The sequence below is a fragment of the Geotrypetes seraphini genome, chromosome 2, assembly GCF_902459505.1.
Source record: "Geotrypetes seraphini chromosome 2, aGeoSer1.1, whole genome shotgun sequence".
NCBI classification, from domain to species: Eukaryota; Metazoa; Chordata; class Amphibia; order Gymnophiona; family Dermophiidae; genus Geotrypetes; species Geotrypetes seraphini.
Window position 1 is genome coordinate 152,808,901 of NC_047085.1, and position 144,179 is coordinate 152,953,079.

General features: G+C 44.2%; 1 protein-coding gene across 1 annotated transcript; it reads left to right on the top strand.

Annotated features, from left to right (window-relative positions):
* Positions 1 to 40,914: 40,914 nt before the first annotated feature.
* RAB12 (RAB12, member RAS oncogene family) lies at positions 40,915 to 108,591 on the top strand. Its single transcript, XM_033934038.1, has 6 exons — positions 40,915 to 41,265; positions 59,512 to 59,572; positions 73,501 to 73,639; positions 89,681 to 89,770; positions 90,599 to 90,703; positions 107,326 to 108,591. Exons 1-6 carry the CDS (start codon positions 41,028 to 41,030, stop codon positions 107,437 to 107,439), a joined length of 747 nt encoding a protein of 248 aa, XP_033789929.1. The 5' UTR covers positions 40,915 to 41,027; the 3' UTR covers positions 107,440 to 108,591.
* The last annotated feature ends 35,588 nt before the right edge of the window (positions 108,592 to 144,179 follow it).

Sequence of the window (144,179 nt, forward strand, 5' to 3'; positions counted from 1 at the left end):
GAGTTGCCACTCCTAGGATCATAATAATATCATCCAACATGGAATAGTGGCGTGGATATCTTTCATTGATCACAAAAATCTTCACTGATATTATGTGATGATTTGACTTAATTCATCAACATGATTATTGAAACTAATCCACCCTACATCTTAATTTTTCATTAAAAAGGTAAAAAGTGACTAACTCAATTTTTAACTTTAAAGTGACTAATGCTTAAGCTGGCTCATGTTTAAAATATTAATTTTAAAGTGGCTGATGCTTTAGCTGGCTCTTTTGTGGATCTTATTATTAGTAGTTAATCTTTTCTCTTTTTTTGTATTTCTTCATAAAAGGAGCCCATAATCTTAAAACATCATAAAATAGACATACAATAAAGTCTTAAAACCCATAGGGCTCCTTTTACAAAGGTGCGCTAGCGTTTTTAGCGCACGCACCGGATTAGTGTGCGCTATAGCATGTGCAATCTGAAAAACTACCAACTGCTCAAGAGGAGGAGGTAGCGGCTAGCACGCGGGGCATATTAGCGCGTGCTATTCCACGTGTTAAGGTCCTAACGCACCTTTGTTAAAGAAGACCATACTAAAAAATGCTAGCAAAGTTTTACATAAAAACAAACCTTAAAAGAGATAAACATTTATATTGTGTCATGGATCTCAAACAGTTCAAGTATACCTAAAAAGAGAGTTTGACTAAAAGAAAGCATCAACAAACTGTGTGCCCCGAAGAGATTCTGGGTGTGCCATGAGAGATTACAGAATTTTATTTTATTTAAAAGAAATTACCTACCTCTATATCTGTGGAGAAGATGCGGTATATAAACTTAAGGTTTAGTTTAGTTTAGTTTAATTTAAACAAGACCAGGGTAAGTTAATAAAACACATAACAAAACATATGAACTTACTTCACACAAATGGGAAAAAAGGGCTAAAACTACAATCTTTAAGGAAAAGAGCACAGTAAAAGAGGAAAAAACAATAGGTAAGGGTAAAAAGCTATAAAGCTTTGTTTTGGTCCTTAAAAGGACAGTTATTGTCCAAAAGCATCCTGGAACAAGAATGTTTTTAATTTTGATTTAAATTGATTTAATACGGATTCGATGCGTAAATGAATAGGCAGCGAATTCCAAAGAGAAGGTGCAGTGACAGCAAAATTGTTAGATACGACAAGGAGATTCTGTGACATTGAACGAAGCAATTTAGAAGGACTGTAAGGAATTAAGAGTTGTTGCCATGCTATGCTATTATTGTCTTCTTTAACTGGTGGAGCCTTAGAACCCTAAAAACCTTACTGTTTTACCAGCAGGGCCAGCCCACAGGTACCTGACACCCTAGGCAGTGGCACGTAGTAAGGGGAGGGGCAGGGGGCAGACCACCCTGGGCACAGTCTTGGTGGGGTCACTGGCACCTTTCACCCCCAAAGCCACGCTCATGCCATCCCTTCCCCTGTACCTCATTAAATCTTCACCAGAGAGATCAAGTTCTCCAGCCTGCTGATCATGCTGGCCTGGCTCCCCTCTGAAATTACTTCCTGGTTATGGATCCAGGAAGTGAGGTCAGAGGGAAAGCCAATGCTGGCACGAGCAGCAGGTTGGACAAGCTGCTCATGCTGGCGAAAACTTAAAGAGGTACAGGGAAGGGAGGGCACAAGTGTGGCATGAGATGCAGGGAAGAAGCAGGGGGGCAGAGAGGAGGGCGTGGAGGGTGCGCCACCACCCGGGTGCCTCCTGCCCTTGCTACGCCACTGACCCTAAGTCAGTATTTCTTAACTTGGTCCTGGAGTATCCATTTGCCGCTCAGATTTTCAGGATATCCACAATGAATATGCATGAAAGAAATGTGCATATAATGGAGTATGCAAATCAAGTTTATGGATATTCATTGTGGATATCCTGAAAACCTGACTGGCAAGGAGATACTCCAGGACTGAGTTTAGAAACACTGCCCTAGGTGAACCTCAGCCATGTTCCCCTGCAACCCTCCCCCCCCCCAACTAGGGCATCTAAAAGGCCCCAGTAATCAAGCATCTTCTCTTTCCTTTCCTGACCCTTCCATAGTTCAATATTTTCCCTTTTCTTCAATCCCCTTTCCTTATCCAAATGGCCAGCATCCCCCCTCCCTTTCTTTCTCTACTCTCAGGAAGTTAGCTTTCCCCTTTCTATTCTCTATCCCTCCATTCCTCTCCTTTCCCTACTCCCACTCATGTCCAGCATCTTCCCTTCTTCCTTGCATCCACTGCTGCTGCCTACCTATTTCCAGACCCAGGCTGAAGTTGTAATTAGAATCTGTGCCAGCATGAGACCTTTAAACACAGACCTGCACTCATATGCTGCCACTTCCTGCCCCCTCTCTAACATCAGAGATCCTGTTGGGAGGAGGAGGGGGGGAGAGAAGATGGCAGGACAACACTTGAGCACGAGCCTGTGTTTAATGGCCTCCCCATCATTGCTGAATCTGATTGCAACTTCTGCCTGAGTCAAAAATAGGTAAGAGAATGGTGATAAGGGCAAGGAAGAGGGTAGAAATACTGAGCATGATGGCAGGGAGGAGAATAGGAGAGGATTTGCTGCTCTGCCCCAAATGCTGCTGCCTTGGGTAGAGATGCCTAATCTACCTAGTGGCAAGGCTGGACCTGATTACCAGCTGCCAATCTTAGGGGGGGGGAGCTTAACTTCCTCCATGGAATGGTTTCAACCATGGGAAGAAAAATTATGAAGGGCTGGAAGAATGAGCCCTCTGAGCTGCATCCAGCCCACAATTTACAGTTTGGAGACATTTAGCTTAGGCCTAGAAATGAAATAGCATTTAATCAAATTCATTAATCACATTTGTAAATAAATACAGTAAATAAGAATCTGTTTGTTTTTTGTACTGGAGTTTACAACTAAGAAACTTTACTGTAGAGCTTAGGACAATATAACAAAACATGGTAGGAACTCTGCAGAGAAATAACAAAGGCCCCGATTGACTAAAGTCAGTGATCATTGCTAATAGAAAATGACACGGTGGCTGTTACCCGCGCCTAGCCACGGGTAACCCACCAAAATGGGGAGAGAAAAATAGTGGTCGCCGTGGGGATGGGGCAAGTGAAGTAAGGAAACATGAGCGGTCACCGATCACGCGGTCCAGCAGCCCCCTCCCACCCGATTGCCGCTGTCCGGTCATCTCCCTTTCTCCCCCCTCACCTTATGTGGTGAATTTCATTTTTCTTCTCCTAGCGGCACACTTTCCACAAATCGCGCGCGGCTGCTTGAGTTGAATCTTCTCCTCTGACGCAACTTCCCGTTTCCAGTTGCATCAGAGGAGAAAATTCAACTCAAGCAGCCATGCATGACTTGTGGAATGCATGCCGCTGGGAGAAGAAAAATGAAATTTGCAACATAAAGTGAAGGGAAGAGAGGGAGCTCTAAGGCAAAGAAATAAAACCTGAACCTGCTGGATTTTACCACCCTCTCCTTGCTTCCCACCCAGGCTGGCCCTGCACTGGAGCGCCCCCGGGTGGGTTTGGTTCCACCGCTGTCCTGCCTTCACTTTGCCATTAATTGCAAAAGCCACACTACACCGAAAAGGCAGGGAGTGTGCGGCCCGGATTGGGTTTGGAAGAAGACATTCTGATTGTTCTGAAGGGAAAAATGGCTCCATTTACTCACGATATTAGAAAAGCCCAACAGAAAATGTGGGAGGGAGGGAGGGGGGCTGCTGGATCGTGCGATCCATGACCGTGCGTGTTCCCTCACAGTAGGAAGGAGGGAAGGAAAGAGATGATAGGGCAAGGGGATGAAGAAAGAGGGAGACAAATATTGAACCCAGAGTAGGAAAGAGAAAGGGGAGAAGGACAGGCAATTGAACCAGATGCTGGAAGAGGGGGGAGAAAGAGGGAAAGGAGCTAAATAGGGTTGGAGAGGAGAGAGACACATTGGTGTAGAAGAGGAAAAGAGGGGAAATATAGACACAGGAAGGTAACAGAAACAGAGGGGGAAATTATGTGCATGGGGGCATAGGGAAAGAGACATAAAAAGGAGATACCTGGGGATGGTATATGGACTCAGGGAAGTTGCCAGACACAGAAGGGAGTATACACATACTGTGAGGAGATATCAGAAATGAGGAAAATAGGAACTTAGAAGGGAGATTGTTTGTGCAGATGGGATCAGATAGTTTGCGGGGACAGGGACCAAGCTCGCGGGGACGGAACAGGGACTGAACTCGCGGGGGCGGGACGGGACGAGCTCACGGGGACTGGGCGGAGACGGGGACAAATGTTTTCCCCTTGTCATTCTCTAGTCACTAAACCTGTTTTCACAGGTTTAGCAACGATCGCTGCTAACCGATTCAATTCACTAAATGGCCCACCGCATGTTTTCCCCCTGGATTGCCCATTTTCCGATCCAGCTCAGTGACAAAGCGCTCCCTCCCTCCCCAAACCAAAAAAAATGGCACGAGGCCGTTGGGATGCCCAGACAGTCCTCTGAAAAGAGGGCATGTCCAGATAAATCCAGACGTCTGGTAACTAAATATAATGTCTTTAATATGTATTAAGAGGTAGATAACATACATTGTGGCCCTGATATCTACCCGTTCTTCCTTCATAGGAAGTTTAACACATGAAAATTACTGCTTTCATTGAAGGTCAACTTCATGCTATGTATTAATTATAAATCTTGGCCTTTCCCACAAATGTCATATAATGCAACAATGAAAAGAAACTAGGAAACTTTTATTTGGTTTTAGTGGAGAGTTTTCACAGGCACATGAAAATAACATCTTTTTCTTACTCAGCTCTTGAAAAGAGCAGTTTGCCAGATAAATAAGCACAATCTGTTCAAGTGCCGAAATACATTTAATCCCACAGGTACAAGATGCATCAATCAATACCTTTTAGATTGGTTAAAAAAAAGACATAGCTTCACAAGTGCCAAGCAATAAAAAAAAAAACCAATTTAAGTAAAGATGCTTTTGTAGTAGTAACAACCTTAACTACTCAAGGAACAAGAAAATTGACAGAGGAGGAGGAAGCAGTGGGTGCTTATATATTTATTTATTTATTTGATTTGATTTATATACTGTCCTCCCCAAGGAGACCAGAACGAGTTACAAGGAAGCTTGAAACTGTATTGGCTGTACAGGGGGTGAAAGAAGTCACAACTCGCTCCGTCCGAGCTGCCAAGTTACTCATTTCTTAGAGCAAGACTTTTTGGCCGGTTCTGATTTTAAACTTATATTCATGTGGTAGCTGTGTTAGTCCACTTTTACAGGTAATAAATAGAAAAAAAAAAACCCAAAAGAAAATAAAATGATACATTTTTTTATTAGATTAACGAAACATTTTTGAACAGCTTTCAAAGGAAATATCTCTTTTTCGGGTCAGTGTGGTATTTATAGTCTCTGATTCTAGCCAATAAAATCAGTGCTGCAGATCCCATAATGCATCAGGATGAGGATGATAGAAATCTAAAACTGACCTAAGATCTCCCTCCTATGAACTGGGTAGCTTAATAACTCTGCTCTGAGACCCTTTTCTCTCTCACTTATGACCTTTCTTCCCTTGACAGGGTTTTCTTTCCCTCCCTCCAGTTCACCCTTCTAAAGCAGCATAGCAGCCCTGAATCCCACTGCTGCCCCGAAATGGTCCCAGCAATAGTGACAGAAACCATCTTCCCTTAGTGCAGGGACTGTGAGCCAGCACACACATCTTTGTGGTCCTCATGGCAGACTTTCCTCCTTTGTTCCTACAGAGATTTCTGTTTCAAAGTGGAACAGGCTCTGTCAAGAGCACATCAAAGTCAATATAGAAGAAAGTAGAACTGCTATGAGGGCTGAATATTTGGAAAGGAAGGAGTGTTACTGCTTCTAATGCTGTGAGGATTTAGGACTACCTTACTGCTTTAAGAGGAAGGGAATGGGTTGGAAATGTGGGTAGGGGGAGGGGAAGAGGTGGGCCAGCTGTGAGGTACTTTTGAAAGCCGAGTCTGGGTTGTACGAACTAACACCTGTACTCATGTTGTTTTGCCTGTCTTGTGTCTTTTGGGATTTGGGTCACTGTTAATGTAAACTTTTGTATCAGTGTATGTGTGCTTGACTTGTTCATTTGAATAAATTGTTTATAAAAAAAATAAAAAGAAGGGAGTAAGTTGGGACAGGGAAATGAGAGATGGGAGGCATGTGATATGGTGAAAGGGAGAGCAGCAGAACGGAGATACAGAAGCAGCGGAAGAGGTGCCAAATTCTGAAACTGCCTAGAGCAACTCAATTTCTTCTGCTGTCACTGGGAGGTTTGGAGAGCCTCGACTCCTTATCCCTAGGGATCTTCTGCTCCTTATGCAACTGCAGAAGCTGCTTGCTAAGTACATGCAAGTATTTAAACCATTTTTTTAAACCCTACATTAGCATGGCGAAAGGCAATGGGGAATTGTATACTGCTTTTTTGTGGTTTTAGCATTCAAAGCAGTGGGCACTGGAGGATTGAGTGACTTGCCCAAGGTCACAAGGAACAGCACTGGGATTTGATCTCCCAACTTCTTGGTGAAGAGCCAGCAGCTCTGCCAGTGAGCCACACCTTCAGTTTGTCCCAGTATGGCAATTCTTATGTTTTTAAGTGAGCTTATAGGACAATCAAGCCATTGTGACATCATTGATGAGGTTGGCTCTTAGGCACTGGTGGAATGAGACATTATGACATCAAAATCTGAGCTCTGGAATGTTGCTACTGATTGGGTTTCTGCCATGTACTTGTGATCTGGGTTGGCCACTGTTGGAAAGAGGATACTGGGCTTGATGAAAGGGAAATGGAATGGGGGTTTGTATACTGCCTTTTTGTGGCTTTGGCATTTCAAAGCTGACATTCAAAACGGTGGGCAGTGGAGGATTAACTTGCCTAAGGTCAAAAGGAGCAGCACTGGAATTTGATCTCACAACCTCAGGGTGCAGAGGCAGCTCTACCAGTGAGCCACACCTTCCCCGCATAGGTGATCTTGGTGGGGCTAGGATCAGGGTAGGATGGGATGGAGGTGGTGGGCCAAGTTAAAAATCTTGTGGTGGCGACAAATGTGTCAGCAGTAAAGGGACAGTGGATTCATGTTTGAACACAACTGCCTCTCCCACCTAGTACTTCTGTTACTGATATTATACACACTGAACCCAATCCAGGAAATTATGAGCCAAAAAATCAAAATAATGCACCATAATAATACAACATATTAAACAGAACAGTATTTGTAATATTCTGGAAATATATGCAGGTGCTTTAACTCTTGGCCACCAATCAGCCTTAACTCCCCTGTCCAGCATCAACCTATTAGTACGCATTAGCAAAAGGAATACTAAATTAAAAATTAATATTTAAAAATACAACTAAATAAAAAAAATAAAGCGGGAGCACCCTTGGCCCATCTAATTCAGGGTCAAAATAAATCTTATCAGATTACCCAAATTTGTTCTCCCAGGGGCCACCTCCACGGTTGGGATGCAGATATTTGTAAGTTGTTTCAGGACTATTATACTAATATTTATGCACTGAACAGATCCCCTGGGCTGTCTAGTAACACCTATTTAACTAGTGTGGACTTGCCTAGTCTGAGTCCGGAAGCCAGTGGTCTGCTCAATCTACCTTTTACAGAAGCAGAGTTGATGTTGGCTATTCAAAGGAGTCCGCTCTGTAGGGCTCCTGGATTGGATGGATATCAGGCAGAATTTTATAAATTATTGCTGCCGGACTGCTGGGCACGATGGACCACAGGTCTGACCCAACAGCGGTAATTCTTATGTTCTTACACCCCTTGGTGTCTCTATTCAATCATTGAATTGGGGAGAAGACTCTACCGTTGCTGCTTAGTCAAGCCCAAATTGTGGTCTTCCCAAACCTGGGCAGGGATCCTACTAAAGTGGAGTCCTATCGGCCTATTTCTCTCCTCTGCTGTGAGGCTAAATTACTGGCTAAAATGTTGGCTAACCGCCTGACAAAACATGTGCCTACTCTGATTGCCAGCCCTCAGGTTGGTTTTATTCGGGGTCGTATGGCGGTTAAGAATATCCGTCTGATCTTGTCGTCCTTGGAATGGGTTCACCGTCAGAAACTGCCTTCTCTGGTGATTAGCTTTGATGTGGAGAAGGCGTTTGACTGGGTTTAGTGGGATTTTTTTGTTTAGAGTGTTAGATAACTATGGGGCACATAGCTTTTTCCGGAATGCTATACAGACGCTTTATACAGATCATTGGGCACAGGTAGGGGGGTCAATGCTGTTCAGTCCAACTTTTTCCCTGTTGGTCAGGGTTCCCGACAAGCTGCCCCCTGTCACCTCTCCTCTTTGTCCTCACTCTGGATTCTCTTATTAGGGAGGTGATCTCTAACCTGAACATCGTGGGGGTGACTGTTGGGAATCATTCCTTTAAAATTGCTGCTTTTGCGGAAGATCTGTTGGTCCATCTCACTAGGCAGCGTTTGTCTCTGCCCACCCTGTTGGAGAGTTTCGTAGAGTATGGAGATTTTTCTGGCTTTTGTTTAAACACAGACAAATCTGAGGCCTTGGCCACGGATGCTGAGTTGCCTCATCAATGGGGCCCGGATTTTCCTCTCCGTTGGGTGGAGGGCCATTTCAAATATCTTGGGATTCAATTACCTTCAAACCCTAGCTCTTTGTATACCCACTGTACTTCAGACTACCAAACAGCAATTGACTAAATGGCAGACTTTGCTTTTATCATTGAGGGGGGCTGTATTGTACTCTTTAGGATGGTGTTATTCCCTAAATGGCTATATACCTTTCAACTCCTGCCATTGTGGTTAACTAAAGATCGGCGTGCCTTATGGGGGCATTGATTAAATTTTGTTGGGCAGGGAAAAGTCCTAAACTTAAATTCGACAGCCTACTGGGACCTGATGGTAGGGGGGTTTGGGACTTCCCGATCTTCAATTGTATGTCTGGGCATGCTCCCTTCGACATCTCTACGATTGAATTTTCGGTGCTGGGACTTTTACCCCCCTGCCTTATGAATGGGCGTTATTTCATTCTTATCATTTCTTGTACCTATTACATGCACCGTGACATCGGCTGCTTGCTCCGGCCTATCGAAATCCTCTTTTAAGCTATATGCGGTCAGCCTGGGGTCATCTGATGAAGGTTATGCAGTTTAATGCCCAAGTAATGGATCTTCTGCCTATTCAAGTTAATGGTGACTTTGAGCCTGGTATGACCTCTGCTGTTTTTCGCAGTTGGGGGGTATAGTGGGTTCAATTCATTGCACAACTGTTAAATGCCAGTGGTGCTGTTCAGTCGTTCTAAAATTTTACTACAATGCTGGCAGTGGAGCTTGGGGATTGCTTTGATTATATGCAGTTGACCCATTATGTGGCTACCTTACAATAGTTGGATATGTCTGTTGGTGTCCAAGACAGGTTATTTCACTTTTTTGAGCAGGATGAGGAGGTCCCGTTATCTGTATCTTTATTACATAACTTGCTTTGGGAACTCTTGCCTCCCCGCCTATATACCAATCTAGACCATAAGTGGAGCGAAGACCTAGGGGTACATATCCAGACGATAGATATTAGCCAGACCATACATCGGATACCTCGTGTTATCTCTGGGTCTCTCTGGCGCGAATGTACTTACCGACTTGTCCATAGAGCCTATTTTACCCAGGTGCAGGTTTTCCATGCTAGTGTGGTTGCATCTCCTAAATGTCTCAAATGTGCTCAGGTGCCCTGTACCTTTTCTCATGCCTTCTGGCATTGTCCTATGATTCAATCTTTCTGGCATGGTATTTTTGACTACTTGGGTACTTTATGGGGCTGTCAGGTATTGGGCGCCCCTCAAGGGCGCTCTGTTTGGTGCTGCGGCTTCCTGTGGGGGTTTTGGGAAGAGCCGCCATCTCTTGTTTCAAAAGGCCTGTATGGTAGGGCATAAGTGTATTATGCAATCCTAGATCCATAATACTCCCTCAAATTTTTTGCACTGGAGAAATCAATTCCATCACTTGTTGCTTTTGGAGGCTTGGGACGTTCGTACATCCTCTAAGCGTCAATGACTCTTTTTGCAGATTTGGGAGCCTTACCTTAACTCACTGCCTCATAGAGCAAGGAATTTGATTTTGAATGACTTGCATTGAGGAGTTGCTTTCCTTCCGTCTTTAGGTCACCTTCCACTGGTGGGATTTTTTTTTTTCTTTTGCGTTGGGAAGGAGTCTGCTACATGTGAAGGATTGTGGGTTATTTCATTCTATACTACTGTAGTGCTCTTGCTGCTGTTTCTGAAGTAGAGTCCTCAGAGTATTGACTCTGGTAGTTGTGTTTGGAATATCTGTTGTTGAACGCTGTATTTCCTTTGTTGTTGAGTGCTGTATTTCCTTTGTTATACCTATTGTTCCATCAATAAAATTGTTTTGAACATAAGAATCATCTCTGCTAATTACTGAGTACTAGAATTCTGCTTTCGTTTCATTACAACACGATAGCAAGACACATTTGCTGCTGAGAATACTGCTGATAGAACATAATGAGTCCTCAAATTTACTGGCACTTTTCTAAGATCTCACTGTCAACAGCACTGATGTGCAGCAAGATTTGGTCACCAACTTTGTTGTAGTTTCATTCACCAGTCTGTAATGATGAATTGATGTTATACTGCCATCTAATGGTAGAAGGCAATAATAAGTAATTCTGAAAGCACCATACTTTGCTTTAAAATTGTAAGATACTGCCCTGTCTTTGCCTCAGTTTCTCTTTACATCTTATCTTAGTGGGGCCAATTTTCTACAATAATCATTTGATGATGTGACAAAAAAAGTTCACTGTGAGCATGAACATTCTATACAAGACCTTAGGAAACTGGAAGACTGGGAATTCAAATGGCAGATGAAATTTAATGTGGACAAAAGCAAAGTGGTGCACATTTGGAAGAGTAACCACAATCATACTTACCAGATGCTAGAGTCCACCTTGGGAGTCAGCGCCCAAGAAAAAGATCTGGGTGTCACTGTAGACAATACACTGACACCTTCTGTTCAATGTGTGGCGGTGGCCAAAAAAGCAAACAAGATGTTAGGAATTATTTAAAAAGGGATAGTTAACAAGACTATGGGCTTCTTTTACTATAGTGCGCTAAAATTTTTAGCACACGCACAAAATTAGCACGCGCTAAACCACGTGGTATGCTTCTAGAATAACGCCAGCTCAATGCTGGCATTAAGGTCTAACGCACGCTGCAATTTAGCGTGCGCTATTCCACGCATTAAGGCCCTAACGCACATTAGTAAAAGGAGCCCTATGTTATAAAGCCACTGTATTGCTCCATGGTACGACCTCACCTTGAGTATTGCATTTAAATCTGAACTAGAAAAGGTTCAAAGAAGAGCAATCAAGATGATAAAGGGGATGGAACATCTCATGTGGTGTTCAGTCCAACTTTTTCCCTATTGGTCAGGGTTCCCGACAAGCTGCCCCCTGTCACCTCTCCTCTTTGTCCTCACTCTGGATTCTCTTATTAGGGAGGTGATCTCTAACCTGGACATCGTGGGGGTGACTGTTGGGAATCATTCCTTTAAAATTGCTGCTTTTGCGGATGATCTGTTGGTCCAACTCACTAGGCAGCGTTTGTCTCTGCCCACCCTGTTGGAGAGTTTCATAGAGTATGGAGGTTTTTCTGGCTTTTGTTTAAACACAGACAAATCTGAGGTTATGGCTCTTCAGCTTAGAAAAGAGATAGCTAAGGGGAGATAGGATGAAATAATTTTTTCAATCAGATAATAGTTAAGCTCTGGAATGGATTGCCAGAGGTTCTGGTAAGAGCTGTTAATGTAGCTGTTTTTAAGAAAAGTTTGGACAATTTCCTGGAGGAAAAGTCCATAATCATAGTCCATGGTCTGTTATTGAGACAAACATGGGGGAAGCCATTGCTTGCAATGGATAGGTAGCATGGAATGTTGCTACTATTTGAGTTTTTGCCAGGTACTAGTGACCTGGATTGGCCACCAGGTATATTGGGGCTACTGGGCTAGATGGACCATTGGTCTGACCAGTAAGGCTATTGTTATGTCCTTTTGATTAACAAACTTTATTTCTTAAAAAGAATAGAATGTAGACTATTCTATGATGTGTATATAAATGTTTTAATTTGGGAGTTTCAAGGTGAAATACATATTAAAGAAGTCAAAAAGCAGGGTTCTACATATTAAATAATGTTATCATTAACAACCATTAAACATGCATTAGTGTGAGATAATGCTAACACACATGCAATAAACAAACACTTAGCCCAGCCATTTTCTACTCTGTATTTTTCTGACAGAATGAAAAAAGTGGAAAATCACAGGACTAAGCATAAAGCCCTTGATGGAGACTGCTCCAACTTTATTGGTTGGGCTGAGAACTTCAGTGGCCCTTCGTACTGACTCATCTTTTCAAGTACTCCTTCATTTAGGCCAAAATAGGACCATTTACACCTCTAATTGACCTAGAAATAGCATCCAATGATATACAATGCAAGGCAGGGGTATAAAGGGGACTATAGAGAACTGTACAGAAACTGGATAACTGCCAGAGAGAGACAGACCGAGAGAGATATAAATTCTAAATGATTTTTTGAATAGCATTTTTTCTTGTCTACCTACATCAAAGGTCAATGCCTCTTTCGTCAGCGAGCAATGGCAGTAGAGAGCAGTGCTACTGAGTCTGATCAACTGTGCATGTGGAGACGCTGGAGAAGAAAAGGAAGATGGCTACAGGAAAAAGGAATGGAAGATGCTATGCCCCGTGCATGTGTGGCTGAATTGATCAGCAAGTAGGAGGCGGTCACAACACAAGGAAAGGAGTCCTCCTGGGGCCTGGAAGGATAGGTAGGTTGGCCTGGCACTACACTTCTGCAGGAACCCCTCAGAAACTGTGTCCATCCTCTCTAGACCTGGAAGGGGTTCCCCCGGGATTCTTGCTAACCCCATTCCTGTGCAGCTCTCTACTACAGCGCAGCAGAGCCTCACTTGGATTTTTAAAAGTTCTATCTGCAGAAAATTCCTAGATTTTACTTCTCCACATGAGAGATATACTCTTCTGAATTTTAGAGGGCTTGAGGGGGTTCGGAGTTATTCAGTGTTTAGAGTAAATATACACTGTTGATGCCTCTTTTGTATACCAGACTGAGTCTCAGATTATCAAAACTTTAAATGCAGTCGCTAAACTGGTTTCTGACGGTTTAGCCTACATGCATTTTAGCGGCGGATTATCAAAACAGCTTATCCTCTGATCTATAGCGAGCTTTCTAGCAGTCTATGACACTGCCATGCAAATGGGCTCTTCAATAATGAAATGAGCACTCCGGTAGATTCTTTAAAATTTCTGAGCCATTCTCCATGAGCGGCATTGGCTTTTGGCGACAAAAATCAGCAACTGGTCCAGGGGGTGCCAGTACCGTGACAACACTGTTAAAAGTGCATCTTGTAGCGTGTGTTTTGACTGTGGCTAATGAAAAGAAAAAAAAAATTACATGAAGAACAACCCTAAATTGTAGTCTATTTTATTTTTTAGTGGGAGGAGTAAAAGCACGCTTCTTTAGCACGTGTATTATAGCCCCCTTTGGCAGCGGGAGAGATGCCTAGTGTCTCCTGCCACCAACTGACACATACCACTGGCAGTGCAAGAGATGCCCAGTCTCTGCCACCCAACCAACACACCCCCAGGCAGCAGGAGAGATGCCCAATGTCTCCTGCTGCCAACCAACCTCCCCTTAACAGCGGGAGAGTGGCCCACGCTCTCCCGCCGCCAGCCAATACACACCACCAGCAGCGGGAGAGATGCCTAATGTCTCCCCCACCAACCAACACCCAACCCCCCTTGCCAGCGGGCGAGTTGCTCATGATCCCCTGCCACCATGCAACCTCTGTATAAGACTTTGGTGACACCTCATTTAGAATATTGTGTACAATTCTGGAGGCCGCACCTTAAAAAAGATATAAAAAGGATGGAGTCGGTCCAGAGGAAGGCTACTAAAATGGTGCGTGGTCTTCGTTATAAGGTGTATGAGGACAGACTTAAATATCCATCTGTATACTTTGGAGGTAAGACAGGAGAGGGGAGATATGATAGAGACGTTTAAATACCTATGTAATGTAATTGCGCATGAGTCAAGTCTCTTTCATTTGAAAGGAAGCTCTAGAATGAGAGGGCATAGGATGAAGTTAAGAGGTGATATGAAATACTTTTTTACAGAAAGGGTGGTAGATGCATGGAACAGTCTCCCGGAAGAAGTGATGGAGACAGAGACTGTGTCTTAATTCAAGAAAGCCTGGGATAGGCATGTAGGATCTCTTAGAAAGAGGAAGAGATAATGGTTACTCTATTAACCAGCTCAAAGTTGAAGAGCCAGTTAACATGAGGAACACCTTAAATTGTAATTTGGCTTCTGAGCTCTTGTCCTCCTATCCACTGCCTAGAAGGCATCCAACTACATGTGATTCAAATTTGATGTGTCACTATGTGGCACCATTCAGAAGCTAGAAACCAAGCTGAAAGGATATAAGGGCTCTTCTTCTGCTGGCTCAGCCTGAGAGATACACAGGAAAGGAGAGACACCAGATATCTTCTGAGCATGGGTAACAGGACAAAAGCCCAGGTTTAAATCCCAAGCTATCCTTTTGGATGGATCTCTACATTATATCTCTTTTTCCTTTCCCTCTCTTTTTCTTTCTATTGACGAATTGTAATTTTTTTTTTTCCTTGGTTTTGATATGATTGTAAACTGCTTTGCTAAGGTGGTATAATAATACTCAGATAAACTAAGCTAAACCATAAATTGATCTCATTAATGAAGTTGGCCTCTTACTAGGGGGCAAGGGTGTCTCCAAAGGTCCTACACAAGAGAAACAATATAGAGGTGACTAATGCCTTATGGAGAAAAATGGAAAACACAAATGCCAGTGCACCAAAATAGTAGTGCCAGTGTTACACAGCATAATGTAACCATCCTATGGGAGGGGCTTTATGCATCTGAGTCAATCAGAGCCTTAGGCCCTCCCCAGATGCATCCCAAGATGCACCGGGGAGGGGAAGGCCCATCATTTTGAAGAGGCGGGCCTGCTGGCCAAAAGAAGAAGGCATTCCTCCGACCAGCCATCTGAAAATAAGGAAAGGGGGACAGGGCAGGGGTTGTCAGAGGTATAGGGGGCATCAATACCTCATTTTTCCTACTGGCCATACCTCTTCCTATGCATCCTTCTAGCTGTCACCATTGCTTTTTCAACCTGTTTGGTCATCTTAACACCATCACACCCAAGTTCAGCTCTTCTGTCGAGTACATAAGTTCTTCACCCCTTAAACTGTACCATTCCCTCAGATTTTTGCAGCCCAAATGCAAGCCTTTGCATTTCTTAGCATTAAATTTTAGCTGCCTAATTTCAGACCATTATTCAAGTTTCGCCAGGTCTTTCTTCATGTTATTCATACCATCCTGGGTGTCTACTCTAGTGCAGATTTTTGTATCATCTGCAAAGAGGAAAATCTCACCCGACAGCCCTGCAGCAATATCGTTTATAAAAATGTTAAAAAGAACTGAACCTTGAGGCACACCACTGATAACATCCCTTTCCTCAGAGCGATCTACATTGATCACTACCCTCTGTCACCTTCCACTCAACCAGTTCTTGACCCAGTCCGTGACTTTTGGACCCATCCCAAGGGCACTCAGTTTATTTATTAGACGTCTGTGTGGAACACTGTCAAAGGCTGTCAAAATCTAAATACACCGCATCTAGTGCATTCCTCTATCCAATTCTCTGGTCACCTGGTCAAAGAAATTGATTAGATTTGTCTGACAAGACCTACCTCTAATAAATCCATGTTGCCTCTGGTCCTGAAATCCATAGGATTACAGAAACTTCACTATTCTCTGTTTTAAAAGTGTTTCCATTAATTTGCTTACCACAGAAGTCAGACTTATCAGCCTGTAATTCCCTACTTCTTCCTTACTTCAACTTTTGTGGAGAGGGACCACATTCACCCTCCTCCAGTCCTCCAGTACCACTACAGACTTATTAAAAAGGTTAGTCAGTGGAGCCACCAGAACTTCCCTAAGTTCCTTTAGCACCCTTGGATGTACACCATCTGGCCCTAACGCTTTGTCTACTTTTATTTTAGCTAGCGCCTTATAAACACAACCCTATGAAAATTGATCAGGGTCTACCACTCCTCCATCCCTATTCATGCTTGTCTTCTGCGATTCTGCTCCCGGAGCTTCAGCTGTGAACAGAAATATTTGTTAAGCAATTCAGCCTTTTCTTTATCAGCTTCTACATATTTCTCCCCTTCACCTTTGAGTCTCACAATACCACTTTTGCACTTCTTCCTATCACTAATATATCTAAAAAATGGCTTGACTCCCCGATTACAGTGTCAGCTATTTTTTCTTCCATATGCATCTTTGCTTTCCTGACTACACGACCAGCCTCTCTCAAGTTTTCCAGATATTTTTGCCTGTCTTCCTTTTTCTGTGATCTTTTGTAGTTTATGAAAGCTAACCTCTTATTCCATACCTTCTCAGCTACTACTTTTGAGAACCAAAGCGGCCTATTGCAATAGAATTACCAAGGCGAAGGAACCAGGTGAAGAGGGCGACCTGTAATCAGATGGCTAGACAAGTTAAAAGCAACCATAGGGACGACACTAGAGGACTTTACCAGACTAGCACAAAACCAATTTCATTTTAGATCTGTAATCATCAAGTCGCTAGGACTAGAGAGTTGGTCATCTTAACACCATCACACCCAAGTTCAGCTCTTCTGTCGAGTACATAAGTTCTTCACCCCTTAAACTGTACCATTCCCTCAGATTTTTACAGCCCAAATGCAAGACTTTGCATTTCTTAGCATTAAATTTTAGCTCTCTAATTTCAGACCATTATTCAAGTTTCGCCAGGTCTTTCTTCATGTTATTCATACCATCCTGGGTGTCTACTCTAGTGCAGATTTTTGTATCATCTGCAAAGAGGAAAATCTCACCCGACAGCCCTGAAGCAATATCGTTTATAAAAATGTTAAAAAAAACTGAACCTTGACAGAAATCCCACCCATCCCTGCCAGGATCCTCTCCGTCCCCACCCATCCCCGTCAGGATCCTCTCCGTCCCCACCCATCCCCACAAGGAATTACCTCCATCCCCGCCCGTCCCCATAAAAAGCAGCAATTACTTCTGACGGGATCATCAATTCCACAGTTTCTTTTGTGTTTGCGCTGCTGTTTTCCTTGTGGAATCTCTTTGGTGGAACCCTTTTTTTGTTTTCTGTTCAGATAATTAACTTATAAACCCCCTCTTTTACTAAGGCTGATGTGTCCATTATATTATATGGACGAACCCTGCTTCCAAAGCCTTCCATCCCCGTGGGAGTCCCGTGGGCCAGAGGGGGGTCCCCGTGGGAGTCCCGTGGGTTAGGGGGGATTCCCACGGGATTCCCGCGATCCCCGTTCCCATGCAGACCTCTAGCTAGGACTTGAGCACAAGTCGATGGCACCTAAGAAGAAGAAAAACTCATATTATCATGAAAACTTTCAGGAGGGTAGCTGGTTAGTTTGGAGTAGCAAAAATGACAGAAGCAGGTAGCACTTTTAGAGAGTGTCAATTTCTTGAGGCATGAGCTTTCAATGACAAAAGTCTAATTTCTCTTATAACAGTTTTGATGTGATTTAGTACATAATGCCCCCCTCAAGCCACTTGAGAGGAAGTAAGCTTTATTAATATTAAATAGTAACATAGTCCTCCCCTCCCCCTCAAAATCCCTCCTACCCCCTATAAGCCACCTGGGCCTCTCTACGTCAATTCCTGGTGATCTAAAGGGTCCAAAGCAGGAGTGATTCCCAGTCGCTCCTTTCTCTGCCGATTGTGGGATCAAAATGGTGCCAGCAATGCCTGGTGTTGTCTTGTGGTACAATTGCTAAGGTTCATGATGTCATATAAGAGCAAAATATAGTGAGGCTACTGTTAGGAATTGCTGACACTATTTTGAACCTGCTGCTAGCAGGGGCAGAAGCGACTGAGATTGCTTCAAACCCTCTCGACCACAAATGAAGCTTGGGGGGGAGGGGGTAATCAGGAGGAGCTCCGGCCCTTTAAGAATGGCTCCACAGGAGAATGCGGCCACCTTTCGGTGACCACATGTTCCTAGGTGCTGAATAATTCAGCTTGTGTAATTGATTGCAACTTGCATTGTTCATGTACTGTCTCTAAGCTGCAATATTGAATTGCTGTAAGTTTGTGTGACTCCTCTGGTAGAGACTAAGCTGCAATAAAATGCCACATTTTACCATAGTTCAGTAACTTCCCCAGTCAGTTTCTTGATCAAGCAGAGATGAGTCATGGAATCTATTCGACAAGAACGCACTCTCAGTGATATTTGGAGGCTCTTATATCCAGCAGGTAAGAAGTACATTTAGTCTCCACATTCAAAGAATTCTAATACAGACTATTTTTTAATTTTGTAAACTTTGATACTTTTTGTGTCAGATACTAGTATTCTCAGAAGAGCTGTCTCTGATCTGGCTGCTATAACTCTTATCTTGCAGGAGATGGCTCTTGTCCAGAAGCCTTCAATTTGGTGATTTACTAGTAATCTTCTAGAGGATGAATCTTTTATAAAGCACATCCTTCAAATAACTGAGTGGTATTTGTCAGAGAATGTGGATACTTGGAAAGTCCTATGTGACAGTCTGGAACGCATATAAAGCAACTTTGAGAGGTTAAATTATCCGTTGCATAGCTAAACAAAATTAAGGGCTCCTTTTACTAAGCTGCGATAACGTTTTTAGCATGCGTAGAATTGCCGCCCGCGCTAAACTCGTGCTACGCGGCTAGGACTTAACACCAGCTCAATGCTGGCGTTAAGGTCTAGCGCGCGCGCTAAAACCGCTACCGCAATATAGTAAAAAGAGCCCTAAGAGTATAATAAGGAACTCTGTACACTCCGGCAGTCATTTTAGAAACACCATCTCTGTTGTAAGTGAGTGTATCCTGGTACATCAACATCCAAACCTCCAAAACATCTAAAGAGCAATTTTAGAACAGGCCAGAGAAAAATGTGCATGTGGCAAAATGTTGAAAATGGCCAAAGGTATATCAGGAGCATTTCAGGAGTGAGTCTTGGGCAGTGCAGTGTTCCTGATGGTGTCAGGTCAAAACCGCGGAAGACAAAGGCGCGCGCCGACAACTGAATGCAGCAGGGAGGTGCGCGCCGAAGAAAATAACTGTTTTTAGGGGCTCCGACGGGGGTGTGTGGGGGGTACCCCCCCACTTTACTTTATACAGATCGTGCTGCATTGTGGGGGCATTGTGGGGAGTTTGGGGGGGGTTGTAACCCCCCACATTTTACTGAAAACTTCACTTTTTCCCTAAAAACAGGGAAAAAGTTAAGTTTATAGTATAATGAGGGGGGTTACAACCAGTGCTCCCTCTAAGCGGGCGGGTGTTGTGAGCAAAATTTTTTTCGCTGTGCGCTAAAAATATCGGGCGCCAGCAAGTTATGAGCCAACTCGCCCGATTCTCCTCTCGCCGCCCTGCCCGCCGTGCGCTGTGACGTGAAACTTGTGCGCTGGATGTAATATTTTGTGCGCCAGCGCACGCCAGCGCAGCTTAGAGGGAACACTGGTTACAACCCCCCAAACCACCCACAACGCCGCCACGATCTGTATTAAGTAAAGTGGGGGAGCTCCCCAACAAAACCCCCCGTCGGAGCCCCTAAAAACTGTCATTTTCTTCGGCGCGTGCCTCCGTCTTGCACTCAGTTGTCGGCGCACGCTTTTGTCTTCCGCGGTTTTGTCTATGAACCGTTCCTGATACCTATCAGCAATTCAGGGTAGAATACCATCGCGCAAGGAATGCAAGAAAAACATTAGGATTTGCACCTGCTATAAAGGGTGAATAAGTGCGCCCACCACATATCTTTGGTTGCTTGTAATGGTGCTGACTGAAAGTGAGCTGATAACGCGACCTTAGAATTACATGGTTCTAACTGTACTGAAATTTAGAACCTTGTAATCCCATGCATAGACTAATTTCTGTACATAGAACCATGTAATTTCTTATGAAATGAAGGAACGGTTAAGTTGCAATAAATCCTCGTGAGTGTTGTAACATCTACATGTCAGATAGAACCCGGAAGTCATCGGAGTTAAAAATACTGAAAATTGTCACTTAGAACCCTGTAATTCTAAGGTCGCGATAAGTCTGTGAGCCAGATCGTCATCTCTTACTGCCCAGGTCCGTCCATCTTTAACCCCTGTTGGTTCCACTCATGCCATTAGCCTTCCAAAGCCTATCTCTCAATCTTCAGCCCTGCCTGCCCCCACAAACCTCTGCTCTGCCAGCTTTTGCCATACCCACCTGTGAACCACATCTATCCCTTCCCCTTGGTCTTCTTAATCGGTTCCAACCAAGTTTCCCTCTGTCTGCATCTGCCCTGCTGCCTCTCATGTTTCTCTAACACTCGCACTAAAATCCAATGGGCCACTTTCGTGGCCCTAAATGTAATGATTTGAAAAAGACGAGTCATTCTCTAAAAACCATGCATGCAAATGAGGGTCGCTAAATTTACATGTGATGGGTCGCTAGTAATAATGATTGGCACATGTGCAGAATACACCCCACAAATTTTTTCTTTTTTTTATTAATTAATGCTCAGGCACTGATCAGAAAGTAAGGCTACGACAGCTCAGACCTTGCCAGAAAATTTTGCTTACACATGTGGTACAACGAGGTTAGGGAATTACCCGGTGATGAGAAAGAATCGCCTGAAGCGCCCATTTTAATAATAATGACCTTGTTGTACTACATTTGCATGGCAAAGTTGGAGACAATTAGGAAGCTTCCAAACAGACCATGGTGAGCTGGTCTGATAATTGAGCCGGTAAAATACTGCCCCGCTAAACTGACTGGAGCAGGTTTAACAACCACATTAAAGGCACGTTAAGTTTTGAGAATCTTCCTCTTAGTCCCTGTCTCCACATGCAGTCTGGACTGGACCTAATTCTAGTAAGGGTGCTGTAGGTTAGGCAGAGATAGCTGCCCTACCATTATCTAGCTTAATTTATTTAATTGGCATTAATCAGTGCGGTAATTGATCGCATTGTTTAAAACCAATTAAAAAGTCATTATAAAAAGAATGTAGATGCCTGCAGGTGGCTACATAAAAAGGACACCATAATTGCATTGACAGAAGTGCCTAACAGCACCTAAGGTTAAAAAAAAGGTGTGGTTTATGCTGGAAATGACTTTTTGCGCCACTAGGCACCTCTGTAGAAATGATTCTCATGAAACCCTGGTCTACATTACCAGCACCTATGTTAGATGTAAGCTGCAATTCTGTTAATGGTGCCCCTCATGTGATTGACATGCCATACCGTGTGTCCCTTCATTAAGCGCCCCTTCCCACTTTTCCCCACTGCTTGGGCACCCCCCCTCTACGCCCCTCATGCACCTCTTGAAATGTTCACTGGCACAAGCAGTATCTTCCACCTGATTCTCGTACTGGCCTCGGCTCCCTTATAATAATAATAAACTTTATTCTTCTTTACCGCCATAGTCGAAAGACTTCCAGGCGGTTCACATTCTAAGAAGGCTGGACAATCAGTGAAATACAAGGTATAAGAAGAGAGGGTTACATGAGAAATAGGTAAAGGAACAGCAAAAAAAAACAGCGAAATTAACATCAAGTAAGAGAGAATGAGATCATATCATTTTAGAGGCTTCTGTTTAGGAGATGAATTTGTCAAATAGAATGGTTTTTATTGACTTTCGGAATGCGCCATAGGTCAAACTGGCTCTGCTTATGTATTTGTCCAGCAAGGACTGCTGCCTGCCTGCTTGGAACTTGAAAGTCCTGTCCAGAAAGGATTTGTATTTGAAGCCTGTGATTTTTGGGTAAGTGAATATGTTTCGCTTATGGTTCAAAAAGGTAGATGCACATCTGAAAATTGCCATTTTCAAAAAAGCACAAAAGATGTTTTGCAGTTTTGAAAATGGACATGTTTGGTACTCACTTTTAGGCCCTGATTCTCTAAAAGTGCGTCCCGATTTTAGGCAGCTGTAGGCGTCCTACAGCTGTCTAATCAGCCAATCGGGATGCACGTTTTTTTTAAAAAAATGTTCCCCAGGCAGGCCGCCTATATTGAAGGCGAGGCCCGCAAGACACCTAGGCCCTGATTCTGTATAGGACGCCCGGGAGAGGCGTCCTATTCAGAATCGGCCTAAACTAAACCCCGATTCTGTAACCGGCATCCATGTTACAGACGCGGGTTAGAGAATCGGGTTAGATTAGACACGGCCCGCTACACTTATCGCGGCAAGGGATCTCTCTGCCGCTATAAGTATAGCGGGCCATGGTGGCCCCCTGACCGATCACTGGCAGGAGGGTGCCCAAACTCTCCTGCCCGAAGACGCACCCCCCTCCCCGACACTACCAACCGCCCCCCCCCCGACAATATCGGTCGCTGGCAGGAGGGTGCCCAATCCCTCCTGCCCGAAGACGCACCCCCCTCCCCGACACTTCCGACCGCCCCCCCCGGGACTACCGATCACACCCCCCCCCCGACAATATCGGTAGCTGGCAGGAGGGTGCCCAATCCCTCCTGCCCGAAGACGCACCCCCCTGGCGCTAACAACCCCCACTCCACCAAACTTGTTCTTACAGATGGGTCTTGCACGTCGAGCAAGCAGGCACGCCTCGTCGAAATGAGGCGGGCCCGCCCCTTCCCGGCCCACCCCGCCGAAGCCTAAGGCCTGATTGGCCCAGGCTCTAGAAGCCTGGACCAATCAGGCCTTAGGAATAGCGGGTCCGCCCATCCCTACTAAGTCTAAGGTCTGATTGGCCAATCAGGCCTTAGATTGTCTAGCAACACTATAGAAATGATAGGTAGTAGTAGTACTAATAATAACTCTATAAATTAATTTTGTAGTTCTATCAGTGCTCTGGAATGTATACCATCTGGTCCAGGCAATTTGTTAATTGTTAGTTTGTCAAATTACCCTATCACGTCTTCCATGTTTACAGAGATTTATTTTATTTTAAAATGTTATATTCCCCAAATACCTATGCGGAGTACACTAAAATATATATAGTATATATCTCGCCACCATTAAATACCATTTCTGGCTCAGGAATCACTCCATCTTTCTCAGTGAAAACGGAAGCAAATAATTCATTTAGTCTCTCCATTATGTTCTTATCCTCTCTGAGTGCCCCTTATATCTCTCAGTCATCTAGCAGACCAATTGATTCTTTTACTGGCTTCTTCTTCTAATACACCTAAAAAGTGTAAGTCTCTATGATTCTTCTAGAAAGTGGAGGATGCATCTGAGCAGAATATATCACTTCCTGTTATTGTTCTGAGTTACAATAAAGCAAGTAGTTGAGACTTTTTATCTAACCTGAGAGCGTATGAATATGTTACAAGGATGAGGGGCATGAGGGTGTTGGACCATGGGTGGGAGAGGGGGAAGAGATGGAGTGGTGAGATGGTGCACTGCTGGGGGGGGGAGAAAGGGCTTGGGAAGCAGGCACAAGACTGAAGATTTACTTAAAGCGCCTAATAGCCTTACATTGGCCCAGTGTTATATAAGTATATGAAATCACGAGTTTAATGCATCAATGGTTTAAATATATGTGTTTATTTGTAATTTAATAGCCCTGCAAGTGGATTAAAAGCATAACCCTTTCCCACTTACAGCCAATGTTAAAATATTGCAGTCTAAGGAATAGAAGCAAAAATAGAAACAAACTATTCTATTTGTGCAAAATAAACTGCAGCATCAGAACATTTTGTGACCAAATATTAGCAATAACCATTTCATAAAGATTTGTTTACTCATTATAAACTCATTTCAAAATCTTCAGCAATTTCTGATTTGCCTAGGGCTAACTGGGTAACCATTTCAGAGCTTTGGGTATATATTTAATGTATTCAGAGCAACACAGCCTACGGATTTGGGCTAATAAATTCAATCAGTATTCAGCAGTATGTCTCTTATAGCAGCAATGCCGTAGGAAATAATATTTATCCATTGCAATCTATCTTCCTTGAGTGAAGGGAAAAAAAAACATTAAAAAGCAACTTTTTCCATCCCAGTTCTAGAGGGACACCTGTCAAATTTTCAGGACAACCATTGTTGTTATACATCAGATACATTTGCACACACTGAGTCTCCAGTGTATGCAAATCTATCTGATGTATTTTCTTATTATTATTATTTATTTATTGGGATTTATTAACCACCTTTATGAAGAGAGTCACCCAAAGCGGTGTACAGCAGGTGTAATTCAACATAAAACTTGCAATTTTGTTAACAGCATAACAGTAGTAAATAGATCAAATATAAACTTAAATACAATGAATGAGGTAAAGTTAAAATCAGTAAACTGAAACTTAATAGGACCATGAAACAGTGTGGCAGAGTCCAGTCTAAGGGCTAAATTCACTCACTCGCTGTTGGCCAATTCTCTGGCCGATTTTCCAACAGCGATTGATTCACTATTAGATTTGCCAGACAAACCCAGTGACGACACATGCGCAGAGCCCTAACAGTAGTGACAGGGGAAGCAGTCTCCTGTCACTGCTGTTAGGGCTTCTGCTTTCTTTTTAATGGAAAGATGTTCTGCACAACATGCACCATCTGTCCCATTAAAAAGCACCCCCCCCCCAACCCCAAAAAGATGGCAGTAGGGAAGTCCACCCTCCTGTCAGGAAAGACCTCCACCCTACCCTCCACCCCCTCTGAAGAAAAAGGCAGGATGGATGCTCACTCCCTCCTGCCATATAGGCACCCGCTTCCTCTCTCCCTGAAAAAAATGCAGGAGGGATGACCACTCCTTCCTGCCTGGAAAGACCTCCCCCCTCCCCTCCCCCAAAGAAAAAGGCAGGAGGGATGCCCACTCCCTCCAGCCACCAGAGGCCCCCTCCCCCTCAAGGTCCCCGTGCCCCATACCTTAATATTGGGAGCAGGAGGTACTGAAAACACCTCCTGCTCCTTCTCAATGACACTGGGCTTTAAGCTCCTCCTTGATATATCATGTGATGCACGGGGAGGCGCCTAAGGCTCTGATTGGCTCAGATGCCTTGGGCCCCTCCCTTGGGAGGGGCCTGAAGTATCTGAGCCAATCAGGTACTTCCTTTGGAAGGAACCTAAGGAAGTCCCTGATTGGCTCTGCTTGGTGCCTTACTGCCTTTCTTCTTCTTTACATATTGGCCTTCAAATGAGAAATTGTAGGTAGCAGCCCCAGAAGCAGCTCAAGGGCACTTGTAGACAAGTAGTCAAATAGATGGATTTGTCATTTGGCAATCCCAGCCAAACTTCCTAACACACGAGTCTATGTGTCGTGTCAGTATCCTGCCTCGATTCCATATCACCATCACTGACTCACAAGACAACTTATAGCTTTCTGGTAAAGGTTTTCCTTTACCATAGTGATGAAAATTGAGAAGTCGAAGAACATCCTGTCCACATGGAAGTCTAGCAGTTGTCAGCTGATAGACTGACTTCCCAAGGAGACAGTTTTCGGGTGCAGATCACAAACCAGACAATGCCATACAAACTAATTATGCACAATCACCTACATACACAACACACAAGCAAACAGTGCATGCTGAAATTTGACACATGAGTAAGACATATCATGTGGACAAAATTAAACCTTGTGGAGACAGGATTTGACAAGGTTGAGTTTTTGTGGGGGGGGGGGGTTCATATTACCATGAACCACCCTAGAATACATATGGGTGGAGCATGTCTCCAACCTACACATAGAACTTACAAAATACTAGTGTATGTTCTGAACATTACATGGTACACTTAGGCATGCCTTTTACACCTGCCATTGACCTGTGCTAATTTTGGTAATGACTGCGTGCTATTAGCACATTAAATTCAGAAAAAGGGAAATTAGTCATTTTCCAAATGTGATAAAATGACCTTAGCATGCAGGAAAAGCCTTCATAAAGATGTGCTAAGGCCACTTTCTACTACAGTTTTGTAAAAGGACTCCTTAATTTATTCTTTCCTTCCTCCTGAATTTGTGGCTTTGACCATTAGAAATCCCCTCTTGTTCCGCCTTCTAGAATCTAGATGGCAGTAAATTTAGACCCCCTTTTACAAAACTGCAGCAGCGAGTCCCAGCGCAGCAAATACGATGTAGGTTTAAGGATAGGGTTAAATCCTGGGCATTTGTTTGCACCAAACTGAGGTTTACACAAAAACTGGCACAATTTCTTTCACCTGCAAAGAAATTCAAATAACTGCAGAATAAAACTCCACAGCAAATCCTATTAAAATATAAAATTTGACACTGAGGCCTGGATTCTCTAACTGGTGCCATTGTTTACGGCTGCCTTAAAAGCAGCCGCTGATCACATGTCCATCATGCACTGGCGCCGGTTAGAGAATCAAATCTCCAGCAAAGGTAGGCGCTGGGAATGTTTTTCCAGGCCTATCTTTCTGGCTCCTACCTTTGATGGGAATCACTCCGCCATAGGTGCTTTATGGCACCTAATGCCACTTCCAGCGTTATGCACACCTACTGTGGCTTAAGGCACTGTAAAGTGCTTACAGAGGCACAGGGCAGGATTAATTCGTTGAGGTCCCCTAGGCACACAAGTACACTGGGCCCCCTGCCCCGTCCCACCCCACCATGCACCCAGGAGGAAACAGGAAGCTGCGTCAGAGGGAAGCTTTGGGCAAGCAGCACCGCTTGCACAATTACAGTTCCCACTGCCTTTCTTACCCGCGTTGCTTGCTTGTTTTACTTTCCGTCGATGGGGGGGGGGGGGGCTGCATTGCCGATCGATGCTGGAGGGGCCCATCGCCGTTTGGAAAAAACAATGTTGTGTAACCCGTACTGTGGTCTGATCGGGACTCAACAGCACCCCTCAGTGGTTACATCAAAGAATAGCACTAGCGTGTGACCCGGACTGCAGGCTTGGACTGACACCAATAGGAAATCAAAAACCACAATCTTCTCAAAAAGGTTCTAAATCAGAATGCTCCAGTTTTATTCTTTCCAAACACAAAAATCAGGAAAATCATGAACCAAACAAACAGGTAAGTAGAGCATAAATCTTCAAGCAGTCCAAAATCAAAAGAAAGAGCAATAAACAGTTCCAAGAATAAGGTTCCAACTGTTTTTCTTTCCCTGAGGTTAGGCTCACCTCAGAGCTCAATACAACCTGCTCCCAAAACAGGTTATACTGTGAAGTACCAAACAGAGTTCAAGTCACTGAATTATCTGTATACAGTGCTCCTCTAGTGAAGCCTCTGGCAGCCCTACACTAAACTGCCAGGCAAAGGAGAGTGTCACAGGTTTGCTTTCTATCTTAGCTAACAATAGCCTCAAAATGCCCTCCCAGGTAACAGCAAACCTCTCCCAAACTAGACACTATCAGCTTCATAAAAGCAAAAGAAAACCATCCAAAAAAACAAGATTCAACTCCAGCAAACAGTTGAAAAACACTCACAGTTCCTGCCAATTAGGACTTGCAGCTGATGGAAAGACCAACCTCCATGGCTTACTCAGTAGGATTTACTTCCTCAGGCAGGTGGTCAAGTTCCATTGGAAGATCATCAAAAAGAACTTCCTCCAGCAATTCTCCAGCCTCCTGTACCTCCATGGGTGAGGCTGTATCGTCCCTGCTTGGCCCGAGGAGACTCTCAGGGAGTAAAGGTCTGAACCTTCTCCCTAGCCTGCCTGTCTGCTTGTGCTCAGCTGCTGGTTTAAATACTCCAGGGGCACGCCCTATTCTACCTGAGTCAGCAGACCTGCCTGTGGGCTCTTGGGCTCCTCCTGTGGTGACCTAGATAGTGCTCATCCAGGAGATCCTGGGAGATTTCAGGCTCCCCCTAGTGGTTAACCTGACAATCATCCCTAGCACAATCCTTGTCCATTCCCTTCCGGGTTTTCTTTTGTGTCTTAGGAGGAATTTTAACTGGAACCAGGTCAGGCACGATGTCTGTCTGGTTACAGTTGATGCCCTCCTTCATCGGGCCCCCCTGACCATTTCGGGCCCTAGGCACGTGCCTACTTGTTCTATTGGTTAATCCTGCCCTGCAGAGGCATGATCCTGGTGCCGATTTTGTAGGCACGAGTAGGTGCCTTGAAAATCAGTTTAAAATATTGTTTAAATGGTGGTTTTCTCTGAGCTTGGGCACCTACTGGTGCCTAAAACAACTGCCACTGTTTAGCGCAGTGTATCATAAACTGTGTGCCGCGGCAGATTCCAGGTGTGCCGAGAGATGCCGGCAAGATGGAGAGGCGCCAGTTGACTGCTTACAGGACGTGCCTCTCACAGTGATGACTCTCCTGCTCCTCACTGGCATCTGTCCTCCTCTCCCCGCACCTCCCCTCTTTGAGGATCCCCCGCCAACAAACTAAGAGGTTCAGGGTCTCGGCCGGAGGGCCTCCGCGCATTTGCAGATGTCAACGTGATGACATCGCGCACGCACGTGATGTCAATGCGTCGACATCTGCGCACTTCCGGATGCCTTCCGGACGCGGTGCCGAAAAGTTTGCGGGACACTGGTTTAGAGTAGAAACTTAAGCAAAATGTTACACCAGCTAAAAGATGCACAGATAGCACTGTGGGACTTCTGCTGAACCTTGGCTCGGGATCTGTACATAATTCCACTTTTCTATTGCCAGCATCTGCTTTATTTGACAGAGAATGGAGCACGAAAGAGGTTGAAGGCAGAATGAATTCAATATAATACTTCTCCCCTTTATTGCAAAGAAGATTGATGTTATTTTTCAGGGCCAGCTTAATGCTATGGGTTATGTGCGCCTGCCTCTGTTAATAAGCAGTGGAGATGGAGTTTTGTGGCCTTAATGAGAAATGTGAGCTACAATATGCTTTCCCAATCAGTGTTGTATGTAATAAATATCCAGCCTGTTTATGTACCTCCTTTCCTCCCAATAGTGGTTTTCGCACACTTTACAAGAACAATTTTCAAAGCCATTTACCTGGGCAAATAAAGATTTATCCATGTAAAATGGCTTTCCTAAAAATTCCCCTTCACTGCCTGGCTAAAAGCATTTTTCAGCTTCCACAGCAAGTGTATGTTCCGGTTAGCTTTAAAAGTCACATCATACTGAATGCACTCAGTCAATGGAACCAAAGATGAGAATATGCCGTATAGAAGTTTGAACACTACACATGCACATTTAAACCGGATTTTCTAATAAACCGGAAGCCAGTGGAGCTGAATCAACTGCGGAGATACATGATCAAACTTTCTCTTCCCAAAGATTAATTTAGTGGCAGTATTTTTTATAAGTTGAAGCCACTGCAAACGGTTCTTACTCAGACTTAAATAAACCGAGTTGCAACAGTCTAATTGCGCCAGTATGTCGAGGAATGTTGCAGATGAAATAATGTTCTAACTTTTCTCAACATTCGTAGGCTAAAATACCATTTCTTCACTAGATGGTTTATCTGATCCTGAAGTGAAAGAGAAGAGTCAAGAATAATGCCCAAAATCTTAGAAGAGAATTCAATTGTAAGGATATACCTGAGTTCAAAGTAACAGAGTAGGGAAGTTTCTCTGACTTTGGACCTATCTTGTTTTAGCAGCATTAAGTTTCATTTGAATGGACATTGCCCATGCTTGAAGTTTGGAAACACATTGATCAACATTTACTGCTAAATTATTTAAACTACAGTAGAAAATGACAGCCGTGGGTAACCCGTTTCCCTTCCCAGCCCTCCTCGCAATCGCGACACTCGGTCCCTCCTGCCTGCGGCAAAAACCCCCCAAAATAACCCTTCTGGGCATCTCTTCCCTTCGCCTAGCCATCTCCCTCCCTTCTCCTCACCTTCATGGGTACTTTTCATAGTTTTCTCTTTCTGAGATGTCCGGATGCGGAAGGCCCGCGCAACTTCCCCAAAGCTTTTCCTCTGATGCAGGCCACTCAGGCAGAAACAGGAAGTGCGTCAGAGGAGAAGCTTTGGGGCAGTCACGCAAGACTTCATGAGAACTTTGCTGCATCCGGACACCTCAAAAAAAGAAAACTATGAAGAGCTCCCGTGAAAGTGAGGGGAAGGGAGGAATGGAAGAGGTTGAGTAGCACTGAAGGGAAGTGGAAGGAGAGGGGGGAAGCGTAACAGACACTGAAGGGAAATGAGGAGGGGAGAGAAAGTGGAGAAGATGCTGGTCAGAAGGGGAGAGTGAGAGAGGGGAACAGACGCTGAAAGTGGAGAGGGCGCAGATGCTAGAAAGAAGTGAGGAGGAGAGAAAGGGGAGCAGACCCTGGATAGGAAGGGAACAGACACTGGATGGGAGAGGATAGAGAGGGGAGCAGAATCTTGAAGTAATTTGAGAAGAGAGAGTGATCACATACTGGATGGAAGGAGGGGATAAAGAAAAAGAGCACATGTTGGATTGGGGTTAGAGAATAGTGAGATATTGGAAGGGGTCAGGGAAAGAGGTGGCATTGTAGAGACACAATGAAAGGGAAATTTGAGGACTGGAAAGTAAGTAGACAAGAGGTAGAAAACAAATTGAGACAGAAGAGGAGAAAGGAAAAGGAAAGGAGAGGAGAGGAGTAAAAGATACCAAAGCATTGGGGGAGTTGGAGGAGACAGATACCAAATTTGAAGGAAGGAAAGGAGGAGAGAGATGCTAAAAACCACATGGGGGAGGGAGTGAGAGATGCCAGGGAAGAAGACAGAGATGCCGGATCATAGGGGGAGCATAGGGAAAAAGATGGGTGTCAGACCACTGGGGGGAGGAGGAAGAGGTGGTATGGAGAGACAAACTGTTTCTGGTAGAGGCATAGAAATAGAGAAGATGCCATAAGAAAGAGGCAGAGAGAAGGCAGACAGTGGATAGAAGGAAAAGAAAGATGAGGAAAGCAGAAACCAGACAACAAAGCTAGAAAAAAATGTATATTTTTCTTTTTTTGCTTTAGGATAAAGTAGTATCATAGCTGTGTTCAGTAGTGTGGGATGAACACAGAGGATCTAGAATCATAAAATAATAGTAAATATTGAAGAACGAACGCAGGTAGGGCTGGTCTCGGTTAGGGCACGGGTCTTCAACCTGGGGGCCGCCGCGTGAGCGGACTGCTGGGCGTGATGGACCGCTTGTCTGACCCAGCAGCGGCAATTCTTATGTTCTTATATTCTTATGTAACTAAGGGCAGTACTGGGCAGACTTGCACGGTATGTGTCTGTATATGGCCTTTTGGTTGAGGATGGGCTGGGGAGGGCTTCAATGGCTGGTAGGGTGTGGATGGGCTGGAGTGAGCTTTGACAGAGACTTCAGCAGTTGGAGCCCAAGCACAGTACTGGGTAGAGCTTTTGATTCTTGCCCAGAAATAGCTAACAAGAAAAAAAAAATTTAAATTGAATCAGGTTGGGCAGACTGGATGGACCATTTGGGTCTTTATTTGCCATCATTTACTATGTTACTATGTTAGTATAAAACTATTTGAGGCTTTTGTGGATGGAATCAGATGGTTTGCAGGGATGGGGCGCGGAAGGAGACCGAGCTCACAGGGGTGGGAATAGAGACCAAGCTGACGGGGACAAATTTTTTCCCCGTGTCATTCTCTAAACTAGAGTCTACTTCAAGAAGGATGAAAATGTCATTCGCATATGTAAATAACATTTCTGATGCTGATAAACTAAGATCCTTTAGTTTTCCACACAAACAGCTCCTGTAATCTCAATAACTGTGTACAATATTTGATGTCTACTCATTAGTGATTTTTTTTGTCAAGGAAATTTTATTGACATTTTTAAAACTATACAAAACAATCAGAAAAGGAATAAGAACAACAATACATCAGAATGAATAAAACAAAACAAAGAGAAAACAAAACAACACAATGCATGACATTTTCTATGATCTATCAAACATTGTAAGTTCAATCATATTTTAAGGTACTGTATAAGAGATAACCATTTTGCAGCATAAGAAATAGATAATCTATTTCTCTTTACTAAATTCAGCTCAGTTCTACTTTACTAAATTCAGCTCAGTTCTATAAGTGAGACAATCAATATTCCACCATTTACCCGCTCTTCTACGAAAGTGCGCTAGCAGTTTCTAGCGCTGAATGTCCCGTGCTGCTCCTGACACTCATAGGAACTTTGAGCATCAGGAGCAGTGCGGGCCATTCAGCGCGGCTCTCTGCGCTAAAAACCACTAGCGCGGTTTCATAGAAGAGGGGGTTATTATAAGTAATTAAATGCAAATTCTTCCAAGAAGTTAGAACAGCTTTAATTCCTAAAGTTAGTAAAGTATCAAGCAAATAACAATCATTCTTCAAAAGTTGAGAATGAAAACACAAAGATTTTAAAAGCAGAAACTTAAAGCAAATAGGTATTTGAAAATGGAAAATTGTACAAAGGGTAGTCCATACTTGCTGCCAAAAGCTATTTCTAAAAATGCAATCAAATAACATACATTTAAGAGTTCCAACCTGCATAGAGCAAGACCGAGAAACTTTGGTACCTTCCCATAAAGTTCTTCTACCATCTTTCCACATAAAATTGGGATTCAATTTAGACAAGTTTCTGTTGAACAAGAACGTGCGCTGGTAGGGCTAGTCTCAGTTAGGGTGCTGGTCTTAGACCAGAGGGCCGCCGCGTGAGCAGACTGCTGGGCATGATGGACCACTGGTCTGACTCAGCAGTGGCAATTCTTATGTTCTTATTGATGAAGCAATTCATTAAATCACTTCCAAGAGATGGAGAATGCTTCAAATACTTGGTCACCAAGTTTCCAGGTCTCTGGGAGGCAAAATTGAAAGAAGGTGTGTTCGTCGGACCAGACATTAGAAGGCTTATAGTTGATCAAGAGTTTGTCAATACCATGACGGATCCTCAAAAAGAAGTCGTACAGAAATTTTTAGGCAATAACAAATATCCTCACTACAAAAAGATCGTCGGACGAATGCTGAAAGCATATCAAGCTTTAGGTTACCTGATCGAGTTTGAAAGTGCATTTCCTCCAGTCCCACCTTGACTACTTTCCTGAAAATTTGGGAGCTGTGAGTGAGAAACAAGGTGAATGATTCCATCAAGACATTAAAAAGATACCAGGGAAAAAGGAGCATTACAATGATGGCAGACTACTGTTGGATGCTTCAGAGAGACATTCCAGATGCTACTCACAAGCGTAAATGCACAAAGAGGAGACTCACAGGGAAGAAGAATCGAGTTTAGTGTGTGTAGGTGAGCTCATTTCAGTTCAAGAAAGGATGAAAAAAAATGTAATAAAACTTTAATTTTAGAAGTCTATTTCCATTGATTTTGAGGTATTGCCTTATTTAACATAGTTACCTAAATTGTCAGGATGCATGATGTCCTATGGCAAAATAGAGGTCATTTTCAGATTCAGCGCACCAAAAAACATAAAGATTACGTGGAATAACCAAAACAGCTCTTTTTTTTGTAAATCTTTATTCATTTTTATGCGTACAATAAGTGTGATAATACATAAACACATTTGCACATTGAGAATATCACTTAATATTCAGCAGCAATAATACCTATCATAAAATCTTATCTCCCTCCCTTCCCACCCCTTCATAACAATTAAATTACTTTATATAAGATGTTATACTTAAAATCCACCCCCTCCCTGAAAAATGAACTTTAAGAATTAAGGGAAAAGTAACATCTAATCATTACAAATTTTTGTTAATGGCTCCCACACATCTTGAAATTTCCTAATATATCCTCGCTGTGTTGCTATTACTCTTTCCATTTTATACATATGACATAATGAATTCCACCAAAAATTATAATTTAGTCTACTCCAGTTCTTCCAGTTATATGTAATTTGTTGAATGGCAACCCCAGTCATTATGAGTAATAGCTTGTTATTATTTGATGATATCTGACTCTTTGCTCTCATTGACATACCAAATAATACAGTATCATATGACAATGCCACTGGGTTTTCTAATAAACAATTAATTTGGTCCCAAATTGATTTCCAAAAAGTCATAATAAATGGACAATAGAATAATAAATGATCTAAAGTCCCTGCTTCGAGATGACAGTACCAACATTTATTAGACTTGGAGCTATCCAATTTTTGTAACCGAACAGGGGTCCATAATGCTCTATGTAACAGAAAAAAAACATGTTTGTCTCATAGATGCTGACACTACATCTCATCCTCCAAGTCCAAATTTGTGGCCATTGATACACAGAAATTTGATGCTTGATCTCAATGCTCCAAATGTCTCTCAGACCAGTGTTTGGTTTCTTTTTAATAAATCCAGTCAGCAATTTATACCACTAGGCAGCCTGGTGACCCAGGAAGTCTGCCTGAAAGCATAAGAACTCCATACTATATTGATTATTAAGGTTTTTCCACTCATGGAACCCCGCCTGAATGGCCTGCTTCAGTTGCTACCATCTAAAACTTTCTGATTTATTGTGGCTATATTTATGTTGCAACTGTGAAAACTCAAGCAGTTTACCATTAGAGATAACATCATCCAATAAACATATTCTTGCTATCATCCAATGCTTCCAGACGAGCTTTTCTACGCCAATTTGAATCTTCAGCCATATAGATTGATTTGTAGATTTGTGAATTGGAATAGTTGTTAAATTACTTACATATCGCAATGTTTTCTATGTATCAACTAATATTCTGTTATCTTTACAGTACTTAGGCATTTTGATACTGAGAACATGGCATAGACGTATAGGACTCAAAATTTTCATTCATATTTATTAGGACCCCTGAAGAAGGTGTGTTCTCCGAAACACTGACCATGTTGGGTCCCTTGGTTTGTAGTAAGGTGATATCAGTAACTGCATTAATATTTGGTATAAATAAACATAGCCTGCATCGTGTACATTTTGATCTGCTGTTTTTTGCTATAGACGTATAAGAGACATGAGTTGCCATTCTAACCACAACCAATCTGGGAGTTTTTCCATGAGTGCTGGGAAGACCCAATACATACCCTGGCGCAAAATATAGGATTGATGGTACCTATAAAAATTAGGAAAATTTACCCCTCCCTCTGAGATCGGCTTTTGTAGAGATACCAAAGCAACTCTAGGAGTTTTACTCAGCCAAATAAATTTTGTAAGAATGCTATTTAATTTTTTATAAAAGGACCCTTGAAAAAAAACTGGCAACATATCCACTTCTGATGACTCAGAGCAGTTAAATACTGTTTAAAAAGCCTCAGATCCCCAGAATTTATCTTGCAGGCAGTACTAGAAAGGAAAACTCCATAATGAAGTTCCCAAATAAAGTCACTCCATTCATTTATACAATGTTAGTATTGAACTCGTAAAAAAAAACACCTTTATTTTAAAATAGGGAACAACTGTGACAGAATAATCTGCAGGCAAAGTCATGGCAACTGTTTTATGGGATGATTAAGGTCTTTTGCTTCTGGAGTTCATGCCACACAAGACAACCATAACCAGGGAGAGTTACGCCAGCACAATGATCACTTTGCGGGAATCAATCAAGGCGAAAAGATGAGGAAAACACAGCAGGCATGCTGCTTCTTCACAATATGCCGGTGCACATGTCATGACAATCCATCCTCCCTACAGTCCTGACCTGGCTCACTCAGAATATTTCCTGTTCTGAGTTTTGAAGAATACCTCTGTGGACAGCAGTTTTCAAGTGATGAAGACGTCAAAGAAGCTGTGATGTCCTGGTTTGAAGATCAAACCGAAGAATTTTTTTCAAAGGGGTTAAAGTCGTTGCAGGAAAAGTAGAGGAAGTGTATGGCGCTATCAGGCGACTATACTAAAAAATAACACATAACATTTTTTTTTAACTCTGCTGTAGAGGCATTTAATTTCGAAAGGAAGACTATGATAAAATGAGGAAAATGGTTAAAAAGAAGCTAAAAGGATCAATTGCAAAGGTTAGGACTGTAAATCAGGCTTCCATAACTTTTCACAATTTTTTTGCTACTCTGGCATGTTAGTTGGACCGAGCTTTGTTTTATCCCAGACCTGTCATCTGTGAACTATAACGCCATAGTGGGTCCACAGCTTTTGCTTGTGTCCTTTTTCTGAAATAAACAAGTTGGTTTTACATCAGTGATCTTCAGTGGAGTGTTCATTGTCCGTTCCCACTTCCTTCTGTGCTGTTATTTAAAAATACCATTGTGGAAGCCCAGACCAGATATATCCCACGTATTAGCAAAGGTGGAAAGAAGAGGTAACGAGAGCCAGCATGGTTAAAAAGAGAAGTGAAAGAAGCTATTGAGCAAAAAAAAACATACTTTACAGAACGGAAAAAGGATCCGAATGAAGAAAATAAGAAGTAGGACCGTTGGATGACCAAGGAGCAAAAGGGGCACTCAGAGAGGATAAGGCCACAGCAGAGAGACTGAATGAATTATTTGCTTCGGTCTTTATGGAAGAAGATTTAAGAGATCTACCAGAACTGGAAATGGTATTCAAGGGTGATGATGCAGAGGAACTGAAAGAAATCTCTTTGAATCTGGAAGATGTACTAAGCTAAATCGACAAGTTAAAAAGTGATAAATCACCTGGACCGGATGGTATACATCCCAAGTTACTAAAGGAACTCAAACATGAAATTGATGTTAGTGTTAGTGATCTGTAACCTGTCGCTAAAATCATCTGTAGTACTTGAAGATTGGAGGGTGGCCAATGTTACGCCTATTTTTAAAAAGGGTTCCAGGGGAGACCTGGGAAATTATATACCGGTAAGCCTGACTTCAGTACCAGGCAAAATGTTGGAAACAATTATAAGAAATAAAATTGTGGAACACGTAGACAAACATGATTTAATGAGACAGAGTCAGCATGGATTCAGCCGAGGGAGACCTTGCCTCACCAATTTGCTTGACTTCTTTGAAGTTGTAAATACACATGTGGATAAAGGTGAGCCAGTTGCTATAGTGTATCTAGATTTTCAAAAAGCTTTTGACAAAGTTCCTCATGAGAAGCTCCTGAGAAAATTAAAGAGTCATGGGATAGGAGGCAAAGTTCAGTTCTGGATTAGGAATTGGTTATCGCAGCAATCTCAAACTCAAACCCTATGCAGGGCCACATTTTGGATTTGTAGGTACTTGGAGGGCCGCAGAAAAAATAGTTAATGTCTTATTAAAGAAATGACAGCTTTGCATGAGATAAAACTCTTTATAGTTTATAAATATTTCCTTAATTGCTTCTGATATTCTCAGCTATACACAGCTGAAAGCAGTGCAACATGCAGAAAGTGAAGTTTACATAGTTTTTCACGTTCAGCATGTTGCACTGCTTTCAGCTGTGTTTAGCTGAAATTATCAGAAGCAATTAAGGAAAGATTTATAAACTACTAGCTGATGCCCCGGCGTTGCACGGGTATTTAATTATAGCAATAACACTGTAAATGGATTCAACCAAAGATACTTTATAGTGGTGAATGAAATTATTTTTTTACAGCTTAATAAAAAGTACAATATTCAAATTATAATGTGAAATATTTGAAAAATGAATACAATACAACTAACGCAAAACGTGATTATAAACAACATTTTTAGTTTCACCTCCTGGAGCAAGAACATATAAATTCTTAAGCAAGCAACATAGAGTTGTGGGCCGAGAGACCCCCAGAACATATCACCCCAGGTAGTGAGGGATCTGCATACCAAGTTTCGTTCAAATCGGTCAAGCTGTTTTTGAATTACTGTAAGAATGGCAGCTTTTTACATTTTTTCCATTGACATGAATGGGTGAAATCTGAATTTCTGTTTGTAGCTCCGCCCACGTGTGCAGGTGGGCCGCGAGACCCCCAGAACATATCACCCCAGGTAGTGAGGGATCTGCATACCAAGTTTCGTTCAAATCGGTCAAGCCGTTTTTGCGTGATCGTGGCACATACACACATACACACATACATACACACATACATACCTCCGATTTTATATATATAGATAGATAGATAAAGAGTTTTACCTCACACAAAATTGTGATTTAGATTCTAAAGTATCAACTGCAAGAGACAAGATTTTGGTGTAGTCGTCTAGAGGAAAATCATTATCCGACTTGTGCCTGGAAAACTAAGTGTCCGGTGGTCGCGTCCGCAACCGCCTTCAGCTCTCACCTCCTCCAGACACAACCCCCAACTTACATAAATCAGTCACTGCCAGGAGAGGTGCCGAATTTCGCAAGATTATGTACACACACACAAGCTGCACTGCCTCCAATGGTTGCCTTATATTCTGGAACAGTGCCTGCCTCACTGCTGTAACCTCACGCAAGCGCTTTCTGCGTCTGTACGCGATTGTCCTCTCCTCTCCACCTCATAATCGCGTACAGACGTAGGAAAGCGCTTGCATGAGGTTATAGCAGTGAGGCGGGCTATGTTCCAGAACAATGGTACATACCAAGGGCCTCAAAATAGTACCTGGCGGGCCACAAGTTTGAGACCACTGGGCTATCGGACAGAAAAGAGAGGGTAGGGTTAAATGGTAATTTTTCTCAATGGAGGAGAGTAAACAGTGGAGTGTCACAGGGATCTGTACTGGGACCGGTCCTATTTAACTTATTTATAAACGATCTGGAAATTAAAATGATGAGTGAGATGTTTACATTTGCAGATGACACTAAACTGTTCAAAGTTGTTAAAATGCATGTGAATTGTGAAACATTGCAGGCAGATCTTAGGAAATTGGAAGACTGGGCATCCAAGTGGCAGATACAATTTAATATGGACAAATGCAAAGTGATGCATATTGGGAAGAATAATCCAAATCACAGTTACTGGATGCTAGGGTCCACCTTGGGGGTTAGCGCCCAAGAAAGGGATCTGGGTATCATTGTAGACAATACGATGAAACATTCTGCCCAATGGGCAGCAGCAGCCAAAAGAGCAAACAGGATGCTAGGAATTATTTTAAAAAGGGTTGGTTAACAAGACTAAAGATATTATAATGCCTCTGTATCGCTCCATGGTGCGACTTCACCTGAAGTATTGCGTTCAATTCTGGACTCCTTATCTCAAGAAAGATATAGCGGCACTAAAAAAGGTCATAGAAGAGCGACCAAGATGATAAAGGGGATGGAACTCCTCTCGTATGAGGAAAGACTAAAAAGGTTAGGGCTTTTCAGCTTGGAAAAGAAAAGGCTGAAGGGAGATATGATTGAAGTCTACAAAATCCTGAGTGGAGTAGAACGGGTACAAGTGGATCAATTTTTCACTCTATCAAAAATGACAAAAGACTAGGGGACACTCAATGAAACTGCAGGGAAATACTTTTAAAACCAATAGGAGGAAATATTTTTTCACTCAGAGGTTGTGGTAAAAGCTGGTTTTAAGAAAGATTTGGACAAATTACTGAGGAAAAATCCATAGTCTGTTATTAAGACATGGGGGAAGCCTCTGCTTGCCTTGGATCAGTAGCATGGAATGTTGCTACTCTTTGGGTTCTGACTAGGTACTAGTGACCTGGATTGGTCACTGTGAGAGTAGGCTACTGGGCTTGATGGACCATTTGTCTGAATCAGTAAGGCTATTCTTATGTTCTTTCCTACCGAAGTAGATAAATTAATGAACGTCCTTTCTACTAGAGGTCTATAAAATTCTGAGAGGAGTAGAACGAGTAGATGTGAATCGTTTGTTTACTCTTTCCCAAAATACTAAGACTAGGGGGCATGCGATGAAGCTTCCGTCTACTTCATTCAATGGGTAATTAAACTCTGGAATTCATTGCTGGAAAATGTGGTTAAATTGGTTAGTTTAGCAGGGTTTAAAAAAAGGTTTGGATCATTTCCCAAAAGAGAAGACCATAAGCTATTATTAAGATGGCTTGGGGAAATCCACTGCTTATTCCTAGGATAAGCAGCACTAAATCTGTTTCTCTCCTTGGGATCTTGCCAGGTACTTGTGATCTGGTTTGGCCACTGTTGGAAACAGGATATTAGACTTGATGGACCATCGGTCTGTCCTAGTATAGCAATTCTTATTTTCCTATGTTCCTAACTGTGCTGGATTAATGACTCACAAAGGCACTCATAGGAGTAATTTTCAAAAATTTAGGGGGTCTCATTAAAGATTAAGACATATTATCTGCTTCACAACCCATTTTATACCTATGGGCCCTGTTCCAAATAACATATGCTAATCTTTAGTTAAAGACACCCCCCCCCCCTTAATTTTGCTAAAAGCAAAGTGGATTGAATTATAGAACAATAAAGTTGTTGGGAATATAAATGTTAACAACAGTTGCATTCATTGTAATTGTGGTTCTTTTACTTTTTACACAAAAAGTATTATATTAGGCAATAACTTTTTTACTTTCACTTGAGTACATTTTTCACTATACTTTTACTTAAGTACTTTGAACAACACTGATACATTCACTTCGGGGAACTTTTACTAAATATTAAATCAAATTATCTGCAACAGGACCCAGAGCAATAAGAGCCCTGTAACAGATAACATGCATTTAATCTTTAATAATAATATCAGTTTATTATTATTATTTAATCTTTAGTTTTTTTTAAAAAAAACCCTACAAAGTAAAAACTGATATGGTAACCTTGTTCTTACAACTTACGGATCTTTTCCAGATAAGCCCCGCCAAAAAGTTAACCTCCGCCACGGTTTTAGCTAACACCATGCTAAGTGAATACTTGGGGAAAGTGATATACAAGGGGGGGCTCCGCCCCGAGTCATTATTCAAATCATGTGAATAATTTCCTCGGAGGGCTTCAATAGTTTAATAATTTATAAGGTGGCAGTGGCTTAAGTTTACGCCCGTGCACTTTTTGCATTAGTGGCGGGGCTTATCTGGAAAAGACCCCAACTTACAGATCAAGAAATGGTTACACTTAAAATTTAAAATAAAAAAAAAATGGGAACAATATATCACGGTATACTGTATTGCCAATTGTTGAAGTAAAAGGGCCAGCGGCTCTCTGGTCGGTAACTGCAGCTGGTCCTCCCGGTCTGCAGAGGGCGCGCTTGTCCCTAGCGCCGCCCGCCTCTGGTGCCGGAGTTTTGGGCAAGGGCGGCCCGGGAGGTGGATGGGTTTGTTGCGCCGGACGGCTCGGATCGCCTTTGCTTTGCGCCGATGAATCCCCCCGGCAGGGTTGCTGGGCCGCAGCGGCGAGGACCGGGCGGCGGGAACGGCGCGGGCGGCGGCTCCCCGGCGCCCCTCGGGGCTCAGTCCCGCCGCAGGAAGCAGCCGCCTCGCCCGGCCGACTTCAAGCTCCAGGTCATCATCATCGGCTCGCGCGGAGTGGGCAAGACCAGCCTGATGGAGAGGTTCACGGACGACACGTTCAGCGAGGCGTGCAAGTCCACCGTGGGTAAGGGGCGAGGAGGGGGGGAGGGGGGTGCTAGCCCCGGAAGTGAGAGCCATCGAGGGTCCCTGCGGCGCCCAGGCTGGCTGCATTCTTTCCAGGCCTCCGGCCCGGGGGAGGGGGGCAAGGCAGGGTCACGTTTGCATCCGGTATCCTGACAGAGTGCATGCCTTTTATTTTAAGCTGACACCCTTCCTTCCTGTCTCCCGGGATGCAGACAGTTTCTGAAAAGTTTGAGTTTTAGGAACAGTTCTATGGGGAGGGGGGTGCGCGCTTTAAAAGGTAGGAGGCAGTGATGGTGCCTAGGCAGGAGGTGATGGTTTTTTTTACCAGGTATTCCCTCCACATTCAGCCCTTGTTAGCCTCTCTACTGTCCAGGTCCCAAGGACAAAACCATTGGAATTGGATTGCTGAATTCTGTGTACCCTAGAACGGTGTTTCTCAACTTGGTCCTGGAGCCACCCCCCTTGGCGGTCGGGTTTTCAGGCTATCCACAATGAATATGCATGAAAGAAATGTGCATGTGAGGGAGGCAGTGTATGCAAATGAAACCTTATCAAAACCTGACTGACAAGGGGGGGGGGATGCTCCAGGACCCAGTTGAGAAACCACTGTCCTAGAATAACTACTACTACTATTTATCATTTCTAAATAAATTTGAGACCAATGCAATATCTTTTCAGTAAGAAGCAAACCATTATCCAATCTAAACCAATCTTTAACAGTACACTTCTCCCTCTGTGTTCACGGTTTCAGCATTCGCGGTTTCGATTTTTCACGGTTTTTAGCTTGCTGGCTCCTCCCCCAAATTACATCAGCTTGCATAGAGAAATCGCTGATTCCTAGGATTTACAGAAAACAAGGAGTTCCTGTTGTAGTCTCATGAGACCACAGGAACTCAGCAGCACGGCTCTGCACGGGGCAGGAGTGTAGGAAGATCGCTTCTGCTCTGCGTCACCACTAGATCACCAGGTAAGGTCCGGGAGTGGGTCAGAGCCGGCCAAAAGTTATTTGTGATTTTTCCCTATTCACGGGCCGCCTCTGCCCCTAACCCCCACGAATAGGGAGGGAGAAGTGTACAAAGATCTGTGACATACATATCCCAAAGCTAACATATTTCAAGTAATAAATTTAAAATACTTTCTACTTTTGTCCAGACATTTAATTTTTTCATCATTCAGATTCCATTTTGTCTCTTCTGCTTTCCCGTGTCTTCTGATAATTCCCCTTTCAATGGTTGCTGTCCATATGTCTTTTCTCCTGTCTTGTTTCATTCCTTCACTACACTTTTCTTTAATATACTGATCTTTCCTTTTTTGCTCTTCCTTCTTTTTTCTTTTCTATATCTCCATCCACTCAAATGTCGCCCTTTTTACTTTTCATCAACCAACTTCCTGTCTCCCTTTCTTATTTCTTAGCTCTCCTATTTCCTATCTTGCACCTTCTCCAGTTTCCTATACCCTTTTATCTTTCATCTACTACTCATTACCACATTTCTACCTCTGTACTCGCTATCCTCCTCTCTCTCATTCATCTCCTTGTCAGCCCTGTCTCTTAGTCTTCCCACATGAGTCCACAATTTCCAGTACTGTATATCCCCTCCCTCCATTCTTGTAGCCCAGCATCTCCTCCCTTTCTCTCTCGTGGCCTGACATCTCTGTCCTTTTTCCTCCACTATCTTTGTATCACATTTCTCTTTCCTCCTGCCCCCCACACCCCTTGATCCATCATATCACCTCTCTTTCTTCACCCTCATAGTCCAACCTTGCTCCCATTCTCTTTCCTGCTGTTCTTTCCTACTCTCACCCTATGATCCAGCCCCCCTCCCTCCTGCCTCCATCCAACATTTCCCCTTCTCTCCCTCCCTCTCATCCTCTGCTCCAACATTTCTTGCTCTTCCTGACTGCCCTTCCCTTCTGCATCTTCCCTTCCCTAGGTCTGCCTGTCTCCCTTGGGTTCAACATCTCTGCCATTCTCTTCCCTCCCAGGGGTGTAGCCACAGTGAGGGGGGAGGGGCTAGGGACCCAGGTCCCCTGTTCTTGGCTCAGGCTCTCCCAGTAGCAGTGCATATACTGTCTGGTATTCCCCCCTCCCCCCCAATTACTATGCAGTCCAGTATCTCTCTCCTGTTCCTCTTCCCCATGGTCTGGTTTCTCTTGCCAACCTGGAAGCTTTCTTTCTGCATGACGCTAGACCATACAGAAAGGAAAAGACACGCCAGACTGTGGGGAGGAGGGAAAGGAGAAAAACACTGGATCACAGGAGGTGGGAGAGGAAAAAAATGCATGTCCGTCCCCAGGAGGGTGGAGGGGTGGAGTGGAGGAGGAATGTGTTGACCCACAATCTACCCCTAGTCCCCCTCCAAATTTGAGGGCTGCCTAAACACTTGTAATCCCTCCCTCCCATTGTCCTTTATCTCTCTCCCCCACCCCATTTCATAATTGTTTTTCTGATCCCTCCCCCCCACCTCTGGTCTGCATTTTCCCATCCCTCCCCAACCCCGGGCCAACTTAAAACAGCTTCTGGAGGCCCTGTGGTCTGGACACCTCTTCCTCTTCTGTCCATCTCCCTTGCTTCCCTTCACCACCTCGGTCTCCTTTATAACATCCAAATCTTCTTTTTCAGAGAGGCCCCAGCATGGCAGCTATTCTCACAAGCTGCCGGTGGCTGACTGACATGAAGCTTTCCCTCAGCCGCGACCCAACCCCCTCTGATGCAATTTCCTGTTTCCACATGGGCAGATTGTGGAAGAGTGAATGCTTCAGGGCAGCCACCAGCAGCTTGTGAGAAAGACTGCTGCGTCGGGGCTCTTCTGAAAAGGAAGATTTGGATGTTAAAAAGTAGGTTTTGACGGTGATGGAAATGGACAGAAGGGAAGAACTGTCCAGACTGCAGGGCTCCCTGGAGCTGTGAGGCCCAAAACAGCTGCTCTGTTTGCCCTTCCCCAATGCTAGCCTTGATTTCAAGTACAGGTTCTTGGTGATTTTAAAAGCAAGAAGATATAGAGGGATTCTGTGGCATTGAAATGTTTGATACAATTTATGGGTTAGATAGAGAGATATAATGTCAGTAGCTTGTGTAGTAGAGTCGCTATATTGCAGGGGCTGTCATAATTAGGTTGCTGCATACCATTCTTGGGTTAGGGGGAGGTTGTGTTAGGTTGTAAAGATCTATCAAACAAATGAGTCTTCAAATTTTTTTTTTGAAAGCTGAGGTAGTGCGAGTCGATCCTGATGGTTGGAGGAAGGCTATTCCAATTTCTAGTGTCTACATAAGTGAATATGGGTTAAATATACAGTACATTTGTATTTGAGTCATTTGGATGATGGGATGATTGGTTGGCGAGTATTGTGGATTAGGTTTGTCCTCTACCTGCTTCTCTGTTATGGACAAGACTGGTAAACATTTGTGTAGATATTTAAATGAGACAAAAAGAAAACAGAGAAGGTGACCTGTGGTGCTCAATATTTTTATTATAGTCAATACTTGGCATGTATGTGTTTCGGCCAGAAGGCTTTTCTCTCTTATGCTTGTGATTAGTGCTGCCTGATTCACGATTTGAATTGGTTCACCGATTCACTTCGGATGAATCGATTCAAATCGATTTAAAACCCCCAAAAATTGGCTTCCCGATTTGTCTGACCCTTCCCCCTTGCCCCCTAAAGCAGGAGCGGCAGCGCTGCTCTTGCTGGCTGGCCACTGCCGCACCTGCTTTAGAGGGGAGGAGGGATCGAGTCAGTCAGGAAGTGCTGTTTTGTTGGTCTCGGCTTCCCCCCCCTCCCTGGCATCCGGTTTCCCCCCTGGCCTCCCCAAAGGACTGCGCCCCCCCTCCCCCGAGAAGGCCTCCCTGCACCATTTACCTCATAGCTGCACTTCACCACTGGGCTATCTGCACCCAGGGTGGATTGCCCTCCCACCCCACCCTAGGTACACCATTGAGGCCAAGCAGTTATTAAAGTATGGGCAAGCATTTTTGAGTTCTAATGGTAATACCTGGAAACGAGCATGCTCAGGGTGCTTCTGCTGGTCCGTTCCCTGGCGCAAGACAGTGCTATCAATCCTCTCCTGGAGCCATTCAGGTTTTAATGATTACCATTCAGGTTTAATGAATATGTGTGAGATAAACTTGTATGTAGGAGAAGCCCTTAATATGAAAATATTTCTCATGCATGTTCATTGTGATCTGGAAAACCTGACTGACAAGATGGGGCCTCCAGGAGAGGATTGAGAAGCATTGATGTAAGAGAAGACCTAATTTTCATAACTTTGCAAGCCCAAAAGAAAGAGAATGAAACTCATGAATATTGTAATAGGGAAAGGGGGGATTGGGACTTTTATATTGCCTTTTTGTAGTTATACAACCATATTCAAAGTGGTTTTACATACAGGTACTTCAAGCATTTTCTCTATATGTCTCAATCTATCTATCTAATCCACCTCAATCAATCTATCTAATGCACCTGGGGTAGTGGAGGATTACCGTATTTTCACGCAAATAACGCGCACCCGTATAAAACGCGCACACGGATATAGCGCGCAGAAATCACGCTGATATGTACAAAAACTTTGGTATACCGCGCTCACGGGTATACCGCGCATGCTGCCCGACGCTCCTTTCGCCCGCCCTGACTTTCCGTGCGCTGTCCCGACTCTCCGTTCACCCCCCCTGACTTCCGTGCACTGTCCCCCCTTGAAGGTCTGTCCCCATCCTGAAAGCCTGATGCCCCCCCCCGACGTCCGATACATCCCTCCCCCCGAAGGACCGCCGATTCCCCAACAATATCGGGCCAGGAGGGAGCCCAAATCCTCCTGGCCACGGCGAGCCCCTAACCCCACCCCGCACTACATTACGGGCAGGAGGGATCCCAGGCCCTCCTGCCCTCGACGCAAACCCCCCTCCCCCCAATGACCGCCCCCCCAGCCGACCCGCGACCACCCTGGCGACCCCCACGACCCCCCCACCCCCCTTCCCCGTACCTTTGGTAGTTGGGCCAGAAGGGAGCCCAAACCCTCCTGGCCACGGCGACCCCATAACCCCACCCCGCACTACATTACGGGCAGGAGGGATCCCAGGCCCTCCTGCCCTCGACACAAACCCCCCCCCCCCCCAACGACCGTCCCCCCCCAAGAACCTCTGACCGCCCCCCCAGCCGACCCGCAACCCCCCTGGCGACCCCCACGCCCCCCCCCCCCCCCCTTCCCCGTACCTTTGGTAGTTGGCCGGACAGACGGGAGCCAAACCCGCCTGTCCGGCAGGCAGCCAACGAAGGAATGAGGCCGGATTGGCCCATCCATCCTAAAGCTCCGCCTACTGGTGGGGCCTAAGGCGCGTGGGCCAATCAGAATAGGCCCTGGAGCCTTAGGTCCCACCTGGGGGCGCGGCCTGAGGCACATGGTCGGGTTGGGCCCATGTGCCTCAGGCCGCGCCCCCAGGTGGGACCTAAGGCTCCAGGGCCTATTCTGATTGGCCCATGCGCCTTAGGCCCCACCAGTAGGCGGAGCTTTAGGATGGATGGGCCAATCCGGCCTCATTCCTTCGTTGGCTGCCTGCCGGACAGGCGGGTTTGGCTCCCGTCTGTCCGGCCAACTACCAAAGGTACGGGGAAGGGGGGTGGGGGGGTCGTGGGGGTCACCAGGGGGATCGCGGGTCGGCTGGGGGGCGGTCGGAGGTTCTTGGGGGGGGACGGTCGTTGGGGGGGAGGGGGGTTTGTGTCGAGGGCAGGAGGGCCTGGGATCCCTCCTGCCCGTAATGTAGTGCGGGGTGGGGTTAGGGGGTCGCCGTGGCCAGGAGGGTTTGGGCTCCCTTCTGGCCCGATATTGTCGGGAAGTCGGCGGTCCTTCGGGGTGGGGGTGCGAGTGGTCCTGCCGGGGGGGGGGGATGTATCGGACGTCGGGGAGTCGGCCGGGCAAGAGGGCTTGGGCTCCCTCTTGCTCCGATCGTGGATGCGGGTGCGGGTGGGAGCGCGTGCGAGCGGTCGTTCGGGGTGGGGGTGCGAGTGGTCCTGCCGGGGGGGGGGGATGTATCGGACGTCGGGGAGTCGGCCGGGCAAGAGGGCTTGGGCTCCCTCTTGCTCCGATCGCGGGTGCGGGTGGGAGCGCGTGCGAGCGGTCGTTCGGGGTGGGGGTGCGAGTGGTCCTGCCGGGGGGGGGGATGTATCGGACGTCGGGGAGTCGGCCGGGCAAGAGGGCTTGGGCTCCCTCTTGCTCCGATCGTGGATGCGGGTGCGGGTGGGAGCGCGTGCGAGTGGTCGTTCGGGGTGGGGGTGCGAGTGGTCCTGCTGGGGGGGTGAATCGGGCGTCGGGCGGGGTGGGAACTATGTTTTAAAACTTTTGTATACCGCGCTCACGCATATAACGCGCGAGGGGTATGCGCGGTAGGTAAAAACGCGTATAACGCGCGCGTTATATGCGTAAAAATACGGTAAGTGACTGAGGCTGTAGTTCTAACCACTATGCCACACACTTCTCCAAGTTGATAACCTTCTGGACAGGAAGAGCTAGCCTAAACCCCCAAATTGGATTTATTCTTTTGGTTTTTAAAGTTGTGTTGGTCTCATTAGTTTTCAAGCAGAAGATATCGTTAACATTTATTCACCCCCTTCCATTGAATACATTTGTACCCTGAGTAGAGATGCATGGAGCCTTATGAGAAATTCTCACGCCTGCATCATGTAATATAAATGTTTCTCCTCCTCCCCCTCTCCCTCCCCAAATAATCCACTCCAATGTGTGTCTGCTCAGTAAGACAGATAACATGCTCTAAAAGCAGCCAGAGCCAGCAGTTAGAGATGGCTGTATGGAAACATTTGTAAGCCTGTGTTGACAGCATTCTTTGTTGAAACAGGCAGTCCATAGAGTACAGATGCTTCTTGGAATTTATTAGCATTGTCTGGGTAATGTGCCAGTAGCGAGTACTTGTCATATAATAGGATGAAAAGCTGCCATCCCCAAGCAACGAGGGCATGCAATTGAGCCATGCACAAATTAACTAGAAAATAACTGCAACAATGCTATAAAACTAATATAACATAGTAAATGACGGCAGATAAAAAATACCTGCATGGTCCATCCAGTTTGCCCAACAGTCTCACTCTCATCATCTAGTAATTATTCTTGTACAACCCCCCTCTATTCTTCAACCCCACTCTAGTCTTGGACTCGAGTTATGCATCCCATTTCACCAGATCCTTTGTAGGAAGCCTTATTAGCATTGCTTTTTGCTCCTCCTCTCTTACCTCTAGACTGCCCTTCAACTTCCAGTTGTCTTCCTACAAGCGAGACAGTAGGAGTTAGTCTTTTCTGTTCATGTTTATTTTTTCTCTCAGTATTTCTTTGTGTTTTCTTTGTGCTGCAAAGGATCCCCTTGGGGGACAGCTCTGGCTGCGGGAGATCACAGACTTTATGGATGAAGTCTGCTTCTAGGGGTTTGGCTGCTTTGCAGTGCACCCACCTGGACAGCCTGCATTTTCAGTTCAGGGACTGTTCCCTTGGAAGCATTGCTCACCCCAGGTTGGTCTGCTAGTGGTTTTGAGCACAGGCTGAACGGCTCTGTGGCAGTGTATCCAGAATCAAGGCTGACTGCATTCCTCCACCTGTGTTCCGGGAAGGGTAGAGGTCTCTGACCAGTGCGTTGGGTCTGAGATGCAGTCAGAAGATACCAGTGGTCCACATTAAAGGCTTCTTGAGGCAGAGGATCTTCTTGTAAGCTGTTCAGCTTCTTGCCTGCTGCTTCCAGCACACAGCATGGCACAGTGAGTAACAGGCTTGACAGCCTATGAGATCAATTTGAGGCAGGGTAGTTCAGACTTGTTTTGGGTGGTTTTATGGTTAGCCATGAGTCCCCATCTCCTCCCCCCCCCCCACACACACACACACACTTCTAAAATTGCTGTGTTTTAATGTTTACTGTGTATTCCCTGGGCTGTTTTTAGCACTAAAATTGCTCCTGCAGCAGCCATCTTGGATTTCCCAATGTGAATTTGAGTGCTTTTATCTGCCTCAAAACACCTCGTGTTTCAAAGAAAACAGGATGGATTCCTCAGGGCAGGATTCTTCAGATTCATGCTTTCTTTGTGGCGGATGGCTATTGAGCAAGCAGCTGTGTTCAACATGCCATGCAGCATGTGAAGAGAAGAGGTAGCATCGGCTTTGCCCCTTCGGGGGGTTCTAGTGCTCAGGCCATCTGAGGACTATCCAAAAAGTCCAATTTAGGGACGGGAGCAGCACAAGTGTGTCCCTGGCGAAATGCAGTTGTGATTTGGTGCCAAAAGCTCCAAGGACTCTATAGGCCAAAAGAGACTTCTACCCCTAGGGGCAAGGTTTTTCCCTAGAGTTTATTTTGCTGCCATTTCTGGCTTCTTTGGTGAACAACATTCATCGGATCCACCTACAGTGGCAGCCCTGTTTGCACCAGGGGTTCCTTCCCCCAAGAGTTCATGTCCCCTTTAACCAGAGCCATGTGCAGGAATGGGGCTGTCCCCCTGATGATGAATCAGATGATCCAGATTACGCTTATGCCTGTACTTTCTCTAACAGACATTTCCACATTGGGGGATGTGGCTGCAGTTATAGCTCTGTAGGACACTGATCTGGGAGATGCTCCTGATCTTGGGGAAGACTCCACTGTACTGTGACTTGTTAAATCTACAATGCTGTTAGGAATCATTTTGGAGTCCCTTCAGTAGTTAAAATTGGAGACTCTTTAGTCCTCGACAGCACAGTGCTCTCTTGTGACTAGCATGAAGCCGCAGTCTTCCTGTTTTCCTGACTATCTGGACACGAATCACTGGGAGGTACCAGAAAGCCCTCTAAGAGTAGCCAAGACTATGTCTAAGCTCTGTCTGATGGTGGATGCGTTTAACTAGTGTTTTATTTCTCCAAAGGTGGATTCTTGGGTGGCGCAGGGTACTAAGTGCAATTCTCTTCCCAGTGAAGGCAGTGTGGTGTTAAAGGACATTCAAGACTACAGAATTGATTTTGTGTTCAAATGGTTTTTTGATTCCGCAGCCTCGGGTTTGAGAATGGCTACAATGGCATTCTTTGTTGCCAGAGCCTATCACTTCAAGCTCCGTAACAATCCGGAACACGATTGTGGATATGGATTTTCCATTTTTTGATAGCTGGAGTAGATTATGTGGTTGATGCCCTGTATAAAACAAAAGGAATTGACCCCGAAATATCCACAAAGAAGAAAATCCAGAGAAAACCAAAAAAACTCTGTGGAGTGACAATGTTCCTAAATGGACTTTATTTGAAAGTGTCAAAGTTCCAAAGGTACACTGAAATCATCCACATAAAATAATTCCATCCACATAAAAATAAATCATCCACATAAGAGCCTTAAATGACCTAGGGATACAGGACCCAACATGGTTCGCGTTTCGACAAAAAGTCTTCTTCAGAGGTCCCTGGGGGTCCTATAAAGATGAGTACGTGGGAAACAATTGTGTGGTGAGCAGGAAGTGAGACACTGCTTGCCCTGTATATCAGGGTAGTGAGCAAGCTATCTGCTTACTCTATCACCCCATTGCCGGATACTGTGGATCACACAGTGATCTGATGATTCTTCTTCCTAAGGCAACCCTTAGTAAACTGCATTTTAAGGGGCAATTATTGTTCGGAAAAGATCTGGACAATTCTATGGCTAGTGTGCCTGACTGCAAACCCAAGTTCTTGCCGGACATTAGGGTTTGGTCTTCCAAGGGACCAGGGTGGTCTACATTTTGTTGTTCCAGGTGATATCGCAAATATCTTGGAGGTCCCTCAGGTCAGTCAAATGTTTTAGTACACCAGACGAAGATTTCGTGGTGCCAGGTGCCCGTAATCTTCGATAATGCACTCTACTTCCACTCTGAAGAAGCAGTTATGACACCAGGCCTGCAGCCAACTTGCCCCACATTGAGGAGAGACTCGGCATTCTTGGAAGAGTGGGTGGAAGATCACCACAGCTTGCTGTGAGCTGGACATTCTACAAGATCTATACAGGCACGAGTTCTGCCGTCTCCTTCCAGAGCTCTTTCTGGACTCCCCTGGGAGGAACTAGACAAAGAAGCAAGGGTCAGAGCTCCTGTACAAAGATTACTGAATATAGCAGCCATAGAACCTGTTCCAAAATCTGATTCAGGCTCTGACAAATGCTTTATCATGACAAAGAGAGGCTTCGAAGACTGGGGACCAGTTCTCGATCTCGCGGCTGTCATTGCAGCCCTCAGGTACCTTGGTTCTGAATGGCAACAGTGAGATCAGTGATCACCTCAGTTACGCCAGGGGAATTTCTGACTTCTCTGGATTTGACAGAAGCCTACCTTCACATCCCTATCTTTCTGGTTCACAGAAGGTTCTTGAGGTTCCATGTCTTGCAACAGCATTTACAGTTTGCAGCCTTGCCCTTCGGGCTGGCGACAGTGCCTTGGATCTTCACCAAAGTGATGGTGGTTGTAGCAGCCCACTTATGCAGGCTTGGTATCAAAGTACATCTGTATCTGGATGAATGGCTCATCAGGGCTCCGTCCAAGTCAGAAAGACATCAAGCAGTCCACATAGTCGTCCAGCTGCTGCAGACTTTGGATTGGATGATAACCTTTCGAAAGAGTCACCTCGTTTAGGCGTGAAACCTAGAATATCTAGGTGTCCAGGTCACTATGAGTGCAAACAGGGTTTTTCTTCCGATATCTTCCAAAGAAAAAGCTTCGTCAGTTGATACGTGTTCTTCTGAACACTCCTGCTCTGACAGCATGGCAATGCTTGCAGGTTCTGAAATTGATGGTTACGATCATAAATGTTTTCTGGGCAAGAGCCCACTTGCGGCCGCTTCAGGAGGTGCTTATCTCCTGTTGGAGCCCACAAAGATACCCACTGCACATATGGCTCCCTTGGACAGCGAAGGCTCGGTGCGGTCTAGCTTGGTGGTTGAATCCTCTCTCGCTTGCCAAAGGGGTTCCCCTCTAGACCTCCACCTGGGTGGTCCTACTGATCGATGCTAGTCTTTTCAGCTGGGGAGGTGCTTTGTGCAGCCAATTCAGGGACATTGGTCTTCCTCTGAGAGAATGTAGTTGATCTATCACTTGGAGCTTTAAGCGATCCAGCTGGCTCCTGTGCACTTCAAGAAGGCGCTCCAGTACAAGATGGTTCAAGACTTCTTTGCCAACGCCACGGCAGTAGCCTGTCAATCACCATGGGAGCCCCAGAAGTGCACCTCTCTGGCAGGAGGTTCACATGCTCTTTTGCTGGGTGGAATGCCATCTTCTAGCACTTTCAAGAATGGTCATTGTCCCAGAGAGCCTGCACATGCATAGTTGAGGGGTTGTCCAATATTCACCCTAATGGCATCGGCATCCAGAAAAAAAGCAGTTCTTCAGCCACCGTCTCAAACCAGGGAACAAAGGTTTGGATGCCATAGTTCAGCCTTGGCCCCAGCTCTTTTCAGGTAGATAGGTGAGACATTCTAGATTCCCCACCCTGTCCTTCCTGTGCCTGCTTACAGTTTTCAGTCTGTTTATGCTTCTCCAAGATGATTCTTGGATGCCTGTCAGCCCTTGAGGGCTGGGAAGAATTTGTATAAATGTTCAATTTATTGGGAAGTAGTTTCTGAGCTCCTTTGAAGCCTGTGTTGGCAGTTAATGGTACTATTTAGTTACTTTTGAACAGAACAGTTTGTTACGCCTGTTGCTACAGGTGCTTCTACTTTATGTATATTAGATGCTTCTTGATGCTTGGTACTAACTGTAGAGGGAGCTAAACAGCACAGAGACACACACGAGAGGCAGAGTGAAAAATCTGGAGTGGATTCCTTCTGCAGCGTGCGGGTATGGGAAATAACCCAGCCGTTTTCTAGAATGTCTCGCCTATCTAATGGAAAAGAGCTTACCAGGGTAAGTACATAATCTCTTTATTTCAGTTATAATGTACTGCAAAAAAACATTTACTTCATTATGTGTGCCAGAGCTAAAAAAAAAAAAAAAAGTTTGAGAGACACTGGTCTAAGCTGAGGATACTTACTGTACCTAAAGACTGAAGGAGTTAAGAGATTTATGGAACATCTGTTTATAACGGTGTCTCTCAAATTGTGTGCCCTGAACAGATTCCGGGTATGCCACAAGAGATTCCAGAATTTTACTTTATTTTTAAAAATTCCCTTCAGCTCTGACAGAAATTTTAAAAAGAGAACAATTGCAGATGGTGGATGATGTTTGCTCGTCGACTATCGAGCCACGTTTTGAGTTAATTTGCACTCAAAAACAAGCACATCCGTCGCATTGAATAGCATTTCTGTTCTGTCTACTTTAGTTTCACCGTTGTTACAATTACCCATACAAAGCTTTAAAAAACTTTAAATAAATAACTCTCTCATTAAATTTTTTGTTGGTTTTGCAATTTTATAATTTCAATTATAACGTGCCCTGAAAAACATTTGCTCTATTTAGTGTGCCAGATTTAAAAAAAAGTTTGAGAGACACTGATTTATAAGATCAACAAATTAAATGTCTCAACCTGGACCTGCCTCTGAATGGTAATTCAAAACTGAAAGTATCAAGGGGATTGTGTTTACTACTTCTATCCCTATAGCTGTGATTTCTTTTCACTGAAAATGTTCCTGATTTGACAGGGATTGAGGACATGGTTTCCTTGGATTTGTTAGTGGCCTGAGTTTGACTGCTGTGTCTGCATACAGTGAAAGATCATTGCCTCATAATCATCTGCCTGTTTGTGTGTGGCTTGTGTTTATTTTCCTTTTTTAAAAATATAATCTTAGCCAACTGATGCTCATTTCCTAACTGTGACACTGTAGAGCCTTGCCATGTGCTCTGACTGATCAACAGAGGAACAGCTGTCATTGGTGCCGGAGAGAATACTTGAGGAAAATAAATCCTCCAGATGAGACTGCGGATTGCAGACACATTGCTGACTCTTAACATGTCCAGTTTGAAGGCAGTGGCCTTGTTCAGCCACACTGAGCCTCTGACTTGGTGACTGGGTGCAGCTGAGCTGTCAAGTCCATTTGTGGTAAGGCCAGACCCATTCGCTCTCTTTCAAAAGCTGCCATGTGTCAGAAGCTAAACTTAGATCTTTCGTTTTTTTAATTGGGAGTAATGGTGCTGGAAGCAGCATTGCCACCTGCAAAATACCGGTAATTTCAAAATGTAACACTTTAGAATAAGTGTGGCAATTTAATTTTTTTTTAAGGGTTATAAAACATTCAGAATTCTTGTGTACCAGCATCCAAGGTCATATGTAAGGCATTGAATATTATCCATTTGACTTTGCAATTAAAAAGCTAGTTAAAGTGCCTTATAAACAGCCTGTCAGCAACTTCAATAAGCATTCAGTAACATGGCAGAGAGACTATTCTTTTAAAAATTGTACTTTTGACTGGATCATAAATGTAAATACTAAAAGCTTAAATAGAGTTTTTAGCACTGATGAAGAGGTAGATAGAATAGGCTTCTCAGAGACCTGGTAGAAAGAGGATAACCAATAGGGTACTGATTCCAAAGTACAAATCAGAGCGCAGTAATAGTGGTTCAGATTGGAGGGAGGGTGTCATTTTGAAGGATGTCTGAGTGGTAGAACCTGCATTCAGAGGTTGTGGGATCAAATCCCAGTGTTGCTTTGGGGGAGTGTGTGGCACAGTGGTTAGAGCACCCTGAAGTTGTGGGTTCAAATTCCACATTGCTCCTTGTGAACCTGGGCAAGTCACTTAATCCCTCATTGCCCCAGGTACATTAGATAGTGTGAGCCTACTGTGACAGGGAAAAAATACTTGAGTACCTACTTAGGCTATAAGTGGTATATAAATACTAAAAATTAAATCTGTTTCAAGATGGCAGTGAGTCAATTAAAATTCAGCAGGAAACATATTTTGTTGTGAAATCCTTATACTGTAGATAGAAAATCTGTGTGTAAAGAGAGAATACTGTAAGGCTGTACTACTGTCTGCCTAATCAGAATGAAGAGACAAATGATGAAATGTTAATGCAATACTATATTCTTGTACAATCCCACTTTATTCTGGGACCAGTGGGTTATTTGTAGGAAGCCTCAAACTTCAGAGGCTTAAACCCCTCCCCCCTCTTACCTCATGACTCTCTCTGTGGACATCAGTCTTTCTTCCTACCAGCTAGGCTGTAGGAGCTTTTCTTCTCTGCTTGTGTTCTATTTCTTGTAAATTCAGTCTTTGCATTCGTGGTTTTCACCCTCGTGCTGCGGAGGTTCCCTGCAGGGACAGCTCCGACTGGGGGGGATCGCAAACCTTTGGGAAAAGTCTACTTCTGAAGAGTTTGCTTCCGATTGTCAGTAGGCCCGCTGGACAACCTGCACGTCAGATTAGAGCTCGGGGACCGTTCCCTTGGGAGCTACAGCACCCCAGGTTCGTCCACTAGTGGGTCAAGCACAGGTTGTGTGGTTCCAAGAAGGCGCACCTGGGATCAGGTCCAGGCTGCATTCCTCCGCTTGGCGTGCTGCACGGGATGTCCGAGGCTGGTGGAGGTGACCTGCCATGGACATTGGACTAGTAGGGCAGTCCGAAGATTTGAAGCTCAGCTTTCCAGCAAGTTGAGGCAGAGGATCTAACTGTGAGCTGTTTCAGCTCTGTCTGCAGTGCTTTCCTGTCAACATATGTTTCTGTGAGTATAGAGATTTTGGGGGTCTTTAAAAAAACGGGATTGTAGGTGGTTTCCCTGCATGCTCTACCCCACCCCTAAAATCCTAAGATCAGCATTTTTTAGGGTTCTCTGTGGTTTACCAGGGCTATTTTTAGTCAAAATAGGCCTTCGGTGGCCATCTTGGATTTTTTCAGATTTGATTTTAAAGTTCATTTTTTATACTTGTCAGCTTCATTTTTGAAAGAAAACCACATAGATGACCTCCTCAGGGCAGGATGTCATGGATTCATGCCTCATTTGCGGTGGATGGCTGTTAGATGTGCAGCCGTTTTCCATGTGTGCTGCAGCCTGCGAGGGGTGCGAGGCTTGCGCAGATTCGGTGCCTTTGACCTCTAAGGAAGGTCTTCTGGTGCCTTCTGTCCCGACTCCTGCAAAAATGTTTTTTGGGGGTGTCTTGGGGAATGCACAGGAGACGTTTCGGCAAAATGCAAACACATCGCAGGAAAATAAACCCCATAAATCCTCGAAACAGTCCAAACCTAGTGTGCAGAGGTCAGCTCCTGCCGCGGAGGATGGGTTTTCCCTGGATTTTGTTAATATTCTTTATCAGGCATACTTGGTTAGAAATTCTGTGACCTGTTTCCCTTCCGATGGACACTGTGCCAGTAACGGGGACCCCTGCCCCGGTGGACCAGGGTCTTTTCTCCTGCCTCCCCTCAGGGGTGCCTGCAGATAAGCCGGTAGTACCCGGAATTGCGTCCAATACGTTTTCCATTCCTCTGCTTTTGCAGGGGAGCAGCGCAGCGGCAGATCTAGTGGATCTCCAGGATCCGGATAAGTGCGGAGCCCCTGATTTGTGGGAGGATCCCACTATGCACATATTTTTCCAGCACACACATCTTGTGGATTTGATCTCTGAATCTCTGCAGGAATTAATACTGCAGTCTGAGTAGCATGTTACTGCAAAATGTTCCCTCATGATTGATCAGAGGCCACAATCTGCCTCTTTTCCTGATCATCCTGACCTCATTTCTTACGGATATTTGGGAAACTCCTGAGGGTCCCTGAAAATGTTTTCACACCATGGCGTGGCTATATCCCATGGCAGATGCCTTTTAACAAGCATTTTGTTTCCCCGAAAATGGATTCCTCAGTGGCACAGGTCACCAAGCGCACTTCTCTTCCCAGTGACGGGGATATAGTCCTGAAGGATGTTCAGGACCAATGGATGAATTTTGTCCTCAAGTGTTTGATTCGGTGGCTATTGGTGTTAAGGTGGCATCGGCCTCTTCTTTTGTGGCAAGGGCATGCCATTCCATTCTGCGCTATGGTCCTGACACCGTGGTGCTTCATGACTTGGTTTTATAATCTCGAGAGTAGATTATATGGCTGATGCCTTGTTCCTTTATTCAATCTTATATTCTTCTAGACTAAATAACAGACCAAACATCCACTAAAATAGCGCTGGACTTACTATTTATCTTTTCTTATGCATACCTGTAATGCTAATACCATAGGGGCATTCAGATCTCCACCCGAGTAGTTTAACTCGATGTGGTTTTGTTCTTCATAATTCCCGGTACAGCTTTTTAGTTGTTAAATTTTCATATATATCTTTTTTTTCTTTAGTTCTATTCAATAAGTTAAATAACTTAGCTTTTAACAACTAAAAATGATACTGGAAATTATGAAGAACAAAACCACTTTGCGTTAAACTACTGGGTGGAGATCTGAACTCACCTATGGTTTTAGCATTACAGGTTATGCATAAGAAAAGATAAATAGTAAGTCCAGTGCTATTGTAGTGGATGTTTGATCTGATGCCTTTTGTATGACATCTTGAAAGTCTTTGCTAAGCTTTCCGCCTATTCCATTTTGGCTCGCAGGATGCTCTGGATCTGGCAGTGGTATGGCGATTCATCTTCTAAAGCTACCTTGAGCCAGTTGCCCTTTAGAGGACAGCTGTTGTTTGGCTAGGATCTGGATGACCTGATGACCACTGTGCAGGATCACAGACACAAGTCGCTGTCCATAAATAGATTCCGTCCTTCCAGAGGTTCGGGGCATCTTAATTTTTGTCCCTTCAGGAGCTCTCATCCATAATCGGGCCCTTCATCATGTCAGAGGTTCTCTTTGTCCACTGGACCCTACTTTGGCAGTTCTCGACATCAGCCATCTGTGGGGAGTCGTCCAGCGGCTCCTGCCAAGAAGCAGTTCTGACACCAGGCTGGTGTCTCTTCCCCCTCCCTCCCCCCCCCCCCCCGTACATAGGGGGTGGTTGTCGGCTTTTCTGATGGAATGGCATTACTTCCGACCGCTGGGTCTTGGAGGTTCTCATGGATGTCTAAAACTGGAGTTTCTCTGTCCTCTGACCCGAGTATTTTCTGGATTCCCTAGCATGTCGCCCTGAGAAAGCGGTTCAGGTGCAGGCCACAGTCTGCAGATTGTTCGATATTGCAGTCATAGAACCCATTCCAGAGTGAGACTCTAGCTCTGGGAGATACTTGATATATTTCATCATTTCAAAGAAAAGCTCTGACAACTGGAGACTGATTCTGGACCTCAAGGGGGTCAATGCGGCGCTGAAAGTGCCTCGCTTCTGCATGAAGACGGTGTTCTCAGTGATAGCATTGGTGGCGCTGGGGGAGTTTCTAGCCTCCCTGGATCTGACTGCAAGGCATATCTCCATATTCCCATTTTTCCGGACCACCGGAAGCATCCAAGGTTCCACATCTTGGGGCAACATTTCCAGTTCGCAGCAATACCCTTTGGGTTGGCAATGGCACCCAGGACCTTCACCTAAGTGGTAGGGGCAACCCATCTTTGTACCCTGGGTGTCCTGGTTCACCTGTATTTACACGGTTGGTTGATCAGAGCTCCCTCGCAATCCGAGGAGCGTCTGGCTATTTATCAGGTGGTGCTGGGCTGGGTTTTTTTGTTGTTAAGGACACTTCCCTTTGCATTTTTATTTTTTTTTATTTTTGAAAATCATTAAAGGTAAAGTAGAACGAAATAGAGAAAATCCAGAGAAACCAAATTACAAGCCATCCTAATTTGGTAATATGTGAGGGAGACATTGGAGATGGTATATGTTTTATTACATTTGCTTAAGCGCCTTTCAGTACAATACATTAAAGCGATGTACAATGATGATATATAAGAAGAAATATTAAAATCCTAAAAAGAACATTAAAACGAGAAAGGATAGAATAAAGAATTAGAGTACCGGTACTTGGTTATTGCAAGTGCCCATTATAGGCCAACTCAGAGATAGGTTTTTGATCCCTTCTTAAATTTTTTCAGTAGAATTTTCCATCCTTAAATAATGGGTCAGTATGTTCTATGAAGCTAGTGCTAAATTTAAAAAATGCAGATTGATGAGTAACTGCAAATTGAAATTGTGAGGAATGATAGTTAATGTAACCCGTTCTGAGCTCTTCTGGGAGGATGGGCTACAAAACTAAAATGTTCATTGTGGAAATGAAGGGCCTGAGAAAGAATGGAGGTTTGTGGATATCCCAGAATATTTATCGGATAAACTGCATACTCCTAAGAAAATGGAAAGAAGTGGTGCCAGTATCCTCTGTGTACGAAATTCCCATATTTGTTTTGTTGCGTTTCTCATTCTCTACCTTATTTTTTTTTTTTGTAGGCGTTGACTTTAAAATCAAAACAGTAGAACTAAGAGGGAAGAAAATTAGATTACAGATATGGTAAGTAAAATGGTTTCTGTTTGTTTAAACAACGTGTGTGGTGCATGGATCCCCTAGCTTTTGTAACACTTATTACGTGTTTGTAACTTACTTCAGTCTGCCTAGCCAATCCCTCAACCTCATTCTTCTGTTTTTCCCAGAGATGTGCTTGAGAAAGTGATACTCTTGACTGAAGCATGGCCATCTCCCCTACAAGGGGCAGTTCTCAAGCTAGTGCGAGAGACAGTGACTTACATAGTAAGGTGGTTCAAGGTGTAGACTCATGAGAGCTAATGACTGAGACCTCTTTTACAGCCCCCACCCTCTGTTAATCCTTATCAAGGTAGAAGAGCTGGGGAGAGTGGGGAGAGATCTGCTACAATTTCTATAGGACCTGATTTTCTAAAGCCGTTTTCCCATTCTTTGTCTAAAGGAAAAGAAACTTAATCAGGTTCTGATTGCAACATCGAAGAGTGCAACAAAAGTGCCTGGCCAACAGGCCTTTACTCCCATTCCCCGCATCCTGTGCGGTCTCTTTCACACACACTCTCTCATTCCTTGCTATCCCAAACCCTCTTTCCACCCTCCATCTAGTCCACCATGCATAGCTGACTTTACTGGTACAAGCCCCAGACTCATCTAGCCACTTCTCCCTCCTTACCTTGTGGTAGGCTTTTTTCTTGTTGGAACAACATGGCTCTTGGTGAGTTTGTTGCACAGTGCAGGACCTCCCATGCCAGTCTCAGAATCCTAAGTCTTGTATGACTACCACACAAGTTCATGTATTGTGTAGCTCAAACAGCAACAGATAGAAACTCATTGGGGACCAGGGTTGTCTCTCCGGGTCAATTTCTCAAAGTGGGTTAGTTTTGTGGGTTGCTGTAAGGATATCTGGTAACCATCCTAACTTGGCAATAAAGATTTTCTTGTTCCATCATATGCATTTCATCTCCTTATCTCCCATTTTATTCATGAGTACTGTTTTTCATTGCTCTGTGGATAGGGTACAGTGCTAACTTGTATCTCAGTTATTGGACCTCCCCCAGCCAATTGGGTTTTCAGGGCATCCACAGTGATATTCTTATCATACAAAGAAAGCAGGTCATGTATCTTGTACATATTTATTGTGAATATCTTGAAAACCTGTCTGGGCTGAGAAGTATTGGGTTTGAGTGATATTTGGTGCCATACACAGAATTAAATGTAATGTTCTCAGAGAACATGCAGGCATTATATTCTCACATATGGGTGACATCATCCTTGTGCACTATCACTTTAAATCTTTAGGCTGTGTCCATACTACGCATGTATAGGTCATGCTTACCTGATACAGTTTTCTGAGAAGCTATGGTCTTCAGTAGCTCCTCAATTCAACAAACTTTGAATTCTCTTTTTGTGCCTTTCCTAATATTATTTTCTTCATTTTTATTGATTTTCACTTTTTCTTCGAGGACATGGTCATGCATCCCTTCTCAATGTCAAGCATCAGGGTTGGCATGGATCCATTCCACACTTGTTATCATCGACAGAGGAGTTAATTCCTGGGTCAGAGCATTGATCATTTCCTCAACGCTCTTTGACGCACACACACTGTTTTACCTAGGAGAGAGTATTTTGGGGGGGTCTGACTCGGATATCTCCAACCACTCTGATGAGGATCTGCCAGATTTCTCAGCAGAAGAATCCTATGGCATACCTTCTGATCCTTCTCCACCCCAAAGTCATAAGCGTCCACCAGAAAGCATTTTTTACCAGCTTTGTAAGACAAATGGGTTGGGCTTTACCCATTAAAATGGAGGCAGAGGAAGAATCTTGCTCTGAGTTTTTTGATTTTCTTAACTATGCATCACCTCCATATCAAAGTGCTTTTATATAAAGTCATGAGAGATACCCTATTTAAGAACTGAGAGACCCCTCTTATCAGTTCAGGTAGCACCTAAAAAAAATTGACATAATGTATAGAATACAGAATTGTCCAGGATTTGAGAGAACACAACTTCAACATCACTCTAGTTGTAGAATCTGATTTAAAATATTCACACAGAAGGGGCTGGTGCCACGTGGAAATTCCCCTTAGATTTATATACAGATCAGACTTTCTGGAACTTTTTTGTTGTTATTTATTCTTTATTAGTTTTCAAATTTACATCACCAACAATTGGAGAAAAAACAAGAAATTCCTGAGATACAATAAACCTCAAAATAGATAGGGAATATTAACATTGTTCGCCACCATCTCTCCTTTTCTCAAGTACCTATTCATCCAACATCTCTCCCTCCTTTCCCACCACCCCAGGGTCCACCAGCTCTCCCTTTCTCTTCCCAACTACCCTCCTATTCAGTATCTCTATACCCTCCCCCCCTACCATCCCTTGTGTCCAGCTTCTCTCCCTTTCTGTTCCTTCTCTCCCTCTCCTCTGTTTTTAGACCCATTATTTCTTCCCCCCCTCCCTCCCTCCCCATTCCGGTATATGCAAGTCTCTTTGAACCCCCCCCCCCCTTCGCTGCAAGACCATGTCACAGTGTCCAATGTACGGGCTATGGCTGCCTCAGTAGTTCATTTCTACTTTGCATCTATTGAGGACATCTGCAAAGCAGCTACTTGGTCTTCAATACATATGTTTACCTCTCATTACTGTTTGAAACAAAACTCTAGAAGCGATAGATGGTTTGTACAAGCAATTCTACAAAATCTTTTCACTTCTTGAGTGCCAACATACTCTCCAGCTTTGTTGGAATTCACCAGATTTATGTTTGCTCTGTGTTTAACCTCTTCCAGAGTCATGATCCTGGCAGCTTGGACGTCCCACATGTGAGAATATAATGCCCGCTTGTCCTCAGAGAGAGTGAAGATACTTACCAGTTGCAGGTGTTCTCTGAGGACAGCAGGTAAATTGTATTCTTACAATCTGTCCATTTCCCCTAGTTGGCTGCTTAGCATTTTTTCTTACTGAAATGATGGTACCACATGCCAATGTTGGGCAGGAAGGCATCTACACACATGTGGTATGGGCACTGCCTAAAGATTTAAAGTGACAGCGGACATGGCAATGTCCATACCTTGAATGACATCATCCACATGTGAGAATATATGCTTACTGGCCTCAGAGAACACCTGCTACAGGTAAGTATCTGCATTAAGTGGTCTTATAAAAGAATACACCATAAACATTAAATGTGCTCTTCATATATTGCCATGAAAATTAGGCTCTCATATTCTAGGATTTCTCTTAGTATGAGTAGAGGAATAGCCTAATAGTTCTGTGGCCTGAGAACTAGTTTTGACTACCACTGTAGCTTCCTGTGACTCTAGGCAAGTCATTTAACCTTCCATTTCCCCAGGTACAAAATAAGTACCTGTATATTATCCCAGGACAAGCAGGCAGGTATTCTCACTAGTGGGTGATGTCATCAGACAGAGCCCCGGTACGGACGTCTCACAAGCACGTGTTGCTTGTAGAAACTTAAAAGTTTCTAGATGCCCGCACCGCGCATGCGCCGGTGCCTTCCCGCCCGGAGGTCCGGGCGTGTCTCCTCAGTTCTTTTCTTTCCGCGGAGCTGAGAAGTTCAACTTCATCATGCGCTAGCTGAATTCAGTTAAATTTGCCTTCCTTGTCCGCGTTTTCGCTTTCTTTTAATTACAGTTAACAGTACTTTTCTTTTTCAGTAAAAAAAAAAAAAAAAAAGAAGATTATTTCCTCCGGCGGGTCGAACGGGCCGGCCACGTGGCTCAGGCCCACTGGCTTCGACCTCGCGGCGGAGATTTTCCGGCCTATGTCCCGGCCAATCACCGGGTTTAAAAAGTGCAGCAAGTGCCAACGCGCGATTTCACTCACGGACCCTCACCGGCGCTGTTTGCAGTGTTTGGGCCCTGACCACATTCCGAAATCGTGCAGGCCTTGCTCTACCCTTACGGCACGCTCATTCAAGCGGCGTTGCCTATTGTGGGAATCGATGTTCAAGATGGACGCAGCTAAGGATCCCTCAGCCTCCACTTCATCTGATACCTCCCCGGTTCGGGCGAAACCGGTATCGACCCCTCCTGCATCGAGTGTGGTGAAACCGGCATCGTTCATCCCGACACCATCCACGAGCTCGACGTCGGTGCCTGCCCCGGTCTCCTCGGTTCAGGTACCTCTTCCTTCCACAGTGCCACCAGTGGTCATCAAAGTGCCGAAAGCTACTAAGCAGAAGCACTCGACCTCGAAGGAGCGCGATGACCGTGCAGGAGGACCCCCTTTCGGTGCGGATCCCTCCTTATCGGCTTCGCTACGGTCCATGCTGGAAGCTCAATTCGTTGAGCTCATGCAGACCATCGGACCCGGGCTCATCGCTGCCATACAGGGTGACCTCCCGGTACCGGTCCAAAGGGGCGGTCCGCCCCCTCCCCCTCCTCCACGCCGTTCGACCTCGAAAACCGACGAGGACGAACGGGGGAGGGCGGCGATGCCCATGCGGCAAGCCTCGCTTACCGATATGCCGCCATTAGAGCCCATTACGCCTCCGCGCCAACATGGGACCAGACCTCCGATCGATACTCAAAGCCCTGGGCATAGTCAGGAAGAGTTCTTCCGTACTCCTTACCAGACTTGGGTAGCATCGCAAGAATCCGCATCGCAACCTCAGTTGCGATCCACCGCTTCCAGCCCTATCCACCACTTGGGGGCCTCGGGAGACCATGCGATGCACAGACGATCCCGATCCCCGTCCCGCCACCGAGACGGGCACCGATCAAGACACTCATCCTGGCACTCTTCACGCCATTCGGAGGTGTCACCGCAGAAAAAACTGCAACGTATGGGATACTCCTCATCAGAGGTGTCCCCTCCGGAGGGACCGGAGTACGAGGAGACACCCGTACCCGATTCTCCTTGCCACTCCCCGATGTCCATGGACCCGGAGGCCTCCTCCTCCTCCAGCCCGTCCTACAGACCGACGCTGGCGGATCAATTGTCTTTCTCATCATTCCTCCGACAAATGGCGGATGATCTGGATGTGACCCTTGACACGGGCTCCCGATACTCCAAAGAGTATCTGGACACCATGCATTTACCTAACCCTCCAACGGAGTCGCTTCGGCTCCCCCTGCATAAATTGCTGGATCAGACCTTCATGCAGTGTTTCGAAACACCGTACTCCATACCGGCGATTCCCAGCAAACTCGATGCTCGATACCGCATCGTGCACCATAAAGGGTTTGAGGGCCCTCAACTCTCCCACCAATCCCTACTGGTCGAGTCCTCTCTTAAACGCTCTCATCCCTCCCAGGTCTACGCCTCTGTACCGCCGGGCCGAGAGGGGAGAACGATGGACAAATTTGGTAGAAAATTCTATCAAAACTCCATGATGGCGTCACGGGTGCTGAACTACAATTTCTTTTTCTCTTCCTATCTGGAGTTCTTCTTGCCGGTGCTCCGCAAGTTCACTCCGTTCATAGACACCCAAGCTCGATTCGAGTTCGAGGAAGTGGTAGCCTCCCTCTCCCAATTACGCCTCCAGCTGATGCAATCCTCCTTCGATGCATTCGAACTCTCGGCACGTGCTGCCGCAAGCGCGGTAGCCATGCGTCGCCTGGCATGGCTCCGTACAATCGATATGGATCCCAACCTCCAGGACAGACTCGCCAACGTACCATGTGCGGGAGCTGACCTGTTCGATGAGTCTATCGAAACTGTTACCAAGAAGCTGTCGGATCATGAAAAATCTTTTCAATCCATCCTGCGGCCCAAATCCAAACCTCAACAGTCTCGACCTTCCAGGCCACCCCTGATTTACCAGCGGCGTTACATGCCCAGACAAACGCCTGCTGCGAGACAACCTGCGAAGAGACAACCTCCCCAGAAGTCTCAGCAAAAACCTCAGCCACCGGCTGCACCTAAGGCTCCCCAGCCCTTTTGACTCCCCTCCCGGGAGCATAACCGACACCGTTCTGCACTCAGCCTCTCCCATAGGGGGCCGCCTCCATCTTTTTTACCATCGATGGGAGGCCATAACCACGGACCTATGGGTCCTTACCATCATAAGAGAAGGATACTCTCTTCAATTCCATCGGGTCCCCCCGGACCATCCTCCAAGAGAGTATCCTTCAAGCTCGACGCAGACCGCCCTTCTTCTTCAGGAAGTCCAAACCTTACTTCAGCTTCGGGCTGTCGAACCGGTCCCGTCAGACCAATTGAACCGAGGGTTTTACTCCCGGTACTTCCTCGTCCCGAAGAAAACGGGCGACCTGCGACCCATTTTAGACCTTCGGGCCCTCAACAAGTTTCTGGTCAAAGAGAAGTTTCGCATGTTGACTTTGGCTTCTCTATACCCCCTCCTCGAGCAGAACGACTGGTTATGCTCCCTGGATCTCAAGGAGGCCTACACTCACATCCCCATTCACCCGGCCTCCCGAAAGTTCCTCAGATTTCGGGTGGGAAATCTGCACCTACAGTATCGAGTGCTACCATTCGGCCTATCTTCGTCCCCCAGAGTCTTCACAAAGTGCCTGGTGGTAGTGGCCGCGGCACTCCGGGACAGGGGTCTACAGGTGTTCCCATACCTCGACGACTGGCTCATCAAGGCCCCGTCAGCCCCAGAGGTCACTTCGGCGGCCTTGGCTACAACCTACTTCCTCCAGAATTTGGGCTTCGAGATCAACTTTTCCAAGTCTCATCTACAACCCACCCAGTCCCTCCCCTTCATCGGAGCGGTCCTTGACACCACCCGACTCCGAGCATTCCTGCCTCTGCAACGCATGGAGTCTCTTCTTCATCTCTGCCAGTCGGTGTCTACTCGCCAAACCCTACCGGCGAGACAACTGATGGTGCTCCTGGGCCATATGGCCTCCACAGTACATGTGACACCCTTTGCCAGACTCCATCTCAGGATCCCCCAGTGGACCCTGGCATCACAGTGGAATCAGACGTCCGATCCACTATCCAAACACATCTTAGTCACACCTGCTCTTCGGCAGTCTCTACTTTGGTGGATGACCTCTTCGAATCTATCCAGAGGTTTGCTGATGCACTCTCCCCCCCATCAGAAAGTTCTCACAACCGATTCGTCGAATTATGCATGGGGGGCCCACCTGGATGGTCTCCGCACCCAAGGATTCTGGACCAGTGCGGAAAGACTACACCAAATCAATCTACTGGAACTCAGAGCCATCTTCAATGCGCTCCAAGCTTTCCAACACCTACTTCACGACATGGTGATCCTCATTCGCACAGACAATCAGGCCGCCATGTATTATATCAACAAGCAAGGAGGCACGGGCTCGGCCCTCCTTTGCCAGGAAGCTCTACGAGTCTGGGACTGGGCGGTGCGCCACAACGCCTTCCTCAGAGCAGTCTACATTCAGGGGGAGAACAACGTCTTAGCAGACAAACTGAGTCGTCTACTACAACCGCACGAATGGACTCTCCATTCCAGCCCCCTTCACCAAATCTTCACACAGTGGGGGACGCCTCAGATAGACCTCTTTGCGGCTCCCCACAACTCCAAACTGCCTCAGTTTTGCTCCAGGATCTACACCCCTCATCGCCTCGAGGCAGATGCTTTTCTACTAAACTGGGGGAAACGATTTCTATATGCGTTCCCACCATTCCCGCTGATCCAGAAGACTCTGGTCAAGCTGAAACTCGAACAGGCCACCATGATTCTAATAGCTCCTCGGTGGCCCAGACAACCTTGGTTCTCCCTCCTACTTCAACTCAGCAGCAGGGAACCAGTACCACTTCCAGTGTTTCCTTCACTACTTACTCAACATCAAGGATCACTGCTTCATCCCAACCTGCAGTCTCTCCACCTGACAGCTTGGTTCCTCTCAACGTAACCCCTCACCAATTCTCTCAAGAAGTGAGGGAGGTCTTGGAAGCTTCCAGGAAGCCCGCCACTCGACAATGCTACTCCCAGAAATGGACTAGATTCTCCTCATGGTGTGTTTCTAAATCAAAGGAACCTCAGCGAGCTTCCTTATCCTCCGTGCTGGACTATCTCCTACACCTATCTCAATCCGGGCTCAAGTCTACATCCATACGAGTCCACCTGAGCGCTATTGCGGCGTTCCACCAGCCCCTACAAGGGAAACCCCTCTCGGCCCATCCGGTGGTCGCCAGATTTATGAAAGGACTCTTCCATGTTAACCCTCCTCTCAAACCACCCCCAGTAGTTTGGGACCTCAATGTAGTCCTTTCCCGTCTCATGAAGCCCCCGTTTGAACCACTCAACAGGGCCCCTCTTAAGTATCTCACCTGGAAAGTGCTTTTCCTGGTAGCCCTTACGTCCGCTCGCAGAGTCAGCGAACTCCAGGCATTGATGGCGGATCCACCATTCACAGTATTCCATCATGACAAGGTGGTCCTCCGCACTCACCCGAAATTCCTGCCTAAGGTGGTCTCAGAATTTCATCTCAACCAATCCATTGTACTTCCAGTATTCTTCCCTAAGCCCCATTCTCACCACGGAGAATCGGCCCTTCACACTCTAGACTGTAAACGTGCGTTGGCTTTCTACCTGGATCGCACCAAGCCACACAGAACCACTCCTCAACTTTTTGTCTCCTTCGACCCTAATAAGTTGGGAAGACCCGTATCAAAGCGCACCATCTCTAATTGGATGGCGGCTTGTATCTCTTTCTGCTATGCCCAGGCTGGATTATCACTTCCTTGTAAGGTCACAGCCCATAAGGTCAGAGCAATGGCAGCCTCAGTAGCATTCCTCAGATCAACACCAATCGAGGAAATTTGTAAGGCTGCCACCTGGTCCTCGGTTCACACATTCACCTCACATTATTGTCTGGATACTCTCTCCAGACGGGATGGACAGTTTGGCCAAACAGTATTGAAAAATTTATTCTCTTAAGTCGCCAACTCCCCCTCCATCCCACTGAGGTTAGCTTGGAGGTCACCCACTAGTGAGAATACCTGCCTGCTTGTCCTGGGATAAAGCAATGTTACTTACCGTAACAGTTGTTATCCAGGGACAGCAGGCAGCTATTCTCACGTCCCACCCACCTCCCCTGGGTTGGCTTCTCAGGCTAGCTACCTGAACTGAGGAGACACGCCCGGACCTCCGGGCGGGAAGGCACCGGCGCATGCGCGGTGCGGGCATCTAGAAACTTTTAAGTTTCTACAAGCAACACGTGCTTGTGAGACGTCCGTACCGGGGCTCTGTCTGATGACATCACCCACTAGTGAGAATAGCTGCCTGCTGTCCCTGGATAACAACTGTTACGGTAAGTAACATTGCTTAATATGTAAACCACTTTGTAACCACAGAAAGGCAATATATCAAATCCATCCCCTTTTAAATTTCAAAGTGATGCTTATTGTATAAATGCTGAAAAAGCAGAGTTTCACTTTCTCACACCCATGCTTGGCTTAGAACGGCTGCTTTTTGTTTGCATTTTTTTTCAGTGCTGATGACTTACTAAATTGCAGAAGTCTCTTATTGAGCTTGGGCAATTTGGAGCTGCAGGTAAGGGGATAGCATTAGGAGGGAGATAGTCTTGGGAACAAGCTAACAAACTGCCGAGTTGTCCCTCGTCTCGTCGTCGTCCCCCCCCCCCCCCCCCACACACACACACAATAACTCATCATTTGGTGATTCTAAAATCGGAAAAAACTTACTAAAACCTCTGGTTTTAGGTATTTATAAAATAGGTGCTTACTTTTAAGAGCTTCCTCCCAGAAACCAGGAGCAGCCATATTGGCAATGGAGTCAAAACTTACCTCATTCTCTGATGTGTACGATGACATGACTAATATGGCCTAGCACCTGAACTAATCTGATCCTATTCTATATGAGGTTATTTGTGACTCTGGTTTCAGGGTGGCTTGTAGGTTCACTGAGTCTGTGTGGCTACTGCTCAGTATATAAGTGTCTTGGTTTACAGTCTTATTTTAATGGCAGAAATTTTGTGAATTCAGCTTACTAACTGCTCTTGGCAGGTCAGCTGCTCTGTTTCATCATGTATGTGTGTATTGTTCCCATGTGAATTAACTCCTGTCAACTCATTAGCTTCACTGATCACCTAATGCTTGAGTCTCAGTGGCATGTCTTCATCTCTCATCCTTGTGTCCCTGTCTGGAAAACCGTGCTCACACGCCTACCACTCGACCCCGTATTGCTAGAACATGGCAGACTGAGGATGACAAAGGTAATGCAAAAGGTTTTGTTATACTTTTGTGGTTTTGTTATACTGTGTGGTTTTTGACTGACACTGAAATATACTTCTTTAGCTGGCTGATTGTTTTTGTGAACTATTTAGGAAATATGTTCTAGTTACCTCTCATCTCTGAAGAGTGCAGTGAGAGTTTAGAACCTCACTGTTCTTTGGTTCTTGAAGATTATGCTTGTCTGTTTGCAAATGTTAATGCAAGGGTCAGTCCTGTAGTTCAAGCAATGCTATTGTGCAGGATGCTTGAACTGAATTCTTCTGCCTAATATCTCATGCTAGCAAATCTCCAGTGTCCTTAAGCTATGTCTCTTCATCAGCTTTGTTCTCTCCGTAGTTGTCTGGATTTTTTTTACTTCTTACACATACATGCATTTTTAGTATCCCGTTTGGACCACTAGTTTATGCTGTTATCACCTTGTGTCTTCAAATCCTTCAGAATGCTGCCACCCTTCTCTTATGTAATGCCCAGAGAGATAACATAAATCTTTATTTATATACCACAAAAGCCTTTCGGTTCGAGTCAGTGTACAGGAAATATGGCAGAGGAGAATCAGTGAGCAATGGAGAGAAGACTGAAAATTTAGTATAGATTGCTTAAAGGGAGGTTAAGCAGGGTTTTATAAGGAGGGAGATAAATAAATAGGTTGGAATGCTCGTAGTCTTAGAGCAACAACATGGAATAGAGGGTCAGTGGGTCGGGAGTCTTTTCAGTGAAAATTTAAGGTGGGTCATCCTGTTTTAGGAGCTTTCCGAAGTACATGTAGGAGGTTGGTGATCTGACCAGTTGGCTCCATTTGGGATCTTTGGAGGCTGCTTGTTAGGTAGGAGTCTGTTGATGAATCTCTTATGGGTGCATCCTTTAATTGAGGGGAAGGCAAAGAATGATTAGGTTAAGTAAATTGCCCGGGTCTGGCAAGGGTGAACTAATTGGTGAGGTAGTTGGGCAGTAAACCGTACAGAGCTTTGTAGAAGAGACATCCGAATTTGAAAAGTATGCGGCTCTCAGTTTTCAGCCAATGAAGTTTTTGGTAGAAAGGTGCAATATAATTGAATTTTTTCAGGTTGAATATGAGCCTCACTACAATGTTTTGGATGATGCTTAGTTTTCGGAAGTGTGTGCGTAGTCCTGCTACCATATACTGTGTGCCTCAGTGTGCTGGGGAAGGGGGGCAGGAGTTTTGGGCTTCACCTCTTTCAGATCCTACAGCGCTGGGGAGCTGGCCTGGGTCAGTGATTTCAGAGAAATATCGAGCCCAGAGGCTGTTGTGGAGTTAAACGCCAAATACCTGCATTCTGAATCTAGGGACTCTTTTGGCATGGTGCAAGTGCCTCAGCAGGGGCCTGCAGTGCACACGATGTGCAAGGTCTCACAGGGTGCCGTTTTGCCTCTACCTTCCTTATTTGTTTTTTTTGGGTTTTTTGCATGTCCGCGGCTCAGACACTGTTCAGACTGGCAGCCCGAAGATTCAGCGCTGGAAGGGCGTTCTGTTTGAGGCAGTGATTTATTCTCCCAGATCCAGCTACCTTTGGAGCTGAGGCAGGTTGCAGCACATTTTCAGTACAGTTCAAATGAGTGGAAGGGAGGTGTCTGCAAATGGTGTTTCTGAAGGCTTATACCTGTTCCCTCATGTTCTCCCTCCTCCAAAATCCTAACATTGCTAGGTGGGTTTTTTTTTTCATTTTATTTTACCGTTAGAGGTGTTTTTTTGGTGCCAAACTGCTGCCGCAGTGGCAATCTTGGATTTCCCAATTTTTTTTCAAACTTCTCCAAAAGGTTCAAATCGCCTTGTTTTGCCTCAAAACTGGCTGGGATGGAGTTCTCATGCTCTTTTGACCTAATTCATGCCAAGATTGTACTGAATGGGCACCCGAAGAGTGTCCTTGTGCCATGTGCCATGCAGCACATGAAGGGGGGTGGAAGTAGCCAGCTTAGCCTTCCCTAGGGCCAAAGAACAACAGGAAGCCCATTGGTTGGGGTTATTTTCCTTTCAGGGCCTCGGAATGGTGGCTGTCCTAAGCGTAGGGGCGAGGAGACTATGGAGCCCAAGAGACACAAGCTGGAGTCCTCTATAGGAGACTCAGCATTGCCTAGTACTGCATTTTCTCCTGAATTTGTTAAATTGATGTGGGGAGCCTTTCAGGACAGCCGACTTTCCAAGGGGAAATCTGGCAGCACATGAGGGGGCAAGGGCTCTCAGGATGTATCTACCTCACTGGTTTGCAGCTGGCCAGGCTCTAGGTTACCCTTCTGAAGGAAATTCAGATGATGATGGGTCTCTTACTGTCTCAGGATGTGCCCTCCTTCGCAGGAGATGCGTGGTCGCAGTCGGGCATATTAGAACCCGTGGTGGCTCTTGATGGGTTCCCTCTGCTCTGTTGGACCCGATTATTGATTCACTTCAGGAGTTAAACTTGGACTCTCAACAGGTCCCCTCTGCTTCTTCCTCTATCATGAGTGGAGTGAGAGCCCAATCTTCTATTTTTCCTTGGCATCCTGATATTAATGTGTCAGGTTTTGTAGAGTGGATGTGGCAGCAAGGGAAAACTCTGCCTTTGGGTCCTCAGTGTTAGATGAGCCAGCGCAGTAGTCCCGCCCCAGATTTCTGGGACTGCTTTTGTACATCCTGCTCGTCCAGAATGCATTATTGCACTAGAAAAAGAGATTAGGTTATTACTTTGCTAATATCTTTTCTTGTAGATAGATGTGTCATTCTGGACCCCTGCCCTGTTATTTATTTCCTGTGCCTGCCTACGGTCTCTCACAGAATATTCTTATCCAAACCTGCAAGTTGGATGCCAGTCAGGTCTTAAGGGTATGAAGAGTAGTCTATTGCTATGATACTTTGTGGTATTATTTGAGCTTCATTAATGTTTTTGTTGGCATGATTGATTTGCTGCTTTGGTTATTTAATGGTTAACATATTTGTTATAATTCCAGAACAGAACAAACTTGTTCTTCGGGGAATATCCCCATACCCCTGCTTTACATCTGTTCTAGAAAGGGTGCCTGCCTGCTTTGGCGCTAACTGTAGGGGGCAGCAGAGCCCTCTGTGAAGTAGAAGGAATTCAGAAAAAATCCAGAGTGGATTATTTCTGCAAAGCTCGCAAGCACTGGGATGTAACCCGCTCATCCAGAATGACACATCTAGCTACTAGAAAAGATAGTAGCAAGGTAAGAACCTAATCTCTTTTTCCTACTGTCTAAGACTCGATCTTCTGCCATTAATGTTAGGTGTAAACGTGCAAGAGCACTCGGTTGGAAGGGAACATTGAACTTGAGTTGGAAAGAAGAGATTTAGGGAGCAAGTGGTTAGCATGGGATATGGAGAGACAGAGAGCAAAGTAAATGGAGTTCTCCTCTTGGCAGTTGAATGAACATGTATGAATAAATTTCCTATAAAGTAATACGTTTGAGCTTTGGGGCTCTTTATGTGTTAGTGCTAGTTGCACACAGCAGGTTTGGTTCATTAATACACCTATGTTGCAAGTTTATGCAATATCATGAGTTACAAGGACAGAACAGAAATATATGCGGGAAAGTTCCCGGTGACCCTCCTCTTTCCGTCTGTTACAGTGGAGATTGATTGCTTTGGTACAAACTGAAGAGGGCACTATACTCCACTGGTGAAGGAGTAGCTGAAAGATGTGATTGATACCCTTCTGCAACAGAGTTTGAGCATGAATTGATCCCCTAATGTATATTAATTGATCTTGTGTATATTAGAAATAAGATTATCCAGGTAAGAAACTAATCTTTCATTTATGATCATTTGGTGCTACCTTGTAGGGATACTGCAGGTCAGGAGAGATTCAACAGCATTACCTCAGCCTACTACAGAAGTGCCAAGGGAATCATATTGGTTTATGATATTACCAAGAAGGAAACTTTTGAAGATTTACCAAAATGGATGAAAATGATAGATAAGGTAAGTTATCTATGATGCCTGTAATATTAAAAAAGCAGTACAATTTTAAATCAATGTGACTCAGAATATCTATTCCCATAACATAGTAACATAGTAAATGTCGGCAGATAAAAACCTGAATGGTCCATCCAGTCTGCCCAACCATACACGCTCTATAAATTAATCATTTAATTTAAATGGTCCTTTTTCTTAGATATTTCTGGGCCAGAAACCAGAGCTCTGCCCGGTAGTGTACTTAGGTTCTATCTACTGGAGTCTCCGTCAGAGCTCAGTCCAGCCCATCTAAACCATCCTAACCATCAAAGCCCTCCCCAGACCATGCAAGTCTACCCAGTACTGGCCATAGTTCCTTCAATATATACTCATTATTTTCTGATTAGAGATTCTCTGTGTTCATCCCACACTTGTTTGAACTCTGTCACCATTTTCCTCTCCACCACCTCTATCGGGAGCACATTTCAGGCATCCACCACCCTCTCCGTAAAGTAGAATTTCCTAACATTGCTCTTGAATCTACCACCCCTCAACCTCAAATTATGCCCTCTGGTTTTACCATTTTTTTATTTCTCTGGAAAATATTTTGTTCTACGTTAATACCTTTCAAGTATTTGATCATCTGAATCATATCTCCCCTGTCCCTCCTTTCCTCTAGGGCAGTGATGGCTAACCTTTTTGAGCCCGAGTGCCCAAACTGCCGCACAAAACCAAAGAATTTCCTCAAAGTGCCAGCACGTCAATTAAACCTTAATAACAAGATTTTAGTATCTAAAAACTCTTTATAAAGTTGCCTGAACTATGTAACATCATTTTTAAAGGTTGGAATCTTTGTATTGTCAGAGAATCAATTTGATTCACAATCCTTTGGTTTTCATTTCAATTTATTGGCAATTTATAATGTTTTAATTATTTCATTCAATTTAATGAATTTAGGAAGAATTTGATTCAGTTACACAATATATTTTAAATGTATTATTCACATAACATGTCAAATGTATCCTGAGTAAAAAAAAAAGATAAACTTCTTAAAACTGTTAACTGTGTCAAGACTCGGTGTGTATTCCCAAAGAGTCTATACATGTTTTTTTGTAAAATTTACAATCAAATTAGAAAATAGTTAAATCATTACATTTCTAATAATATGATGTAAAGAAAACAAAAGAGCTTTCAATTAAACCAACCGTTTTTATTGGAAATTCCAGATTGGAATACAACAGGGCCATGTAAAGTCCCTTTTTTAAATAACATCTTTAAATAATATTTAAATAACTTAGAAAGTGTCTTAACTGCAAACTGAAAACACTGCTTCATGTAAACATATGCATTGGGCATGCTCTGAAAAAAATTAATGTGATTTTTGTTGTTGCATGCATGCTGATAACTTGTCAATCCTTGGCTCATAGTGCGTTAATTTCAGAGCAACACATGCAGCACTCATGTCATCCGTTAATCTGTTTCTAGCATCAGATTTTATATGATTCAAAGCCGAAAACAGCTGCTCACAAGCATAGGATGACCCAAACAAAGTAAGAAGAGCAATCCCAAGTGCTTTCATGGACTTAAAATTGTCTGGCAGAGAATTCCACGCTTTTAGGATTTCATTTTCAGAACTGCTAGCAGTGATTTCATTTGTCACCCTTTCACACTCAATACGTTCAAGAGCCGCACGCAGGTCATTGAATTTACTTTTCCAGATAGAGCTTTCTTGAAATTCCAGTAGCTCCATTTCCAAATTTTGAATATCCAACCACTGTAAGCAGGAAAGATCAAGATCTTCAAATGTGGACTTTTCTGGGGAAGTTATAAATGAAAGGGTTGTCTCCATCTTACGGAACTGAGAAAATCTTTTACTAAAATTCTCCTTTGCTTCGGCTACAATGGTGGAATATGCTTTGTGGATTTCCTGGTGTTTTTTATGACTGTCCACAAATGTTGTAGAATTATCCAAATGTATTTTTAGGTTAGGAAAATATTTTAGCTGTCCACTCTCAAGGTCTTTTTCAAAAACATGCAATTTTCTCTCAAAAGCTTTGATGTCACTAAACATGCTTTCTGCTGTTTTTCCCATGCCTTGTAATTTTTTGTTTAGTACATTAAAGTGGTTAGTAAAATCTGTAAAGAACATGAGGTTGGTAAGCCAGGCCATGTTGGTGAGTTGAGGATAGTCTTCCCCCTTTTCGTTCATAAATAGCCTAACTTCTTCCAAGTAGGCCACAAATCTCTCTAACACTCGTCCTCTGCTCAGCCACCGGACATTATTGTACATCAGTAAAGTGTTATATTGTGCCTGAACCTCATCAAGAAGGGCTTGAAATTGTCGAAAATTAAGAGCACGCGCCATGATGAAATTCACCATTTTTGTTACATCTTTGAGGACATCGTCAAGTTTTTTGCTGCTTTCTTTGGCACAGAGAGCCTCTTGATGTATTATGCAGTGAAATTAAATCAGTGGATGTTTTGCTTCCTTAGCAAAGAAATGAATGAATCCTGATGTTGTCCCCACCATGCTAGGTGCTCCATCGCTAGTAACTGAAACCACTTTTTCTGGACTTATGTCTAGTGATGAAAAAGCCTCCATCACAGCATTGTGGATATCTATCCCTTGTGTTCTTCCAGGCAAAGACAGCAGTTTTACCAGCTCTTCTCTCATGATGTCACCAGTAGCATAACGCAAAATGAGCGCTAGTCTTGCATGGTTAGTAATATCTGTACTTTCATCCAAGCACATGGAGTAGAAGGGTGCTTTTTGTAAGTCGCAAGTAAGCTGTTGACTAACATCAGCAGCCATTCGCAGAACCCTATCTTTTGCAGTATTTCTGCTTAGCGGCATCTCAGAGATGCGCTGCACAATTTTATCCTTGTTTTGGAAATCATGGAAGAGTGAATTACTCCCAGCCAAAATTGCCTTTTTGATAAAATCTCCATCAGAGAGGGGCTTACCATGTTTTGCCATGCACAGTGAAATTTGAAAGCTGGCAACTGTAAGATGATTAGTTTTTGAAAGATAGTTGCTAAAACTAAGAGACTGGGAGTGATATTTCTTTAATTTTCCTACAAGGAACTCTTTTCTTTGAGCTAAACCAAGTTCAGCAACACTGTTATGGTTGGTCTCAAAGTGACGTTTGACACTTGATGTGCGAGACACAATACTTTCATTACACATAATACACAATGCTTTCCCACTGCGTTCAATCACTCCATATGTCTCTGTCCAGGCCTCTTGGAATGGTCTTCCACTATCTGTTTTTGCTTTTTTTGCTGTACTCATTTTCTTTGTTCAAGACTTCAAATCTACAAAAAGATAAAATTTGTATACTAAAAAAAATCTAATGAAGTGCTGTATACAAATCTGTCCCCATAAAAAAATATGTGATTGGGGAATTTTACTAATTGTAGACATCCGTTTTGGAGTCACACTACAGCCTCACTGAGTTCCTGTGACAGACTCAGTGTGAAGCTTCTCTTCCTCCCCCCACTTCCCCCTCACACACTGCCTGGCTCATAGGATACTAAGGGGAAGACAGGCAGGCTAAACATCCACTCACAGGACTGCAGCCAGCACAGGAGGATGGGCCGCGGCCCACCGGGACAATGCCCGGTCCTCCCAATGGCCAGTCCGGCCCTGTTGCCAGGTGAGCTGCCAAGCAGACACCGGCACACTCGCCTCCCGCCGCGCCGCATAATTTAATTGCGGACTAGAGAGTTGCGCGGAGACAGAAATCCCTTCCGTCCCCGCCAAAGTCTCACCCGTCCCCGAGAGGAATCCCTCCGTCCCCACCCGTCCCCGCGAGGAATGTCTTCTGTCCCCGCCCATCCCCGTGAGGAATCCCCTCCATCCCCGCCCGTCCCTATAAACTTCAGAAATAGTTATTTCATTTAATTATGCTACTGAATTAAAGGCTCCGGTAGAAACCCATTTACAAATAAGCAAAAAGACTTTATTAATTTGGAAATATTAATTGGGAAGAATACACACTTTGTAAACGGGTTTCTACCAGCCTCTTTTGTTTATAAATTTTTATCAACACAACTAATATACTACTTTATCCTGAAGCAAAAAAAAAGAAAAAGAATTCTTTTCCTCCCTTTGTTGCCTGGTTTCTGCTTTCCTCATGTTCTCATCCACTGTCTCTCTTCCTTCTGCGTCTTCCATTTGCTCTATTACTGTGCCTCTCCCTTTCTCCCCCCTTCCAAATTGGTCTGGCACCCATCTTCTTCCCTCCGCTCCCCCATAGTCTGGCATCTCTGTCTTCTTCCCTGCCAGCGTCTTCTCCCCACTTTCTCTTCCCCATTTCCTTTCAGCGTCCTTCTCCCCCCCATCTTCCCCATGTCCTGTCAGCGTCCTTCTCCCCCCTCTGTCTTCCCCATGGCCTTTCAGCGTCCTTCTCCACCCCCCCGTCTTCCCCATGGCCTTTCAGCGTCCTCCACCCCCCATCTTCCCCATTTCCTTTCAGCGTCCTTCTCCCCCCATCTTCCCCATGTCCTGTCAGCGTCCTTCTCCCCCCTCTGTCTTCCCCATGGCCTTTCAGCGTCCTTCTCCACCCCCCCGTCTTCCCCATGGCCTTTCAGCGTCCTTCTCCACCCCCCCATCTTCCCCATATCCTTTCAGCGTCCTTCTCCACCCTTTTGTCTTCCCCATGTGCTTTCAGTGTCCTTCTCCCCCCGTCTTCCCCATGTCCTGTCAGCGTCCTTCTCCCCCTTCGGTCTTCCACAAATGCTTTCAGTGTCCTTCCCCCCACCCCATCTTCCCCATGGCCTTTCAGTGTCCTTCTCCACCCCTTTGTCTTCCCCAGTGCTTTCAGCGTCCTTCTCCCCCCTCCTTCTCTCCCACCCCGGGTGCAGCACAGCCGGCCAGGTCCCCTTACTTTTGTGGTGCTAACCCGACCAACCGACAACAGCCCTGGTCCGACAAACCTCCCTGCCCTTAACCGCGAATCTAAATTTCCTTCTTACAGCTGCTGTAAGAAGGTAATTTAGATTCGCGGTTAAAGGCAGGGAGGTTTATCGGACCAGGGCTGTTGTCGGTCGGTTGGGTTAGAGCCACAAAAGTAAGGGGACCTGGCCGGCTGTGCTGCACACGGGGCGGGGCGGGGCGGACCGCCCCCCTCCCTTGGTAGCCACTCGAGCCGCGAGGCTACTCCTCCTTACCTACCCTGCCTGCAGCACAGAGCCGAACGGAAGTCTTCCTAACTTCAGCGCCGACGTCGGAGGGGAGGGAGGGCTTTGTTTAAGCCCTCCCTCCCCTCCGACGTCAGCGCTGACGTCGGGAAGACTTCCGTTCGGCTCTGTGCTGCAAGCAGAGCAGGTAGGGAGAAAAGCCGCGCGACTTAGTACATCCAGCCCCGCACGCGACCCTCGGAGGCGTCCTCACAGGATCCCCGTGACCCGAAGGGGGAACCCGCGGGATGCCCGCCGTCCCCGTTCAGCTCTCTATTGCGGACCTTCCCGCGTGCCAGCTGCAAGGCCTTCGCGTGCCACAGCTGGCACGCGTGCCATAGGTTCGCCATCGCTGCTCTAGGGTATACATATTCATGGCTTCCAGTCTCTCCTCATACGTCTTTTGGCGCAAACCTCCTACAATTTTTGTCACCTTTCTGTGGACCGTTTAAAGTCTTCTTATGTCCTTTGCCAGATAACGGTCTCCAAAATTGAACACAATACTCCCAAGTGGAGCCTCACCATCGACCTGTACAGGGGTATCAAAACTTTATTTGTTAAACTGGTCACATCTCTGTTTATACATCCTAGCATCCTTCTGGCAACAGCCACCACCTTGACACATTGTTTCTTTGCCTTTAGAACTTCAGACACTATCATCTCAAGGCCCCTCTCCCCATCTGTGCATATCAGCCTCTCACCTCCAGGGACATAAGGCTCCTTCCGATTTCTAATCCCCAAATGCATTACTTTACACTTCTTTGCATTGAATTTTAGTTGCCAGATATTAGACCATTTCTCTAACTTTTGCAGATCCTTTTTCAATTTTCAATTCCCTCTTTGGTGTCTACTCAGTTACAAATTTTGATATCATCTGCAAAAAGGCAAACCTTTCCTTCTAACTCTTCGGCAATGTCATTCACAAACATATTGAATAGGATCGGCCCCAGCACTGATCCTTGACGTACTCCACTACTCACCTTCCCTTCGTCTGAGTGAATTCCATTAACCACCACCCTCTGGCGTCTGTCCGTCAGCCAGTTTCTAATCCAATTCACATTTTTGGGTCCTAACTTCAGCCCGTCAAGTTTGTTGAAGAGCCTTCTATGAGGAACCGTGTCAAAGGCTTTGGTGACATCTAAGTAAATTACCGTACATAGAACTTCACAAAACTGTTGTTATTATTATTATGCCCTTGATCCAGTTCTCTGGTCACCCAATCAAAAAATTCAATCAGATTCATTTGGCACAATTTACCTTTAGTAGAACCATGTTGCCTTGGATTCTGTAGCACATTAGAGTCTAGGAATTTCACTATCTTTTCTTTCAGCAACACTTCCATTATTTTTCCAATAACCGAAGTGAGGCTTACTGGCCTGTAGTTTCTGCCTTCATCTCTGCAACCACATCAGCTCTTTAATCCCCAAGAACCACTCCCGTCTCCAAAGATTTGTTGAACAGATATCATGTTCTCTCTCTTAGTTCATTTGTAAAAAGATTAAATATTTTGGAAAAAAGTCTTCCCTCCTTTCCTTGTTGATTTACTGGTGTAAGGCTAACAGGTGTCAGCATTAACATTCAGCCTTATACATTGTTCTGGCGTATCCAGGGTGTCGGCAAAGGCTCCTAGGATGTTAAACAATCTGACCCTTGAAAATGTCAATGAAGATAGACTAAATGACTCTTGCACATACTGCCTTTCTGAGGGCTGGACCCGGGACCCAAAAAGACCAGGTAAAAAACACAAAAGATTACAACAGGATCATAGATTTGGACCTTATTCAAGAGAGGGAGGAATCGTAATATTTAAAATGTTTCTCTCTGAGAACCATAGAGAAAAATGAATAGTGTGTTTTTCTGTTCTGAGCACAAAGTCTTGTCTTTGGTAATGCTGCTGGTGTTGCTGTGAAGGGGCACTGGTAGGGCTGAAAAGTTCCTGACTGGACTGGTTCTGGAAAGTGTGGTGGCCCGTACCCACACATACGTAGCTGATATAGTGTTTTTTCTCATGTATCTATCTACAGAGACCATTGCTTCAATTGGATGACAGATACCCAAAGATTTCCATTTAGGATAATTAACAAGAGCAGTGAGAATTAAGGGTATAAACTGTAAGCAGGACTTCAGTCACCCAGGGGCTGTGCTTAACACATTGCCAGGCTTGAGGTAGGGCCTCTGCCATACCGTTCTAATAAGCAAAATCCCATGCAAAAAGAGGCCACACACAAAGCTGGTAGAGAAGAAATAATAATAAAAAATCTCCATTATACCAGCTGCGTCTATGAGCTAGAGCAGTGGTAGGCGAATCCAGTCCTCGAGAGCCGGAGCCAGGTCAGGTTTTCAGGATATCCATAATAAATATGCATGAGATAGATTTGCATCTCAAGGAGGCAGTGCATGCAAATCCATCTCATACATATTCATGGTGGATATCCTGCAAACCTGACCTGGCTCCGGCCCTCGAGGATCGGAATTGCCTACCCCTGAGCTAGAGGGATCAGAGGCAGTCCTGGAACAGAAAACAGCTTAGAGTATTGCACCAGATGTTGTCTCTTGACCCACCTCTACTTTGCATTAGTAGATGGACTAAATACTCAAGTTTTCTAAATGCTTGTGCAGTCTTTTTCTTTTTGACACCAAAACAGAAAACAGCTTCTGAAGTTGTCAGCAGGTGTGACCAACATACTCCTCCAAAGCTCACAGGTTTATTTAAGCTTTTTTATGTGCTATAAATTAGAATTTCACACATACAATTAGACAGGCACAGCAAATCCCTACTTAAAAAAGCTGATACAAAAAGAGAAAGTTTAGCTGGCCAGGGTCACAGGAGAGGCAAGTTCTAGGACAAGGCTCAGCTGCTTCTAGTTTGGTCCACTACGTGCTAGGGCTACATAGTCGACTGCCAGCCAGTTAGGGGGTCAAATCAGCCTGTGCTCAAGTGCGTGAACTCCGCAGGGGTGAGCACACTCCCAAGGGATCTAACCCTGAGCTTCGAAGTGTTAGAGCAGGCTGGCCAGGCAGGTGCCCTGTCAGAAGAGTTGTCCACTTGGCTACAGACCCCAATGTCTGAATCCTCTCCAGGCAGAGCTGCTTCAGGACTACTGGTAACCTCTTGACAGGGAAGCCTCTAGCAAAAAACAAAACAATGGATTAAAAACCCAAAAAACAAGAAACTATGCAGATTCCTGCTCTCTGCCCCGATTCTGCTTTTCCTGCTCTGCTCCGACTCTGTGGTTTGAACCCACGGTGCAGCCCCGCTTTCAACACACGGGTTAAAACCATGGGCTCGCAAAAGTTTCCAGCTCTTCCTTCGTGGTGAGCATACGCAGACCATCTACAGGCAAAGAAGATGGTCTGCGCATGCTCAAGGATTGCTCTTCAGCATTCCGTGCGGTCGATGGGGGTGGGGGGGGGTGTGCCTCCGATCATCGGTTTGGCCACGGATTGGACAGGATCGGACAGGTTAGTGAATCTAGGCCATAGTTCTTCCAGATTACAATGCTGTACATAGGATAAGATTTCCATATTTTGAGATCCAGAATATGCACATCTTTCTCATTTCATATATCCTGAAACTAGACTGGCTAACCAGGACAGAGTTGAGAACTACTGAGAGTTTGGCATGAGGCAGGAGAAATAAAAGCCCAAAGGAGAGGAAGATGATCTTTATCTGCTTTAGCTCAGGGTTCCCAAGACTTGTCACTGGAATCCCACAGCCAGTTGAGTTTTCAGGGTGTCTTCACTGAAGATGCAGGAAATAAATTCTGCATATACAAATCTATTTCATGCATATTCACAATGAATAGTCTGAAAATTGAGCTAGTGAGGGGGGTCACTAAGGTAAATTTGGAAAGTCCTGCTTTAATTTGTATGCTTGGTTTGTGGATGTTTTACTTGGGCTTTGATGGCTGGGATAGTGTAGATGGGCTGGAGTGAGCTTTGACAGAGACTTCAGTAGTTGGAACCTAAGCACAGTACCAGCCAGAACTTTCGATTCTTGTCCAGAATAGCTAAGAAGAAAAAATAATTAGATTGAATCAGGTTGGGTAGACTGGATGGACCATTCGGGTCTTTATCTGCTGTCAGCTAATATGTTACTATTTTTAATTCCTTGTTATATTGTACAGTTGACCAATTTTGAGAGCAGGTGATTTTGAGGGAGCAGGCAATGAGGTGATTTCCGCTGAAAAGTGCATTATGATGATTACCCTTTACTGTGATTAAGTAGTCTGGTAGCCATGTTTGTTTACTTGAATGCATATAAATAAGAGATAGGTAAATGGAAAAGAATATAATATGATACCTTTTTACTGGGCTAGCTAAATATGTTTCCTGACTAGTTTTTGGGAGCTAAAACTCCCTTCTGTTACATCTATGCCAGACAGACCAGTCCAGAATAAATGGGTTATGTCCTTCTACCAGTGGATGGAGACAGAGAAAAAATAGTCTCAAGAGCTTTGCTCTTTAAAGATATTGTGCAGCCTGGAATATTCAGTATTTTCTCTATCTCCAAGCAGATGGTGGATGGATCATACTGCTCCTTCTTAGTGCTTGTTGTCTGGTAGCTCCCAGCTGGTTAATTCCAGGTGACAGTTGAGCAGGGGTTATGCAGGTCATCTTTGCTCAAGTTATAATCTGAACTTTCTCATTGAGCTTGAATGACACCCAGAGCTTCTGGGTCCCTCACCCCTAGCTTGAGTGGCATCTAGTGGTGCCAGTTCCCTCCCTCCAGATCCACTCCTGACCACTGAGGTGACTTTGGAGTGTGAAATGAGGAAAAAAGTTATTAGAATTTCTGTGTGTGGTAGTCTCCTGAAGAACAAGTATGTATTCAGTGACGTAGTAAGGGGGAGGGCAGACTGCTCCTTGCTCCATCTTCTCAAGGGGAACCGGCACCTCTCCGCGCTCCCGTGTACCTGAAATGTTTGCCGGTGTGAGCAGCATCTTCCACTTGCTGCTCTCACACTGGCCTCATCTCTCTTCTGACGCCACTTCCTGGTTGCAAGACTAGGATGTGATATCAGAAGTGAGCCAAGGTCGGCACGAGCAGCAGGTGGAAGATGCAACTTGCACTAGCGAACATTTCAAGAGATAAGTGAGGGTGAGGTGGGTGCCCAAGCAGCAGGAAAAGGGGTACACGGAGCGGTGATGCCGGGTGCCACTGCCCCAGGTGCCAACATTCTTCAAGTTTTCAAGTTTATTTAAAAAAATTTTTTTTTTGTAAATCTTTATTGATTTTTAAACTTTGATAGTGCAATACACATACAAACTGCCTGAAAACACACTATTAACTATACAATTATTACATTAAACAATCAATTTCTCCCCTTCTTATCTTAATTATTAAAACAATAATACATATGATATGATTTCAATATTATAATGAAATAATTTAACTCCTCAAAATACGTTCACCCCCCCCCCCCCCCCCATCCTCCCTGGATGTGCAAGGACTCTAATGGAAAAAGAAAGAAAGAAACATAACCCTAATTATAATGCAATAAAATTACCGTAGTTAATGGACTCCATACATCATTAAAGGACTTATTAGTTTATTTAAAAATTTAATTTAATCGCAAAATCCAAATCCAATGCAATTTACACATAGCTATAAAATCAGAGTTAAAAGAAAGTCACATTAATCGAACCAGACAATTGGTACAATTTTAACAAAACAATACATGAGAAAAAGGGTGAAAAAAAAAAGAAAGGATTAAATACAATTCATAAACAAATAAAAAAAAGGCTAGGTAGTGAAACAAGAGGTTGGGAAAGGTTACCCGCTTAATTTTCGCTTACCAGCACTATTAGTCTACTGTAAAGTATCCTAATTTAATAGAATTTGAGTGACTCAGTTAAAGGCGTCCTTAAAAAGCCAACTTTTCAGAAGACTTTTAAACTTACTAAGTAATTTTTCTTCTCTTATTAAACGGGAGCGAGTTCAAAATTTGAGGAGCCGTAACAGAAAATATCATATCCCTTCTTGAATAAATGATTTTTAATGACGGGACTAAAAGGAAATATTTTTCTTCAGATCTTAAAGATTTTGTGGGAGTTTAAGGGATTCACTACATTTATTTATTCTTTCTGCTTCTAGTTTTTACTTCACTGAGGTAAGCCCCTATGTTATTCTTGTTTGCTGATGGACAAGAAGCTTCTGCTTATGTAATTTGTGTGTTTGGAGTTTTTAATCGCCAGTAACCAAAAATAATTATGCTGTTGCTGCCTTTCCAGTATCTGTGTTTTCAGCTTGGCAGTTTTCTTTTCCCACCATAAGCTGCCTCAAAGTATTGGCAATTTTCTTTTTTGAGGCTGAGGGGGTCAGTCACTTCTCAAGTCTACAGTGAGCATAATTTTGCCTTTTTTTGTGTGAAAAAAAGTCTCCTCTTGAGCACATGTTATGTCTAAACCGGTTCATTCTAGTTTTGTAGCTGGCAGTTTAGTAAGGTCATCGCAGTTCTTTCACTTTCACACTCTGTTTGGCTTTGTAAGTTTCTCTGCCTTTTTGTCAGCCAGTGGTTGTTGAACTACATTTCCAGTGCAATAGGTGAGACATTTGAGACAGATGGGTTATTTCCCTATAGCCGTGTGCTGCTGCAGAAGGAATTAACTCTGGATTTTTCACTCTGCCTCTGCCTCTCTAACTTTCTAGCTTCAGAGATGTCATACACAGATGTGTTTGCATGCGATATCCGCATGCATAGTATTGGTGCTGACCATAGATGTGGCTTTAGACACAGCATCTGCAGATGCTTTCACATACAGGCTGTGAAGTGATTGTGTATGGCCACCGGTGTATGTGGCCAAGCTGAGTGGTCATTGCCCTTCACAACCTCAATCCCAGGCTATTTTGGTCTTCCAGGCACTATTCTAACACCTCTGTTCTTCATTGTATGACCTTCCTGGTCTCTTGTGCTGCCAAAGATTGTTCCAGCCATTGCTGGTCCCTCTGGTTGCCACTGGTCACTCATTCATGTCACTCTCCGGACATTCTTGTAGCCAGTCCCTCTGTTTACCACCGGTCACTGATTTCCAGCCTCTCAGGTCCCCACTGTTTCTGGACACCACTGCTCCCTCTGGTTGCCAGCCTTTTGGCACCAGCTGGTCCCTCATATTCCTCTGCTGATCACCACTGGTCTCTCACATAAGTTCACTGGTCTCTCACACTGGTCTCTCTACCAGCCACTGTTAGCCCGAACTTTCCTGGTACATTGGTCTCTCCACAGACCCTCTGGTCACCGGTCACTCCCTGAGGACTCCCCTGGTCTTTCAGGCACTCCACTGAGAACTCTTTCTCTGGTCCCTTAAGCACTCTGTCTGAGCACACTCCAGGTCACTCAGATGCCCTTTCATTGGACCTCCCCTTATCATCAAGCTTGAGGGTTCTCCAGTCACTCCAAGCTCTACCAGGTAGACTCTCGCTCTGGGCTACTACTGACGTCTCTGGTTGCTGGTCTCTCAGGTCCCCTCTCTCTGAGGACTCTCCAGATCCCTCAGACACTCTCTCTCTCTGAACCCTCTACTAGTCATCAAGTCTGAGGGCTCTCCAGTCCCTCCAAGCTCTATCGGGTAGGCGAATATAGGGCAGGGTTAGGGTCTCTCATTCTCACTTACTCTGGACAGCACTGGCTAGAACTGGGCATACCAGGTGTTAGGCCAAAACCAGCATTCCTCCTTCAAAGGGTCACCCTGCTCCCGAAAAAGCTCTTGATTTTCTCTGCTTGGGACCTGTCCTTTTTAGCATCACTGCTCCCTCAGGGTGAGAAGCCAACTCCCAGCAGCCCTTGCAAGATGGTATGCAGATTAACTCTTTCTTTCAACTTCGCAGGCTCCCTCCGCTGGCCTGGGCAAGGAACTTTACCCTATCACAGCATATCCGAGCAGTTGATTTTCCAGGAGTGGCCTTGGCTGCAGCCTACTCAGTTCTATGTCTGATACAGTAGTTGCCTCTATGGTGCTAGTTGCCACAACCTATTCTTTTCACAGCAGTGGGCTGTTTCTTCAGTAGTAGTAATTTTGCTCCAACAGCTTACTATACAGCACTATCTAACTCACCTGCTTCTCTGGAACACTGGTTTTGTACATGTGCATTTACAGGAACTGCTTTTGCCACCTTAATATCTCATCTACTGTATGTTTTGGGTCAGCCTCAACTGTTTGCATAGCTTTACCTACCGCAACACCATATAAATGTAGTACATAATAGATGTTGGCAGATAAAGACCTGCACGGTCCATCCAGTCTTCCCAACAATTTTAACTCATAAGGTATGATGTGATATTATATATGCATACTGGATCTTAATTTGTCCTTGCCCAGCATTTGCCTCTGTTTAGCCACTATCAAGGCACAGACTGTAGATGTCTGTCTGGCACTGGCTTTGCTTCTCAGTTGTACTGATCTACTACCCGTTCTTTACAGAACGGGTAGTAGATCACTGGAACAAACTTCCGGTGCAAGTGGTCAAGGCCACCAGTGTACTCGACTTTAAAAATAAATGGGACATCCACGTGGGATCCCTACGGGGGTCGAGCTAAGGAACTGGGTCATTAGCACTCAGACTTGATGGGGTGGGACAGAAGAGTGGGCAGACTTGATGGGCTGTAGCCCTTTTCTGCCGTCATCTTTCTATGTTTCTATGTTTCTACTGCCATCTAATCATCACTAAGCTTATTTGGTTCTATACCTTCCATACAGGATTCCTTAGCTGCTGCTTTGATGCTAGCTCAGCAGCCTTCTCTAGGATTCTGGCGATAGTTGTTGGCTGCATGTTTCTGATAGCTTTGCCTGATAGTTTTCTTTCAGCTTCATTCTGGCTCCTTCAGTGGTACCTTATAAGAATCTATTATTCTGCAGCTTTCTTAATGAGCATGGTTTTTTGGGGGGGTTTAATCACTTGTTTGGTGTATTTCCAGTCTTACATTTTATGCAGACCTCTTTCTTTAGAGTAGAGAATGACACGGTGGCGGTTTACCCGCGGACACCGCGTTTAGCTGCGGGTGACCCGCCGAAACGGGGAACGAAAACTAGCAGTCGCTGCGGTGACGGGGACAAGGCCATTCACCGGGAAAATAGGAGCAAAGAAGCGAGATAGTTTGTGGAGATGGGACAGGGACCGAGCTCGCAGGCTTCAGTGGCTTGCACAAATTACATTGTAACGTGCCATGAAAATAAGAGGGAGGAAGGTAGATAGATAGGCCACGCGAGAGGAGCTGAAGGGTGGTAGAAAGGAACAGATGGTAAAGGAGGGAGGGAAGGGTGGTGATGGAAAGGAATAGGACAGACATTGAAGGAGGGTGGAGAGGAACAGACCCCGAAGGGAAATGTGGAAGACAGAGTGGGAAGAAGACAGATGCCAGACTATGGGGGAGCGGAGGGAAGAAGATGGGTGCTAGACCAATTTGGGGGGGGGTGAAGGGAGAGGCACAGTAACGGCAAATGGAAGACGCAGAGAGAAGACACACAGTGGATGGAAGGAATTGAATGAGAAGATGTGGAAAGCAGAAACCAGATAACAAAGGTAGAAAAAAAAAATTTATTTATTTATTTATTTTTTGCTTTAGGATAAAATAGTATATTAGTTGTATTGATAAAAATTTATAAACAAAGCCCTGCCAGCTGAACATCTCTTTCTCTAGTTCAGCAGCAGGAACTTTGATTTATAAGAAAGGAATAAGCTAAATATTACAGTACTAAGGCTTATATGGATGCAGCGGGGACGGTGACGGGGCGGTGAATGGGATGGCAGTGGCGGTGACGGGGCGGTGAAAGGAATGGCGGTGACGGGGCGGTGAAGGGATCGGCGGTGACAGGGCGGTGCAGAGGATGGTGGGCCGGGGATGGGGCGGTGACGGGGACAGATTTTTTCCCCGTGTCATTCTCTACTTTAGAGGTGACTGAGGCTTGGTAGTTTAGCTCTTCATTAAGGCATGAACCTTCACTTTTCATGTGTGCAGTATCCATAAGCTAGAGCCTTGCTGGTTATTGTGGGCCTCTCATCCTGTTTCTGATTTCCCCTGTATCTCATCACTTCGTCCATTGTTCTTGATGATGGCTTCATCAATATCTGTAGCACTTCTATAGAGTAGGCTTACTCTTAGTTACCTTTGGAACTCCCATTCGCTGATTCTGCAGTTCATTACTTCTCTGTTTTTTCTTTGTCCCGCCCTTACTGGGGTACTGCTGTGCTCCATCTCATTCTATCTGGACTGGTCTGCCACAGGCGTAATGGAAAGGAAAATTATATTTCTTTCTTAATAATTTTCTTTCCTTTAGTAATGCCAGGCCAGCCCAAAAGTCCTGCATATCTGGTTTCTGTTTTCTTCTTACAGGTAATAGTGTCTGCTTTTCACTTCCTTCACATGGATGTCTCACTACTTCTGACTCTGTGAAATACCTGTATGCCAGTTGAGTATGAGCCTCATTCTATAATGTTAATAGTATAGCTTCAGTGGTATGTTGGCTTTCATCTTTTCCAAATTGTTATTTATTTTGAAGCACCATTGCTTGGCTATTGGAAATACTGAACATTCCAAGCTGCACAATACCATTAAAGAGCAAAGTTCTTGGGACTATTTGTTTTTTTCTCTCTCCATTCCCTGGTAGATGGACATAAGTCATTCATTCTGGACTGGTCTGGCATGACTAAAGGAAAGAAAATTATCAGGTAAGAACATAATTTTCCCTTCCTCAGATCAGGACAATATGAGGTGGCGATTGTAATTGTTTTGCTTCCCCATACAGCAGATTGAGCAGATGTTTTGAATAAAGGCACCATACAGATTTAAAATGTTTAAAAGGTCATTTTACTAAGTCCATTTGCAGAGTTTTAAAACCTACCAGTCACAAGGAAATGTATTTATATCCTCATGTTATCCTTACTTGCAGTATGCTTCTGAAGAAGCAGAGTTGCTGCTGGTTGGAAATAAGTTGGATTGTGAAGTTGACAGAGAGATCACACGGCAGCAGGGAGAAAAGGTGAGTGTCAGACTGATATTAAGGGGAGGCTGGGATGCACTTTAAGCTCCTTATACTATTAGAGCAGATCCCTTGTTTATGTCCTTGAGTTTCAGCTGTGCCACAACTTGCAGCATGGCATCTTGGGAGCCTTATCAGCTGGTGATAGTACAGCTGCAGCCCATCTGAGTCCAGTCACATGATAGGATCACTTAAGATGTTCTCGACAGCTACATCTGTATCTTTCTCTTTCCTCTATTAACTGGAGCATTTTCTATTTCTATTGTAGCAGAAATAAATTTTGCATGATATACCTGCATGGCACCCCTCATACTCTGCCTTATATGTTTCTTGTGGGAAATGCTTATCAAGCTCTTACTGTACTATCTTTACAAAACCTGCAGTCTTGCTCTCTCTGAATGTTGAGAACCCAAGTGACTTTCCTGAAGGTGCTGCGAGATGTCTGAAAGAGGATTCAGCCTGTGCCAGCTTGCGTGACTTTTTATGCTGACCTCCCTCAGCTGCAATGGCATAATTACTGCAGGTTGCAGCCAAATTTAATGATGATGGCAAATAATTTTGCTGTATCATAGGGAGGTCAGATCGCTAGATCTTTTTTATTCTTTAGGCTCTTGATATCGGTGTTCTTACTTGATCTGTCTTTAGAAAGCTCAAAATTTTGAAGAGGACAATATTATTTCATAGGTCTATCAGCCTATAGATATAGGCTATGGTTTGTGCCTTGAAATGTTTAATTTATATAATTCCATTATGGTTCATGTGACTGCTCTATGTTTTGCAGCAAGCTTCTGGTTTAATTCTCTCTCTCTCTCTCATTTTTATTATCAGTTTGCACAGCAGATAACAGGAATGCGGTTCTGTGAATCAAGTGCCAAGGATAATTTCAATGTGGATGAGATATTTTTAAAACTTGTTGATGACATCCTAAAAAAGGTACACACACATTCCCTACTGAGTGTGCCCAGAAAGAACACATGATGATTTTGAAATAGTAGCTCTAAAATTAGTACAGTGTTCCCAGATGAGCTGTGATAAGTCTGTCACAGTGTGGCTGGCAGATAAGAAGCAAGTGAGTGGTCCCAGCCTTATCCTGGGACCCACCAAAGAGCCATCACTTCCAAATCCAGCTATTCCAGGATACTGTGTTTGTCCCCAAATCCTCAAATGCAGTAAACTGATATGCCCCAATGCTCAAAGCTTACCATGCCAGTACAATTTGATTTAGACTGGTTGTAGCCAGTCTAGCATGCAGGCTATTTCAGCTTGCGATGCACAAAAGGGTTCTTCTGCCTGACATTTGCGATAGCAGCCACTGAGAGCTAAATGCACTAAACGGGATTGGTAAGACCATGTGGGTCTACTCCAATCCAATTTTTGGCTGATTCTAAAAGCTATTGATACACAAAAAATTTGGCGTGGAAGGTTCATCATAATCCCTTTCTCTCCTGTCCGATTGATTGCTGTGAGTGCAACTCTCACATGCGCAGAGCCGGTAGGGGATGCTAGAACAGCTGAGAGGCAGGGGAAGCCTCCTGTCATTTAGCTGTTTGAGGCAGTAAACTTTTTTTTTTTTTTTAATGGACAGCTGATGTAGGTGTTACACATGCAAAATATCTGTCTAAAATCAAACAAACTCCCCCCTTCCCGGCTGATGACAGCCCTCCCTTATATCCCCTGATGAACAGGGACCACCCTCCCCCGCGCAACAGTGAAAATGGCAGGAGCAATGTCCACTACCTCCTGCCATGCTGGAAACCCCCCCTTCCCCCCAGAAAATTGGCAGGAGGGATGATGCCTAGTCAAAACTGATTAGCGATGATAGATAGATGATTGCTGACTTAGTGCATCTAGCTCTGAGAATCCTATGCAAATGTATTACAACGAGCTCATCAGTATTACAATGAGCATTCTGTGTAATGCATAGAGAAGAGCACTTACCTTTTAGCGTTAACATTGTTCTGGCAGGTCTGGAGCTGCAGGTAACATGAGGGTGACTTCTTGTGAAGCAGTCTGCTAGCCTTTCTAAAAGCTGCATGTGCATGTTTTCTATATGTGCGTAAAAGCTGCATCAAAAGTTGCTGTGGACCCCCACCAAAAAAAAACCCCTACCTTCCAAACTGCTGCTATAGCAAGAGGCTTTAACTGCAACACTTGTGCGCAGGTGCCAGGTACATTCCTCCCCCTTATACCACTGATTCTCAAAACTAACAGCATGCGTATAATTTGCATACTACAAGTGTTGAGCATTGCCTGATACTTTAGAAACATTGTAAAAGCAGGTGTTTTTCACCACAGTGCTGGAGTTCTGTGCATCTGACCCTTAGAGTTTCAGGCTGTCCCTAATGAATATGCATGAGAGAGATTTTCATGCACACTACCTCAGTTGTATTGGTACGCATCCATCCCATTTGTATTTATTAAGGATTCCATGAAAAGCACACAAATTTGGACCCTTGAAGATTGCAGTCGGATGCATTCATGTGTAGAGGCTTCCAGGGTAATTTTTGAATCCTGTATTGCGATTTAGTCTCTTATTTTTGTGAATGTGATTTATCAATTTGGCATATTTAAAATTGCCTTTATGGACTAGTATAGCTAAGTCTGAATCTGATTCTTGTACCGAATGAAATATATATTGCATTGATGGACTTATAGAGGAAAGATCCATGTGCTTTTATATGTTTATAGGATGCATCAGAAAAGAACAGTAAATCCTTGAGAAATCCATTCCTTCTTTATTGTCCCTCCAAACAGACTCAGAAACTGATGGGTTGTAATGCACCTCGACCAGCAGGTGGAGACTGAGACACAAACTTTTGGCTGTAGTATAAGTGGACTGTGCAGTCCCAAGTACAATCAGTCTGTTCGCAGTCTCCAGAAATACAGAAAACCCGCAAATAACTTTTTCACATGTTATTCATTGTTTTCTATTAAAAACCACCGTGAATATGGTGAAACTGTGAATAACATGGTGGGAGACCTGGTCTGTTCCTGAAAGTGAGGCAAAACACGGTTAAGAAAGTGCTAGGAATAGACGATTTTCCCTGTAATCGCTTGTAATCAGCGATTTCTCTATGCAAGCTGATGTAATTTGGGGGGAGGAGCCAGCAAGCTAAAAACCGTGAATAATCGAAACCGCAAATGCGGAGGGAGAAGTGTAATAGTAGAGGCACCAGGCAATTCAGATGGTGATAATAACTGATACATTTTGTTTGCAACAATTTTGCTATAAACATAATACTTTGTATGAACATTACAGAAAACTTTTGAAGACTTTTCTTTTTTCCAAATTCTTGGTTAATTAAATTTCTGTATATCACATTATTCTTGTATTTTCCCATAGCATAATCTTTTGTTAACCACATTGAACTAAAATGTATAAAATGGGACCTGGGTTAAAATAGTATGGGATAGTAACCTGTTCTAATGGTAGCAGAAGTTGGCAGAGGAGAATGTGGTATAGTCTTTACCTGGTTTAGTGTAGGGCTGTTGGATTTTGTTTTAATTGGCCTTCTTGTCCCTGTTTATGATGCTGGATTGAGCTTCGGGGTGCCACACTCGACTGGTCAAGTCCCTCCCCCCCATTTCCCCAAATTTTTCTTTTAGAGATGCCTCAGCTGTAAGCCTTGCTACCAATGGGGTCTGTTCAATTGTAAATTAAAGTTGTACTGAAAAAAAAAAGTCTTGAGGCAGTGCCCGTCTGAAGGAAAGCCTTCAATTAAGGTAAATTGATTTTAATTGCTAATTGTTTTTTCCCTAGGAGCAGTTTTTGCAATGAGCACTTTTAAGCTGAAAAAGTGCTCATTGTGCTCCAGGCACATGGTCGATGCGGCCGGTGCGTGCACAAAGTGCACCGGCCGCCGCGAAGGGGAATCCTCATCAGTTTCAGGTGCCAGCGAGCAGGGTTCTCCTTCACATGTGCACTGTTTGTCAGCAGCAGGCAGTGGGGAAGCCCAGGCTTCCCCTACCACCCACACCCGCCGATGGACAGGAAAAATAAGGTTTCCCTTAACGCCACTAGTGCTAGAGACACCCCAGCTTGCCTGCTTTAGCTACTGGGTCTGTTCATGCCTCATTGCCGCTGCAGGCCTCGGGGGAGTTTTTTTCAGTGGGTTTTGGCGGGAAGCTGTGTCTCCTATCTTGGCAGTGAGTCCTGCTTTGCCACCAGGGGGGCCCCAGATTTTGTTTTAGCCATATGCAAGGCTTACTTGCAGGCGGCCGGGGATCCTGTTTCTTCCCCAGGGGTCACGGGTTTTTCAGGGGGATTTTGCCTTCTGGCTCCCCTTGGCATTGGCTCCGGTCCAGTCGCCCCCTCCCCCGTCTTCATCCAAGCAGCCGCGGGTCTCATGGGACAAGGATTTTTTGTGTGTAGATACGTTTTCGCCTGATGAGGACTTGGATTCCTTGTTGGAACCCTCAAGATCCTCTTTTGGGGGGAGGGGTGCATATGAGATGGACATGTGTTTTGCTGAGACTCTGGCTGACGGGAATGTGTTGGTGGTACGCATTTTTCACCAGGAATTGCTACAGGAGCTTATCTTTTGATTTTGTCGGTTTTGCGCTTTGAGGAGGATGCAAAGGACCACCCCACATGTGGTGAACCCCCTGCTTCAGGGATCCGGTCATCTCAAAGACAATTTACGTTTTGGTCAATTTTTATGCCTCAGGCGGTTATGTACCACCATTGAAGAGTATAAGAGTCGATCAAGTACCATGTGGGTACGCTTTGAAGAACGTGGTTATCCTCGGGCCCGGATGGATTTCGGAGTGAGTTTTATAAGTTGTTGATGACGGATGTAGCGCCAATACTGGCCGAGGTTTATAATCTGAGTGTTGCTAAGGGCTTTCTTCCTCGCTACGTAAATCTAGCGTCTATTATAGTTCTCCCGAAGCCTGGCAAGGACCCTCTTTTACCAGAATCGTATCGTCCTATCTCATTGTTGAATTACGAGGCGAAGCTTTTGGCTAAACTTTTGGCTAACCGCCTGGCGCGTGTTTTGCCATCGGTGGTCTCGGACTCTCAGGTGGGGTTTGTGCGAGATAGACCGGTGGCTAAGAATATCCGGCGCATCTTGTTGGCGTTAGAACGGGTGGGACAGGACGATAGCCCCGCCATGCTCATCAGTTTTGATGCGGAGAAGGCCTTCGATAAGGTGCGGTGGGGTTATCTTTTTGCGGTGCTGAGGACGTACGGTTTGGGCCCCTTCTTTTTTGGTGCAATCCAGGCACTGTATAGTGATCCAGAGGCACGGATTTTAGTTAATGGGGCTTGCTCGGGTTTCTTTCCTATCGGCCGAGGGACTCGCCAGGGCTGTCCCTTGTCGCCGCTCTTGTTTGTGCTTTCTTTAGACCCTCTACTTCGGGAGCTTCAGGCAAATGCGGATATTCGGGGATTGGTCCTGGGTAATTCACATTTTAAACTGGCGGCGTTTGCGGATGATCTCTTGGTCTTTTTAACGGACCCGCAGCATTCCTTGCCCATATTGTTGGAAAGTCTTCGGGAATACGGGGATTTCTCTGGCTTCACCTTGAACTTTGCGAAATCTGAGGCACTGGCTTCCTCGGTGCATCTTCAGAGGTTGTGGGGGGATAGTTTCCCGTTGCGCTGGGCTGACACCTCTTTTAGATATCTGGGGATTAGGCTGACGATGGATGTGGCCCAATTGTATCGTCTTAACGTCGATAAACTCCTGGCGGATACTAAACTGTTGCTAGCCAAATGGCAGGCGTTGCCGCTGTCTCTGTTGGGGAGAATTCACTTATTTCGTATGGTGGTATTCCCGAGGTGGCTTTACGTTCTTCAGACTCTTCCCCTTTCTTTGTTACAGAGGGACATTCGTTCCCTTACCTCCTTATTGATCCGGTTTTGTTGGGGTGGTCGTAGACCTAAACTGAAATGGTCCCTGTTGGTGGGGCCTGCCCACGGGGGTGGTTTGGGGGTGCCTGACGTCAGGGTTTATAACCAGGCCTGTTTGCTTCGTCATCTTAGTGATTGGGTGTTGGGTACCTCCTATTATACGGATATCTCTTTGGAGCGGGATCATTTCTATCCTCTTCATCTCTTGTATCTCCTCCATGCCCCATTGTCTAAACTGCCGAGACCCTGTAAGCGTAGTATTTTGTTTCGGTCCTTGTGGACAGTGTGGCATCAAATCCTTCGGTTGTGGAATCAGGACTCTCACTCTAGTGTATTTTTACCGTTGGTGGGGAATTTAGCCTTCCCTCCGGGGGTTGGACCTACTGTGTTCGGTCGCTGGAGGGCGCGGGGGGTGGAACAGTTGCGGCATGTTCTGCGGGATGATGGGTCTCTCTTACCTTATGCTGAGTTGGTGGGGAGGGGGGTCCCTGAGATTGGCCTTTCATTTGCTTATTGTCAACTCAGTCACTATGTGGCTTCCCTTCAGGGGACTTCCCTGCAGGGGGATTTTGGGACCCAGCTCTGTACTTTTTTGGCTGCGGATCCTGATACTAGGGTCTCTATATCTGCTTTGCATGGCCGGATTCTGGCTCTTTGCCCGCCTAGGGTTTTCCCTAGTATTTTGGAGGCATGGCAGCGGGACTTGGGTAGGGACTTGGGGGACAATTTCTTGTTAAAAACCCTGAAACGAACTGCGGGCTTGGTACATAGTGCTGAGTTACGTGAATGTCACTTTCGAACTGTCCTGCGGGCCTACGCTTCCCAGAGTCAGGCTTACCATATGGGTTGTATTGATACTCAGTTATGTATCCGCTGTTCGGTGGAGGTAAATTCTTACTTTCATGGTCTTTGGAGTTGTGAGGGGATTCAGACCTTCTGGACGGAGATGGCCTCCTTTTTACAGGGCTTGTTGCGGACCCCTGTGCCAGTATCCGTGCAGTCTATGCTGTTTGCCCATTTTTCAGTCTTGCATATGTACAATTCTAATGAAAAATTATTTCTTAGTAAATGTTTTATTTTAGGGAAGAAATGTATCTTGTGTTGCTGGCTGTCTTCTGAACCACCTTCATTTTGGTACTGGAGGAATCGCCTCCATGAACTTATGGGTTGGGAGGCCCGTTTGGCTCGTTCTTCTCGACGCCGGAGCAGAGACTTTGTTTCCACTTGGACTCCATATTTGAACATTTTGACTCCTGAGAGTCGTAGCCGGGTCTTGAATAGACTCCACCTCTGAAACTGTGCTTATGGGTGTCTCTGCTGTTCCCTGCTTACGAGTTTTCTGTATCTGTGGGGGGATGGGGAAGGGGGGTGGGGGGGTGGGGCTTCTTCGTTGGGGGGGGGTATGGTGGGTCCGGGGAGGACATAAGAGTCCAGTCCTCCGCGGGTGTTTGATGAAAATGCATACCATGGTTGTTATTGCTGTTGTATTTACTGTTGCTTAATAAAATAGATTTGAACATAAAAAAAAAAAAAAAAGGCATTTAAGCGGGCTCTATATGCCCAACGGCCCCTTCTACTAGCATAACCCTTCTTTAGTGTGCGTGTTGTGTTATACCCAAAAGGCCTTTTGCATTAAAAAAATTATTTTACAATATTGGCATATTTTGCAAACGGTTCACCCCCAGTTTGAATCCATGCCACGATTTGCTTATGCAAGGGGGAAAAATTTGGGAGATCTTATAACTAGGTCCCAGTTCAGCAGAGCAGTGAGACAGGAACAAGACATACAGGGCAGTCATAAAGGATGTTGGTCATGTTATGTATGTTCTCACGCCTTGGTGACATCTCAGGTTTGCCATCGTCGTTTACACTATCAGCACAATTTGACTGGGTTAACAAATTGCAACACGCAAGGAGTAGTATATTTGATTCAGTGCTCATACCCTTTATTTTACATTGGATATACAGTTCTCTCTGTGCGCACCCGTATCATTGAACATTTAAGTAAAATTAGAAGGGGTGAAGAGGGTTTCCCCCTTAGTTAATCATTGGGTGAGGCAAAGTCATTCCTTACAGGATTTGAAGTTTGTAGTTTTGGAGGAGATGTCCCTGCCCCTGGGAGGTAATATGGCAGTCAGACTGTGGAGGAGGGAGCAGGAATTGATTTTTAAATGGCAGACAGTCGAACCCATGGGGTTAAATAGAGAAGTAGAATGGTGAGCTTTCTTGGGATCATGATTTAACCAGGGTGGTCCAGGTTGGTGGTTTTTTTCTTTAAAATTACTTTTAATGTTTGTGATTGAAATTATGTGAGGAGCATTGACCTATCAGGAGGGCAGGAGGTAGAATTTAGATGGGTCACATCCTGATTGGGTGGATGTTGTATAAAAGGGGTGGAGTTTGTAGAGTCAGCGTCTTAGCAAGAGCGGTTGAAGTAAAAACAGGTACTGTATGTCAGCGTGTGCTAGAATTTTATATAAGAGTAGTAGAGATAAATTAGTTAGAACATTGGGTATACTGTTTGGATTGTTTTTATGTTTTGCAGACATGGTGAGGGCAGAATTAAGTTTGTGTTGCTGCGGGTTCTCTGAGGCAGCATGGCGAAACGCGTCAGAACCTGTTGAACCCCCTGCATTAAAAGCTAAGTCTGTTTTTGAAGTTGAGCATTTAAAAAGACAAAAAGTATTTTAAAAAGATCAAAAAAATGAGAGAGTATTATACTTATAGATATTACAGGGACCAGTGCAATGATTGAGAATTGAGCCGTATCAGTAGTGGGCTAAAAAAGTTTGCTTACCCAGCAGTCTCATAAGCTAAAAACGGTTCTCTGAGCACTGAGAAGTGTTAGAAAGTGTGTGTTATCACCTGTGTGCACATTAGTTCATATATGTTTGCAGTTTAGTGCACTTGGGACAATTAATTATTCCTGAATATATATTTGGGTATAAAATAAACTCACCAGGATGTTTGGAAAAAAACACCCAGTTGTGCAGGAAAATCGAATTGAATCGAAAAATCGATTCAATAGGCTGAATCGAATTGAAATATTTTTTCCTGAATCGGGCAGCACTAGTAACTACAGGCCAGTTATTTTGACATCAGTGGTAGAGGAAATGAAAGCAAAGCTATCTTAAATCTGGCAGCTTGTAGGATTTGAAAAAGCACAGCTTTACCAAAGGACATCAAATAAAGCAAATCTGACCAATTTCTTTGACTGGGTGAAAGAGACAAATATGACAGATGATATGATTAGGTGTGGTAGGTTTTAGATTTCATGAAAGCTTTGACAAGATTCCACATAGAAGGTTCATAAGTGTCCTGAGTAGCCTATGTCCCCAGTACTGCTGACTCATTTAGAAATAGTCATATTAAGGCAGAGAACAGCGATAACTTCTCTTATGAGCCTTTCTAATGGAGACAACATAAAAATGCTCTAAAAAGGCTGGAGAAATTGTTCAGTGCTTGCAGTTAAGATTCAGAGCAAGAATAGAATACAGCCATACATTGAAGATTCATAAATCCAAAGATGTTCTACACAACAGAAGATTACAGTGAAGTGAAAAAATATCTGCTCTCCCCCCCCCCCAACTCCCGATTTTCCCTATTGCACACATCACAATGGTTGTTTTTAAATTACCACCTCATTTATTTAAAGGAACAAAAAGTTATCCATTTCAACACCCATATGAAAAATAACTGCCCCCTAATCTTAATAACTGGTTGCACCAACTTTAGCAGCAATAATTGCAAACAAACACTTCCTAAAATTGGATATCATAAGAACATAAGAACATGCCTCCGCTGAGGCAGACCATAGGTCCATCCTGCTCAGCGGTCCGCTCCCGCGGCGGCCCATCAGGCCCATTGCCTGAGCAATGGTCTATACCTATCTATACCCCCCAATCCCTTTTTCTTCTAGGAATCTATCCAAACCTTCTTTGAAACCATTTAATGTTTTATCCCAGGACAAGCAGGCAGGTATTCTCACTAGTGGGTGATGTCATCAGACAGAGCCCCGGTACGGACGTCTCACAAGCACGTGTTGCTTGTAGAAACTTAAAAGTTTCTAGATGCCCACACCGCGCATGCGCCGGTGCCTTCCCGCCCGGAGGTCCGGGCGTGTCTCCTCAGTTCTTTTCTTTCCGCGGAGCTGAGAAGTTCAACTTCATCATGCGCTAGCTGAATTCAGTTAAATTTGCCTTCCTTGTCCGCGTTTTCGCTTTCTTTTAATTACAGTTAACAGTACTTTTCTTTTTCAGTAAAAAAAAAAAAAAAAAAAGAAGATTATTTCCTCCGGCGGGTCGAACGGGCCGGCCACGTGGCTCAGGCCCACTGGCTTCGACCTCGCGGCGGAGATTTTCCGGCCTATGTCCCGGCCAATCACCGGGTTTAAAAAGTGCAGCAAGTGCCAACGCGCGATTTCACTCACGGACCCTCACCGGCGCTGTTTGCAGTGTTTGGGCCCTGACCACATTCCGAAATCGTGCAGGCCTTGCTCTACCCTTACGGCACGCTCATTCAAGCGGCGTTGCCTATTGTGGGAATCGATGTTCAAGATGGACGCAGCCAAGGATCCCTCAGCCTCCACTTCATCTGATACCTCCCCGGTTCGGGCGAAACCGGTATCGACCCCTCCTGCATCGAGTGTGGTGAAACCGGCATCGTTCATCCCGACACCATTCACGAGCTCGACGTCGGTGCCTGCCCCGGTCTCCTCGGTTCAGGTACCTCTTCCTTCCACAGTGCCACCAGTGGTCATCAAAGTGCCGAAAGCTACTAAGCAGAAGCACTCGACCTCGAAGGAGCGCGATGACCGTGCAGGAGGACCCCCTTTCGGTGCGGATCCCTCCTTATCGGCTTCGCTACGGTCCATGCTGGAAGCTCAATTCGTTGAGCTCATGCAGACCATCGGACCCGGGCTCATCGCTGCCATACAGGGTGACCTCCCGGTACCGGTCCAAAGGGGCGGTCCGCCCCCTCCCCCTCCTCCACGCCGTTCGACCTCGAAAACCGACGAGGACGAACGGGGGAGGGCGGCGATGCCCATGCGGCAAGCCTCGCTTACCGATATGCCGCCATTAGAGCCCATTACGCCTCCGCGCCAACATGGGACCAGACCTCCGATCGATACTCAAAGCCCTGGGCATAGTCAGGAAGAGTTCTTCCGTACTCCTTACCAGACTTGGGTAGCATCGCAAGAATCCGCACCGCAACCCCAGTTGCGATCCACCGCTTCCAGCCCTATCCACCACTTGGGGGCCTCGGGAGACCATGCGATGCACAGACGATCCCGATCCCCGTCCCGCCACCGAGACGGGCACCGATCAAGACACTCATCCTGGCACTCTTCACGCCATTCGGAGGTGTCACCGCAGAAAAAACTGCAACGTATGGGATACTCCTCATCAGAGGTGTCCCCTCCGGAGGGACCGGAATACGAGGAGACACCCGTACCCGATTCTCCTTGCCACTCCCCGATGTCCATGGACCCGGAGGCCTCCTCCTCCTCCTCCAGCCCGTCCCACAGACCGACGCTGGCGGATCAATTGTCTTTCTCATCATTCCTCCGACAAATGGCGGATGATCTGGATGTGACCCTTGACACGGGCTCCCGATACTCCAAAGAGTATCTGGACACCATGCATTTACCTAACCCTCCAACGGAGTCGCTTCGGCTCCCCCTGCATAAATTGCTGGATCAGACCTTCATGCAGTGTTTCGAAACACCGTACTCCATACTGGCGATTCCCAGCAAACTCGATGCTCGATACCGCATCGTGCACCATAAAGGGTTTGAGGGCCCTCAACTCTCCCACCAATCCCTACTGGTCGAGTCCTCTCTTAAACGCTCTCATCCCTCCCAGGTCTATGCCTCTGTACCGCCGGGCCGAGAGGGGAGAACGATGGACAAATTTGGTAGAAAATTCTATCAAAACTCCATGATGGCGTCACGGGTGCTGAACTACAATTTCTTTTTCTCTTCCTATCTGGAGTTCTTCTTGCCGGTGCTCCGCAAGTTCACTCCGTTCATAGACACCCAAGCTCGATTCGAGTTCGAGGAAGTGGTAGCCTCCCTCTCCCAATTACGCCTCCAGCTGATGCAATCCTCCTTCGATGCATTCGAACTCTCGGCACGTGCTGCCGCAAGCGCGGTAGCCATGCGTCGCCTGGCATGGCTCCGTACAATCGATATGGATCCCAACCTCCAGGACAGACTCGCCAACGTACCATGTGCGGGAGCTGACCTGTTCGATGAGTCTATCGAAACTGTTACCAAGAAGCTGTCGGATCATGAAAAATCTTTTCAATCCATCCTGCGGCCCAAACCCAAACCTCAACAGTCTCGACCTTCCAGGCCACCCCTGATTTACCAGCGGCGTTACATGCCCAGACAAACGCCTGCTGCGAGACAACCTGCGAAGAGACAACCTCCCCAGAAGTCTCAGCAAAAACCTCAGCCACCGGCTGCACCTAAGGCTCCCCAGCCCTTTTGACTCCCCTCCCGGGAGCATAACCGACACCGTTCTGCACTCAGCCTCTCCCATAGGGGGCCGCCTCCATCTTTTTTACCATCGATGGGAGGCCATAACCAGGGACCTATGGGTCCTTACCATCATAAGAGAAGGATACTCTCTTCAATTCCATCGGGTCCCCCCGGACCATCCTCCAAGAGAGTATCCTTCAAGCTCGACGCAGACCGCCCTTCTTCTTCAGGAAGTCCAAACCTTACTTCAGCTTCGGGCTGTCGAGCCGGTCCCGTCAGACCAATTGAACCGAGGGTTTTACTCCCGGTACTTCCTCGTCCCGAAGAAAACGGGCGACCTGCGACCCATTTTAGACCTTCGGGCCCTCAACAAGTTTCTGGTCAAAGAGAAGTTTCGCATGTTGACTTTGGCTTCTCTATACCCCCTCCTCGAGCAGAACGACTGGTTATGCTCCCTGGATCTCAAGGAGGCCTACACTCACATCCCCATTCACCCGGCCTCCCGAAAGTTCCTCAGATTTCGGGTGGGAAATCTGCACCTACAGTATCGAGTGCTACCATTCGGCCTATCTTCGTCCCCCAGAGTCTTCACAAAGTGCCTGGTGGTAGTGGCCGCGGCACTCCGGGACAGGGGTCTACAGGTGTTCCCATACCTCGACGACTGGCTCATCAAGGCCCCGTCAGCCCCAGAGGTCACTTCGGCGGCCTTGGCTACAACCTACTTCCTCCAGAATTTGGGCTTCGAGATCAACTTTTCCAAGTCTCATCTACAACCCACCCAGTCCCTCCCCTTCATCGGAGCGGTCCTGGACACCACCCGACTCCGAGCATTCCTGCCTCTGCAACGCATGGAGTCTCTTCTTCATCTCTGCCAGTCGGTGTCTACTCGCCAAACCCTACCGGCGAGACAACTGATGGTGCTCCTGGGCCATATGGCCTCCACAGTACATGTGACACCCTTTGCCAGACTCCATCTCAGGATCCCCCAGTGGACCCTGGCATCACAGTGGAATCAGACGTCCGATCCACTATCCAAACACATCTTAGTCACACCTGCTCTTCGGCAGTCTCTACTTTGGTGGATGACCTCTTCGAATCTATCCAGAGGTTTGCTGATGCACTCTCCCCCCCATCAGAAAGTTCTCACAACCGATTCGTCGAATTATGCATGGGGGGCCCACCTGGATGGTCTCCGCACCCAAGGATTCTGGACCAGTGCGGAAAGACTACACCAAATCAATCTACTGGAACTCAGAGCCATCTTCAATGCGCTCCAAGCTTTCCAACACCTACTTCACGACATGGTGATCCTCATTCGCACAGACAATCAGGCCGCCATGTATTATATCAACAAGCAAGGAGGCACGGGCTCGGCCCTCCTTTGCCAGGAAGCTCTACGAGTCTGGGACTGGGCGGTGCGCCACAACGCCTTCCTCAGAGCAGTCTACATTCAGGGGGAGAACAACGTCTTAGCAGACAAACTGAGTCGTCTACTACAACCGCACGAATGGACTCTCCATTCCAGCCCCCTTCACCAAATCTTCACACAGTGGGGGACGCCTCAGATAGACCTCTTTGCGGCTCCCCACAACTCCAAACTGCCTCAGTTTTGCTCCAGGATCTACACCCCTCATCGCCTCGAGGCAGATGCTTTTCTACTGAACTGGGGGAAACGATTTCTATATGCATTCCCACCATTCCCGCTGATCCAGAAGACTCTGGTCAAGCTGAAACTCGAACAGGCCACCATGATCCTAATAGCTCCTCGGTGGCCCAGACAACCTTGGTTCTCCCTCCTACTTCAACTCAGCAGCAGGGAACCAGTACCACTTCCAGTGTTTCCTTCACTACTTACTCAACATCAAGGATCACTGCTTCATCCCAACCTGCAGTCTCTCCACCTGACAGCTTGGTTCCTCTCAACGTAACCCCTCACCAATTCTCTCAAGAAGTGAGGGAGGTCTTGGAAGCTTCCAGGAAGCCCGCCACTCGACAATGCTACTCCCAGAAATGGACTAGATTCTCCTCATGGTGTGTTTCTAAATCAAAGGAACCTCAGCGAGCTTCCTTATCCTCCGTGCTGGACTATCCCCTACACCTATCTCAATCCGGGCTCAAGTCTACATCCATACGAGTCCACCTGAGCGCTATTGCGGCGTTCCACCAGCCCCTACAAGGGAAACCCCTCTCGGCCCATCCGGTGGTCGCCAGATTTATGAAAGGACTCTTCCATGTTAACCCTCCTCTCAAACCACCCCCAGTAGTTTGGGACCTCAATGTAGTCCTTTCCCGTCTCATGAAGCCCCCGTTTGAACCACTCAACAGGGCCCCTCTTAAGTATCTCACCTGGAAAGTGCTTTTCCTGGTAGCCCTTACGTCCGCTCGCAGAGTCAGCGAACTCCAGGCATTGATGGCGGATCCACCATTCACAGTATTCCATCATGACAAGGTGGTCCTCCGCACTCACCCGAAATTCCTGCCTAAGGTGGTCTCAGAATTTCATCTCAACCAATCCATTGTACTTCCAGTATTCTTCCCTAAGCCCCATTCTCACCACGGAGAATCGGCCCTTCACACTCTAGACTGTAAACGTGCGTTGGCTTTCTACCTGGATCGCACCAAGCCACACAGAACCACTCCTCAACTTTTTGTCTCCTTCGACCCTAATAAGTTGGGAAGACCCGTATCAAAGCGCACCATCTCTAATTGGATGGCGGCTTGTATCTCTTTCTGCTATGCCCAGGCTGGATTATCACTTCCTTGTAAGGTCACAGCCCATAAGGTCAGAGCAATGGCAGCCTCAGTAGCATTCCTCAGATCAACACCAATCGAGGAAATTTGTAAGGCTGCCACCTGGTCCTCGGTTCACACATTCACCTCACATTATTGTCTGGATACTCTCTCCAGACGGGATGGACAGTTTGGCCAAACAGTATTGAAAAATGTATTCTCTTAAGTCGCCAACTCCCCCTCCATCCCACTGAGGTTAGCTTGGAGGTCACCCACTAGTGAGAATACCTGCCTGCTTGTCCTGGGATAAAGCAATGTTACTTACCGTAACAGTTGTTATCCAGGGACAGCAGGCAGCTATTCTCACGTCCCACCCACCTCCCCTGGGTTGGCTTCTCAGGCTAGCTACCTGAACTGAGGAGACACGCCCGGACCTCCGGGCGGGAAGGCACCGGCGCATGCGCGGTGCGGGCATCTAGAAACTTTTAAGTTTCTACAAGCAACACGTGCTTGTGAGACGTCCGTACCGGGGCTCTGTATGATGACATCACCCACTAGTGAGAATAGCTGCCTGCTGTCCCTGGATAACAACTGTTACGGTAAGTAACATTGCTTTCTTGTCTACAACAGCCTCTGGAAGCGCGTTCCATGTGTCCACTACCCTCTGAGTGAAAAAGAACTTCCTAGCGTTTGTTCTAAACCTGTCCCCTTTCAATTTCTCCCAATGCCCCCTTGTGCTTGTGGTGCCCCTTAATTTGAAAAATCTGCCCCTGTCTACTTTTTCTATGCCCTTCAGGATCTTGAAGGTTTCTATCATGTCTCCTCTAAGTCTTCGCTTTTCCAGGGAGAAAAGTCCCAACTGCTTCAATCTGTCAGTATATGGGAGATTTTCCATTCCCTTTATCAGTTTGGTTGCCCTTCTTTGTACTCCCTCAAGTACCGCCATGTCTTTCTTGAGGTACGGCGACCAGTACTGGACACAGTACTCCAGATGCGGCCGTACCATTGCACGATACAGCGGCATGATGACTTCCTTTGTCCTGGTCGTAATACCCTTTCTTTCACATTGCTGTTGAGGAATCTTGGCCACTCTTCTTTGCAAAATCGGTTTAATTCATACACACTCATAGGTTTTCATATGTAAACTGTTTGTTCTAGTTCCTGCCAAAGTTTCAAGTTTTATTAAGGTTTGTTGTACACACAATGTCAAATACTTCAGTGCCTAAAACATTTTAAAAATAGGAGACAAAACAAAATAGTTTTATACAATTAAATACAAAGTGTATATGTACAAATAAATAACTGGTACAGAAGGTAAGGGGGATGAACTACAATCTTTAAAGAAAGAGAAGAATCATTTAAGGAAAAACACACATAAAAGGATATAAAAGCAAAAAGAAGCATAGGAAAGAAGGAAGAGAAGTTTGCAACCTATTCTTAGGTCTAATTAAAATCTAAGTTTTAGATCATGAGATTTAATGATTACAGTGTGTCAGATTTGAAATTTGTATCCTGCCAGAGCTGGTATTAGACCACGAACCTGAGCTAGGATTTAACAGAGAGAGGAAAAGTATTTTTTGTTTACATCACAGCACCAGTTTGGGTAGGAGAGGGCAAAGGGGGTGAAGAGGCTGTAAAATAACCTGCAAACATATATGAACTAATGTGCACACAGGTGATAACACACACTTTCTAACACTTCTCAGTGCTCAGAGAACCGTTTTTAGCTTATGAGACCGCTGGGTAAGCAAACTTTTTTAGCCCACTACTGATACGGCTCAATTCTCAATCATTGCTCTGGTCCCTGTAATATCCATAAGTATAATACTCTCTCACTTTTTTTGATCTTTTTTAAAAACTTTTTGTCTTTTTAAATGCTCAACTTCAAAACAGACTTAGCTTTAGCCTGCCTAACACCACTTCTGGTGTTTGCCACATCTATTTGGCCTAAAGCAGCTACCTAGTCGCAATTCCTGTGCCTTTTATTTTAGTGTCGGTAGGTGGTTAAACTTTGCTGTTTTTTGCCATTTTTAATGGCGTTTTTTCAATTAATTTAGGTGCCGGCAGGGCTCCTACAGACGCCTAAGTTTAGGCGCCAGTTTTAGAATTTTCCCCTTAAATGCCTAGCTGAAGCACCTACAATTAGATGAATGAGCAGTAGACTTGAGATTAGATGCCTCAAAATCAGGCACTTAATTTTGGTTTAAATTTTGCTGAAATAGATATCTTCATGTTCAATTGCCTAGTTCCAAGTGCTCGACTTCCTATGAAAATTGATATGCATACTGCAGATTTTTTTTTTTTTTTTTTTACAGGAGCACTTCTGACAGTCAAATTTTAAATATTTGATTCTTTAGGTACTTGTGGGGAAGTAAGGAGGGGAGGATTTTACAGCAACACTATAATTTTACATTTAGATGATAAAATAGCTATATTGTGGATTATTACAAAAACAATTTTTTTCATATCTCCTTACAATTTCAGATGCCCCTGGACCTCATGAGGAATGAATTATCAAATAGCATCCTATCCCTTCAGCCAGAGCCTGAAATCCCACCAGAACTGCCCCCTCCTCGGCCTTCTGTCCGTTGCTGCTGATCTGAAGCAGGGAAGAAACCTTTATGGTTCTACTGCACTACAATCACTGGGAGTAGTTTTCATGTTGCACTTTCTTATCCGAGTCAGAGCTACACACCTACACATAAACTTGTAAATATGGGGACACGGTCTTGTGAGGATCTTCATCACAATAGTCCTGTACTTTCTTCCCCTACTCTTATCTGGTGCAGCATACATTGAATTTGGGTACAGCTTTACTCTGAAACACATGGTGAAACCACCGGGGACAAAGGCTGAACTCCCAGCATGAAGGAGCAGAGACTGACAGCCACGTGTGGTCTCAACTGGCTGATTAAAAATGAATAGACGCTATTCCCATATTAAGGTTGAAGTATATATATGGTGCTTTGCTAACTGTTTTATAAATTGACTCCTAAAACAGATGCCTTTGTGAACAGAGCTTCCACAAGCAATATGTTTCTTTGTAATATATCTATATAAAATATATATATAAATATAACTCAAAAAATTTCTTACTATAGTATCTTTTAACTACTGGCTCTGCATTGAAGCAGTATGTTTCCAGCAGTTTCTTAATGTTTGGTTTGTTTAAAGGATTATTTATTAGTATGGTATTGGATGAGAGACTCTTCATGTCCCCAGGTTCCTGTCCAGTTCTCAGCAGTATTTGGATGCAAGTATCGTGTTTCCTTAGGTTTTACAAGATAAGAAATAGGGTCAACATAATTTGGCAATAGAATTTCTTTTTAATCATCTTTTTAAGGTGCCCCAAGAAAACATGAAAAGCAATGCAATTTTCCTAACTTAGCAACTAATTCTGCTTTAAAACATTTTGAATATAAGAATGAAAAACCATTTTGCTGGATTGAGGAATGCCTGCATCCGCCTGTAGCATCATTTATTTTGGTTTTTTTTTTTTTAATTGGTAAACGAAAATGCTTATACTTTGTTCTTCCTTTTTGTGAATGCATCCCTGATAAGGATGTGGTGATGTGTGAGTTTTTTCTCAGATGATAATGAATTTGTAAACTTTTCTTTAGCTGGGTCTTAGTAAACCATAGTCTTGGATTGGAATAACTTGATGTGTCCTGAGCATTGTGGTTTTGAAAAACCATTGTGATCTTTCTAAACTAATGAAGTGCAAATAAAATTTTGTATTTATGACTGACATTGAGGTGGTACACTCTTTATCCTGAGAGAGCTGATTTTTTGTTTTGATAATGCTCCAGTGACATGGATCGGGCTGAATATAGTAGAAACATAGAAGATGACAGCAGATAAGGGCCATAGCCCATCAGATCTGCCCACTCTACTGACCCACTCCCAAGTCTACTATCCTAGGAATCCCACTCCTGGTGACAGGTTCCCTTGGCTTAACCCTCTAAGGGATCCCACATGGGCATCCCATTTGCTCTTAAATTCTTGCACACTGTTTGCCTCGATCACCTGCACCGGGAGCTCGTTCCAAGAATCAAACACTCTCTCGGTAAAAAAATATTTCCTGGTGTCGCCATGAAATTTCCCGCCTCTGAGTTTGAGCGGATGCCCTCTTGTGGCTGAGGGTCCTTTGAGAAAGAGAATCTCTTCTTCCATCTCGATACGGCTGGTAATATATTTAAACGTCTCAATAATGTCTCCTCTCTCCCTACGTTCCTCGAGTGAGTACAGCCGCAAATTTTTCAATGCTGGCTATGGGCAAATGATGCTCGATTTGTAGCACTGAGAGCTTATTTTTGGGAAAACTGTTCCAGCTACACAGAAAATTGTCATCTATCCAGACAGGTGCAAACTACTAGCATACTACAGGTTGCTATATGGTAATTTTTATAGTTTTAAGATCTACAAAAGCTAAAAGAACCACAATCTAAGATATAATATCATAAACAAAAACTTGGTATAATTTTATGGTAGAGCCCAACCAAAACCAGGATGACTGTTTTTTACCAAAATAGAATCTGCAACCAAAATTAATCATTTGTTTTCAGGAGAAACCAGAACTCTCTACCCAACAGTACACATTCCCTTTCCCCAGTTGACCAAAAAAAGTCCCCCTCCTAAGCCCCGCCTTCCCCATCACACTCTGCATGCTGCTCAACTACTGTAGGCTTAAGAAGCAAACCCTGGTGGTCTATTGGTCTTTTGGGCAGGAATAAACCCCACTCATTCCTGCCCCATGCTGCTGCTTCATTGAAATGGCTGCCAAGACTTCCCATTGCACTCTCGGGTATTAAAAAAAAATATGAATGGGCAGGCGGCCTGCATAATCTAGATCAAAGGAAACTGAACAGGCTCCTAAAAGACCATAGAAATCCAAAATAACACAAAGACGCTTTTATTGGATAACAAGAGTAGAGGGTTTTGAACACAAAGCCCAACTTGGTCAAGTTTCACCAAATGGGTGCTTCAGGGACTAAAATAACTAATAGAAAAAAAAAAAAAACACTATATAAATAAATAATCCACTACATAAATAGATTAAAAAATGAAGCAACATGGGAGAGAGAGAGCTGAGGGAGTCAGAGAGTGATTGGGGCTTACCCCAGAGCAACTGAGTGGCATTGAAGAAGCATACAACAATAAATGTCAGGAATAAGAGGCCTTTGGAGAGAGAGTCCTGTGTGCTAGTGGTGAGAGGGCTTTGAGGAAGTCAGCATATGATTGGAGCTTATTCCTCAATAGCTAAGTGATGACATTAAAGGCGAGTACAAGAACAAATGGCGTGTGGCCTTGGGGTGTGGCTCCTCCTTATTGTTTTGCCCTTCTTTGTTTATTCACTCTAAGAAAGAATTGTAACTTTTCCCTCCTTTCCTCCCGACGCATGTCTGTTTTATTTGTAAGAATTATGTTACTTTGTTAGTTTTTGTAACCTAGTTTCTTTTTAGAAGTTTGTACATCGCTTAGCAAATTGAATAAGCGATCCATCAAACAATAATAAAACTTGAAGGGGTGTGACCTAAGGACCATACCCCTTAGAATCCCTTGGAGCCATGAGGAGCAACTTCTATGAACTCTCCTTCAGGTCTGTCTGCTTTTTTAAGTTTGACTATGGGTAAACGGAAAGCTAAGCTATATAATATTCCAACTTACTCACCAAAGTATTAGGCCCAATGGATTAACGTGACAGAATTAGCAAAGATTGTATCTATTCTTCAGTCTTCCCCAGAGCTCAGCCCCTCCCTGACTTCAGGGGTTAAATCCACTCTGCTTCAGCCCATGGTTACCCATTCTCGGTCTAATGTGGCTTTAAAGAATGAGGGTTTACAACTCAGAATCCCTGGTAGGAGGATCCAAAGTCTACTTGTCCTCACAGTCTAGGTCCACAGTACTGCCATTGCCTCAGCCTGTTTCTTTTCCAAATATTCAAATTGAGGCTCCAGCTAAACAGACAAAGATATCTCTTTACAAGATATATAGACTCGTTACCAGAACTGAATCTGTCTCGAGAGGAACAGTTGTGTTCGTTCATCAAGGTTAAGGCAGATAAAATGGGAAAAATAGAAGTGAAGACTTTTCAGCTGGGAAAATCTATACTATCTATGGACACTTAGATAAACACTTTTTGAGTTCTACTGGTGTGACTGCTATTAAAGATAGTTTATTAATGTATCTGAACTTTAATCAATGGAAAAAGTTCTCAGATCTAAAAATCTCAGATTTCTAAATTTTCCTATTACACACTTTATCACCTGAGATTTTGCTTAGGAAATATTTCTCTGAAATAGTGAAATTTCCAAATTCTAAAGACATTGCTTTATCAAAGATGTTTTACTTTCCTACTAATGTATTACTGTTGACCACAAACAGAAGGAGCTGCTGATTTTAAGTGCCCATGATAATCCTAGTCTAACTACATTTTTGGAAGATTCACAGGATAATATCTCTAAGAGAGTAACATTGTTGGTGATATCCATAGCAGATGAAGATAAGACCATTGTTATAAAAGTATGTTTTCAATTTAAAGATTCTTCCTTTTGTGTCCAAAGGATTCAACTTTTCAGATGTAACCCATGCGACACAGCTGAGACAGAAGGCCTTTTTAACGTTGAAATCTTGACTTGTGTCATTGGGTATAACTTTTTATCTGAAGTTTACATGTAGATGTTTGGTTACTTTTGCAGGGAAAAATTGTGTTCTTTGAGCCACAATTGGAAGATTTTATTTCTCATAATGCTTGATTTCATTTCAAATTCCTAGATTTTGGGGTCCTTTTATCAAGCTGCAGTAGGGGTTTAACGTGCGTTAAACCACCTGCCGCGCTAGCCGCTAATGCCTGCATTGAGCAGGCGTTAGTTTTATAGCCGGCCGCGAGGATTAGCGCGTGATGAAATGTCTAACGCGCTAACCCCGCTAGTGCGGCTTGATAAAAGGACCCCTTTGTATTTTTATGAATAACTGCGGTAGGGGAGGTGGATTATAATATGGATAATTAAGATAAATCGGATTTTATGATCCTTTATTTCTTTTTTTTTCCTTTGATTCATCTCCGTCATAATGTGGACTTGCTTTGGTCATATTTTCTTTGGTATGACTTTATTTTTCTTTTGATGATATTATGTATTTTTCCTTTCACGTGTAGGAATGAAAGTAAATGGAAATAAAAAATTAAAAAATGAAGCAGCATTATAATAATAAAAATAACATATACAATGTTAATAGCAAAAACTTCACCAACCAGCAAAAAATACAACTCTCAAAATAATATCAAATTAGAACATGCATTAAATAATCTTAAAAAAAGTTCTTAAATAATACATATACTCCCCTCCCCTTTTACAAAACCACAATAGCGGTTTTTAGCACAGACCGGTGCGCTGAATGCACTGTGCTGCTCCCGATGCTCGTAGGAACTCTACGAGTGTTGGGAGCAGCTCAGATCATTCAGTGTGCCGGGCAGAGCTAACAAACACTATTAAGGTTTTGTAAAAGGGGGGGATAGTAATTTACAAAACTCTTAAGTGAGCAACAAGGAGAAATTTTGTACCCAGATCAGTGTGAAAGTAGGCATGTACCAGACCTGGTTCAATTCCATTAGGTGAACCAACATAAATCTTAGTTTGCTTACAAAGTTTTTTAAAAATGCAAATATAAAATCAACAAAGTATTCACATAGTCTTTACTGTTCAAATACTTGTTGCTATAACAAGCAAACCCTACTCTGTTATCAACCTATAAGCATTCATCTTGGTCACATGACCTTGCTACCTACTGTCTAGAAACCTAAAATGTCAGGTTCACAGATGGCCATTCTGTAAGACAATAATTTTATGCCCGAAAACACCGAGTGTTAGAGAGACTACAAGAGGTTTGGGTTTTTTTTTTCAAATTGTTCCCTGATTTCCTACTTTATTGCATTACATTAGTTTTTTTTATTCCGCCAATAAATTGTGGTTCTAGGCGGATTACAAAAGGATAAGTTTATGGTCATATCCAGAAGATTACAGGGAAGCTATTGGTTGGAACATATATAGTGTGATGATGGGGTGAGGTTATTGGTTGTATCAGGAGTTTGTCTTGATATATTTCTTGTCTAAGCGGAATGGCTGTGTACAGTATATCTGACTCTAATATTTTGCCTAGATGGTTACAACTTGAGTCAGCTATGGTTACTCCTTTTCCTTGAATTAGACTTCTGGGTACATCTTATTAAAACTGATTTCTTATAACCCTATTATATCTTACAACCCTATTATATCTATCTCTTTTAAATTGCTTCAGGTATTAGATAAAAATTTGGAACTTCCATGGGTGGTTTCTTGCTGCTTGCCCATTTGGTTTAATCCTAATATTTTAATAGACAAGAAACAAGTAAATTGGCAAAATAAAAATATATGGGGCATGGGTTCACTTTATAATAATGAAAATAAATGGCTCACTTTTAGTGAGCTTCAAACTAAATTTCACTTGTCAGACTTCCAATTTTATAAATGGTTACAATTAAAGTTTGCCTTAACTAAAGCTAGAATTAATCTGGAACTTTCTTGTAAACTTACACTTTGTTGTAGGCAATTTACAGCTTCAAGACGTGTAGCTTCTAAATTTTATAGCTTGCTATAATCCTTTTTAACCAACAAATTGTTAGGATTAAAAAAGAGTTGGGAAGAAGAAATTGATTCTACAATATCAGAACATACTTGGTCTTATCTCTGGTGCTCAGTATTTTGCATATCTCATTTTGCATCTAATATACAAAGTTTATTTGTTATAATATTTAGAGCCCAATGGACTCCTATTAGATCACATCTTATAAACTCATCATACACAAATGTGTTGGTTCAGCAAGTTTAAAATTGGTTCATTTAAACACATTCTTGTATTTCAATATCTCAAAGTGCTCTGCTCAGATAAAGGGTGACAGAATGGAAGAGGAAAGAGGCAATGCTGGATCTAATGCTCATAAATGGGGAAAATGTGGCTTGATGTCTAGATGGGTGTCCAGATGGAGAGAGTAATATAAGAGCTAATCAACATGCAAACATACAAAATCAGTCCTGGATTTTGGAACATGCTGACTTTAATAAAATGGGGGAAGTGAAGAAAGAGTTGTTGACATGTGAGGACATAAGAGAAGTAAATATAAAATAGTAGTCCAAGTTGAAGGAGTTATACAAATGGCAACAGCTCCTTATGTAAGGAAAGAACAAAAGCAAGAAGGAAAGGATACCAATAATTCTCCAAATGGGTGTCTGAAAAAATAAAGACAAAAGCGATAGCAAGAGTAACAGAAAAGAATAGCAGATAAAACTCAAAGAAGTAAAGAGGGAAACATGGCTGGCAAAAGCATAGTCAGAAGAAAACATAGTCGGAAGAAAAGAGAGGCAACAAGACATTTTTCAGGTATATTAGTGACAGGAAGGAGGCTAGAAATGGAATTGTAAGTCTGAAGGATGCTGAGAACTGTTGTTTAAAGAGTGATGAGGCAAAAGTAAGTGTGCTAACAAATACTTTGATGCTCATGGAAGAAAATCCTGGAGAACCTCAGTCGTCTGACAAAGGTACCTGTATTAAGGTAATAGAATGGATATTGCATAATCATGAAAGTGTTTATGAGATGAGAAAGGTTCCATGGGACTGGAGAAGAGTGAATGTGGTCTCTCTTCACAAAAATGATAGAGGTTGGAAGGCCTTTCTTCGGTAGTTGAAAGATAATGAAGGCTGCTGAAGGAAAGGATAGTGAACTTCCTGGAATCCAGATCCAAGGTAATATGGTTTCAACAGAGGAAAATTGTGATTTCTTTGACTGCAGGATGAGAGAACTTGATCAAGGACATGCTCTAGATGTAGTCTTCTTGGATTAGCAAAGCCTTTGGTATGGCTCCTCAAAGGAGACTCACGAATAAACTCACTGAGTAGAAATTAGAACCCAAAGTGATGATTAGAAACTGGTTGACTGAAAGACAGAAGGTAGTGATAAATGGAATTCACTCACAAGAGAAAAAGTTAGTAGTAGAGAACCTCAAATCTCAGTAATGGTGCCAATTTATATATATATATATATATATTTGTGAGTGACATCACCGATGACCCAACAATTTGCAACGGAGTGGACACTGGAGAGAGAAATTGTGAGAAGTGATCTATAAAACATAGAAAAATGGTTTAATGTTTGGCAGATAAAATTTAATACAAAGAAGTGTAAGCCTGGGAAGATGTTTAGTTGGCATTTAAAAAGTATGCCATATGTTTATTTGCCTGCCACATGTTAAATATCTGGTTTAGTTATTTAGTTTCCTAGCAGCAGCACTAGCGGTCCGAATGATGTGGACTCACATTTCTTTGTACTTTATTTTTGATGAGCATTTATGCTATTGTTGAAATGGATAGTCCTGTATGTTTGTTATTTAAATTGTAACAAATGAATAAATAAAATAATTTTTTTTAAAAAGAAATAAAAAAACAACAACGAAGAAGTGCAGAATGATGCACTTAGGGAGAAGAAATTCAAAGGCACTGCATGTGGTTAGAGCTGCTGCCCCAGCAATATGAGATTGTGCGTTCAATCCCAGCCTACTCTTTGTGACTGGGCAAGTTACCTAGCACTCCATTGCTTCAGGTACCACAGTTAGATGGGAAAATATCTTAAGAGTACTTGATTACTATTCAATGAATTGTAAACTGCTTTGATGAATCACTTCATAAAAAGGCAGTTAATAAATCCAAATAAATAAAATGAATAAGAAGAATGCTAGGCTGCACAGAGGGAGGTATAGGCTGCAGGAGGTATTAATGCCCCTGTATCTTGCTAAAGCCATAAAAGAATGACATTTTAGAAAAGACAGCCAACTCAAAATAAGAATGGCCAGATCGGTACATCACAGGATCTGCTGATGTACAATCTGTTCTAAAATACATGAGCAATGGATGTCCGTGTGATTGTAAAATAGAGGTTCATGCTGGACATAAGCTAAAATGTCCAGAATATGAATGTGGAAAAACACAAGGGGCATGGACATCACAATAAAAAAAGATCACCCAACAGTTCACTTTGATAACTCTTTCACGATATAACCATATGTGCTCAGAACCATTATGGTAGACAAAATGACCAGATATACATGGAATAAAGAAACAGACTAATGGTTAAAGCAACAGGCTGAAAACCAGAAGCCCCCCTGTTCAATCTGACTGCAGCTGGTTGTGTGTGTGTTGTTGTTGTTGTTTTGTTTGTTTTTAATTGTGAGGCCTTTAGAGATGCAAAAATTCCCATTGTATCTGCATGTACACAGCTTCTACAAGGCTTTGGACTTCCAGGTGATACATAAGAATTTTTTTTTTTTTAATTAGTACCATTAACTTCCATAGCTCCTGAAACTTTCAGAGCCAATTGCCAATTTCACATGGAGGGAAGGGGTGGGGGGGATCACCAACCACTGGAAATTAATGTGTGACTTCCCTTAATCCCTCCAATGGAGAGCTACTCAACTGGAGAATCTTTCTGTAACCTGAATGTGCTGGGGATCAAGTCTAAATACCAACATCCATCTTTTTGGACATAGGCATTTCTTCACCTTCTGAAATTGGGAGTTGGATGTCCAAAAAACATCCTTTAAAGAATGGAAGAAAATAAGAAGAGACAAGCACTGCCATGTTAGACACATAGCATTGATAAAGAAAGCTAAGAAAGAATATGAAGAAAAACTTGCCAAACAGTCAAACACTCGTAACAATGTTTTTAGGTACATCAGAAGCAGAAAACCTGTGAGAGAATCCATGGGACCATTGGATGATCAAGGAGCCAAAGGGGCACTCAGGGAGAATAAGGCCCTAGCGGAGAGCCTGAATGAATTCTTTGCTTCGGTCTTTAGGGAAGAAGATGTAAGAAAGCTTCCTGCACTGGAAATGGTATTCATGGGTAATGATGCAGAGTAATTGAAAGAAATCTTGGTGAATCTGGAAGATATACTAAGCCAAATTGGCAAGTTAAAAAGTGATAAATCACCTGGACCTGATGGTTAAAGAACTCAAACATGAAATTGCTGACCTGCTGTTAGTGATCTCTAAGTTGTCGCTAAAATCATCTGTAGTACCTGAAGATTGGAGGGTGGCCAATGTTACACCGATTTTTAAAAAGGGGTCCAAGGGAGATCTGGGAAATTACAGATTGGTAAGCCTGACTTCAGAGCCAGGCAAAATGGTGGAAACAATTATAAAAAAATAAAATTGTGGAACACGAAGACAAACATGATTTAATGGGACAGAGTCAGCATAAGAACAGCCAAGGGAGATCTTGAGTCACCAATTTGCTTGACTTCTTGAAGGTGTGAATAAACATATGGATAAAGATGAGCCGGTTGATGTAGTGTATCTAGATTTTCAGAAAGCTTTTGATAAAGTTCCTCATGAGAGACTCCTGAGAAAAGTAAAGAGTCGTGGGATAGGAGGCAAAGTTCAGCTGTGGAGAGATATGATTGAAGTCTACAAAATCCTGATTGGAATAGAACGGGTAGAAGTGGATTGATTTTTCACTCCATCAAATATTACAAAGACTAGGGGACTTCATTAAGTTACTGGGAAATACGTTTAAAACCAATAGGAGGAAATATTTTTTCACTCAGAGAATAGTTAAACTCAGGAACACATTGCCAGAGGTTGTGGTAAGAGCGGATAGCATAGCTGGTTTTAAGAAAGGTTTGGACAATTTCTTGGAGGAAAAGTCCATAGTCGGTTATTGAGACAGACATGGAGCAGCCACTACTTGCCCTGGATCAGTAGCATGGAATGTTGCTACTCTTTGAGTTTTGGTCAGGTACTAATGCCCTGGATTGTCCACCGTGAGGCTACTGGGCTAGATACCCTCTTTAAAATGTCGGAGGTGACTAGTGGAGTGCCACAGGGTTCAGTCCTGGGCCCACTTCTCTTCAACATATTCATTGGGGATCTGACTCAAGGGCTTCAAGGTAAGGTAACCTTATTCGCTGATGACGCCAAACTATGCAATATAGTAAACGGCTATAATCTACAGGATGCTATGGAGCAGGACCTGCATACTTTGGAAAGTTGGTCCTTGATCTGGCAGCTGGGCTTCAACGCCAAGAAATGTAAGGTCATGCATCTCGGTAACGGAAATCCTTGCAGAACTTACACCCTGAATGGAGAAACTTTAACCAGGACTACGGCAGAATGAGACTTAGGAGTAATCATCAGTGCTGACATGAAAGCAGCCACTCAAGTGGAGAAGGCTTCATCTAAAGCACGGCAGATGATAGGTTGTATCAAGAGAAGCTTCGTCAACAGGAAACCTGAAGTCATGATGCCATTGTACAGAGCCATGGTGAGACCTCATCTGGAATACTGTGTGCAATTCTGGAGGCCACATTACCGTAAGGATGTGCTCAGAATTGAGTCGGTTCAGCGGATGGCCACCAGGATGGTCTCGGGGCTAAAGGGTCTCCCGTACGAAGAAAGACTGAGTAAATTGCAGCTCTACACTCTCGAAGAGCGTAGGGAGAGGGGAGACATGATTGAGACATTTAAGTACATCACGGGACAGGTCGAGGTGGAAGACGATATCTTTCTTCTCAAGGGACCCTCGACCACAAGAGGACATCCGCTCAAGCTCAGGGGAGGGAAGTTTCGTGGAGATGCCAGGAAGTACTTCTTCACGGAGAGAGTGATTGAGCAGTGGAACAAGCTTCCAGTGCAGGTGGTCGAGGCACGCAGCATCCCAGACTTCAAGAACAAATGGGATACCTATGTGGGATCCCTACGAGGTCATGCCAAGGGATAGAGTCACTAGGACTTGAATGAGCGGGTCAGTAGAGTGACAGTATAATTACAATTATACTTTAGGGGGTCAGTAGACTAAAGAGGGTGGGTAAATAGTGTGGGCAGACTTGATGGGCTATAGCCCTTATCTGCCGTCATCTTTCTATGTTTCTAGATGAACCATTGGTCTGACCCAGTAAGGTTATTCTTATGTTCTTATCTCTGGCCTTGCTCAAAGAAGCCCTAAATACTCTCCCTTGCTATAAGAATTTTTTCAATTTTAGACATCTACTGTATATCCCAGCTTTATTAAATCAAGGATTTGCAGGTCCATGCAACATGGATGTCTAAATGTCAATTTTCAGACATCTAAAACATGAGCCAGCCCTGTGGATCGTAGTGAGGAAATAAGTAGGATTTAGATAGTACAAAATACACAATTCTAGTATTGGGTGTAGCACACGCTAACTCTGTATTATAACACCATTACAGAAGCTCATGTAACTGCTCTAAATTGACCCCCCTCCCCTCCCAGTCATTAGTAGTGGTGTAGAAGTTTTCAATAAACAAAAAGGACTGGTGCCGAGAACAACTGTCTAATTTCCCCAAAAAATTTTAGAATATGGCCTACAGAAATTCCTCCCTCCAGAGGCAGAATTATCTAAATTAATTGCCAGAATTTAAAATTGTAATCAGCAGACTTTCCTGATAATTCAAATTTATTACTAATGGACTTTCCTATCTCAGTTTCCCACCAAAAATCTTCATTCCTGAGACAATCACCCACCTCAAACCCCAGCCAATCAGAACCTACTATAATATAGAAAACCAAGCTGCCAACATCAAGAAAGCCACAGCATGATGGCTGAAATGTCAGTTCCGCTTACTTAGATGTGGCAAAACCCAGAGAATTGCAACAATCAAGAACTAGTTATAATTAAAGGAGAAGCAGATGATGTGTAAAAAAAATCAGAGTTAAAAGGAGGAACTCCTGGGAAAATAAACAAGCAGGTGAGAAAGAGAACCAGGACTTAAAAGTTATTTACATTTCAAGGCCAAAGCTTTGTAGATAATCTTATAAAGATGTTGCAAAGGAGTCATTTTGTGCATTCTGTTTATAGGAATACAATTGCTGCCTTCAAAACACTAATTTTATGTTTGTGTGTCTTAAGACAGAGTATCCATAAGGGGGCACCAAAGTATTAAATATGAAGTGACAGGCAATGACTATCCTTCAGCTATGCAGTATTTCAAAAATACACAAAGTGGATGGACTAAGCTAAGAGTAATTACACAGCTTAGTGCAACTTTTTAATCATCTGTAATTAGCCCTTACAGTTTCTCTGAACCTTTGGTAACACCATATTAGTGGCAGAATCAAAATAACTAGAATCTTCTTTCTTTATACTAACTAACTTCACAGATGACACTTTGCAAAGCAATCAGATTCCATTCCATATGAAGTCATCTGTGAAACTTCTGATCTTGGTTCTCTCCAGGATTCAAAGGAGCAGTTTAAATGATTTACTATAGACATAGGGATGTGGTAAGGTATCATGAGAAAGGAATATCCATTAACAATAGGCCCTGTAAAACAGGCATACTGTCTAAGAAGTGCTGTAGAGTCAGCAAAATATGTCTAATGAAAAAGGTTAAGGCTGCAATACACTTACAAGTGCTGTTGATCGAACTGGTAAGGGCTCTCTGCTCAAGCAAACAGGAGGGGTTTCTCCCTGTTAGAGTTACCATATGAAATGGAAGACGGATTGGAGCATCTGGGTTTTATTTCCATTGAAAGCAATGGAAGTAAAACCTGGATGTCTTAATCTGTCCTTTTTCTGGAGCCATATGGTAACCCTACTCCCTGGTAAGGCATGTGAAACTGACGTGACTATTTATGCAAGGAGCTCTAGTTGAGCCCATTTGAGAGCTACCCATAGATCAAGCCTTAGAAAATAAGGTTCACCAGCTTTTCTCTCCCAAACCCTCCTTCCTGAGACACTATTCTATATGAAGCAAGTTCCTTCTGCCTGTTGAACTGGCTGTCTCCTCTTGCCCAGTCAGTGGAATAATCTAGCTAGCAACCTGTAGTTCCTTCCATGTAGAATCACAGATTAGAAGGTAAAGGGATTGGGGCTTAAATACCACCTTTTATCACATTCAAAGCAGTTTATATATACTGTATCCAGGACTTATTTTGTACCGGGGGCAATGGAGGATTGAGTGAGTTGCTCAGTGTCACATGGAGCAGCACTGGGATTTAATCCCACAACCTCTGGGTGCAGAGGCAGCAGCTCTACCACTAGGCCACGCCTCACCTGGAAAGGGCTCAAAGCAGAACCTGAAAGTGCTGTAAAAGCAAATTACCCAGGATTTTATTTTCATTTTTTAAAATTATTCTTAGATTGCAGAAATTTTCATGCGTCAGAAGTCTAATCCAAACTTAAGGACATGCTAGACATCAGAAGGAATGCAATGCTGCTTCACTTGTGTAGAAGGGCAGAGAGCCAGTTCTGCAGCCTGTTCGCACTATTGCTCCCCTAGCTAGGAGAGGATGGGGAAGAGAGGAGCTCTGACATGCAGGTGTGATACCACCTGCTGAAATATTAATTCAGCAGAGAACCCTGGGGAGGTTCTGTCATGACTAATGGTAGATATGTAGGTTTCATGAATGTTCCCATTTCTCTAATAGAGATAGTGAGAAGGAGATAAATGGCTCAGCATGTTTACTTATGGGGGGAGGGGGGGGAACAAAAAGTGCCAAGAACAAAGGTTGAAAAAAATAGATCCCTAAAAGAGAATAGTGCTGGGTCTTCCTCCACATGCACCATAGCTCAAAGAACATCTCCCATTTCACCTTTGGCTGAGCTCTAAACATCTGCTCCTGCTTGCCTGATGAAAAAGAAACCAGTGAGGGAGTCACATTCTTCTGAGTTATTCCCCTCTGCCAAGGGCCTGCATCTAGAAATGCACCCTGAAAATTACCTTATGTGGCAGAGGGCATCACTGGCGGGAGAAGGCCGCGATGCAGCCTGTTTAGAGTGTTGCCGACGCTGCTGGAGGGAGATTTGTCTGTTATCTCATGGTGGGAGGGTCGGCAGCGTTTGGATGGGAGGGAGAGATGGGAAGGTCAGCGGGGATTCGGCTGTGTGGTGGGGGGGGAGCGGGAACACTGCCGGCAAATCCAGGGATGCAGTCGGGGAGTGTTGGGGACATTCAGGAGGGGCTTCAGGGTTGCACCGGTGGGCCCCCCTGACATTTTCGGGCCCTAGGCATGTGCCTAGTGGACCTACCCTTTAATCTGGCCCTGGTTACTGACCAGTGAGGTGCCAATTTCCATTTTTACAGAAAGCAGTAGAGTCAGTGCTAACTTAGCTCTCCATACTTATTCTATGACCTCTAGAGCTTTTGCAGGTGGGCAGGCACACAGTGGGTTCACTGGGTACCTGCTCAGCATGTAAATGGTGGGATTTTCAGTCTGAGGGCAAGAAGCACCACACAGCAAAAGTGGCCCTAAAGGCTGTGGAACAACTGATTGCTGAGCTGCCAGGGTTTGTGCATTCAGGTGGTAGAGCAGTTCATACGCCTTTCTGTATGTGGAACTGCTATTGTATTTCAGTCTGTGAGACCCAGATATGAATGATGTCTGGGGCTCTGGAAAGGAGAAGGAGGAATACAATTCTTGCCAGGAAGAAATGTGTGATGAATCTGCTTAGGAGGTATGAGGGATGGGTGAACCTAAGCTGAAGGGGAGGGGCACTGCCAAAGATAGAGTGAAAGGGGAGGAATTAGTAGGGTGCAAGGCAGGTCAGGTCAGGAGAAATTAGAGAGCAATGAAGTATAGAATGGGGGAGTATAGAAGGTGCAGGGAGTGAATTACCTCAAAACAAAGGTCAAATTGCATTGGGAGAAAGAAGTGAAGAAAAAAATAGAATGACAGGAGGAAGAAAACATTAAGGTGGGGAGGAACTGAAAGAAGGGGTGGGCTGAGAGAAAAGAAAGTGTATGGGGCACAAGGTTAGGTAGGGAAGGACTATTAAGGACTATCTGGGAGGCAGAGAATATGAGTTGTATAGATGGGCCAGGGTGGACTGGAAAGCATAGCGCGAGTGTGGTGCAGATGGGCTAAGAGTAGAATGGTAAAATGTGCTAATGAATTGAAGGTTGGGGTTGGGGAGGAAGAGAGATCGGTGGGACTTGCAGTGCTATTCTTAGCACTTTGTTTTTTTACCCACAAGTCCTCCCCCTGTGACACCACCTGCTCTTCTTTTAAAGACAGCCTAACCGTTGTGTTCACAACCCAGCAAGCTTTAATCTCCTTTATTTAGACTTGGTAATTTGTGGCAAGTTAAGCACCCCCAATCATTTTGAAAAGTTGGCTCCTATGCCCTCAGCACCCCCCTCCCCCCAACAAGTTCAATGCTGCTTCCTCTTCTTCCCTCAACCACCCCCACAAATTCAATGTGGCCCCCCCCCCCCATGTCCAACACAGCCAGTGGAGTAGCGAGGTTGAGGGGTGCCTGGGGCACTGGTGCTCCGCTCCCACCCTCTTCTCCACCACCCCAACCTCCACACGCTTTTTCCCCACCCCCTCCTACCATATGTGCGATGTTTCCCTTCTTCCATACCTCTGTAACGTTCCTGGCACGAGCAGCAACCCCCAAGATGCTGTCGCTCCAGTGTTGGTTCCTCCTCTGACACCACTTCCTAGGCACGGGTCCAGCAAGTGATGTCAGAGGAAGAGCCAATGCTGTCGCTCCAGTATTGGTTCCTCCTCTGACACCACTTCCTATTCACGGGTCCAGCAAGTGATGTCAGAGGAAGAGCCAATGCTGGCACAACTGCATGTTGGGGGTTGCTGTTCACACCAGGAACGTTACAGAGGTACGGGGGAAGGAAAGCGGCAAACATGCGCAGCAGCGGGAGGATGGGTGTGTGCGCCCTACCCAAGACAGCACCTGGGGCAAACCGATCCCCATCCTCCCCTTACTATGCCACTCAAGTTTCAAGTTTATTTATAATTTGGTATACCAACCATCACTGGTATCTGAACACAACTCCCTCTCATTCCCTCATCTCCCCCACCCAAGTCCAGCACTGCTTTCTCTTCTCCTTCCTCAGTTCATCAAACCCGAGTTATCCTTCAGTATGGCTATGTGATGTACTGTTACCTGATTTTCTCTCATAGTTAATTGCTCTGTCTCCCATTTGAGGACTCTATATAGTGTGATATTTTCTTGAATTATATGTGTATATTGTTTGCATATTGCATTATATTTTATTTGAAAGTGTAATGCTTGGATGTTGTAATATTAAAATTGCATAAATAAAACTTGAAAAAAAAAATTGGGATATGGACTTCCACGCAATACGGATATCTAAATGCTGGTTTTCAGACATTCAGACATGAAAAACTCTCACAGATAAAGACCTGCATGGTCCATCTAGTCTGCTCAATCGGGTAGTTGGTTCTGTATATAATATTGCATGCAGATTTTGCCCCCTATGTCTTTTATTTTAGGTTTGTTTTTGTTATTCCTTGCAGAATACACTGCTAATGTCCTGTTTAGTGTGAAGGTCATTTGGGTTTTGATTTAATTCCCCTCTCTCCCTAAGTAAATATCCTCTGTTTAGTCTGTCACCGTTTTTGTCCCTACTACCTCCACAAGAAGGGTATTCCAGGCATTCACCCAGTGACATAGTAAGGGAGGGGGTGCAGACCTCCTCAGGTACCATCTTGTTTAGGGCACCGGCATCTCTCTGCCCCCCTCACTTCCGGGTTGAGGGGCCAGGAAGTGACATCAGAGGGAAAGCCAATGCTGGCGCAAGCAGCAGGGAAGAGAAGCGGCTCATGCTGGCAAAGTTTTAAAGAGGTATGGGGGGAGGGAGGGCGTGAGTGTGGCATGGGGACTTGGGAAGGGGCAGGGGTGAGAAAAGAGCGAGGGGGTCAGAGAGGAGGGGCGGGGGGGGGTGCCTCCTACCCTTTCTATGCCACTGCATCTACCACCCTCCTGGTGAAAAAGTATTTCCTGATGTTTCGCTGTGCTACCTCAATTCATGTCTTCAACCACTTTCCTGTCTCTGAAAAAGAGTTATTTCTATATTAATTCCTGTCAAGTATTGAACTATTTATGTACTGCAAATGCTTCAAAGTGTTGTCTCTGGCACTGTACATAGGACAGACTTTTAATACCATATGAGCCTCCCAGAACACTAAGGTCTGCCTCGCAACATAGCCTCAATGTCCCTTCACTTAAAATAATTGGCACTGGTCGAGCCACCATTTTTTCTGTCACTGCTCCTTTAATTTGGAACTCCCTCCCATTTTTTATAAGATCAGAACAAAGTATGGACAAATTCAAGAGCAGTTTAAAATATTTCCTGTTTAAAGATGCCTATGAATTAATTTTCCAATTCTTCAATTTTTTAAAATTTTGAAGCCAACTCCCACTTCTTCTTATTCTACTGTGTTAGTCTTATATGTTTACTTTACTTAAAAATTGTATTTTCCTCTTGTTTACAATCGTCATTTCCTAACCAAGTATGTCAACTTGTACGAAGATTTTGTCTACTACTTGTTGTTTGTTCCCCCATTTCATATTTTAACTTTTTTTTTTAAATGTACAACGCTTGGAATGTTATGTTAAGCGTTTAATCAAATTTTTAATAAACTATGAAACTATAACAAACTTCCTTGCCATTGGTAAAGCTCTGCTTGTGTCACTTGTTTCTTTGGGCCCTCATCACCTACCCAATGGTGAAAATGGTGGGCTTCTTAAGATACCCATGTAAATGTGCCGTTAGATATCGTTCGTTGAAATATGTATTTGTAGATCCATCTCATTTGATAAGATTTATCTCAATGAAACGCCTTGAGAATGAAGTAACAACAGCTCCTATTGGAAGTTAGTTCTCTGTTTAGTAGTAGTTAAAGTGCTTCTTTATATTTGTTTGCATTTAATTAAGATACTCTTTAAATCTTGGATCTAATTTAATTTAGAGGACTGGTGTGTGACCAAGGGAAGCTGAATTTTTTTCTTCTTTTCCTATAATAATTTGAGTGAACTACTTTTCAAAATTGAAAATTAATTTAAAATAGAAGTGTCTTGATCGTACTTTTCTATACAAGATGTTTATGCTTGGAAAAATTTTATAAAACTGTATAAATAAATAATAATTAAAAAAAAAGAAAATGGTGGGCTTTTTGGTTTGAACAGCTGTGGCACCCTGTCCTCAGCCCTGTCAAGATGCTTGAGGTGTTCCCCATGCAAATAAAACCTAATCTGTATAAAGGGGAAGGAGGTGTAGTACTATGAAAGACCTAAAGGAAGCGGTGAACATTATGTGAGAGAATTGGTGGAGAAAACAGGGTGCAAAGGAGTGGGAGGGATAAGAGAGGGTCAAGAGAGGTGGTATATGAAAAAACAAGAGCATGTCGGAACACAAAAGGAGAAAGAACTATGTGTAATTAACATGTACATACAGTATGTTTGGCAGACTGGATGGACCGTTCAGGTTTTTATCTGTCATCATCTCCTGTATGTAGCCATTGCATGTGGCTCCCCTGCTTTAAAAAAAAATTTCCCACTTAATTCTAAATGAGGATAAAGTTTAAAAAAAAATTAAAAAATCAATGTGCATTGATTTATGCTCCATTTTGAGGTACTGAGATATAAAGGTGCATTACCATTGCTTAAGGTCCTTATGCTTCTTCTGTATAGATTGACATCACTGGAGAGAGAAGAGGAATGAAATGAGGCAGCTGACTGTCGAAGCTTGCCTGTGCTGCATTAGCTTGCTCCACTTCAGAGTATTAGCAGTCACACAGCGTCATCTGTTTTCATCTGCCAGAGCTAACGGCTTACACTGTTGCTTGGGAAACAGCTACCCTATCAGGGCTGGGGACTGCAAACTGTGTCATTATCTCATTATGGGTTGCAGGTTGCAACTGGGGTTTGCACTTACATTACAGCAGAAGAGAAGGCTAACATAACAAAGACATAAGCAGAAAAATTAGCATTGGTTTGAGCAACTGCTGCATACCCTTAATCTTGTATTATGACAAGTCAACCGTCCCTGCTAACTTTACCTGATGGCTAAAGATTTCTACTGGCCTTTCCAAATAAGAGTTACAATCAGGTACAGTGGTTATTTCCCTATACCAGAGGACATACACTCTAGTGGGCTAATGTAATAAGACTCCATTACCAGCACATATTCAATATTTAGAAACATGATGGCAGATAAAGGCCAAATGGTCCATCCAGTCTGCCCATCCACAGTAACCATTATCTCTTCCTCTCTCTAAGAGATCCCACATGCCTATCCCAGGCTTTTTTCAATTCAGACACAGTTTCTGTCTCCACCACCTCTACTGGGAGATTGTTCCATGCATCTACAACCATTTCTGTCAAAAAGTATTTCCTTAGATTAATCCTGAGCCTATCACCTCTTAACTTCATCCTATGCCCTCTCATTCCAGAGCTTCTGTTCAAATTAGACTCGACTCATGCACATTTATGCTAAGTAGGTATTTAAACGTCTCTATCATATCTTCACTCTTCCGCCGTTCCTCTAAAGTATACGTATTGAGATCTTTAAGTCTGTCCCCATATGCCTTATGACGAAGACTAGAAACATTGAAACATGATGGCAGATAAAGGCCAAATGGAAGATCCTTCTACTTCTACTTCTTTTTTTTTTTTTTTTTTGCTTCTGGTATAATAAACTAATAATATACAAAATTCAGTGAAGTAAAAAATAGCATTAAAATGGAAGTAAAGGGGATGGGACTTGTATACTACTTTTTCTGTGTAGTTTAAATAATCAAAGTGGTTTACATATTTTAGACAGGTACTTATTTTGTACTGTGGGCAATGAAGTGGTATGCTTATTGTTTATTGATAGCTTCTATAATGCTGCTAATGACTGGGAGAATTAATTCAGAGCGGTTTATATGAGCTTTTTTAACGGTATTACAACACATGTAAAGATGTTGCAATACAAAGTTTGTGTTTCCTGAGATGGATTCAATTGGGGTGATAGTGTCTGAAGATCTAAAGGTGAAAAAACTGTGTGACAAGGCGGTGGCTGCTGCTAGAAGGATGCTGGGCTGTATAAAGAGAGGCATAGCCAGTAGAAGGAAGAAGGTGTTGATGCCCCTGTACAGGTCGTTGGTGAGGCACCACTTGGTGTATTGTGTTCAGTTTTGGAGACCGTATCTGGAGAAGGACGTAAGAAGACTTGAAGCGGTCCAGAGGAGGATGATGAAAATGATAGGAGGTTTGCGCCAGAAGATGTATGAGGAGAGACTGGAAGCCCTGAATATGTATACCCTAGAAGAAAGGAGGGACAAGGAAGATATGATTTAGATGTTCAGAATCTTGAATAGTATTAACGTAGAACAAAATCTTTTCCAGAGAAAGGAAAATGATAAAACCAGAGGACATAATTTGAGGTTGAGGGGTGGTAGATTCAAGAGCAATGTTAGGAAATTCTACTTTACAGAGAGGGTGGTGGATGCCTGGAATGCACTCCTGAGAGAGACGGTGGAGAGGAAAATAGTGACGGAGTTCAAAGAAGCGTGGGATGAACACAGAGGATCTAGAATCATAAAATAATAGTAAATATTTAAGAACTAAGGTCAGTACTGGGCAGACTTGCACGGTATGTATCTGTATATGGCCTTTAGGCTGAAGATGGGCTGGGGAGGGCTTCAGTGGCTGGGAGGGTGTAGATGGGCTGGAGTGAGTTTTGAGGGAGACTTCAGCAGTTGAAACCCAAGCACAGTACCAAGTAGAGCTTTAGATTCTTGCCCAGAAATAGGTAAGAAGAAAAAAATTTTAAAAAAATTTAAATTGAATCAGGTTGGGCTGACTGGATGGACCATTCGGGTCTTTATCTGCCATCATCTACTGTGTTACTATGTTATTATTAAACCATTATCAATACATTATTAAACCTTAATCAATACTTGTGCTTTTGTAAAGGTGTTACAATACAGAGTTAGCGTTTTCTGAGTTGGTTCTCAATATTGCCCTCTTAAACCATAATCAATCCTGAATAGTGGCTCGTGGACTGTAGGGGGCGATATCTGTGGTACGTTAATGGAATGGACAGTGCAGGACATGATGGTGCAGTACTTTGTGGAGTTTTTCTACAAAATCGCCTGCTTTTCGTATGGTTCTGGGTAACTCTAGTTACATACAAGCAAAGGGTGGTGGACACCTGGAATGCGCTTCCAGAGGGTGTGATAGGGCAAGGTACGGTATTGGAGTTCAAGAAGGATTTGGACAATTTTCTGAAGGAAAAGGGGATAGAGGGGTATAGATAGAGGTTTACTATACAGGTCCTGGACCTGGTGGGCATCCGTATGAGCGGACTGCTGGGCATGATGGACCTCTGGTCTGACCCAGCAGAGGCAATTCTTATGTTCATATAGTAGTTAAGGCCACGCCCAATAGAAGTGTACGAAAAGTTGGTGAATAAAAATCTGAATATGGATGTAGCCAAGGCCAGAAAAACACACTATAGATTAATATTAAGGAAAAGCATAATAATATTCTCTTTATGTACTTCGCTATTAAGCCAGACCATAGAGGAAATCAGGATATATATAATACATGGAGGTATGAAACTGCCTCCATATTTCTTTCTCTCTCTCTCTGTCTGAGCCTTTGTTCAACTTCCCTCATGGTCTAATTGATACCATATGGGCTTGGACTGGGTAGCTTGATTTTACATTCCAATACTGGGCATAGAAGAAAAGTTTTCTTGCATTAAATATGAATGAAATATATGGTGTGGATTTATGGATGAAAGGGGCCCCCGAATGAATGATGTATGTATGAAAGATATGTGAAAGAATGGTGTGTACTTAATTTCCAATATTTTATATAGTTTAAAGATGCAAGAAATTTTAAGGAGAAATCCTGAGGCAACATCTGGAAATAAAATCAGAAACACTGAACCAGTTTTTCAGAGCAGGGGGGATAATAGCCCCTCCTCCTCCTTTTCTGTGCTGACAGGGAGAGACAAAAACTTTTCTACACTTTGAAATGCAGGCTCTCTTGTAACAGATAAGCAGGTTTAGATTTAAAGTTTTCTTTGGCTATGTTATAAAACGCTTTTGCATATTCAGAAATGAATGTAAACGAAAATATGATTTCTGAAACTTTTATTTCATGTTAAAAAGAAGTTCTTTGTCCAAATTTAAGGATAGCCTCTGTTAATGGATTGGTTGACAAGTAATGATGTCATGCAGGACCAAAGGTACATATTGGGAGCAATGAATTATCGAGTTGAGATCTTTGTCAGAAAGCCAGCGTTTGGCAGCTGTAAAGACCTCCCGGTGACGCAAACTAAAATGGAATAACTATTTTAATAAAATTTGCGTCATGTGTTATTTTACATGTACATTTTTACACACCTAGAGCAAAGCTAGCAGTTTACTGCTGCTTAAAAGTGCGTTTGTGTTTACCCTGCTCAATCCTCTTTCTTATTTCCACCTATAATCAATCTACCTGCTTATGCATACCTACTTGTACATACCTATATAAAATATATCATATATTTATTCATATTATACCTTCTTATACACACATATAAATATATACATCTATATTTAGTATCGTGTACCATGTTCATTCTACTATTTCAATTTGCGCTTAGTGTCTATATTGTGATCTATGTTCATCTTGGAAGTACTAACTTCCTGATAAATCTGGTTATTATTATCTTGTTCAGAATCACAAGGGCAGTGGGAATTGAACTTACAACTTCAGAGTGCTGAGGCAGTTGCTCTAACTACTAGGCCACACCTCTGAAGTTTACTTCAATTTAAACTTCAGAGACTCCCTGGAACTGACAAGCTAGAGAAACCATGCTCTGAGATAGATACCCAGAGTGTCCTGGAACCAAAAAGCCGGCACACTCCACCCACCTACCTGCCTACACACACGTCCCCACTCATTCACTTATCCCCACCTACCTTATCGAACTCCCCTTCTCTACTAGTCTCCCCTATACAGTATATACTTTATCTGGGATAGAATCTTTCTCCTTCAACTCCAGTCACCACCACCCTTTTTAAATAGGGGCTCAGTCACTAACCTAAGCTGAACGAGCACCATTTTAAAATTTGGAAATCATTGGGAAGTAAACAGCTGCGCTTAAACTTTGGCACAGTTTGCTACATCAAAAATAATTGCATATGTACCTCATTCATATGCATTTTGCATGCTAATAGCTTTCCTTCCTGGTTAAATGCAGATTTTTAATTAAGTTTATTATCTTACTATGCGGCTCATTTTCAAAACAGAAAAACATCCAAAAAGTGGCATAAAGAGGCAGATGGACATTTTGCTTGCCAAAACAGTCAAAACTTTATTTTCAAAAGCCATTTTGAACATGGTGTCTATGCTTTTTATCTGCAGTGTGTCTAAATCTCAAGGGAGGCGTGTTGAAGGCATGGTTTGGGCAGGACTAGGGTGGGCTTATGATTTGGATGTTTTTCTGCAATAATGGAGCATTGTAGAAAATGTCTAGTGCAAAATTTGAATGTTTGAGGCTAGACCTGTTTCAGTAGGGTTGTCCAGAAAAACCTACCCCCCCCCCCCTCTTTTTACTAAGCCACGGTAGAGGTTTCTAATGTGGCCCAGAGCGCTAAATGCTCTGACACTACTCCGATGTTCAATGAATTCCTATGAGCTTCAGAGCAGTGTCGGAGAATTTAGCGCCCTGGGCTGAGGTAGAAACCTCTATTGCTGCTTAGAAAAAGAGGACCTAAAGTAAGAAAAACTGCGTGGATTGAAGTTTTTCCCATGAATTTGATTCTGCTTGATAAGAAAATAATTTTTAAACATGTTTTAAAGCCCATCCTTGCTTTATCATGACTATCTGAAGAAGACATTGAGGCCTAAATTCTCTATTACTGCGTTTAACTTAGGCGTGCTTTGGACGTCCGTTGTAAGTGAATAATTACGGAGTTAAGGGTCTTAATTAATGTTAATTGGGTAATTAACGACACATAGACGTCCGTATGAAGTACTTGACGAACTGACGTCTATCGAAAGCATAGTCCCGTCTCCAGCTCTGGACGTGGGCGTTCCTTGGGCGTTCCCTGGGCGTGCCAAATGGGGACGCTAGATAGGTGCTACCTGGGCGACCGCGTGCGTCTAAATATTGTGAATTATGTAGACGTAAGAAACCCTGGTCTAACTTAGATTTCAATGCCGTTTCAACTATCGTAATTGCAGCTCTTTGTTAGACGCGAGGCAGACGTCCGCTGTGTTTTTTCATCAATAATTCCAATAGTGAATTTCAATAGGTAATTTTCATCTTTTCTTTGTCCTAATAAATATAATGACACCATAACAATGGAACACATTATATTGTATGGATAACAAACCACATTTCAGCCCAAACCATAATATAATTTACACATGGCTTTTACAACCCCCTTTTTTGTCTCAACAAACAGCACTGCAATTGGCTCTCTTTTAAAAGCAAAGAAAAACCAGCACACATTATCAGCACTTAAAAAGAGAATAAACAGATACACACCTTAACATTCCAGCTTCCCTCATTGCAAAATGGAGGTCTTCAGTTGCACAAAACTGACCTCAGTGTGACCTCATCAATCTGCATCTTCCAAACTAATATGCCACAATTAAAAGATGTGCCGGGTGTAGAACCCACAACCTCTGGATGTTAGGAGCAAAGGCTGGTTCCTAACCCATAGTGCTACAGCTGCTTGACTGAGCTGTCTGTGCTTCATTAGGTATCATATCAGGATGAGCTCAAATAAGTATAAGCAAAGGAATGCCTAAAGATTTGGAACGTTTTCAAGTAGAAAACAAATATCAAATATGTATTAAAGAATTGCAGCACAAATAACGCCTAAACGGAACAGATTATTTACAGTCCTATATGCATTAGTACAGTGCTTAGAATGAAGATTAGCGTGTGAGAAAAATGGAGCTCCACCTCACATGCATTCAAGCACACTTGGGAATATGGGTTTGGGGCTCAGTGAAAGCAGCGCTTTTAACCATTGAGCTACCACTTTTTTTGTTTCAGCCTACTATGACATTATAGCTAAACTCCTTTTCCCTTTGCACTTCACTAAGATATGATATGACAAGGGAGCCAGAGGCATTGGAGTTGTGGGTCAGTGAGGAAAGGCACTCTCTACCAATCTTCCGGGCTTTGAGGGTTCAAATCCCAGCCTGTATTTTACTTGTGGCATATCTGCCTTCCAGGTGCACTTTGATGATGCTTTCCACTTCTTATAGGAGTTGAATATAACATTTCTGCATTTAAACATGGCATACGTTGTTAGTTTTTATACAATAATATACAACTGCAGTAAGCGGTATAAGCAAATCCAAACTGCTATAAGCACAAGAAAGCATTTGTAGCTCAACACGTTAATGCTCCTGTTCTGAGCTCTGACCTCTGAAACTCCCCAGTTCGACTCCCACCTTTGCTCATTTTAATAAGGTCCTAGTTTTTTCCTATTAGCTCTTATAACATTTCCCTTTGCAGGCAAACCTATTTTCAACTTACCATGGCTCGGACATCCTAAGCAGTGATGAGAGCACATTAACCAGGCGATCCACAAATGTCATCTTGCTGTCAGAGGAAAGGTTTCCTCTCATCACTGCTTAGGATGTCCGAGCCATGGTAAGTTGAAAATAGGTTTGCCTGCAAAGGGAAATGTTATAAGAGCTAATAGGAAAAAACTAGGACCTTATTAAAATGAGCAAAGGTGGGAGTCGAACTGGGGAGTTTCAGAGGTCAGAGCTCAGAACAGGAGCATTAACGTGTTGAGCTACAAATGCTTTCTTGTGCTTATAGCAGTTTGGATTTGCTTATACCGCTTACTGCAGTTGTATATTATTGTATAAAAACTAACAACGTATGCCATGTTTAAATGCAAAAATGTTATATTCAACTCCTATAAGAAGTGGAAAGCTTCATCAAAGTGCACCTGGAAGGCAGATATGCCACAAGTAAAATACAGGCTGGGATTTGAACCCTCAAAGCCCGGAAGATTGGTAGAGAGTGCCTTTCCTCACTGACCCACAGCTCCAATGCCTCTGGCTCCCTTGTCATATCATATCTTAGTGAAGTGCAAAGGGAAAAGGAGTTTAGCTATAATGTCATAGTAGGCTGAAACAAAAAAAGTGGTAGTTCAATGGTTAAAAGCGCTGCTTTCACTGAGCCCCAAACCCATATTCCCAAGTATGCTTGAATGCATGTGAGGTGGAGCTCCGTTTTTCTCACACGCTAATCTTCATTCTAAGCACTGTACTAATGCATATAGGACTGTAAATAATCTGTTCCGTTTAGGCGTTATTTGTGCTGCAATTCTTTAATACATATTTGATATTTGTTTTCTACTTGAAAACGTTCCAAATCTTTAGGCATTCCTTTGCTTATACTTATTTGAGCTCATCCTGATATGATACCTAATGAAGCACAGACAGCTCAGTCAAGCAGCTGTAGCACTATGGGTTAGGAACCAGCCTTTGCTCCTAACATCCAGAGGTTGTGGGTTCTACACCCAGCACATCTTTTAATTGTGGCATATTAGTTTGGAAGATGCAGATTGATGAGGTCACAATGAGGTCAGTTTTGTGCAACTGAAGACCTCCATTTTGCAATGAGGGAAGCTGGAATGTTAAGGTATGTATCTGTTTATTCTCTTTTTAAGTGCTGATAATGTGTGCTGGTTTTTCTTTGCTTTTAAAAGAGAGCCGATTGCAGTGCTGTTTGTTGTTCACTTTTGTTTCCTTGCATCCTAACAGTTCTCAGAAGTGGTGGAATTTGCTGTTTCTCCTCAGCATTCTGCAGCCACAGGTGCATGAGATATTTTCATTTGCTCCTAACTGCAAGCCATTCTAGTAGGAATGTGTTTCTTTTGATGCAATATAGGCATTGGGCAACAGCTATGAGTTAAATCAAACTTCAGAGGGCTTGGACAGGTGTTGAAGAATGATCCAGTTAGGGGGGGATGTTTTTGGTGAGGGGAGGGTGTTCAGCATGAGAGAGAACAGGTTGCATTAAATATTAGACAATGGGCTGCACATAATAAAAGCTGAAGCAAAATATTGATATGTAAAGGCAAGGCTAAAGAGTTACCAGGTGTCCTGGCTGAGAAATGAATATAACCTATTTGCTAACCTTACTCAAGACTTGAACCCCCTGATGTATGGAAGATGAAAAAGCAATGCCTTAAGGCATAGAGCTATAGAGGTAACTTTGTTTAGAACATAGAGCTTAGAGATGTGAAGGAAATGACTACAACGTCACTACAGCTGTATATTGCAAAACCACATCCAATGCACATCCAATTAGATTTGAATCCTAACGGTTCCTATGACGTCAGCCGCTAAGTAGGCGTGCTTAGTATATAGAAAGCTTTCGCACAGCCATTTTTCCTATGTAAGACCCCCTCATGTGAGTTGGTGTTTGTGGTGTTCCGTTTCCTCAATGATGAAACTTTGTGCTATGACTTGCCTGTTCTCCTTTATACTCCCTTCTGCCTTTGAAACTCCTCCCCATCCCCATTATCTGTATTTCTTTAGTTTATGGATTTTTCTGGGTGTTGGTGTGAGGGATTGTTGAGGACTTAGGTTTTGTGTTAAGTGTGGAGGGGAATCAATTGTTAGGGAAAAGAAGGGGCCAGGTCAGGTTACACACAGATGCCTACACCCACCACTCTCCCTGCTTTCATAATGTCATGGTCTGCCCCACTTCCATTTTCCATATCTGCAACTCTCCATGCAAGAAATTCGATTTCCGTTTTGGAGCCATGTTGTAAGGTGAAGATATCTTTTCAGGCTACTTGTAGAACACGTTCAAACACCCCCCCATAGGATAGCCAATGAGGTGTGATGGGCGTGGTTAGGAAGCGGGCCAAGGAACTGCACCCGAACGGTGCCCAATAGGCATTGAGAAACTTTTCCCGTCCTACTGACGTCAGACGCTAATTAGGCGTGCATGGGTATAAGAAGGTCCAGGTGAGCAGTGTTTCTTTTCTATTCTGTCCTATTCCTTATGCAGATGTTTGAGACTTTACTCTGTCTTAGTCTTTTACTTTTTTTCTCCTATCTCTGCCTCCCATTTCTCTCTATTCCACAGAGCCATTAACAAGCTACATGTCATTCTAATATGTTGTTTTATCTTTTCTAGAAGCAGCTCAGATAGTAAGTCCAGGTGAGAATGATATTTTGTAAGCTACTTAGGTGTCCTTATCATAGAACTAAAGAAACCAACCAGCAAAAACTGACTTCTTTTTATGGGCTTTCATTGTGTGCAATTGTTTATAATAGTTATTTTATTTCTGATATCTCTTACTCTCCATTCCACAGGGCTGACAAAAATGACTGAGAAGACTGATAAAGACCATGCTGGTAGAAAGACCATGCTGGTAGAAATATGGATATGTAAGTAAAATGGATGTGTTCATACATCTGAGAGGGTTTACTCATAGAGCTAAAGTTAATTCTTTGTAGAATCAAATTACAGGCAAGTTAAAATCAGGTGAGGAATGGTTCTGTGTACTAACTCATTGATAAGAATAGGTTGGGTGTGTTGGGGGGGGGGGAAACACTGCCATTCAGTGGACATCCAATCAGTGTACATGGTTCAGGTGGAAAATTCCTAATGAGTGGCTAATGGCTGCCATTTTTAATAAGGAGTCTAAAGGTATGTTAGCACCTCTGTTACTTCTAGGTGTGTGTTCTGCCACAACTTCAGTGTTTCATTTTGGAGACATAGGTCTTTGTTAACAGTTTCTCTATTCTTCATTTCAGGTTAACTATGCTCATCAGCTCAGCACACCAGCTTGCACCTAGCCAAACAGTTGTAGGTGAGAATGATACTCTACTATTCTTCACTTGAGTCACTCTTCTGATGAGTGAAATAAATGTTTCACACTTCTATTGTTCTCTTCACACAGGTATCCTTGATGACTTTCAGGAACAATAGTAAATTGATAATGTTGGCCTCATAGAACACCATGGCACACATTCCTGCTGTTATATGCACACAAACAGCAGCTCAACATAAATGAGGTTAACACATTGCTTCAGGGAAGGGAGGATAGATATGGACCTTGGGGGTTGAACCCCCTGTTTGTGAACCTTGTGTAAACCAGCTTCTCCTCTTTTCTGTTTTCAGGTGTCTTAGACAGGCAACTGCAGTATTGTCAGATGGAGTTTTGTATTACTGAGAGCAGTGCAGCTGTGAGCATCTTTGTGGTTTCCACACCTGCTTAACCAAAATAGTGCAGCTCAAGAACCAGGAGGATAGATTGAGGTATGTGGCCTTTACTTCCATCACCTTCCGTGAAAGGAAGAAAAACCCACATGTCTCATTTGGATTCTCCTGGTGTGGAGCCAACTCTTAGTAGCAGTAACCCTATTCCTTAACAACAAATCTACCACAGTGACTTATATTCTCTTCCTTATGTAGCCATTTACTTTGGAACAGGGACTGCCTTATTTTGCACATCATAGCTGAGATGTCGTTATCTACCTATAGTTGCATATACCCTTGCATTCACTTGCTTTTTTCCTAGATTCTGCAATGATTTGACATCAGAGTGGCTAGCAGGTAATAGAATGAATGACAGACCCCAATAAAGATTGTCAAACTTTCTATATGTCACCTTGTTGTATATTGAAAAGGGCCCATTCAGCAGTCCCTCCTGAACCCCTATCTACCTTGGCCTCTGTCCACTAAACTGCTGATGCTACAAGGTTAAAACCACACAGGAAAGTTTAAACTATAACCAACTTTTTTATTAAAATATAAACTTTTAAAAACTTAAAACTTTTTTTTAAATAACTATTTACATACACATAACACAGGGAAAGAGGGTAGGTGCCCCCCAAGAGCAGCTTGAGCTACCTCAGGCGAGGGGGGCAGAAGAGGTGCAGTCATTGAGAGGGTGTATGGCTGCTGGCACCATGCCCTCTTTCGGCTACCAGCCGCAAGAGGGCATGTTCCATCCTCTCCACACACCCTCTCATTACCTGCACCTCCTCCAAGATGGCAGAGTAGGCCGCCATCTCCCTGGCCGCCCCCTCCTGAGGCTGGTCGTGCTGCTCCTGGGGGGGGAACAGCAAGGAAAGGGGGTGGGATGGGAACAGGAAGGGCAGGAGAGTGAGGGGAAGGGCTATGGGTGGGGGAAGGGGAAGGTCCAACAGGGGATGGTGGTGGTGGTCCTGGAGGTAGTGGTGGGGCAGGCGGTGGGGGTCCAGGGGGCAGTGGTGGGGCAGGCAGTCCAGGGGGCAGTGGTGGGGGCAGTGGTGGAGGTCCAGGGGGCAGTGGTGGAGGTCCAGGGGGCAGTGGTGGTGTGGGGCGGTCCTGAGGGCTGCCAGGCCTCCTCCTCTTCCTCCTCCTCCTCTTCCTCCTCCTCCATCTCCTCTTCCTCCTCCTCCTCTGCTGAGGACCAGGGTGGGGCTCCCTCCATCACCTGCGGGGCCTCCTGAGGGGGTGCCTGCGCTGCTGCTTGACAAGAGAGAAATAGGATACAGTCAGATATGTCCACAACACTTTTGAACATGACATTATTTACTACGTTATTTTCTTCAAATGCTAATAACAGGATGCAAAGCACCTACTCCACTGTAAACATCAAAATGTAGCGTAAGTAAGTGAGGCAAGTAGAACACCATAAAGCCATTGTGACATGATATCACAATAGCAGCTTTACTGCAGATTTTATGATTAAGAATGGTTGACAGCTACTCAAGCATTTTCATCTATTTATTCTGGTAGGCTGATCACAAAGAAACACACGCTGGACTCATTACTCACCGGCTTCAGCGCGCAATTCCTCCCTCACCCTCTCAAGGAAGGCCCGCTCCTGGCGCCTCAGCAGCCGCCCCCTTTTCCTGAGATCCTCAACCTGGATAATAGAGAGAGAGAGAAAGAACAGAGAGGGAGGGATATGATGAGTGCCATCTAGCACTGTGGCATAACATGTTTACTTAAGTATTGACCTCTATAAGCACATAAAAACGGAGTACGCTGCCCTCCAAGAGCCTCTATCCGCTTTGCTGTCTGCCTCCACCCCCTTCTGCCACATGTTTTACATGAATGTATTCACGTACTCCAGCATTTTCACCTTTCTGTGCTGGAGGCATCGCTATCTCTCTACTGTACCTGGGACAGTGGGGGGGGGGGGGGTGAGGTGACATGGACAGCATCACAAGGAGGAGTGTGGGATTGAACTCACAACCCCAGGGTGCTGAGGCTGTAGCCTATCAGCACTGCCCCACATTACAGCATGTCCTGGTGAGCTTACAATCATGCAGCAGGGGCAATAAAATAGTTTGGTCAGAAGGAGCAGCGTGGCTTGAAACCCCTGACGTCAGGGTACTGACGCTGTCACTTTTAAACGTCATGCCACTATCTCCCTAGACCAGCAGATTGATACAGGAAAGGTGAAGGTATTTGTTTTCCTTTGGCAAAGTTGATTTCAAGATGTTTCTATTACAAATGCGAAGCTTGTGACCCAAAAATTAGTTGTGTGCATGTTGTGAATGGAATAGATGCCTTCTAGGAGCTGAATTTGTCATTTGAAATCCTACTACTGCTCCTTTGGGATGTGCTTTAATTTCAGTATTCAATGTAAAAGATTTATTATGCACAATTGTAGTTTTTAAAAGGAATCAAAATTTACCCACAAAAACATGAACAATTTGATTGAGACAGGTTTCCATCATTACATTTTACATGATTATTTGTGAGGGCCTGACTTGGAATACTTACTTCCCTGGGACAGGAGGCTCTACGATTGAACCGCCGGGTCAGGCGGGTCCAGGAGTCCCTGAACTGCAGGTATGACCTGCGATGGCCTGCCACTCTAAAATAGTGGTGCTCATGCCCTAAAAAGAGCCTGGCCAGCAGCCTGGAGTCCTCTGTGGAGAAATTTGGCTGTCTCCTGGCTGCCATTTTAGAGGAAATAACTGCGTATGAAGAACAGGCGATTCTATGATGTCACAACGCAGAAAAACGCGATGACGTTTTTGTGCCGCTTGGGCGTGCTTGCCGCTCTGCGCTACATCTACACTGTTGATTACATCCTAAACCACGCCGATATCGCTGTTATACAAAAAAGTACGGCAGAATGAACTTCACCTCCCCCAAACACAATGACAAATTAAATAAGTGAAGATTGGGAAGTGAGGTTCACATGCTTAGCTATGCATTAGAGAATGACACGGGGAAAAAATCTGTCCCCGTCACCGCCCTGTCACCGGCCCACCATCCTCTGCACCGCCCCGTCACCGCCGTTCCCTTCACCGCCCCGTCACCGTCACCGCCATCCCTTTCAACGCCCCGTCACCGCCACTGCCATCCCATTCACCGCCCCGTCACCGTCCCCGCTGCATCCATATAAGCCTTAGTACTGTAATATTTAGCTTATTCCTTTCTTATAAATCAAAGTTCCTGCTGCTGAACTAGATAAAGAGATGTTCAGCTGGCAGGGCTTTGTTTATAAATTTTATCAACACAACTAATATACTATTTTATCCTAAAGCAAAAAATAAATAAATAAATATAATTTTTTTTTCTACCTTTGTTGTCTGGTTTCTGCTTTCCACATCTTCTCATTGAATTCCTTCCATCCACTGTGTGTCTTCTCTCTGCGTCTTCCATTTGCTGTTACTGTGCCTCTCCCTTCACCCCCCCCCCAATTGGTCTAGCACCCATCTTCTTCCCTCCGTTCCCCTATAGTCTGGCATCTGTCTTCTTCCCATTCTGTCTTCCACATTTCCCTTCGGGGTCTGTTCCTCTCCACCCTCCTTCAATGTCTGTCCTATTCCTTTCCACCACCACCCTTCCCTCCCTCCTTTACCATCTGTTCCTTTCTACCACCCTTCAGCTTCTCTCGCGTGGCCTATCTATCTACCTTCCTCCCTCTTATTTTCATGGCACGTTACAATGTAATTTGTGCAAGCCACTGGAGCCTGCGAGCTCGGTCCCTGTCCCATCCCCACAAACCATCTCGCTTCTGTGCTCCTATTTTCCCCATTTCTAATATCTCCCATATGTATCTGCCATTGCCCCCCCCCTGTGTCCATATACCATCCCCATGGCATGTCCCCTTTAATGTCTCTGTCCCTATGCCCCATGCACATAATTTCCCCTCTTTCTGTTACCTTCCTGTGTCCAGATTTTCCCCTATCTTCCTCTTCCATACCAGTGTGTCTCTTCTTTTCAACCCCATCTAGCTTTTTTCCCTCTTTCTTTCCCCCCCCCTGCTTCTAGCATCTGTCTCACCTGCCAGTCCTTCCATTCTTTCCTGCTGTGGGTTTTTTCTTTCCGACTTCATCCCCTTTCCCTTTCACTCCCTCCTTCCAATTTGAGCCGGGAACACTAGCGATTCGCACGGTCCCCGCAGCTCACACCCCGCCTGCCCAATCGATTCTAGTGTTTAGCCAGCTCTCTCCCTTCTCCTCACCTTAGTTTGTAGATTTTCCTTTTGTCGGCGACCCGCACGCTATCAGAGAGCCGCGCACTCGCGGCTGCTCAGTGTTCAATCTTCTGCTCTGCTGCAACTTCTGTATTCCGGTTGCGTCAGAGCAGAAGATTGAACACTGAGGCAGCACGCGTAGTGCGCGGCTCTCTGATAGCGTGCGGGTCGCTGAAAAAGAAAATCTACAAACTAAGGTGAGGAGAAGGGAGAGAGCTGGCTAAACACTAGAATCGATTGGGCAGGGCGGGGTGTGAGCTGCGGGGACCGCGCGATCCTTCATGCCTCACTGCGGGGACAAGACCATTCACCGCCCCGCGGGCGGTTGAATGGCCTTGTCCCCGTCGCCAGCAGCAAATGCTAGTTTTCTTCCCCGTTTTCGGCGGGTGACCCGCGGCTAAAATGCGGTGGCCGCGGGTAAACCACCACCGTGTCATTCTCTACTATGCATGTTTGGGTGGGTGGAAAAAAAGAGAATATTATGTCTTTGGTAACCTTAGTCAGGACTTGAACCCCTGACCTTTGGAAGATACATGCAGTGCTTTTAAGCACTGAGCTATCTTGGGGGACTTGGGAATGGGAGTCTCCCAGAAATGGCTTTAGGTACAAGCTTAGAAGCTTACCATGTAAACCTAATGAAACTTCACCTCCCCCAAACACAATGACAAATTAAATAAGTGAAGATTGGGAAGTGAGGTTCACATGCTTAGCTATGCATGTTTGGGTGGGTGGAAAAAAAAAAGAATATTATGTCTTTGGTAACCTTAGTCAGGACTTGAACCCCCGACCTTTGGAAGATACATGCAGTGCTTTAAGTACTGAGCTATGTTGTGGACTTGGGAATGGGAGTCTCCAGAAATGGCTTTACGTACAAGCTATGACGTCAGACGCTACTTTATGGTTAGGGTTAGGGCTAGAGTTAAGTAGCTCAGTAGCTCAGTGAATAAAACGCGCTGTACCAATCATCCATAGGTTGTGAGTTCAAATCCCGGCTTGTCTTTTACTTGTGGCATATCTACATTCCAGGTGCACCTTGATGATGTCACAATGAGATCAGCATTGTGCTGCTTGCTACTTCCTCTTCCTGTGAACTGGAAGCCACATTCAGGTTTAATCTGTGTTTTGATTCTGTTTCTTGTTGTGAAGAATGAGCTGATTGTTGCAATGTTTTAAGACCAGGAGAGTGTTCTTTCGAGCAAGATATCACTTCTAAACTATCCTCTCTGAAATAATGTCTCTGTGAAATCGAGAGAAAGCTTATTGGATGACCTTTCCTGCCAGTCTTTGTGGAAGTTAAACGAAGTTTATAAAAAGTCTATATGGTGTTCAAAGTCCTATCCTTTCCACTTCTAATAGGAGGTGAGTATGACATTCCTGTACAGCTTTCTGTGTAGCACACATCTACCGGTTCCCACCTTCCATACTGATAATGTAAGTTCAACACCCACTCGGTACGTTTCATTTTCTAGTTCTCCTTTGAAACATAACATATTTTTTTTCCTTGTATTAATGGTAAACTGTACAATTCTGATACTGTGTTTTAGTTATGTTTTTCATCAGCCTATACTTAACAATGCTGAATGTGTGATAATAAAGAGTATATATAAAGTATAATTTAAAAACAAAAAACAAAAAAAAAACCCGTACTCACGTCTATCACGGGTCCATTGGAGACATTTCAGAAACCTGTGTCTATTTTGCGCACGTCTATTTTGCGCGACGAGGTTGTAGGGACGTCTACCTCACGCCTAAATATCGTTAATTGGTAATTGCGGTTACCGGATGTCCAAAGCACGCCTAAGTTAAACGCAGTAATAGAGAATTTACTCCTGAATGCTTGAGTGTTTGGAAAACCATTGGTAGATAACTAACCAAAGTGTACGTGTTTACCTAAGCGAAGTATGTTAAATTTCTGTTATTTTTCACAATAAAGTGCAGATATTGAAGGTTAATTTAATAAAATACTGCTAGATTTTTTTGCATAAAAATATCTCTTTATCAATGTATCATTGTTCTAGACTTTAAAAAAAACTAACTTTGTTCAGATAGGAGTTTACGTCAAGGAATTGTTGTCTGGGTGGGAGCGTCTGGAAGGAGTAGAAATGCAGTGGGCATAACTGAAAGGTGTTATTATAAGGGCGACAAATCTTTGTGTGAGGCAAGTAAGAGGAAAGTAAAGTAAAAGTAAGAGGAAAAGAAGGCCACTTTGGTTCTCAAAAGTAGTGTTGAGAAGGTAAGGAATAAGAGGTTAGCTTTCATAAACTACAAAAGATCGCAGAAAGAGGAAGACAGGCAAAAATATCTGGAAAAGTTAAGAGAGGCTGGTCGTGTAGTCAGGAAAGCAAAGATGTATATGGAAGAAAAAATAGCTGACATGGTAAAAACGGGGAGACAAGACTTTTTTAGATTTATTAGTGATAGGAAGAAGTGCAAAAGTGACATTGTGAGACTCAAAGGTGAAGGGGATGAATATGTAGAAGCTGATAAAGAAAAGGCCGAATTGTTTAATAAATATTTCTGTTCTGTGTTCACGGCTGAAGCACCGGGAGCGGAACTGCAGAAGACAAATGTGAATAGGGATGGAGGAATAATAGATGGTTGTGTTCTTGAAAAGCTAGCTAAAATAAAGGTAGACAAAGCGATGGGATCGGATGGTGTACATCCAAGGGTGCATGAAGGAAATTAGGGCAAGTTCTGGTAGCTCTGCTGACTGACCTTTTCAATGAGTCTCTAGAGTTTGGAGTGGTACTGGAGGACTGGAGAAGGGTGGATGTGGTCCCTCTCCACAAAAGTGGAAGTAAGGAAGAAGTAGGGAATTACAAGCCAGTAAGTCTATCTTCTGTGGTAAGCAAATTAATGGAAACACTATTAAAACAGAGAACAGTCAAGTTTCTGGAATCCTGTGGATTACAGGACCGAAGGCAACATGGATTCACTAGAGGTAGGTCTTGTCAGACAAATCTGATCAATTTCTTTGATTGGGTGACCAGAGAATTGGATAGAGGATGTGCGCTAGATGTGGTGTATTTAGATTTTAGCAAAGCCTTGACAGTGTTCC

Coding starts and splice junctions, on each gene's coding strand:
- RAB12 (XM_033934038.1), top strand. CDS start 41,028: ATGAATCCCCCCGGCAGGGTTGCTGGGCCGCAGCGGCGAGGACCGGGC. Junction 41,266..59,511: donor GGCGTGCAAGTCCACCGTGG/GTAAGGGGCGAG, acceptor TTTTTTTTGTAG/GCGTTGACTTTAAAATCAAA. Junction 59,573..73,500: donor AAAATTAGATTACAGATATG/GTAAGTAAAATG, acceptor GCTACCTTGTAG/GGATACTGCAGGTCAGGAGA.